This window comes from Oculina patagonica, chromosome 7, assembly GCF_052425735.1.
Source record: "Oculina patagonica isolate OP01 chromosome 7, crgOcupat, whole genome shotgun sequence".
NCBI lineage: Eukaryota > Metazoa > Cnidaria > Anthozoa > Scleractinia > Oculinidae > Oculina > Oculina patagonica.
Genome location: NC_135764.1, coordinates 11,969,332 through 12,091,227, shown reverse-complemented (window position 1 = coordinate 12,091,227; position 121,896 = coordinate 11,969,332). Strand labels below are relative to the sequence as shown.

The following is a 121,896-nucleotide window of genomic DNA, read 5'->3' as shown; positions in this document are numbered from 1 at the left end:
ATTGCCAGTGAAAACATAATAATAATGGATCACGTTTTATTTATGCAATAATTATGGATCACGTTTTATTTATGCAATTTAAATGGTTTCGTACAAATCCTCGTTCGCTTTGCCCTTCGTGAAGTATTGTTGAGGCTGGTTTCCCAGTGGCGTGACCAGTCGTGACACGGAAGTAAAATGATTGCTTTCCGGGAAACGGTTTTAGATCACGTGACAACGCGAGAAGACAGGATTTCTAGGAAAAGGCTTCCGGAGTACTGAGAAATCATTTTCAGCTTGGATTTCGTTCAGTTTAAGTAGTTTTACTGATGAAGAAAGGATGAATTTCATGGAAAATACAGTAAGGTAATTGAGTAACAATTTAATGAAGTGAATTAGACGGTACGCACTAACGCACACTGTCACAATTGTTTTTATGTAAGAAAGATCAAACTCGTGAAAATTATCTCGAAGGTGTAGAAGTTAAGGTTACACTCTTCTGTAAACACAAGCTCTCATTGCAATACTGTTTTACACCAAAAAGCTGTCGTGAACACGCGACTTTCGATTTTCGAAAGCGTTAGGCCGTCCGAAGCCTCCGAAGAGATGAAACTGCTAAAGTTTGGCACAACAAACAATGGCTAAAAAATCATATTTTTAAACAAATAAGTTGCGGTCCGATCGCTTAATATTCTGCTCTCCTAAATTCCAACCTGGTACAAGGACGAAATTTGAAGTGTCGTGAACACTTCAAATTTGTAGGTTTTCGAAAGCGTTAGGCCCTCCAAAGCTTCGAGAAGCTTTTGAGATGCAACAGCCGAACTTTTGCACAACAATTAACGGCTTAAAAACATATTTTTGAAGAAATATAAGAAGCGTTCTCGATCGCTTATTCTCGAAAATTCTGTCCTGTTACAAAATTAAAAGTCATAAGCGGCAGACGCCATTTCACAGAATGTTACAGCAAAAGATAGACACTGGCTAAGCTAGTATAGGATGAGAATTTATGCCTTTGTATATACATAGTTGAATCCCGTTCACATGGTGATCGATTAGGCCAAATACAAAAAAAAAATGTTTCTCGTCCCCATCCGCTTAATTTTTTGGGGCCCTTCTCTATTTTTAATATTTGTTATTGGAGAAGTGGGAAAGAACAAAATCCAACAGGCATTACACCCCAATTAAGTAGAAAGAAAAGTCTGTAAGACATGGCTTTTGTCTGCGTTTTAACACGAACTCAGGTCAAAATTTTAAAACGATAGGTCCGTACTGGAGAGGTCAGGATTTATTTTGCAAGTTCGCTTCCGAAGAATTTGACGATGAAGGAAATAACAAATAACAAAAAAAGCACCCGCCCGCTCTCTTTCTAATGGAAACCCGGACGAAAAACATTTGTTTTTGTTTTACTTGGCATTAAGGGTATCATCGACCAGCATGCTCAACTGTAGTTAACTGTCATACAAACACTATTGTCTGCGAATATTGCCAGTGAAAACATCAGATGTTTTACGTTTTATTTATACAATTAAAATGGTTTAATTTCTACAGACCCTCTATCATTTTCGCTTCGTGTAGTATTGTTGAGGCTGGTTGCTTAGTGGCGTGACTCTTGCGTGACCGTCGTGACACGGAATAAAATGATTGCTTTCCGGGAAACGTTAATAGATCAAGTGACAACGAGTTTAGGACGGGATTTCTCGGAAAAGGCTTCCAGCGTCTTGGATTTGATTCAGTTTTAGTAGTTTTACTAATGAAGAAAGGATGGATTTCATGGAAAGTACAGTAAGGTAAACGAGAAACAATGTTAATGAAGTGAACACTGAGTGAAAGATAGACGGTACGCACTTACGCACACTGCCACAGTAGACTTTCAATTAAGTCCTTCGTCTGATCTCGCGACTTCGTCGCTCGCACGGCCGCTTCGCGACCTAAAAGGCTCGCTTCGCTCGCTTATTCAGTACTGTGAAAACTCGTGAGGTCGACTTGTGGCAAGTCTAACTGCCACAGTTGTTTCTTAAGAGGAATCAAACTCACGAAAATTATCTCGAAGGTGTAGAAGTTAAGGTTGCACTCGTATTAAAACACAAGCTCTCATTGCGATACTGTTTTGCACCAAAAAGCTGTCGTGAACACACAAATTTTCGATCTTTGAAAGCGTTAGGCCCTCCGAAGCTTCCAGAAGCTTTTGATGTGCAACAGCTGAAGTTTTGCACAACAATCAATGGCTAAAAATCACATTTTTGAACAAATAAGTTGCGGTCTCGATCGTTTATTCTGCTCTCCTAAATTCCGTCCTGGTACAAAGACGAAATTTGAAGTGTTGTGAACACTTCAAAGTTTTAGGTTTTCGAAAGCGTTAGGCTCTCCGAAGCTTTGAGAAGCTTTTGAGATATAAAAGCTGAACGTTTGCACAACGTACAATTAACGGGGCGTGTTTAAAACACGAAATGGCGAAATGGCGAAACGGCGAAATGGCGAAATGGCGAAACGGCGAAATGGCGAAATGGCGAAACGGCGAAATGGCGAAATGGCGAAATGGCGAAACGGCGAAATGGCGAAATGGCGAAACGGCGAAATGGCGAAATGGCGAAATGATACTGAAGATAAAAGCCAAAGTTATACGATATTACCGTTGTACTGGAATTTTCATATGTTGCCGAATTCATCCTTGTAGATAAGTCCCGAAAAATAAAAGAAATTGCAATCACAAATTCTCCGTCACGTAGACCCGTCACGAACCTATGGGTAATTTGGATTCCAGTCTCTCCCTGTTTGATACGCCTAGGACATTCTTGATCGAGATGTCGGCATTTCGTTTAGACATCGGAAGAAAATGATTTGTTTATCTCGTATTTGCCACCGAGTCTCGGCTATGAAGTAATGCTTTAAGCTCCAACATTCAAAACCAAACCTACTTTGCGATAAAGTTCATACACGATATCAGTGGCAAACGTTCTTTGCACAGAAACGGAGTAACGTTCGATGTCTATATCAGTCCTTCGACGGATACAATGTAAGCTCTGTAGTGCAGTGCAGATACTGATAGGCAACTTGGCAAGTACTAAATGAAAAAAATATCCTGGTGTGCTGCGACCTTTCAGCAATACGTTCAATTTGGCGTTGTGATAAGTGACAAGTATTCATTATATTCCTGGGCCAGAACATTGAAATGTTCCCTAGAAATAATTCAGTCTAGACATGTAAACAGAACTACCTTGAAGTTCAAAAGGAAACCAAACTATATTATTTACGTGTATTTATCTTAACATTTTGCCATTTCGTCATTTCGCCATTTCGCCGTTTCGTCATTTCGCCATTTCGCCGTTTCGCCATTTCGCCGTTTCGCCATTTCGCCATTTCGTGTTTTAAACACGCCCCAATTAACGGCTTAAAAAAAAAACAAATTTTTGAATAAATAAGTAGCGTTCTCGATCGCTTATTCTCGTAAATTTTGTCGTGTTACAAAATTAAGATAGACACAGACCAAGCTAGTAAAGGATGAAAATTTATGCCTTTATAAGTTACATAGTTGAATTCCGTACTCAAAGCTGTAACCCGAAACTTCTCTGTTTTTACTTATTTTCTGCTTTTCACTTACGTTTTACGAAGTGTTTCTAGGACGTACGGGCAACGTGACGGCTGATCAAGGTTTTAAATAGACTATTTATAGACCATAAAGTGATCGGCAGTCAGAAAATCCCAAGTTCCAAACGTCCTTTTAGCCTGTACTTCGGTTTAAACGCTCCGGTTAGCCTGCATGCAAACAGTTTGCTCTCAATTCTTTTGAAATGATTAAACAAGCTGATTTGAGATCTATAGCTAGAGCCCTTCAAAATCACATAGTTCATCTTATGAAGATGGCATAGTTTCTTCGAATTTCTCAAAAATTCTAGTCATTTAATTGGCGTTTTATGAACAACTTAACTGGCTGCCTGCAATTTAGCCGCAGTGTTTCGCGAATTTGCGAAATGCTGTTCTGGTTTGTAGTAAAATAAATATTCGGTACCACCGTTCTCTTCCAGATGATCTGTATGTGAGAGCAGAAGAGTGATCCTTCCAGAAAATGAGTGAGTATCAAATGAATATCTTGTATATTCCCTTTTTCTGCAAGTCAACTATATTTAATCGTACATCTCTTTTTTGATGCCGTTATTTTAATCCCAAACTTGTCACAAAACAAAATAATAAAAATTCAGACAGTCAAGCAGACGAATGCTAATTCAATCAGATTTTTAGTGAGCTAGTACTGGCATAAACCAACGTACTCTTTACTTGGAGATGACAGACTGGAAGGGGGGGGGGGAGGGAAGGGTGTATGTATACTAACCAACTAAGGGGGTTAGGTCACGATATTTTAGGTAATTCTATTTATTTTTGTTAATTAACAATTCTAAACTTCAAATTGGCAGAGCAAAAGTCTACACATATCTATCTACCTACCTACCTGACTGCTTACCTACCTACCTACCTGCCTACCTGCCTGCCTGCCTGCCTGCCTGCCTGCCTACATAACTACCTGCCTACCTACCTACCTACCTACCTACCTACCTACCTACCTACCTACCTACCTACCTACCTACCTGCCTATCTACCTACCTGCCTATCTACCTACCTGCCTATCTACCTACCAACCTATCTACCTACCTGCCCACCAACCTGCCTGCTTACCTGCCTGCCTTCTTACCTACCTACCTACTTGCCAACTTACCTACCTACCTACCTACCTACCTACCTTCCTACCTACTTACCTACCTGCCTGCTTGCCTGCCTTCTTAGCTAGCTAGCTAGCTACCTACCTACCTGCCAACCTGCCTACCTACCTGCCAACTTACCTACCTACCTACCTTCCTACTTACTTACCTACCTACCTGCCTGCTTGCCTGCCTTCTTAGCTACCTACCTACCTATCTACCTATCTACCTACCTACCAACCTGTCGCCTTTCTGCCTTTCCTACCTTCCTCCATACCTACCTACCTGCCTACCTAACCAACTAATTAACTGACTGACTGCCTACCTGCCTACCTGCCTGCTTGCCAGCCTGCCAGATTGCCTGTGTGTCTTTACGCACTTACCTATCTGCTTACCTGCTTACATGCCTTTCTTTTGCCTACCTGCCTTCATACCTACCTACTTACCTACCTGTCTACCTACTATACCTACCTTACTACCTACCAACCAACCTACCTGCCTGACTACCTACCAACCTAAGGTCTACCTACCTTAAAACCTACGTGCCTGCATGCCTGTCTGCCGAGCCTACTTTACACCTGCCTACCTGCTTGCCTGTATATTTACTTTCTTACCTCCCTACCTACCTACCTACCTACCTACCTACCTACCTACCTACCTACCTACCTACCTACCTACCTACCTACCTACCTACCTACCTACCTACATGCCTGCCTGCCTGCCTGACTGCCTGCCTGCCTGCCTACCTACCTGCCTATTTACCTACCAACCTATCTACCTACCTGCCCACCAACCTGCCTGCCTACCTGCCGGCCTTCTTGCCTACCTACCTACCTGCCAACTTACCTACCTACCTACCTTCCTACTTACTTACCTACCTGCCTGCTTGCCTGCCTTCTTAGCTACCTACCTACCTACTTACCTACCTACGTACCTGCCAACCTACCTACCTACCTACCTACCTACCTTACTACTTACTTACCTACCTGCCTGCTTGCCTGCCTTCTTAGGTACCTACCTATCTAACTACCTACCTACCAACCTGTCGCCTTTCTGCCTTTCCTACCTTCCTCCATACCTACCTAGCTGTCTACCTAACCAACTAATTAACTGACTGACTACCTACCAACCTGCCTGCCTGCCTGCCAGCCTGCCAGATTGCCTGTGTGCCTTTACACACTTACCTACCTACCTACCTACCTGCTTACCTGCTTACATGCCTTTCTTTTGCCTACCTGCCTTCATACCTACCTACTTACCTACCTGTCTACGTACTATATCTACCTTACTACCTACCAACCAACCAACCTGCCTGTCTACCTACCAACCTATACCTACCTAAGTTCTACCTACCTTAAAACCTATGTGCCTGCATGCCTGTCTGCCGAGCCTACTTTACACCTGCCTACCTGCTTGCCTGTATATTTACTTTCCTATACCTCCCTACTTACCTACCTACCTACCTACCTACCTACCAACCTGCCTGCCCGCCTCCGTCCCTATCTACCTACCTACCTACCTACCTACCTACCTACCTACCTCCCTACTTACCTACCTACCTACCTAGCTACTGCCTGGAAATTTTCCTCCCTACTTACCTGCTTCCTTCCCTTCCTCTCCATATCTTTCTTTCTTTCTTTCTTTCTTTCTTTCTTTCTTTCTTTTTTTTTTTTGTTCGTTCGTTCGTTCGTTTGTTCTTTCTTTTTTCTTTCCTTCGTTCATTCTTGCTTGCTTCCACCTGTCTTTTCATGTAAGTTTTTTCAGTCATTGTCAGAAGCGATAGGCTCCAGCTATTGAATAGGTACTGAAATTAGCGCCAATAGTCTGATATTTTTTTTTTGTTTTGTTTTTTCGTGCTAGTGGATAATGATGACGATGGGTTTGATTTGATTCGGCCATCGCTTATCCAACAGCTGAGGACCATACTAGATCAGTATCCAGATGACGGACAGATTCTCAAGGTAAAGACCTTGACAAAAGACAGCTATATTGTGCACCACAGTCTTCAGCAGAACATACTTTATGCTTATCATATCTATAAAACCAAGAGGAACTCAAAGTTGCATGTTCGGATGGCGATTGTGTCAAAGACAAATTCTCACCTAACTAAAAAGTCCTTTCATTGATACTAGTCTATCGTTACTCTATATTTCTGTTATGATTTTATTTCTTCTAAATGTGAACAATATTTCTCCCATATATTAGGAGCTCATTCAAAATGCCGAAGATGCAGGGGCAAGCAAAGTGAAATTACTTCACGACAAACACAGCTATGGAACAGAGAAACTACATAGCGAAGGCCTCGCCCAGTTTCAGGTGCGTTTTTTAAACGAAGTGAGTGGCAAAACACTCGGAGTTTTCTACACAGTATTTGAATCCTGTTGGTACTTCGTTGCACTACTAATAACACAACAAATGCTTAAATTAATGCTCTGTTGTGTATTTTTTATAATGTTTGTACGTTTGTCAAACAGGGCCCAGCACTTTATGCCTACAACGACGCTCAGTTTACTAAAGACGACTGGAAAGGCATACGAATGTTGTGCGACAGTATTAAAGTCAAAGACCCGATGAAAGTCGGCCGTTTTGGCCTTGGCTTTAAGTCTGTATTTCATGTTACAGGTTAGTCTCCGACCGTTATGGGTAAATTGTTTCAAATCGTCTCATCACCCCTTTTATTTTAGGTAAATCAGGAATAAAGAATTATTGAATGAAGAGTCAATGATAGACTTTCGTGAAGTCGCGTTTACCCAAAGATAAGGTTCGTGAAGTGAAAGACAACGCGACTTAGAGAATGTCGGGAAATATGAGCATAAAATACGACTTCAGCCTTCCTTAAAATGAACTCCGGTAAACTAGCAGAAGTGACGGCAACAATTACCTATTAACCCTTATAACGTTTCAAATAAGACGAATTGCAAAAATCAAAACAACTTAGCATTTTCTCCACGAAATTCAAAATATCGTATAGCAAAATCGTGGTGGTGGATCGTCTGGCGTGTCGAATGCAGTGCAATACCGGTCGTGCGACTTGCCCGACAGCAAATTCTGTAGACAGCCAATCACATTGCCCGTTTAACATTGTGTCCCTTGTCCTAATTAGTGCAATTGAGTTTTTGCCAGAATTTGGAACGTTACATATTGCAATGCCTTAAAAGCTCTTTTATGCCTCCTTCCTCTTAAGAACCCTATTTTCCTTGATTAGTTAAGGCCCCCACCCGCTCCCATGTACTTCACAAGAGTGGAATCTCAGAACGATTTTTGAAAAGACAAAGAGAGGGAATTTGTGAAACATGATCCCAGGCCTTGAAGATTTTAAAACTAACAACGGTGTACAAGATTGGCTGGAGATGGTAGCGTGAAATACTTTGACTTACTAAGAACCTCAGCCGCGCCAGTTCCATGCCCGCGGCATTTTAAACTCACAATTGTATACATTAGGTGACCGTTTTATATCTTGTATATCAAATTAAAGCGAGAAGAGTAACGTAGGATCTTAATCTTGTTTCCATTATCCAAAACAACTTCCCATCCAATACGACCATGCGAAATGTGGCCGAAACGTAACAAAACTGCCAAGAACCGTTCTTTCATCGCCGAAGCTACAATTTTGCTCATTACATGCTCTGTTCATTTCAGATCTCCCGAGCATCGTGAGCAGTTCACAAATTGGCGTGATTGATCCGCACGAGGAGTACTTTGGCGACGGAAGAGACCGACGAACGGGACACAGATGGAGAATGAAAGAAGACCGTGCAGCCATGGACAGTATACCGGACCAGTTTCTCCCTTACAAAGGAATATTCGACTGTACAGATAATGTTTTCTCCGAAGGATCCTACAATGGGACGTTGTTTCGCTTCCCCCTGCGAACCACCCCCTCCAAGCTGTCACAGACACTGTACTCTGCAGAAAAGGTGCACATGCTTTTTGAGAGTTTCATGGCCGATGCACACTTAATTCTTCTATTTCTCCAGTATCTCGAATCCATAGAGCTTTACGTCCGGGAAAAGTCAAACAGTGAAGCCAGGAAAACGTTTCAAGTACGAATAAGCGATGATAGCCTCCAGTTAGTTCGAGAAAAGAGACGGGAGTTTCGGAGCGAGATCACGACCGGCAATGGCCAGCTAATGCCACAACCTGTTAAAGTAACGTATCCAATCACGATTGAGACACTGAGTTTCTCCGAAGGGGAAGGAAGCAGTACCGAACGGCATTCATTCCTTGTCACAAACTATGTTTGTGGTGGAAAGGTCTCGTCACAATTTGAAAGCCTGGCTACAGATGGAGACCTGAGCTATCTACCTTTAGTTGGTGTCGCCATGGCATTACCAGATAGCTTTGGAAATCAAACGCCTGATATTCAAGGACACGTGTTTTGTTTCCTACCATTGCCCATGCAAAAGACGAGCTTGACAGGTTTGCCAGTGCATGTTAACGGCTTCTTTGCTTTGAACCAGAACAGACGTTACATTAAAACACCGAATGCTGAGCAAGAAGATCTGGCTGAGAAGGAAGGCCGACAGCTGACTGACAAGTCCTTGTTGTGGAACCAATGTCTGCTGGAAGAAGCAATCCCCCGCGCGTATGCCACGATGCTGATGGAAGCCATTAACGAGAAGTGTTATAGTGTACAAGCAGAGGCAATTTACAAGTAAGATTAAAATGTCTAAACTTTCATGTCTGTTGATCTGTATGTCCTGAAGATTTTCCAAACAAATACCGTCCTATTTATGAGGTTAATTTCGCGAACAGTTTACCGGACTGTCAAGGATAACAGAATTGGACGCCCACAGAAGAAGTCCTTAAAGATACAGAGGCAAACAAGAAGAATATGCATGTTAATTAATTTTCAGATTGCCTCGTTGACCGTGAAAGATTTGTTTTTACTGATTACTTTACTGTAATGTTCTTTGTCAATTAGAGCGTGGCCAGACATCAACAGTATTGACCAAAAGTGGAAAAGACTGCAGAACCCCTTGTTTGAGCTGCTGTGTACCGAAGAAGTTGTTTACACTCCAGCCCTCGGAGGAAACTGGCTGAACGTGGAAGATGTGATCTTTAACAGAGTCCAAGAGGATGATCCTAAAGAGCTGCTTGAGCGAGTTTTCCTCAAGGCTGATCAAAATGTTGCCTCTTTGCCAGGCCACGTGTTAAAAGCGTTGGGCATGTACACAAACTTGAGTACAGAAATCACGCCCCTGCTTGCACGGAAAGTACTCAAGGAAACGCCTTCGTGCTACAGAAGCATCAGTCACTCAGAGAAGTTGCTGCTTCTAAAATTTGTCTTCAAAGACGGCAAGTTTTCAGAACTCCTAGGATTAGAGCTATTGCCCGTTTCCAATGGACTGTTCACTTCGTTTTCCAACTCTGGTGAAGCTATTTACATCAGTTCGCCAGAGCATCCACGTGAACTTCTTCCGTGTCTACAGGATCGATTTCTGGTCCAGAGCATTGACGAGAACCTCTTAGGAAGCCTGCAAGCAGCTGCTGACCAAGGTACGAAGCATGTACTAGACTTAAAGTGTATATGACATGAAAAATATTTTCTGCTTATTTGAAAGGCCTTTCGAAATACAGAAGAATGGCGTTTTTCTTTTCGAAATATCTGTTTTTCGTTTCAGAGATATTGACGTTTTTGTATGATGCAAATTAGATCAGTGATGACGTCATAAGATTTGACTCTAAAAAATGGTAAAATACTGAATAAACAATATCTCTAAAACTATTAAAGCAGTGTTCTTGGAACTTGGCACCACAAATGTGCATCACAAAAGAAACAAAATGTTACTCTTAGGGCTGTTGCCATGACAACAGTTTTGCCGCTGGTGCTGTCTCAATAAAAACTGAAATTCCCAGTTTTTGTCTTAAACCAAGAACCATCTAGCGCAGCCAAACCAATGGCGGGAATTAAGGCAATATGGGAACTATGTCTGTTCTAAGCAGGACCCTTTGTCTCACTTTAGAGGTCAGATATGGGGATATTTGTCTTTTTGACAGAGAGAGACTGGAACTGAAAGAGTTGCTATGGCAACAATACTAAGGGTGTCATTTTGTTCCTTTTGTGATGCACATTTGTGGTGCCAAGTTTCAAGAACACTGCTTCAATAGTTTTAGAGATATTGTTTATTCAGTATTTTACCATTTTTTAGAGTCAAATCTTGTGACGTCATCACTGATCTAATTTGCATAATACACAAACGTCAATATCTCTGAAACGAGAAAAGATATTTCGAAAAGAAAAACGCCATTCTTCTGTATTTCGAAAGGCCTTTCAAATAAGCAGAAAATATTTTTCATGTCATATACACTTTAATTACGAAGCAACCAAAATTAATTCCATATAATTATATAATTAATACAGAGGTTTGAATTGAATAATAAACATTCACCTTCAGATCTAGAGTAGATAAACTCCGCACCACCAAGCTATAGTAGTATGTTGTATCATGGAGATCTTAAAGTTACGGCTATCTTCGCAGTAGCTTAGCTATTTAGTAGTGCACTTCGGAAATTTATTGTTCTTGAATGCATGTTACTACAGATGATATGTTTTTTCCCATGGCAAAGCATCTCGAAGGAAAGAGAATATCTGTAAAGTCTTCCTGACCCAAAAAGACCATTACTTAAATTTTGTTAAGAGAAATAATCCAAAACAGTTTCTTTCATTTTACATAGGATGCACGCAGTTACGACATCTCTGCAAAGACAACGTAACTACACTTCTTTCAAAATCACTACCTTCTGAGTGGTCAGTGGGAGAAAACGTTCTGTGGTATCCTGGCGTCGAAAATCATCCTCCAAAGGACTGGCTGGGGCTCGTGTGGGACTACCTTGGCAAGAACGTTTCCACAGAAAATGAGCTTAAAAGGCTTCAAAACCTTCCGCTGCTTCCAATAGACATGTCCCAAGTCCCGGTAACATTGGCAAGACTCACCCAACCATCTAAGATAGTGGTAAGAGGCCTTCATGGTGATTACCTTGATGACACCCTCAACGATGTTTTGAAAGAGCTCGGTGTGACAGTACTACAGGAATATCCAAATTTCATCAGCCTCCATCCTGCTGTCACGAACACGTTTGTCCAACCACCGTCAACTCAAGGTGTCTTAAGAGCTATGGCGGCTTCCCTGCCCACAATAACGACTGGCATGCACAACGTAACAGACGAGGGGTTACGCTCCTTGCGAAAGTTTGTTGCTAAAGCCTCATCGCTTGAACCAGAAGAGAAGAAGGTTCTCCATTGCCTTCCTTTGTTTGAGACTCTATCCAAGGCTTTTGTTTCGAAGAAAGAGGATCTTTGTGCCGCACCCGGACAGCCGTTCCCAGTGACTCCCCGCCGAGATCTCATTGACATAAAAGAGGACGACTCAAAGCATTTGGCTGTTTTGCTGGACATCAGGATCCTGACGCCGCATGAATTTTTACTCGATGAAATATTTCCTGGTGTAGAAGAGGGACGTTATGCTGTTGAAGAGATTGACAAACTGATGGCCTTTGTGATGGAGCGCTATAAAGTTTATGCTGCTGCCGATGGGAGATTTAAAGAAAAATTAAAAGCTTTGCCATTTGTCTTAACCAAAAGTAGACGAGTTCGGCCAATTGAAATATTCGACCCCAGAGGAGACTCGTTGAAGAGAATTTTCACTGATGAAGATATTTTTCCTGCTGGAGAGCAATACAACGATCCTGCAGCCCTTGTGATTTTGGAAGATCTCGGAATGAAAGGCGAGGGAAGGATCACTGGGCAAGACCTCTACCAAAGTGCAAAAGCGGTCAGTGGCATTTTAAGCCTTTCAACAGCGGAAATAAAGTCAGAAGCAATCGTGGAATACTTGACGCGAAATCCTTCAAAACTTCAAGAGACCGCTTGTGGAACAACGCTGGGATTGCTTCTTCAAGACATCCCATGGGTACCCAGGATAAGAATAAAACCCAGTGATTTTCCACAAAGTCTAACGTTTTGGGGAGAAACAAGCAAAGAATCCAATTTCCACAAACCCTCAGAAGTCAAGACCAGTCACCTAACAAATCTCGTTGGATCCGTAAAGCCAGTCGTTAAAGTAGAGGCATCAAGTCAGTTATCTCACTACTTTTCCTGGAACATGGAGCCAACTGTATTTGATGTCACAGATCAACTAAACAACGTAGTCAATTGTTACAACTCGAATGAAAAGCCGCGTTACATCATGATAGTTGATGAAATTTATGCGTTTTTAAGTCGAGCAGATCACGCCGACGTAGTGAAGGCTTTACGAAACCTTGACAATCCAGCCTGGATCTGGAATGGGGATGGCTTTTCTTCACCTAGCGTTCTGCTATCTGAGAAGCCTCCTATTGACCTATCACCATACATCTGCTCCCTCCCATCAGAGGTTCTACATTTCTCTGCGTTTTTTGCCAGTCTTGGCTTGCTGGAAAAATGCGATGACGCAATCCTGCTCCAAGTTCTTCATTTGATAAAGCAAAAGTATGACAGCGGCTCTCAGTTTTCGACTACAGAAGTGAAGAAAGACCTGCAGTTATCTGTGGACATCCTGAATGAGGTTAAGCCAAAGGTTGGTGAACAGTTGCCTTCGACGCTTCAGGAAAAGGTTCTGATTCCCACACACGTAGAAGGAGATGCTTATCTCAAGCTTGCACCAGTTGAAGATTGCATGTATTGCGAGCACGAGTGGTTGGAAAGAAGCAATCACGATCAAGAAATGGACTATTTGTACGTACATCCAAACATTCCAAACAGCACAGCTGAACTTTTGCTTGTTCCAACGCTTATGAATCGAATGCTGAATCCTGAAGAACTAGAAATAGGAGAGGAATTTGGGCAAGAAGAAAAACTAACTCGTAGACTAAGCAGACTTTTGGAAGATTACACCGATGGATTCGCAGTACCAAAAGAGCTTGTCCAGAACGCAGATGACGCTGGAGCTACTGAAGTCAGATTTCTATACGACGAGAGAACAAACGAGGATGCCAGGGCCTGTCTGATTGATGAAGAAATGAGACACTGCCAGGGCCCTGCACTGTGGCTTTTCAACGATGCAGAGTTTCGAGACGAGGATTTTGCAAACATAACAAAACTAAACGGTGCAGCAAAAGAAAGCGACACTGAGAAAATTGGAAAGTTTGGACTTGGTTTCAATGCAGTATACAACCTGACGGATGTTCCAATGTTCGTGAGTAGAAATTACTTTGTGATTTTTGACCCCAACACTTTCTATCTGGGGAAAGCAATCAGGAACAAGAACAAACCAGGAATGAAGATAGACATCAACAAGAACACAAAGAGACTGAGAAATTTAAGCAACCAGTTCAAACCGTTCAATGGGATATTTGATTGTGATCTTCGCCTGGAAAAAGAGGACAACTCATTCCATGGAACACTTTTTCGCTTTCCTTTACGAACTAAAGAACAAGCCATTAAAAGTGAAATTAAACAACTTCATTACGACAACAAACAAGTGGAAGAACTTTTGGATCTTTTCACTCGTGGTGCTAAAACGCTACTCCTCTTTACACAAAATGTCCGCCACATAAGTGTGTTTCATTTGCCGAGAGAGTCGGATTCTTCCCAACAACCTATGCTGTTGTTTGAGGTCAGCAAATCACTATATCAAGATGGAATCTTAAGAGAATTGTCTGTCCCAGTCAGCCTATCACCAGCTGTAAAGAGTCTTAGCAGTGAAGACCAGTACTTTCTAAAACAGTGCAACGTTTTAAGAGCGTCATCTGAGGTCGCCAATTGCAAGCATACAGCAGATTCCACCAGCTCTAACACAGCTTTGCCCAGCTCTGCACTAACAATCAACATCAAGAGCACTATTACCCAATGTGGAATATCGTTCCTTACGGACCACGGTAACCTTCGGGACGAATCAGAAATTTGGCTTGTCGCATCTTCAATGGGCAAAGGGCACGCAATGCAATTTGCAAGAAGTGACGCAAGTCTACTTCCATCAGCTGGAGTTGCTGCTCAGTTGATGCCTGACAAGGGTGAAAGGCTCCTGCCGGTACCTGTTGTCGATCAGATCACTACAAAAGAGCCACATCAAAAGGGAATCCTCTTCTGCTACCTTCCACTTCCAATCTACAGTGGTTTTCCAGTGCACGTGAATGGCGCCTTTGCAGTAGCCTCCAGCAGACGAGGTTTGAAGGAGAAAACAACTGATGACAAAGACTGCTTTGGAGTAGCATGGAACGATATTCTTATGCAAGACTCCATCTGTGCAGCATATCTGGACCTACTTGAGGACGTGAAGAAGTCGGCTTCTGACGCGTACCAGTTTCATTCTCTGTGGCCCAAAGCTTGCGAAGTACAGCTTAACTGTGAGCCTCTTGCACGATCATTCTACCAAAATCTTTTCAAAGGAGGCTATTCTCTTTTTTCAGATGGAAATCGATGGGTGGACATCACTCAAATTTTATTTCTGGAGCCAAACTTTCGCCAGGAGCCACAAGTAGGAGACATGTCGTTTGAGGTTTTCCAGTTGTTGAACAAAGGGAGTGAAGTCATCATTGATATGCCAGCTGATGTTTACCAGTCCTTTGGCGCATATGAACTCGCGGCAACAATCCAGGCTAAAAGCTACGACAAGGTTAGGTTCTTCCGCGAGCTGTTTTTTCCAAACATTGCTTTGGTACCATCCCATCTTCGGAATTATTTGCTCTTTTACGCCATATACGACAAAACCGGAGACTTGAGTACAGAAATCACGCCCGCGCTAGTGCGTAAAGTACTCAAGAAAACGCCTTCCTGCTACAGAAGCCTGAGTCAGTCAGAGAAGTTGTTGCTTCTAAAATTTGTCCTCAAAGACGACATGTTATCTGACCTTCCAGGATTGGAGCTGTTGCCGGTTTCCAATGGACTGTTTACTTCGTTTTCTAACTCTGATGAAGGTACTAATATTTACATCAGCTCGCCCGAGCATCCACCTGAACTTCTACCGGGTCTGCAGGATCGATTTCTGGACCAAGGCATTGACGAGAACCTCTTAAGAAGCCTACGAGCAGTTGCTGACCAAGGTACTAGGCATGTAGAGCCCATTTAATTAAACATCATCGTGAAATAACATAGGATGCAAGCAAAACTAGTTTCAAGTATATGAGCTAATTTAAAAGTACTTCTTGTTAGGAGGAATACGATGTCCTGTATTTCAAGAAAAACGCCGGACCACAAAGTTATTGTATTTTTGTATCATGCAGTCTTGAAGTAACAGCGTTTTTACCTTCGTAGTTGCTTAAACAAAGCGTGCTATTACTAGGGCAATTGGCGAATTTATTGTTCTTGGATACATGCCACTATAGATGGTATGTTTTGTTTCGAAGGCTAAACATCTCGAAGGAGGAAAAGTGTCTTTTAAGTCCCCTTATTCAAAAGACCATTTCTTAATTTTGTTTAAGAGTAATAAACCAAATTAGTTTTGGTTATTTTATTTAGGATGTACACAGTTACGACATCTCTGCAAAGACAACGTAGCGAAACTTCTTTCAAAATCACTGCCTCCTGGGTGGTCAGAGGGAGAAAACGTTCTGTGGTATCCTGGCGTCGAAAATCATCCTCCAAAGGACTGGCTGAAGCTCGTGTGGGACTACCTTGGAAAGAACTTTGCCACAGAAAATGAGCTAAAAAGGCTTCAGAACCTTCCACTTCTTCCAGTTAACATGTCCCAAGTCCCGGTAACCTTAGCAAGACTCGCACAGCCGTCTAACCTAGTGGTGAGAAGTTTTTATGGTGATTGCCTTGACGACACCCTCACTGACGTTTTAAAAGAGCTCGGAGTGATAGTACTTCAGGAATATCCAAATTTTATAAGCCTCCATCCTGCTGTCACGAATACGTTCGTCCAACCACCGTCAACTCAAGGTGTCTTAAGAGCTATGGCGGCTTCCCTGCCCGCAATAACGACTGGCATGCACAACATAACAGACGAGGGGAAACGCTCCTTGCGAAAGTTTGTTGCTAAAGCTCCATCGCTTGAACCAGAAGAGAAGAAGGTTCTCCATTGCCTTCCTTTGTTTGAGACTCTATCTAAGGCTTTTGTTTCGAAGAAAGAGGACCTTTGTGCCGCACCCGGACAGCCGTTCCCAGTGACTCCCCGCCGAGATCTCATTGACATAAAAGAGGACGACTCAAAGCATTTGGCTGTTTTGCTGGACATCAGGATCCTGACGCCGCATGAATTTTTACTCGATGAAATATTTCCTGGTGTAGAAGAGGGACGTTATGCTGTTGAAGAGATTGACAAACTGATGGCCTTTGTGATGGAGCGCTATAAAGTTTATGCTGCTGCCGATGGGAGATTTAAAGAAAAATTAAAAGCTTTGCCATTTGTCTCAACCAAAAGTAAACGAGTTCGGCCAATTGAAATATTCGACCCCAGAGGAGACTCGTTGAAGAGAATTTTCACTGATGAAGATATTTTTCCTGCTGGAGAGCAATACAACGATCCTGCAGCCCTTGTGATTTTGGAAGATCTTGGAATGAAAGGCGAGGGAAATATCACTGGGCAAGACCTCTACCAAAGTGCAAAAGCGGTCAGTGGCATTTCAAGCCTTTCAGCAGCGGAAATAAAGTCAGAAGCAATCGTGGAATACTTGACGCGAAATCCTTCAAAACTTCAAGAGACCGCTTGTGGAACAACGCTGGGATTGCTTCTTCAAGACATCCCATGGGTACCCAGGATAAGAATAAAACCCAGTGATTTTCCACAAAGTCTAACGTTTTGGGGAGAAACAAGCAAAGAATCCAATTTCCACAAACCCTCAGAAGTCAAGACCAGTCACCTAACAAATCTCGTTGGATCCGTAAAGCCAGTCGTTAAAGTAGAGGCATCAAGTCAGTTATCTCACTACTTTTCCTGGAACATGGAGCCAACTGTATTTGATGTCACAGATCAACTAAACAACGTAGTCAATTGTTACAACTCGAATGAAAAGCCGCGTTACATCATGATAGTTGATGAAATTTATGCGTTTTTAAGTCGAGCAGATCACGCCGACGTAGTGAAGGCTTTACGAAACCTTGACAATCCAGCCTGGATCTGGAATGGGGATGGCTTTTCTTCACCTAGCGTTCTGCTATCTGAGAAGCCTCCTATTGACCTATCACCATACATCTGCTCCCTCCCATCAGAGGTTCTACATTTCTCTGCGTTTTTTGCCAGTCTTGGCTTGCTGGAAAAATGCGACGACGCAATCCTGCTCCAAGTTCTTCATTTGATAAAGCAAAAGTATGACAGCGGCTCTCAGTTTCCGACTACAGAAGTGAAGAAAGACCTGCAGTTATCTGTGGACATCCTGAATGAGGTTAAGCCAAAGGTTGGTGAACAGTTGCCTTCGACGCTTCAGGAAAAGGTTCTGATTCCCACGCACGTAGAAGGAGATGCTTATCTCAAGCTTGCACCAGTTGAAGATTGCATGTATTGCGAGCACGAGTGGTTGGAAAGAAGCAATCACGATCAAGAAATGGACTATTTGTACGTACATCCAAACATTCCAAACAGCACAGCTGAACTTTTGCTTGTTCCAACGCTTATGAATCGAATGCTGAATCCTGAAGAACTAGAAATAGGAGAGGAATTTGGGCAAGAAGAAAAACTAACTCGTAGACTAAGCAGACTTTTGGAAGATTACACCGATGGATTCGCAGTACCAAAAGAGCTTGTCCAGAACGCAGATGACGCTGGAGCTACTGAAGTCAGATTTCTATACGACGAGAGAACAAACGAGGATGCCAGGACCTGTCTGATTGATGAAGAAATGAGACACTGCCAGGGCCCTGCACTGTGGCTTTTCAACGATGCAGAGTTTCGAGACGAGGATTTTGCAAACATAACAAAACTGAACGGTGCAGCAAAAGAAAGCGACACTGAGAAAATTGGAAAGTTTGGACTTGGTTTCAATGCAGTATACAACCTGACGGATGTTCCAATGTTCGTGAGTAGAAATTACTTTGTGATTTTTGACCCCAACACTTTCTATCTGGGGAAAGCAATCAGGAACAAGAACAAACCAGGAATGAAGATAGACATCAACAAGAACACAAAGAGACTGAGAAATTTAAGCAACCAGTTCAAACCGTTCAATGGGATATTTGATTGTGATCTTCGCCTGGAAAAAGAGGACAACTCATTCCATGGAACACTTTTTCGCTTTCCTTTACGAACTAAAGAACAAGCCATTAAAAGTGAAATTAAACAACTTCATTACGACAACAAACAAGTGGAAGAACTTTTGGATCTTTTCACTCGTGGTGCTAAAACGCTACTCCTCTTTACACAAAATGTCCGCCACATAAGTGTGTTTCATTTGCCGAGAGAGTCGGATTCTTCCCAACAACCTATGCTGTTGTTTGAGGTCAGCAAATCACTATATCAAGATGGAATCTTAAGAGAATTGTCTGTCCCAGTCAGCCTATCACCAGCTGTAAAGAGTCTTAGCAGTGAAGACCAGTACTTTCTAAAACAGTGCAACGTTTTAAGAGCGTCATCTGAGGTCGCCAATTGCAAGCATACAGCAGATTCCACCAGCTCTAACACAGCTTTGCCCAGCTCTGCACTAACAATCAACATCAAGAGCACTATTACCCAATGTGGAATATCGTTCCTTACGGACCACGGTAACCTTCGGGACGAATCAGAAATTTGGCTTGTCGCATCTTCAATGGGCAAAGGGCACGCAATGCAATTTGCAAGAAGTGACGCAAGTCTACTTCCATCAGCTGGAGTTGCTGCTCAGTTGATGCCTGACAAGGGTGAAAGGCTCCTGCCGGTACCTGTTGTCGATCAGATCACTACAAAAGAGCCACATCAAAAGGGAATCCTCTTCTGCTACCTTCCACTTCCAATCTACAGTGGTTTTCCAGTGCACGTGAATGGCGCCTTTGCAGTAGCCTCCAGCAGACGAGGTTTGAAGGAGAAAACAACTGATGACAAAGACTGCTTTGGAGTAGCATGGAACGATATTCTTATGCAAGACTCCATCTGTGCAGCATATCTGGACCTACTTGAGGACGTGAAGAAGTCGGCTTCTGACGCGTACCAGTTTCATTCTCTGTGGCCCAAAGCTTGCGAAGTACAGCTTAACTGTGAGCCTCTTGCACGATCATTCTACCAAAATCTTTTCAAAGGAGGCTATTCTCTTTTTTCAGATGGAAATCGATGGGTGGACATCACTCAAATTTTATTTCTGGAGCCAAACTTTCGCCAGGAGCCACAAGTAGGAGACATGTCGTTTGAGGTTTTCCAGTTGTTGAACAAAGGGAGTGAAGTCATCATTGATATGCCAGCTGATGTGTACCAGTCCTTTGGCGCATATGAACTCGCGGCAAGAACCCAGGCTAAAAGCTACGACAAGGTTAGGTTCTTCCGCGAGCTGTTTTTTCCAAACATTGCTTTGGTACCATCCCATCTTCGGAATTATTTGCTCTTTTACGCCATAGACGACAAAACCGGAGACTTGAGTACAGAAATCACGCCCGCGCTAGTGCGTAAAGTACTCAAGGAAACGCTTTCCTGCTACAGAAGCCTGAGTCAGTCAGAGAAGTTGTTGCTTCTACAATTTGTCCTCAAAGACGACATGTTTTCTGAACTTCTAGGATTGGAGCTGTTGCCGGTTTCCAATGGACTGTTTACTTCGTTTTCTAACTCTGATGAAGGTACTAATATTTACATCAGCTCGCCCGAGCATCCACCTGAACTTCTACCGGGTCTGCAGGATCAATTTCTGGACCAAGGCATTGACGAGAACCTCTTAAGAAGCCTACGAGCAGTTGCTGACCAAGGTACGAAGTATGTAGAGCCCATTTAATTAAACATCATCGTGAAATAACATAGGATGCAAGCAAAACTAGTTTCAAGTATATGAGCTAATTTAAAAGTACTTCTTGTTAGGAGGAATACGATGTCCTGTATTTCAAGAAAAACGCCGGACCACAAAGTTATTGTGTTTTTGTATCATGCAGTCTTGAACTAACAGCTTTTTTACCTTCGTAGTTGCTTAAACAAAGCGTGCTATTACTAGGGCAATTGGCGAATTTATTGTTCTTGGATACATGCCACTATAGATGGTATGTTTTGTTTCGAAGGCTAAACATCTCGAAGGAGGAAAAGTGTCTTTTAAGTCCCCTTATTCAAAAGACCATTTCTTAATTTTGTTTAAGAGTAATAAACCAAATTAGTTTTGGTTATTTTATTTAGGATGTACACAGTTACGACATCTCTGCAAAGACAACGTAGCGAAACTTCTTTCAAAATCACTGCCTCCTGAGTGGTCAGTGGCAGAAAACGTTCTGTGGTATCCTGGCGTCGAAAATCATCCTCCAAAGGACTGGCTAAAGCTGGTGTGGAACTACCTTGGAAAGAACTTTGCCACAGAAAATGAGCTTAAAAGGCTTCAGAACCTTCCACTGCTTCCAGTTAACATGTCCCATGTCCCGGTAACCTTAGCAAGACTCGCACAGCCGTCTAACCTAGTGGTGAGAAGTTTTTATGGTGATTGCCTTGACGACACCCTCACTGACGTTTTAAAAGAGCTCGGAGTGATAGTACTTCAGGAATATCCAAATTTTATAAGCCTCCATCCTGCTGTCACGAATACGTTCGTCCAACCACCGTCAACTCAAGGTGTCTTAAGAGCTATGGCGGCTTCCCTGCCCACAATAACGACTGGCATGCACAACATAACAGACGAGGGGAAACGCTCCTTGCGAAAGTTTGTTGCTAAAGCTTCATCGCTGGAACCAGAAGAGAAGAACGTTCTCCATAGCCTTCCTTTGTTTGAGACTCTATCCAAGGCTTTTGTTTCAAAGAAAGATGGTCTTCGTGCCGCACCCGAACAGTCGTTTCCAGTGCCCCCCCGCAGGGATCTCATTGACGTAAAAGAAGACGACTCTAAGCATTTGGCTGTTTTGCTGGACATCAGGATCCTGACGCCGCATGAATTTTTACTCGATGAAATATTTCCTGGTGTAGAAGAGGGACATTATGCTGTTGAAGAGATTGACAAACTTATGGCCTTTGTGATGGAGCGCTATAAGGTTTACGCTGGTGCCGATTGTAGAGTTAAAGAGAAGTTAAAAGCTTTGCCATTTGTCTCAACCAAAAGTAGACGAGTTCGGCCAATGGAAATATTTGACCCCAGAAGGGACTCGTTGAGGAAAATTTTCACTGATGAAGATGTTTTTCCTGCTGGAGAGCAATACAACGATCCTGCAGCCCTTGTGATTTTGGAAGATCTTGGAATGAAAGGCGAGGGAAATATCACTGGGCAAGACCTCTACCAAAGTGCAAAAGCGGTCAGTGGCATTTCAAGCCTTTCAGCAGCGGAAATAAAGACAGAAGCAATCGTGGAATACTTGACACGAAATCCTTCCAAACTTCAAGAGACCGCTTGTGGGACAACGCTGGGATTGCTTCTTCAAGACATCCCATGGGTACCCAGGATTAGAAGAAAACCCAGTGATTTTCCACGAAGTCTTACGTTTTGGGGAGAAACAAGCAAAGAATCCAATTTCCACAAACCCTCAGAAGTCAAGAGCAATCAAGTGGCAAATCTCGTTGGATCCGTAAAGCCAGTCGTTAAAGTAGAGTCATCAAGTCCGTTATCCCGCTACTTTTCCTGGAACACGGAGCCAACTTTATTTGATGTCACACAGCACCTAAAGAACATAGTCAGTTGTTACAACCCAGATGAAAAGCCGCATTACATCCTGATAGTTAAAGAAATCTATGCGTTTTTAAGTGTCGCAGGTCACGCCGACGTAGTGAAGGCTTTACGAGACCTTGACATTCCAGCCTGGATCTGGAATGGAGATGGATTTTCTTCACCTAGTGTTCTGCTTTCTGAGAAGCCTCCTATTGACCTGTCGCCGTACATTTGCTCCCTCCCTTCAGAGGTTCTACAGTTCTCTGCGTTTTTTGGTAGTGTTGGCTTGCTGGAAAAATGCGATGACGCAATCCTGCTTCAGGTTCTTCATTTGATTAAGCACAAGTATGACAGCGGATCTCAGTTTTCGACAGCAGAAGTAAAGAAAGACCTGCAGTTATCTGTGGACATCCTGAATGAGGTTAAGCCAAAGGTTGGTGAACAGTTACCTCCTGCGCTTCAAGAAAAGGTTCTGATTCCAACGCACGTAGAAGAAGATGTCTATCTCAAGCTTGCACCAGTTGACGATTGCATGTACTGTGAACATGAGTGGCTGGAAAGAAGCAATCACGATCAAGAAATGGATTTTTTGTACGTACATCCAAACATTCCAAACAGCACAGCTGAACTTCTGCTTGTTCCAACGCTTATGAATCGAATGCTGGATCCTGACGAGCTGGAAATAGGAGAGGAATTTGGGCAAGAAGAAAAACTAACTCGCAGACTTAACAGACTTTTGGAAGATTACACCGATGGATTTGCAGTACCGAAAGAGCTTGTCCAAAACGCAGACGACGCTGGCGCTACTGAAATTAGATTTCTGTACGACGAGAGAACAAACGAAGACGCCATGGCTTGTCTGATTGATGAAGAAATGAGACATTGCCAGGGTCCTGCACTGTGGGTTTACAACGATGCCGAGTTTCGAGACGAGGATTTTGCAAACATAACAAAATTGAACGGTGCAACAAAAGAAGGCGACACTGAGAAAATTGGAAAGTTTGGTCTCGGCTTCAATGCAGTATACAACCTGACGGATGTTCCAATGTTCGTGAGTAGAAATTACTTTGTGATTTTTGACCCCAACACTTTCTATCTGGGGAAAGCAATCAAGAACAAGAACAAACCAGGAATGAAGATAGACATCAACAAGAACACAAAGAGGCTGAGAAATTTTAGCAACCAGTTCAAACCATTCAATGGCATATTTGATTGTGATCTTCGCCTGCAAAAAGAAGACAACTCGTACCATGGAACACTCTTTCGATTTCCTTTACGAACTAAAGAGCAAGCTAGTAAAAGCGAAATCAAACAACTTCATTACGACAACAAACAAGTGGAGGAACTTCTGAATCTTTTCACTCGTGGTGCTAAAACCTTGCTACTCTTCACACAAAATGTCCGCCGCATAAGTGTGTTTCATTTGCCGAGAGAGGCAGCTTCTTTCCAACAACCAATTCTGTTGTTTGAGGTCAGCAAATCATTGCATCAAGGTGGAATTTTAAGGGAATTGACAGTTCCAGTCACACTTTCACCAGCTGTTAAGAACCTAAGCACTGAAGACCAGTACTTTCTTAAACAGTGCAATGTTCTACGAGCATCATCTGAAATCACCAAGCATATAGAAGACTCCACCAGCTCTAATACTGTTCTGCTCAGCTCGGCCCTAACAGTCAGCATAAAGAGCACCATTACACAATGCGGAAGATCGTTCCTTAAGGACACTGGTCACCTTCAGGGCGAATCTGAAAGTTGGCTTGTCGCATCTTCCATGGGCAAAGGAAATGCATTGCAATTTGCTAAAGACGACAAGAGTCTTATTCCATCAGCTGGAGTCGCTGCTCAGTTGCTGCCTGACGACAATGAAAGGCTCCTGCCAGTACCTGTTGTCGATCAGATCACAACGAAAGAGCCACATCACAAGGGAAACCTCTTCTGCTACCTTCCGCTTCCAATCTACAGTGGTTTTCCAGTGCATGTGAATGGTGCATTTGCAGTAGCCGCCAGCAGACGAGGTTTGAAGGAGAAAACAGCTGATGACAAAGACTGCTTTGGAGTAGAATGGAACAATATTCTGATGCAAGACTCCATCTGTGCAGCATATCTGGACCTACTTGAGGACGTGAAGAAGTCGGCTCCTGCCACGTACCAGTTTCATTCACTGTGGCCCAAAGCTTGCGAAGTACAGCTTAACTGTGAGCCTCTTGCAAGATCTTTCTACCACAATCTTGTCAATGGAGGCTATTCTCTCTTTTCAGATGGGAATCGATGGGTGGACGTTACTCAAATGGTCTTTCTGGAGCCAAACTTTCGCCAGGAACCACAAGTAGGAGACATGTCGTTTGAGGTTTTCCAGTTGTTGAACAAAGGGAGTGAAGTCATCATTGATATGCCAGCTGATGTTTACCAGTCCTTTGCCGCATATGAACTCGCAGCAACAATCCAGGCTAAAAGCTACGATAAGGGTAGGTTCTTCCGCGAGCTGTTTTTTCCAAACATTGCTTTGGTACCATCCCATCTGAGGAATAATTTGGTCTTGTACGCCCTAGACGACAAAAGCGGAGTCTTCGACGATTTGCTTAAAACACATGCCTGCATTCCAGTTTCGCCGGATGGCCAAAAGCTTAAGTGCCCTGGGCAACTTATTAACCCATACAAAACCGCGGCCTTGCTGTTCATCCCTGAGGATGAAAGGTTTCCATTTAGCACGAAGGAAACCTTCTTGAACAGTTTGCGACTTGCCAAACTTGAACAACTTGGGATCTTGACAGATGATCTTCCATGGTCTGAAGTTGCAGAAAGGGCACAGAGTATCAGCATGTTAAACAGATGTAGTAGTGAAGCAGCCTTAACGCGCATAAAAGCATTGGTGGATCATCTAGACAGAAAGCGTGGGGATGGAAGCTCTGTTTCCGTCGATGACTACAACAAAATCTTGCAGGCCAAATTTCTTCCAGTACTTCGGAAACCAGAAAAGTTTCCTCTTCCTTGGAAAGGCGATGAACTACAAACTGGGACCGAAAGATTATTGCTGTCACCCATGGAGTGCTATTTAAAGAGCGAGAAGTATCTAGTTTGCTGCACTGAGCCAATATTGGATCTTCTAATTCCGACGGGTGTTGAACAGTTTTTACATTTAGACCAAAACCAGGCCACAGTCCAACACGTTACAACGCAACTTGATATTGCTTCGTCTGCGAATACTGACAGTCAAGATGTTTTGGAATTCAAACATCTTAAAGAGGTTTGCATGTCAGCTTACAGATATTTTCAGAGAGCCCTTAATAACAAGAACATCGCCGAAGAGCAGGTGAGAGAGATTTTCCATGGAAAGAAGTTCATTCTCTCTGATGAGGAATTTGTTTATACAGAACAAGTGGCTTTCAGGTTGGCCGTTGATTGCTCACCATACCTTTATCAGCTCCCACAAGATTTTGCCAGATCATTTGACGATTTAATGAAAAAAGTTGGTGTAAAAGTTGCTTTTGAAGACAACGATTTCATCAGTTGTTTGAAGAAAATAAAGCAGACGTTTGGTGAGACAGAGCTCGACGACAAGAAACTTCAAGTAGCAGTTAATGTGGCTGTTCAACTGGGTAACTGTCTGATACTTCCAGAAGACGACTGCGCCCAAATTCAGGGAAATCAGGAGTCATTTTATCTTCCTGATTCGCAAGGAATAATGCAATCTGTTGGAAAACTTTGCATGAGAGACTGCCCGTGGTTGCCTGACGAACTTGGGGTTCATTTTGTAAATGACATGATTCCCCCTAAAACGAGTGGCCAACTGGGTATCAAAACGCGCCGGGAAGAAGCACTGCTGCATTTTTCGTCTGGTATTCCCTTTGGACAAAGAGAAAAACTCACAAATCGTCTGAAACGCATTTTAACAGCTTACCCATGCGAGAAAGAAATCTTGAAAGAACTTCTTCAGAATGCTGATGATGCTCAAGCAACAGAGATTTACTTTATTAAAGACCCCCGAAAGCACCAAGACGAGAGAGTATTTGCAGACTCGTGGAAGCCACTCCAGGGCCCTGCATTGTGCGTATACAACAACAAACCCTTCACTGAAGCTGATATTGTGGGAATACAGAGCCTTGGGGAAGGCAGTAAGGGAGATGACCCAAACAAGACTGGCCAGTATGGCGTCGGCTTCAACGCGGTGTATCATTTGACTGATGTTCCAACATTTGTCTCGAGTGGCGAAGAGATTGGAGATGTTTTGTGTGTGTTGGACCCACACCATAAGTACGTTCCCCGTGCAACTGCTGCAGAACCAGGAAGGATGTTCAGAGAAAGAACGAAGTTGAAGAAAATGTTTCCAGATGTTTTTTCATGCTACATTGAACATGAGTTCCCCATACAAAACTCAACAATGTTTCGTTTCCCATTGAGAACCCAAGCGATGGCTAATGTCTCCAAGATATCTAAATCTGTAGTAACACTGGCAGCTTTGGATGACATGATGGAAGCACTAAAGAGAGAGCTCTTTGAAGTTCTGCTTTTTGTGAACAGCGTAAGAAAGATCACTTTGTGTGACATCGACGAAGAGAGTGGAAAAGTGGTTAACGCCTATGTTGTCGAAGCAGAAATGTCAGAGGAGGACGCAGCCAAAAGAAAAGAGTTCGCCACCTACGTCAAACAGATCGGGAAAACAGATGATCAAAGAGACGACTTGTTTCCCAACAACATCGAAGTGAAACAGTGTTCCTATGTTTTGAACTTACGAGACAGCCTTGGGAACAAAGAAAAGTGGTTGATTGTCCAGCAAGCTGGCTTTGAAAACGAAGTTCAAAGAAGCATCGTGGATGCTTACAAGAGAGGCGATCTAGGAATGCTCCCTCGAGGTGGTGTTGCTTGTCTTTTGGAGAAGAAAGCAACGGAAGTGGAATCACAGAGTAGGCGGAAAAAAGCTTACTGTTTTCTTCCTCTTCCTATAGAAACCGACCTTCCAGTGCACATCAATGGTCATTTTGCACTAGACCATGAGGCCCGAAGAAATCTGTGGAGGGATGAAGCTACTGGCTATCGTAGTGACTGGAACAACGCTTTGCTGACGGATGTGATAGCCTCATGCTATCTAACACTTTTGGATGAGGTGAGGGGTTACCTTGATTTGCCAATTCCACGCAACGCTGAACAAGCAACCGTTAACGGCAGTAAAGATGCGTTGGTGAAAAAGATCAAAGACTTTGAGGAGCTATTTCCACTTGTTGTCTTAGACAATCGTTACTGGGAGAACATGGTAAGGTCCGTGTATCAAGGAATGGACAACAAGAGATTGACACTCCTTCCAGTAGTGCAAGTTAACCCATCCGAAGGTACCACTTCCACAGTTCAAGTAACATGGCTTCCTCCAACAGGCAAAGGAAAAAGCAAAGCATTCTTCAACAACCTTGGAAACAGTGATTGTTTTGCCCGTGAACCAAAGCGTTATTATGAAAGCGAGATGGACAGAGAGAAGAGACGAATTCAACAGAAAACATCCTTTGAAGAAATTTTGCTGCAAACAGGTTTCAACCTTGTAAAATTCTCTTTATCTGTATTTGAAGCATTGCAAAAATTCGGTGTGAATTCTCCTTGCGTGTCTCCTTCTTCTGTGATGGAGTTCTACAAGACCTTCAACAAGGAAGATCCCCATTGCTGGGTTACATCGATCCCAGTTGATGTCAGTGAGACCCCATTTAAAAATGCAGACGGTGTTACACTCGTGCTTAAGTACTGCAAGGATGACGAACACTTCTTTGCAAACCTGCCAGGTCTACCTTTGCTGTTAACACAAGACGATCGTCTACGGCAATTCAGCCACTCTGAACCTAAGTTTCTCTCGCGTCATCACGGAATCCTACCGCAATGCAGAGAAATGTTTGTCCATAATCACATTAGGACACAGATCTTCGGCAATGCATCGAGTGTAAAGTCACCTGTGTTCAAGCGTTTTGGAGTACAAGAATTTGCGAGTAACTTGCATCAAACTCTACCAAGCGAATATTTTAGCCCAGACGGGTACGTTCATTGGTGTCCGACACAAGGATCAGTGCCAAATAAAAATTGGGTAGACAAGGTTTGGACCTTTCTGGATGAAGAAACCAAAAATGCCTTGAAGGAAATAGAGTCAGGTGAACATGGGATCAGAATCATAAGTGTAATACAAGAGCAAGGAATCAGAAGTATTCGTGCAGTACTTCAACCTCTTTCAAACTGGAGCATACTCCCTTGCACTGAGACGATCCAAACACCAAGATCACACAGTGGAAGTGCTTCGCAAGTGGTAGCAGAACACTTTCTGGTGCCTTTGAGACTAGCAGAGTCTGTTCTCGATTTTACAGGACACGATGCCAGTAGTCGTTTCCTTGTTGAAGCGTTGCGAAAGCTCAGTCTGGCTGAAGTGAACTATGCTGTTTTGTCGTTGAATTCCTGCTATTCTGCACCCAAGCTGGTAGCCTCGCTTAAGACTCCAGCATCTCTTCTGAAATCTTTGGAGCAGAAGATGACAACAAACCCACAAGCGCTCGACGGGAAATTGACGTCTTACGAATGCCGTATCATTTTGCAGTATTTCAGCGACAACGTGGCAAGCCTTCAAGAACGCGACAAGAAGACATTACGAAGGCTTCCTTTCTATCAAGCAACACATGGTGGGCTTATCACTCTAAACAGTGAAAGAGTTTGCGTCCTTACTGCTGATATTCCACGTGGTGAGATGGACGAGTTTGGACGACGACTTAATGTGGTGTTTCTGGAAACGTGCCCAAGCCTATCTCCGCTGTTCAAATTTCTGGCATTCCAGTGCGTCTCTTCGATTGAAGTATATTGTAATTTCATTTTACAACACTTTGGCATTTTCAGCAAAGATGCAAGGATGGCCCACCTCAAGCACATCCGGGATTCTATTTTGCCAAAGGAAACAAACGAGAAGCAGAAACTACTGGATTGTTTGAGCGACACCGCTATAATTACCTCCAGAGATGGTACTCTGAAGAAAGCTTCTTCTTTCTACGAGCCCGACAATGATGTCTTCAGCATAATGCTCTCAGAGGATATGTTTCCACCGGAACCTTTCAACACACCAGAATGGCTGTCATTTTTGAAAGAAATCGGGCTAATCTGTGACGTTTCCCAAAAACTTTTCAAGACGTTTGCTAGGGATGTTGAACGCGAGGGTGCATCAGAGCGGACTAAGTCAACCTACGAAAAGTCCGAGGTTCTGGTGAAGCACCTTTTTAGCCGAAAAGATGTTTTCGAAGAAGGGCTTCTCCGTGCTGTTTGTGATGTCCGCTTTGTGGCTACAACACCTGTCAGCGAAGAACTTCGAGTGATTCATGGTCAGTTTGGTGAACAAACGGATGGTCGGCTTCCATACATTGCATTCAAAGGTTCTCTGTTAGCAGAGCACGCCAAGATAACTTGGACGACAGCTTCACTCCTACCACATTGGGCAAATCCAAGGAAGTGTTTGTTCCCACACGAGAGAGCAAGAGCTGGTGCTGTTCTCGCACATCTTGAGGTCTTCACAGAGCCAACCTTGGATCTGGTAACTTTTCACTGCCAAAATGTATCCCGGAAGTTGGAAATGGAAAACGACAGCAATGTGACGCTTACTCAGAAAAGCACGAGGATGTCAGTGATGAGGAATATCTACCGGTTTCTTCAAGAAAAAGCCAACGCAAGCCCTCTTGTCAAAGATCGACTTCAGCATACTCCTTGCCTTTTGGTCGAGGAAGGTGGACGTTTTGTTTATGCTAAACAGGTAGTAATTGAATTGTACGAGAGCCTTGAGATCAAGCCGTTTCTTTACAGAATGCCTGCCGAGCTTAGTGAGTTTACGACACTATTTAAACACCTAGGCTGCTCCCCTTCTGTGACACCTTCTCACTATGCCATGGTCTTAGGCATGTTGCACGGACGATGTAAGACAAACCAGCTGCATCCAAATGAAGTTGACAGTGCTTTGAAAGCGGTAAAAGGTCTTTTTGGGACTTTGCAAGAAACCCCCGAAGCAAAGAAGGATATATCTGCCTTGTATCTACCAGCCACAAATCCATTTAGTAGCACGCCGGATGACACAGTACTACCTGTCGTGTTGAGGAAGGCAACCGAGCTTATCTTCGATGATGCACCACATTACCATGGTCGTATACAAGACTTTAATCTGCTTTTTCTGGTGGATCTTAAGAGGGCCGATGTATGCTGCAAATCCAATGCAAATTTCAAGGACGTCATCATGCTCCTTCCCCCAGCTGTCCGGCCTCAAATGATGTCCTGCGTAATCGAAGAAAAATTCACGGATTGTGAAGACAATACCGAGTGTTTTGATGTCGGTGCTGCAAGCGCACTGAAGACGCAGCTGCATTCAGAACAATTCTATCGTGGAATTGTCAGACTCATTCATCACGCCAATCAAGATGGTGGTCTCGATGAAAGTGTGGTCGCAACTGTGAGGAGTAATTTGCAAAGCATTGAGTTTCTTGGCATGAGTAAAATTGTCACTCATCTGGTTCATAAAGGAAACGTGATTCGAGGGAGTGAAATCGAAGTGTCATACTTTTTGGAGAAGGTTTCAAAGTCCGGTGAAGAAATTTGGAAAGTGTACGTTAACGCGGTCGAAGATGCAGAAGATACCATAGCTACGATAGCTCTAACGTTAACACAAGTGATCGAAGAAGCGTGCAAAGGACTGCTTCGAAACACAGTTCTGTACATTCCTGACATGCTGCGCAGCCAACCTGGAAAGATCTGTTCTTTACTGGATAGGATGAAGATTCGGCAAGACAATTCCTATGATACAGACAAAGGAGTCTTCCCACCACCGGGTAGTTTCATCCCGATTGTAATGCATAACCTTCTAAATCCGGCTTTTGAAGCGTTTACCCCCGGAGAATACGTTGGATACGAGTTACATGATCCAAGTCTGGAACTGCTGGAAGGAGATGCTACCTTCATCTATGCTGTGATAATCGAAGAAGTGCCCAGCGACAATGTCAGCCACTTTAACAAGTTTTACAAGATTAACATTGGAGATGACAAGCAACCGATTGTGGAGGCTACTAAGTTGTACAAATTTCACCGCCTTCAAGAGGTAACGTCATCGGAAGTTGTATTGTCTGACCAGCAAGGGCCCTCCCGCTCCATGACAGATAAACAGCAGATTTTCGAGGAAATTACAAGAACGCTTGAAGAAGCTTGGAGGCTACCTGAAGACCGACGAAGACAAATTATCAAGCGACTGTTCCTACAGTGGCATCCCGACAAGAACCCAGGAAATGAGGTCTTCTGCACCGAAGTGTTTCAGCACATAAAGAATGAAATTGAACGACTGGAAAGAGGAGAATCGCGTAGAGGTGAAAACGGGAGTTCGGGCAGCTACTACCGGGGCTCATATGGTGCCTTCTATGGTTTCTGGGAAGCTCGAGCTAGGCGGTATAACTCACAGCGCCGAGAGTACCGAGATAACTTCTTTCGAAACTATGGGTCAAGTGGCCACAGTACACGTTCACACACCTTCCGAACACATTCATGGGAAGTTCCTCCAAGTTTCTGTACCACAAATCCCCAACCACGACAAGCACGACGCTGGTTCCGGCAAGCTGAGGCAGACCTGGCGGCTGCAGATAACGACATTGCTACTTTAAAACCATCTTATGAGTGGGCCTGCTTCAAATGTCACCAGGTAAGGACCTTGCATAAAACGATGTAAAACCTTTGTAATTATTTAAGAAAAGTTTGTCTAAATAGAAAAAAAGAAATTAACAATTATTCTATTCCAGTTTATCACATTTAAACCTAGATATACGACCTAGCGTCAACGAGTCTCCTGTAGCTCAGTGGTGCAGCTTCCCACCAGTGCGCAGAAGGTGACTAGCACGTGTCACTGCCTGAATAAAATCTTGTTTTACAAGGTTAGAGCTACAACCTTTTTTTCCAATTGAATGGTTCTGTCACGAGAGTGGCGTTTCCTTTTGCAGGCTGCAGAGAAAGCGTTAAAGGCTGCCCAATATTCTGTAGACGCTTACAAGACCAATGTTCACAACTTAGTCCAAAACGCCCTGACGTTGGACGACTCTCAGTTGACCACGCTGTCAAGCCAACTTGAGGATCGCGTGGGCGATTCAACGCGCATGCGCTACCCCGACCAAGTTTGTTTTCCCCAGATTCCAAACGACGTTTACTCGCGAGAAATGGCCCGCAATGCATTGGAATTAGCCACGATGATCCTGGACAAGGTCAGAAGCAGAGTTAGATGAGGTACGTAAAATGCTCAAATTAATATATTGCAGTCAGGGATAGGCATAACAAGACGAAGTCCGTACGATAGACATTGTCGAAACGTCTCATTTTAGTTTTTTGAACGTTGTATATAACGTCAGCATTTCAGTCAGTGTCAGACCAGTTAAAAACATTGTTATGAGGTACGTCTCTCCCTCTCATTCTCATCGGACCCACAATAAGTTGCACTTCAACAATAAATTGCCCTTTCTAGAGAGAAAGAGAGACGCGACAAATGCGGTCGAGGAAAGAAGAGATACAATTATTAGTTGAGTCTCAGCTAGTCTCATTCTGTTTGCTTCTATCTCTCATGCCAAATAAACTGATAAGAAAACTTCGTGTTACCAGTTAAGTTCAGTTATAAAGGTTGAATTAAAGTAAATACGAAAAAAATCGTTTCAATAGTAAAAGCTTCCAAATTTACTTGTTTATACATGCCAGCAGCGAAATTATTGGAAGTATTTTTGCGCCATGGCGCGTTGCCAAAAGGTTATGCAAGTAACGTTATCATTGCGTGTGTACACGGGTTTGCCCAGGAAACATGCTGTCTCGTTGCATAGCGTCAAACCAACAATAGTTTTAGGTTTTCATAGTTGAAATAACGTTCTAAAACATTTGAGAATTAGCCGGAATGCATGGGAAAAAATTCTCAACTGAAAGGCATGGAAAAATCTTGCCGACATTATTTTAGATTTAGAAACTTTAATGACAAACTAGTAAACAGAAAAAGAAGATTTTCGTCAGTAGTATTAAATGGTTTCTTATTTTTTTAGGTCCTTTGCTATAACGAGCTCAAGAAATATTACTGACTGACATTACGATGTGTACCCAAAGATCAATTCAAGTCAAGACTTCAACAGAAAATGTCAAACTTTGACTTACTTTGTACTATCCTCTATTTTTGATGTCATAAATTCAGTTTAGCTAAACAAACGCTAGCGTTAATATAGTTTTAAAAAGGTTTACATGCTTTAAGGACAAGTATATAAAAGAAAAAACTTTCTTAGTTAATTAGTTCCTTTCTATAAACAGGATTTTCGTATGCTTAGTTCCTTTTTTATCAAAGGAGCTGTCAATTTCTCTCAATTTAAGATTGATCGCTAATGATATTCTTGTGTCGTATTGCTAAGTAAACAACAAGCTAGAGTTTTGGTTGTCTTTAAGTAGCTTTTTCCTTTTAGCTATTTTTCAAAGGTTAGCTGTTGCAGTAGGGAGTGACTAGTAAAGAATGTAAAATAAAAATTAAATAGCAACGAGTTACATGCTTAAAGGACTTAGTCTGCCTAATATAATAGGTACATTTGAACTTATATTTGTAAATATCCGTTTTTAAATTTTTTAGAGTTTTTAACTTTTTAACATCATTTTATTAATATTTTTTTATTGTAAAGCGCCATGAGCAATTAGTGGATTTTGGCGCTATAAAAATACTTTTTATTATTTTATTATTATATACAAGAAAACAATTTCTGTGTAGTTAGTTACTTTATATGCAGGCTTTTCATATGCTTAGTTCCTTTTTTATCAAAAGGGCTCTCAATTTTAGCTTCATCAGTAGAGATCTCGCAGTACACTCTACTTACGACTGGTCCCTAGAGATACCCTTGTGTCGTATTGCTAAGTAAACAGCAAGGTGCAGTATTGGTTGTGTTCGTATAGCTTTTTTTTTAGATATTTGGCAAAGGTTAGCAGAAACTGCAGTAAGTGACTAGTGAAGAATATAAAATAAAAATAACAAAGCAACGAGTTACATGCTTAAAGGACTATTGTATAAAAGGAAAAAAAAAATTTCTGAATTATTTAGTTACTTTTATATAGAGGCTTTTCATATGCTTAGTTCACTTTTTCCCAAAAGGGCTCTCAATTTGTCTCCATCTGTAGAGAATTCTCAGTAAGACTGGTCCCTAGATATATCATTGTGTTGTATTGCTAAGAAAACAGTAAGTTAGAGTTTTGGTTGTGTTCATAAAGCCTTTTTTTGCAAAGGTTTGCCGTAGTAAGTCACTAGTGTAGAAGATGAAATAAGAATGAAACAGTAACGAGCAAGATCGCTAATTAAAGCTTTTTCAAGATCAAAAGTAGTGATAGGCAAACCATAGGTACGACTTATGAAACAGCATTTAGATTTACTAACCCATTGCAAATTGATTTTAATGATTGATATGTAGATCTTGTCTACTGTTCCGTTTAGCAGTCAAAGTATAGCCCATAAACGTAACTAGAATTAAAAACATAAGTCATTGAGTTTACTTGAACTGTCGCGTCAAATAGTGACGTAGTTGATTACTGTAATATTGTAAAGCCAGAAGTTCGGTTAATAAAGGTAATATTTTTACTTACTTTAACGCATTACCCTCTTTTTGCCACACATCCTACACGAAGAAAAACTTGGGCAAGGAATGATAAGTTAAGGAATGTTCCGTAAAAATGGAAGATCAAATCCTAATGCATATTAGAAGGATGAGCAAAAAGCGTACTTCTTTATTAGTATAATTGATTTTTAATATAACCAAATGTCTTGGTTGTTCTCGATTCACTAGCCGATTGAATAGTATCCTGCCACACAGACTATTGCAAATATCGCATTTTAAAAAGTTGTTACTACGCGAAAAAAAAAAGCTTGACAAGATGTAGGAATCGACCTTTTCAAAATGGATGAATTCATCCGGGTGTTTGAGAAATATTCCAGCAAATGGACACAGGTTGCTGGCTGCATAACAATGAGAATTAATAAATACGCTAGCCTGCGTAGCAAGCGTTCCCGTGCGTGCGAGTTCTTTCTGTGTGTCGCGCGCGAGCGAGCTTTTCGCCAGAATCTACACACAGAAGGCCCACACAGAAACTTTGCTCGCACGGGAACGCTTGCTACGCAGGCTATAAATACGCGGACGGGACGAACGGCTGCAAGAAATAGACAGTACGCGACAGAGATATGGCCTGAAACAAATTAGAATTGAGCTGTTTTGCTTTGACAAAACATGGGTCAACAGATTTTTGTTGCCGTTTGTATACAACATGCAAACTAGAAGAAACTCGCTCATGTCACCAGCTGACTAACATCTTTCTCTTTTCTCAACCGTGCTTAAAATATACCATCACACGAGGAATTTGGCCTGATTGAATCTCCTTGCAACTAGTGCCCTCGTGTAAAGGACTATCGCAGCGTTGATGAGCCTGTCTGAGGAACGGTTATTTATAAGGAGCGATCTTTCACACTTGTACAGAAAAGTTAGATTTGAGAAAAAAAACTAATGTATTTTCAAAGAAAGATGACAGCAATTTTTACAAGCCGCCCATATTTTTAATCGTGAAACGGTGTCCCTTCTAGGCCATTGCAAAAACATGATGACAGGAACAAAAGATCACCGAAAAATGGCACCGATCGGCACGACTAGTTTGGATTTGTACACAAACGTTATTCAACAATTGTTCATGCTTAGCGTACACTATCTTTTTATGTTGCACGCGAAAAGTTTGGAGAACTCGAAAGAAGCGTAAGAGTTGCTAGAAGGGATATAATATCATCAGTGCCAGTGGGAAAAATTTTGCGCGTGTAAACACAATTTCTGGAGAGGCATTTTTCTTACCCTATCAGCGTGCATTATTGGATTATGTTGCGCGCTTACCAACACTGAATTTGATTATGCAGCTCTGCTAGCTATCAGTATAAACAATCGGTGGTCGGTCTGTTGTGAGTGTACTTCCACAGGGAAGTAAAAAGAGAAGCTTCGATTATGTTTTCAATTTGTATATATTTTCTTATACTTGTAATGTACATTATTTCACTTTTATTTTTTTTTTCCTGTAAATAGCGTTATCTTTTTAATTTTTGTATGACAGAAAAGCCTCCAATGGGGAGTTATGTATGTACGTACTTCCGCCGTGACTTTTATTTCCGTCGTGACAAACTTCCTTTGTTTTGCCGTGGGTTCGTTTTGTGTTGCCATGACACTTATGGACCACCGTAATATATATACCGAAATAAGGCGAATATACAGTCCATTCAATTGAGTTGCAGTTTAGTTAGGTTTGCCGTTTGTATTCCTCAATGTTTTTTTACTCCAAATTGCCATATTGCAGCAAACCAGACTGTTGCCGGTTTCAAACTACATTTATCTTTTCAAAATGCCTTTATTCTCCGGTTTTGCCGAAGCAAAACACCGTTGATCTCCATTTAATATCAAGTTAATATCAAGCCGTGTGCGTAGACGACCGAACTACACATTTTAGTTTCACTTTGACAAACTGTTTATAAAGATAACTCGGAAAGACTAATAAAAACTACTTGAACAAATTATACTGGGAATTAACATAAAGAGTTTAAGTAATGTTTTAAACACGAACAGGAGTGTTTTATCAAGGTTAAAAATTCAAGGCTTAGCTGAGAATTGTAGACTTGATAAAACACGTGCTGTTTCGCAAACCGAAATTGATAAATATTTCATGACTGATGTTATTTTTGTAGTACGGTTTGTTTTCGAGAAGCTATTTTAATCGTTCCTGTATGAAGCGGAAGTAAACAGTTAGGTTACCTATTGTTATTAAAGTGCCAACCAGAGAACTATTGGTTGGTGAAACAAAGAGTTCTTTTGTTTGACTTGTTTACATTTAAATAACAAAAGTATTGTTTGTAACCTCCCCAGGAGCAAACCGGATCTTGCTTCACTCTTGCCATAATTTACCGATTGACTTGACATTGAATGCGTGCGTATAAAAGTAAGGATGTTGCGAAGCAATTTCTCTGGGTTTCTTTTACCAATACGGCTGAAGAGGTCGGTCTGTACTCAAGATCCCCCACCCCCTCGGCCCGGCATTTCAACAGCGAATTTTGTCGGTAAAAAAAAAATAAAAAAAAAATAAAAAAATCAATATTCAATAATCGCAAAAAAGAATGACTTACTGTAAGTGTTATCAGAAAGTTTGCAAGAAACTTAAAATGGATATTATATAATGAATTATTAAGTATACCTTTTAAAAAGAGGATTTTTACTAGTCCTTATTTTAACCATCGTGTGGTGGTTCCGCTATGGCGTGACTCAAGTGTGACCGGTACCGTGCAATGACACGGAAGCAAAATATTCGTTTTCCGAGAAACACCAGTGGATCACGTGACATATCGTGATATCGTGGAAGGCTCCCAGTGAACCGAGAAATTATTGAGGGATATTGGTCAGTAACGAAAGAATGGATTTCATTGAAAAGAAATGACAAGGTAAATGAGAAATAGTGTTAAGTAGACCTGCGCATGTTGATACAATTGTAGCTAATTGTTTAAGCAAAGGACGCCATCTCGCTAAAAGTATTTTGAGGTGTGAAACTTAGGCTCAGGCCTTCGTTCAAACGCCGCTGCTTCCGTCGTGTCGAACTTAAGTCGATCAATTAAATTCGGCACGGTGATTTGGCACGGCGATCGCTTTGCCATGCTACAAGACTTAAGCACTTGGTACCGTTTGCTATCGCCCTGACCGCGATCAAACGACGGAAATTTGCAAACATCAAGAGAAGCTAAGAAAAGTACTTCAGATAAGGTTAATCGCTTTTACTTTTGAAAATTCGATATTTAACTTGTATCCTGCAGATTAACTATCTGTCTTTTTTAGAACTTTAAAAAGTTTGAAGTGTTTGACGCAGGGAAATGCGGACTTGTCGGCGTCATTTGCCAATTGAGATCAATTTATTAAAAACGTAAAGAAACTCTTTTATTTGACGGAAATGAAATCAGTCATGAAATATATTTACGCTCAGTAACTTTTTTTATATATCAATGCTTATGCTTCCATTTCATCGCGAATACAATTCACCGACTTAAAATGAAAAGCTGCCTGAGACGTTTGACCGCGGTTAATTTATCGCCTAATCGAACTAAATGAATAATTACAAATGCATAAAAGGGTGACACTGAGCTCTCCGTCTCTTACGCCATTTTGGATTTATCCATAGCCCCTCTAGTAACATTCTAAAGCTTGAAACATTTCTCTGAATCAAATCCGACTTCTAAAACCGAGTCGTACCAATGTCGCCGTTACAGTTGAGCCAAATTCAATTAATTACGTTCGGCACGGCGTTTAAAACGGGCCTTAGGCTGTTTTGATATGTCTAACATTTAAGCTCCCATTGCAATACTATTTTAAAACAATAGCACCGTCGAGAGCACTTTCATTGTTTAATTTTAGAAAGCGTTTGTTCCACTGGAGGTTTGAAGTTTAAACTGCCCCAGGATCTTTGCGCAATACTGAACGAAAAATGCAGATTTTTGAATAATAATATCATCTGGTCTGTAAATGGAACATTCTGACTCGTAAATTCTGTTCTGTGGTTTCATGTTCATGTTACAGGGACGTCATTTCACAGAATGTTACAAATGATCAGAGATAAATATATATATATATATATTCAAAGCCAAACTGGTCGCAGTTTCGATCGGCAAAGGGTGATAATTTATTCCTAATAAAAACTACATTGCTGAATTCTGTACACAAAGCCGTGAAAAACTGTCACTCTGCATTAGAAAGCTGCCTTCTGATCTCATCGTGACACTATTTTCTTATGGCGGGCTACTCAAGCGTGAACGCTAAACAAGAGCGCCAAAATAAGAGAAAAAAGAACCTGGCTGAAGTTGTCAAGTGACGTCACCGTGGCTGCTTCGGGCCACGTGCCTTACACGAGGTCGTGTTGAGTTGTTGTGTTGGGAGTTACATCTCGAATGTTATAGCGGAGAAACAATTTTTAATTGCCATTATATATTTCATTGTACAAAAATTGACATGTATATATCTTAGAAAAGATCACATATATAATGGTTGGAGATCTTGGCAAACTCGACTGCGCTTTTCTAAGAAGATTTCCGTACGTTATTAACTATAACTTAAATATAGCAGATGGATATATTTCTTGAATGTAAATATTAACACAGAGTATACTATGCCAAAATTTACCCTTTTAAACGTATGACATTATTATTTGGGGCAGCACATATGAATCTACTATTATAAACCAGTATTCACACTTCAAAAGAAAGCTATCTTACTTATTTATGCAAGAACTAATGATGGTTAGTGTAATATTCGGTTTCAAGGCCCCTCTATTTGGAAGTCTATTGATAATGAAATCAAGTTATTATCCATATCTATATTGAAGAAGAGAATAATATATAAAAGATCAATATCTTGAAAGATACTAGCAACTTCATTAAGGCTGTTTTTGTTTCTGTTTTGTCAGTATGGTAATTAATAGCTAGTTCTTTTGTTCTATAATCCTCCTATTTATCTTTTAGCATTCTGGTATAGTATTCATTTATTGCTCACTGAGTGTTCTGTGTTGTATGTGTTTGTACCGACCCAAACGTGTATTTATATATTTGTACTGAGTCTGGCTGCCTGCTATTTTTACTTTTAGTTATTTCAGGCAGCCAGACCCCTTTCTCTATCTTTATAATTACTAATTATAAGGGGAATTAAAGTTGTTGTTGTTGTAGCTTTTAATTGTTGTCACAAGAACTAACTATAATCTGGCTAAATGGTTTTGCACATAAACTTTTGTAGATTTTTTTATAAAGATTATCTGATTTTAATATTTTCAAGTCCTTAGGATAATTTGTCCCTAACTTAAGTTCCCCCGCTAAATTCCAATGACAATTTTCCATAATTTGTCCTTTTATAATCAATCGTACATCTGACTTGTAAATTAATAATAATTAATAATATTTTAAGCATTTAAGTACTTGTATTTCACAAACGTCATAATCTTTCTTACCGTCGTCACAGAAGTAAAAGGGCATTGGCCCGCCACCTAATCAAGGAACTCGTCCTTCTTGCGTTCGTCGATTTCCACCGTAACCTAAATTGTTCGCGAATGATTCATAAGCATGGACTAGGAAAGAAAATGTAACCAACATTACTTGAAATGAATGAAAATGAAAATACATCTCTATCGCCATACTTACTCGTATTTTTGAAGTCATTTCAGAAGTGAAATGTTGATTTCTGACTGAAATATTCTTCGATTAATTAGGAACGTGTCTTCTCAGATTACTGCGGAGATCTGTATTCTGGCGCTGGTGAATGACAACTGAAGCAGTCACTTGCCAGGCCAAGCTCCTTTTATACTGGAACTTCTTGTTTTATACAAGGAATCTAACGAGCAAGTATGCTTAATCGTCGTCTAACGACAAAATATGCAGTAAACACTCTCGCAAACTCCTAAAAGATGCCCCATATATTCGTTGTCTGGAAATGAATAACGTTTCATCTGGCTTTCAATAAGGTCACATATTTAGCATCATTTTAAAGCTTACATTCTCCTCAATTCATATCAATGCGTTTTGTACTTTTCTTAATGCAAGAACTATCGCAAAAAATCAAACGGCGTCTCAGGCAGTGAACATCTTGTCAAGTTACTTTCCGGGAGTGTCTCTGTTTACCGTATATTTAACGGTTGTGGATGTACTTTAAAGATGTTTTTTGCAAACTGCTAAGGATATTTAATTAATTCTTAAATTCAGTTGACGCTTCCGACCTTTACTTCGAATTGGCAGAAACCGTAGTGAGAAATTTCTCTCTTTCAGATGAACCATTTGTAAGAGCAGAAGAGTGATCCTTCGAGACAAGGGGTAAGTAGAAATTGTCTTGTATTTTCAGCGTTTACGCAAGTCAGTTGTATCAATTGCAGAACTTAAAGGGTTTTCTTCCACCCTCCATTCTCCCTCATATCCGCGGATATTGCAAGCATAAAGTGGCCGACTTTACCAGCAAAATGTAAATCCCAAACTTGTCGCTACATCTTTTTACTGTATGTTATCTGAATAGTTTTATCTTTATAGTGGAAATATACATGTCTTAATGATAACCTGCCCTTACTGCCTACCTGCCTCCTTCCTTTTCTCCTAGCTTCTCTCCCGTCATCTTTCCTACCTACCTACAAGGTTCGTAAGGATCATGGAAAACCTGGAAAGTCATGGAATTTAAGAATTTCATTTTCCAGGCCAGGAAAGTTGTGAAATTTAAACGTGGGACATGGAAAGTCATGGAAAATGGTATTGATTGTACAAGATAAATTAGGCAGGCTATTTTTGCCAAGAAAAGGGTAAAAATGTACCCGAAATCAAGATAGTTTTTAAACATTTCCAAGAAAAATGGTCAGATTTAGAACATGGAAAACTTTGAAAAGTCACGGATAAGGTCATGGAAAGTCATGGAATTTCAAAAGCTCAAAATACCTACCTACCTACCTACCTACCTACCTACCTACCTACCTACCTACCTACCTACCTACCTACCTACCTTCCTACCTACCAACCTACCTACTTACCTAGCGGACAACAAGGTTCAATCAATCATACACACCTAAGTTTATATTTATAAACTTGGAATTTTCATTCTAAAAACAAGGAGGGGATTTGTTTTTACCCACCACAAACGCATGCTCACGTCACCGGCTGATGGAGACACTGTTGGATCTCTCTCCTTCGCAGAGGTTTCTTTCGTGTTTCAGGCTGGGAAATAGTAGGGAGAGGAACGGGGAGAGGTGAAAAGTAAGCGCGCGGAGCCTGGAGAGAATCGAAACGAAAGCGCGCGGGGCACCCAACATTTTATTCATAAAGACCGTCAGTTACCGGAAAATATATTGTCATAACAAAAAAGTCCTCAACATTCAGTCTTGGCTATGATTCTGACATCTTGTGACAATTTTGACCTTTCTCGGCTTCGACGTTCTTATTGACCCTTTTTAGACCGGGGGGGGGGGGGCTTTTGTGTGTTAGGATGTTGTGTCAGGAACTAAACATCACCATGGCAACGGCATTTTGACAGGCTTGTTTTGCCAAATTGTAATTTATGTGCTTGTATTAATGAAAACTAACTTCAATGCAATTATTTTTTACCTTTTTATGGTTTTTAAGCACAGTTTTATTGATTTTGTGTACTTTGCAGTAATTATGGGTGGTTTTCTGCCATTTTGGAAAATTTTGAAATCCAAGATGGAGGATCCAAGATGACGGCTGTTTTGACATCATGATGTGATTGTCACGTTATGTGACGTCATCATACCACGTGACGTATACCAAAAGATAGATGTTCGAACATACTATACATCCTCCTAAGTTTCATTGTGATTGCTTAAATATTCTGAAAGTCACATAGTTACCCCTCCCAGAAGGTCCAAAAAAGCCCGTTAAGTTCTGAATAGAGTTAAGTGCTTATTAACCATTATTTTTTCAGGCTTCTCATGATTACCAGCACATTTATACCGAGTATCGTCTGAGATGGCCGCTGCCCCGGACCCAGATGAAGTGCTTCGTTCAACATCAGGAAAAGCAAATTTTCAACGTGTTGCGCGACTGTTAATAAGTGGCGGCACCACGCTCCTGAGAGAGGTTTTTGATCAGCTTTGTCCACCAAGTAATCTTCCCACAATACTAATTCATCCAGTCACAGAAAAACAACTCAAAGCGGCAAAGCTCACAAAGCCACAGTGGGACTGTCTTTACCTTTCCCCAGGGGTGTACGGCGAGTCAGCAGACTTTGATGTCACCCTGCTTTTCAAGCTGCTTAGGACAATATGCAACCTTATACCTCCTGCCATGGGCTGGGATGCTTTACCAACAAATACAGACCACGGTTTAGCTGCAGACTTAGCAAGAATAAAATACTACAGAAACTCCGTGTATGGTCACGTGAAGCAAAACATGGAGATACCAGATGACGAGTTTCTATCGCTTTGGCAAGAAATCAGCAACGCTCTGATTAGAATTGCGGGGCAAATCAGCCATGAAAAGAAACGTGAATGGCAGAAGGCCATTGATAGTTTTTTAAAGGATTCTCTTACAGCAGAAGACGAAAGAAATGTAAATGAGCTGCTCGAGTGGTATGAAAACGACAGAGATGTAAAGAAATGCATAGAAGAACTGAAGTCATCAACTAAAGAAGAGATAGAACGTTTGGAGACAAGTGTCCAGTGTGGGTTTAAAGGGTCAACACAGTTGCTAGAGACAGCAGTTCGAGAGGAGGCCCAGTGCATTAAAGATCAGCTGAGAGAAGAGATAAAGTCATCAACTAATGAAGTCCAAAAAGGGGTAGAACGTTTGGAGACAAGTGTCCAGGAAAGGTTAGAAGGGACAACAAATGTCCTGGAAACAGCAATTCGAAAGGAAACCCAAACCCTCAAAGATCAGCTCGGAAAAGTAAATCAATCGATAGACAGACTCAGTACCATAGCTGGCGGCCCTCAAGGAGCCAAAGGTAACTTACAATTGACTCTTCTCTTCATTGAATTTTTATCACCATTTGAAAGTTAAACTTTTTGAGTCACCAAATTGTAGAGCCTCGCGGACGTAGTTTGGTGGTCACGGCTAGGAATACTCTCGAATCGTGGCAGTGCAGCCGTTACTGCTTTTAAAGTCGCTTGTTTCAGCTAGAAAATTACTTTAAACAGTATCCTTTTTTATGTAACCAGGATCGGTCAGTTACGTTGATTAAGAAGAATCTGTTTCCCAACAGTTCAACTTCGAGTGCGGATTGACTGTGAGACTATTCCAGAACCTGGTCCAGAAGTTGGAGCTTCAAAGATGGTTGTATCCTCACAGGAACCGCAAGCGGCTGGTGTTCAAGGGATGGCAGTAGTACCTATTGCTTCAGGTGGGCTAGAAGCTGAAGCGACAGGAGGCCTTGGGTTAGCAGGTACCGGAGATGATGGTATTCCCAGTTCGCAAGGAGTTTTGAATTTCATTGCGTATAAGTCCTTCAAAAGCGTTGATCCATCCAAACCAGAGGAGTTAAATGGCTTTTTGCAGTATCTGGAAAAGGTAAAAAAAGTGCTGATTCTTGATGTAAACTCAGGAAGTTTAATAATGACAGTGGAATGTAGTTCTCTGAAGATACTGGAAGGACTATGGGAAGACTATTGCACAGGCTACGTTAATAAAATGGCACAAAAATACCTCGTGACAGAGGACGTTCTAAGGGAGTTTGGCCTCTTGAAAGTGAAACTCAGAACGACCATTCTGGAAGAGGAATACATAGCTTGTCGGGATTATTTCTTGCAGAGTCTAGGTGAGTGTGTAATTTTGTATCCAGAATTTACTTTCAAGCCCTAGTCTTTCCATAGTTTTACTGATTTTGTGTGGTTACAGTAAAACCAAATTTATGGGTATAAAGGACATGGCGAACGAGAAAATCGCACAGACGCTTCTCGTTCAGGCGGCTAACCATGCCAAGTCCTCCTTGCATCATTTTGGGCAAAATGTTGGCAAGATTGACGTCACAAGATACAAATCTCTCCGAGATGCTTTTAATATCTTATCAACTGAACCGAAATCACAGAGATCCGAAATAAAACCCTCGCCCTCCCTCAAGATATGGGCCGCTGGGAAACAGAATTGCAGACCCATTTCTCTTAGGGGCGCAAAACAGATATAAATTTGCCAGCAACTGGAAAAATTGTTTTTAAAATACTTATTTGTTGATTGGTTGATTGGTGGCCATTATGTTTCCTAATGATTTCTGACATGTTATCCCGTTTGGTGCTCCCGAGCGTACCCAGATCTTGCCAAGAATTTAGGTTGCCAAGATGCTTATAAATCTAGGCAAGCGTACCGATCGAGATATCGCCTAGATTTTGCCAAGATCTCTGCAGGAGCTCGATGCGGTAATGTTTACTAGCTGATATCTCGACGTGAGTAACGAAATACTTAAAAATACTTTAACGTTCCCGAGATCGTGGCAAGGCTATTAAATTACCCGATTCTACGAGACATCAGGTAAAAAAAATATTGCGAAGCAAGATTGTACACTTCTAGGTGATATGTCAGATAGGAAGCGCTTATTCACAATAAAAGCTTTTTTAATTTGTCTGATGTTTTTTTGTGTGCTAGCGGTAGATGACGACGATGGATTTGACTTGATTCAGCCATCGCTTATCCAACAGTTGAGGACCATCCTAGATCAGTATCCAGACGACGGGCAGATACTGAAGGTAAAGAAAGTGGCCATGCACACTCAGCTAGATGTTCATCACGTTCTACGGCTGAACAAACTTAGTGGTTAATCTCTCTAATAATACCGAGAAAAAAAATGGGTTGTAGCGGTCGAGATTGTACCACGACAAACCTTTAACTGTTAAAAATAACGTCGAAAAAAGTTTTTCTCTGATCACACAGGTGCTATATATTATACTTTAGTTATAATTAATTCCTCGCCTTTAAAAGTGAAAAATATTTCTTTCTTTATATTAGGAGCTTATTCAAAATGCAGAAGATGCTCGCGCAAGTCAAGTTAAATTCCTTCACGACAAACACAGCTATGGAACAGAAAAACTACATTGCGAAGGCCTTGCACAATTCCAGGTACATTTTCATTACACTAAGAAGTGAAGTGCTAGCCGTTTCTCTGAATACTCTTGTCACGTTTTTTATAACAGTGCAAAGCACGACTTAAGGACTAATTGTTTATACGCATCCTTACTACGCGCACTTAATTCCTGCCGCAACGTCGTGCATCAAGCGCGCGCTGAGGAAACTTTCTTAACACATATAGGGCTGTTGGCCGTTGCGTTAACTTCATTTGCGGTTTTCTCTCTTAAAAATTCGGTGACCCCCACTTTTATTGGATAGATATTTTCCTCTTCCAATTCGACAAATGGTAAAATATGAACAAAAACTCAATGTGAGAAGTTTACGAATTTCCAATTTGCAAATGTGATCGCTAAATGATACGATTTACATCAAGGAACTTTACCTGTTGAATCAATTGGATTAATATGTCCACATAAGCTGTATTTGGCAGAGAAACTGCATTTCAGGGATTTATTTGCGATATTTTAAACAAACAGACACGGTATCCATATTCAGTAACGAAGCTCGTTTTTGCAGATGTAAGGTGATCTTTTAGACATCTTATCTCCGAAAGGAATTCGGTGAACCCCCAATTTTTTTACGTTTCTGACATAAGTAACCCGTAATCTCACAGTGGTGAACGTTTTAGAAAAAAAAATCAATGTTAGAAGATTTTCGAGCAGCTTCCTTAAGACCTTATAAATTATATTTTTTAACAATACATGTAATTGTTCATTTACGTACATTTGACTCTTTGTATCTTTACAGGGCCCTGCACTTTATGCCTACAATGACGCTCAGTTTACTAAAGAAGACTGGAAAGGCATACGAATGCTGTGCGACAGTATTAAAGTCAAAGACCCGATGAAAGTCGGCCGCTTTGGTCTTGGCTTTAAGTCTGTATTTCATTTAACAGGTAAGGCTCAGTCTCGTTTAGGCAATGCAAGTTATGAACGAATGAAAAAAGCCTGATACAAAAGTGATTTAATCCAGCCTGCTTACAACTGTGACTTGCATGACGGCTGCTTCCATGCTTGTATGATTAGCCAATCACATTGGTCATTTACATAATGTCCGTTGCGATACATATGGTATTGAAATTTGTCAGTTTGGAACGTTTGCATATTGGAATGTGTTCCAAAATACCTTCGAAGGCCAAAATTAGTCCAACGTTTTGCATAAATATAAGGTATACATAATTATTTTTAATAAACTTTAAAAAAATCGAATCAGAGAAGGTGTGGTAGGTGTACGTGAGGTGAAAAAATCTAGCACTATTCTGTTAAAATATATTTTCTGCCAATAGAGGCGTCTTTAATGGGCTGCAACGCAAAGGGAATACCTTTGGAAAGGTATTACATTAACATATTGACATAAAATCCAAAATTCCAAAAGCTGTCACGGTTATGGCAAATCGTGTGCAATCGCTCCAGTTTTTACTCTCATTTTACAAAATGATGTATATCTTTTACTGGAATTAAATATCGGAAAACCCCCAAAAAATTTTTTAGCGCCCTTTAAGACGACTGTTTGGACAGGATCAGGTCACCGATATATTTATATCTTAAAGCCGGTAGACGTTCCCATAAGTGAGTCGAGGAAAATTCATAGATTCATCAAAAGAAAATATTATCAGTAACCTTAAGACAATTTCTGAACGGACAAAGTAGAGGGAGTTAGTAGGAACATAGCTTCACGCTTTGAAGGCTGAACTGCACCCCCAGGGCTTTACTAATTGATATATTCCCACCCGTGCAAGGAACTGCATTTTATACCCCGCTTTCAGCTGTTGTGATAAATGTCGCATTAATTAAAATAAAAGGACCTATAAGGTTACCAGTGAACGTGCACTTGCTTACAAAATGTGATACAAGTACAAAGGCAAGTTTGGGGAAGCTTGGAAATTTGTGTGTAGCCGGCAGTAAGCGAAGGTATACGAAGGAACTTTCGAGTGCTCCGAAACTCACTTGATCATTTGCATTAGCCACGATCGAGGGTTAAAATCGCGCATCTTTAATTCTTTCATCCATTTTGGCGAAAAACGTAATGTGGTGTAATAATCGTGTTTGCATGGGTTCATGCACAACAAATAGCTTTCAATAATACCGTTCGTTATGAAGCCAAAAAGTTTTAACATTGCCAAGAATAACTATTTTCCCGCTGCAAACAAGAGTTTAGCCCATTTCGTCCTTTGTTTATCTTAGATCTGCCAAGTATCGTGAGCAGTTCACAGATTGGCGTGATCGATCCGCACGAGGAGTATTTTGGCGACGGAAAAGAGCGACGAACGGGACACAGATGGCGAATGAAAGAAGACCGTGCAGTCATGGACAGTATACCGGACCAGTTTCTTCCGTACAAAGGAATATTCGACTGTACAGATGATGTTTTCTCCGACGGCATTTACAGTGGGACGCTGTTCCGTTTTCCCCTACGAAGTACACCCTCCAAACTCTCACAGACACTGTACTCTGCCGAAAAAGTGCACACACTGTTTGAGAGTTTCATGGCTGATGCCCATTTGATTCTCCTTTTTCTCCAGTATCTCGAATCCATAGAGCTTTACGTCCGGGAAGAGTCAGACACTGAAGCCAGGAAAAAATTTCAAGTACGAATCAGCGACGACAGCCTCCAGGTGGTTCGAGAAAAGAGGCGGGAGTTTCGCAGCGAGATCACGACCGGTCAACTAATGCCACAACCTGTTAAGGTAACGTATCCAATCACAATTGAGACTCAAGGTTTCTCCGAAGGGAAAGAAAGCGGCACTCAACGGCATTCATTCCTTGTCACAAACTATTTTTGTGGTGGAAAGGTCTCGTCAGAATTCGAACGCCTGGCTACAGATGAAGAGCTGAACTATCTACCCTTAGTTGGTGTCGCCATGGCATTACCAGAAAGCTCTGAAAGTCACACACCTGACATTCGAGGACACGTGTTTTGTTTCCTACCATTGCCGGTGCAGAAGACAAGCTTGACAGGTTTGCCAGTGCATGTCAACGGTTTCTTCGCTTTGAACCAGAACAGACGTTACATAAAGACACCGAATGCTGAGCAAGAAGATCTGGTGGAGAAGGAAGGCCGACAGCTGACTGACAAGTCCTTGTTGTGGAACCAGTGTCTGCTGAAAGAGGCAATCCCCCGCGCATATGCTACGATGCTGATGGGAGCTATTAATGAGAGGAGTTACAGTGTACAAGCAGAAGCAATTTACAAGTAAGATTAACCTGTTTAAGTTGTCACGAATAAAATGCCTTTTACTACGACTCTAACCTAAGAGAGTCACCAAGCACTTTAGCCTAATACTTTTGTTGGGGGACGTTAAAATTTCGCAAACAGTTTGCCAAATGGTCTGATTAAAATTTTGCAACATGCGATCAAAACTTATTCGTCAGGCGCATTTTTTTCCACTTGTTTGTTAGGTTACTTTTCACAGGTTTTGTTCACGTGCTCGCTAGTAAATCGCGAAGTTAACGTATTCGTACCCTTTGCAAAAAAAAAGGTTGTTTGATACACGGAAATGGGCAAGCACAGTCAAGTGCAATGTTGATTGCGAAATTATCAGGAATTTCTTTACTAACTACTAATAACTTTACTTTAATGCATTCCTTGTAAATTAGGGCCTGGCCAGATATGAAAGGTATTGATCAAAAGTGGAAAAGACTGCAGGACCCCTTGTTTAAGTTGCTGTGTGCTGAAAGGGTCGTTTACACTCCAGCACATGGAGGAAACTGGCTGAACGTGGAAGACGTGATCTTTGACAGACTTCAAGACAATGATCCTAAAGAGCTGCTTGCACACGTTTTTCTCGCAGCTGGTCAAAATGTCGCCAATTTGCCTGACCACGTGTTAAAAGCCTTGGAGTTGTACACAAGCTTGGATACGGAGATCACGCCCTCGTTAGCAAGAAAAGTACTCAAGGCAACCCCTTCGTGCTACAGAGACCTCAGTCGTTCAGAGAAGTTGCTGCTTCTAAAATTTGTCCTCAAAGACGAAAACGTTTCAGAACTCCTAGGATTAGAGCTGCTGCCCGTTTCCAATGGACTGTTCACCTCGTTTTCCAACTCTGGTGAAGCTATTTACATCAGCTCGCCTCAACATCCTCGTGAACTTCTTCCGTGTCTACAAGATCGTTTTTTGGACCGGGACATTGACGAGAAACTCTTAAGAAGCCTACAAGCAGTTGCAGAGCAAGGTACGAAGCATCTAGTCGATTTAATTAAAAAAACCCTCGTAAATTTAAATACGAAGCAAGCAAAACAAGTTGCATATATAATTAACAGAGGTTTGACCTGTTCTTTCTACTTGTCTTTATAAACATTTTTATTCATAGTAGATGACCCAATTTAACAGTATTTGTTGTTGGTAAGAATATGACGTTCTGTACTACAAGCAAAACAGCGGTCCACAAATTTATAGTATTTTGCATTATGTAGATATTGTAAATACGGCTATCTTACCTTCGCAGCAGCTTAAAAGTAACCGTGCATTAACTTCTTCAATTCGCGATGTATTGTTCTCAAAGGCATGTCGTGATAGATGGTATGTTTTTGTGTTCATGTTGACTTTTAAGTTAAGTTTTTGAAGACTTAAAAGGCTTCCTGATTAAAAAACGGCCTTTTTAAAATTTTACTCAGGGGTTAAGAATAGTAATTAAACAACTTTCGTTCATTTACATAGGATGCACTCAGTTACGACATCTTTGTAAAGATAACGTAGCAACGCTTCTTTCAAAATCACTACCTCCTGAGTGGTCAGTAGGGGAAATTGTTCAGTGGTATCCTGGCGTCGAAAATCATCCTCCAAAGGAATGGCTGGGGATTGTGTGGGACTACATTGGAAAGAACTTTTCTACAGTAGACGAGCTTCACAGGCTACAAAACCTTCCACTGCTCCCAGTTGACATGTCACAGGTTCCTGTAACATTAGCAAGACTCACCCAGCCATCGAAGATTGTTCTGAGTAGTCTTCATGGCGATCACCTTGCTGACAACCTCGCTGAGGTTTTAGAAGAACTCGGTGTGACTGTCATCCAGGAATTGCCAAACTTCGTAAGCTTCCATCCTGCTGTTTCGAAAACTTTTGCCCATCCACCATCAGCTCAAGGTGTCTTAAGAGCTTTGGCGGCTTCACTCCCCGAAATGACGACTAAAATTCAAAAAGTGACAGACGGCGGCAAACGATCCTTAAGAAAGTTTGTTGCTAACGTCTCATCATTAGAACCAGAAGCAAAACAGGTTCTCGGTAGCCTTCCTTTGTTTGAGACCCTATCCAAGGCTTTTGTGTCGAAGAAGGAGGGTCTTTGTGCTGCACCCGAAGAATCATTTCCGGTGACTCCTCGCAGAGATCTCATTGACATTAAGGACGACGACTCCAAGAAACTGGCAGCTTTACTGGGCATCAAAATCCTTACGCCGGTAGAGTTTATTCTCGAAGAAGTTTTTCCAGGTGTGGAAGAGGGACGTTACACTGTCGACGAAATTGACAGCCTTATGGCCTTTGTGATGAGGCACTACAACATTTACGCAGATGCCGATTGGAGATTTAAACAGAAGCTAAAAGATTTGCCATTTCTCTCAACCGAAAGTAGACGAGTAACACCTATGGAAATATTCGATCCTAGGAAGGATCTGTTGAGGAGGATTTTCAGTGATGAAGATGTTTTTCCTGCTGAAGAGCAGTACACCGATCCTAAAGCCCTCCTCATTTTGGAAGAATTAGGGATGAAAGGCGAAAAAGATATCACTGGAAAAGACCTCTACCAAAGTGCGAGAGCGGTCAGTAACATTTCAAGCCTTTCAACAGCGGAAATGAAGTCAAAAGCCCTCATGGAATACTTGACTAACAATCCATTAAAACTTCAAGAAAGTACTTGTGGGACCTCATTGGGATTGCTTCTTCAAGATATTTCATGGGTATCTAGGATAAAAAGAAAACCCAGCGATTTTCCACAAAGTCTTTCGTTTTGGGGAGAAACGTGCAGAGAACCAAATTTTCACAAGCCCTCGGAGGTCATGAGCGAGCAGCTGGCAAATCTCATTGGATCAGTAAAGCCAGTCGTTAAAACAGAGTTATCCAGTCAGTTAGCCGATTTCTTTTCCTGGAATACGAAGCCAACTGTATTAGATGTCGCAGAACAACTAAAAAACGTGATAAGTTGTTACGTCCCAGATGAAAAACCGCGTTACATCCTCATAGTCAAAGAAATCTATGCGTTTCTAAGCAGTGAAAATCACGAGGACGTAAAGGCTGCCCTCAACGTCATTGACAATCCAGCCTGGATCTGGAATGGAGATGGATTTTCTTCACCTAACGTTCTGCTATCTGAGAAGCCTCCTATTGACTTGTCACCTTACATCTGCTCGCTTCCTTCAGAGGTGCTACATTATTCTGCTTTTTTTTCCAGTTTTGGCTTGCTGGAACAATGTAATGACGCATTCATGCTTCAGGTTCTTCATCTGATAAAGCAAAAGTATGACAGCGGCTCTAATTTTCCCACATCAGAAGTAAAGAAGGACCTACAGTTATCTGTGGACATTCTAACTGAGGTTAAGCCAAAGGTTGGTGAACAGTTGCCGTCGGCACTACAAGAAAAGGTCCTTATTCCAACGAAAGTAGAAGGAGATGTCTACCTCAAACTTGCACCAGTGGAAGATTGCATGTACTCTGAGCACGAGGGGTGGGGAAAAGAAAATCAGGAAGAAGGGATGGATTATTTGTTGGTTCATCCAAACATCCCAAACAGCACAGCTGAACTTTTGCTTGTCCCAACGCCTGTGAATCGAATGCTGGAGCCTGACGAACTGGAAATAGGAGTGGAATTTGGACAGGAAGAAAAGCTAACTCGCAGACTTAGCAGACTTCTGGAATATTACACCGATGGATTCGCAGTACCAAAAGAGCTTGTTCAAAACGCAGACGACGCCGGAGCTTCTGAAATTAGATTTCTATACGATGAAAGAACAAACGAAGATGCCATGACCTGTCTGATTGATGAAGAAATGAGACATTGCCAGGGCCCTGCACTGTGGGTTTACAACGATGCCGAGTTTCGAGACGAGGATTTTGCAAACATAACAAAACTGAACGGTGCAACAAAAGAAAGTGACACTGAGAAAATTGGAAAGTTTGGACTCGGCTTCAATTCAGTCTACAATCTGACGGATGTTCCAATGTTTGTGAGTAGAAATTACTTTGTCATTTTTGACCCCAACACTTTCTATCTGGGGAAAGCAATAAGGAACAAGAACAAACCAGGAATGAAGATCGACATCAACAAGAACACAAAGAGACTGAGAAAATTTAGCAACCAGTTCAAACCGTTCAATGGCATATTTGATTGTGATCTTCGCTTGGATAAAGAAGACAACTCGTTCGATGGAACACTTTTTCGCTTTCCTTTACGAACGATAGAGCAAGCCATTAAAAGTGAAATCAAACAACTTCATTACGACAGCAAACAAGTAGAAGAGCTTTTCAAGATTTTCAGTCGTGGTGCCAAAACACTGCTACTCTTCACACAAAACGTCCGCCGCATAAGTGTTTTTCATTTGCCGAGAGATTCAGCTTCTTCCCAACAACCTATCCTGTTGTTTGAGGTCAGCAAATCATTGTATCAAGGTGGAATCTTAAGAGAATTGACTGTTCCAGTCACACTTTCACCAGCTGTTAAGAACCTGAGCACCGAAGACCAGTACTTTCTAAAACAGTGTAACGTTCTACGAGCATCATCTGAAGTCGCCAAGCATATAGAAGACTCCACCAGCTCTAGTACTGCTCTGCTCAGCTCTGCACTAACAGTCAGCATAAAGAGCACCATTACGCAATGCGGAAGATCGTTCCTTAAGGACGACGGTAACCTTCAGGACGAATCAGAAATTTGGCTTGTCGCATCTTCCATGGGCAAAGGAAAGGCATTGCAATTTGCTCAAGACGACAAGAGTCTACTTCCATCAGCTGGAGTCGCTGCCCAGTTGCTGCCTGACGAAAGTAAAAAGCTCCTGCCAGTACCTGTTGTCGATCAGATGAAAACGAAAGAGCCACCCCACAAGGGAACCCTATTCTGCTACCTTCCGCTTCCAATCTACAGTGGTTTTCCAGTGCACCTAAATGGGGCGTTTGCAGTGGCCGCCAGCAGACGAGGTTTGAAGAAGAAAACAGCTGATGACAAAGACTGCTTTGGAGTAAAATGGAACAATATTCTTATGCAAGACTCCATCTGTGCAGCATATTTAGACCTTCTTGAGGATGTGAAGAAGTCAGCTGCTAACTCGTACCAGTTTCATTCACTATGGCCCAAAGCATGCGAAGTACAGCTAACATGTGTGCCTCTTGCACGCGCATTCTACCAAAATCTTGCCAGTGGAGGCTATTCTCTCTTTTCAGATGGAAATCGATGGGTGGACATCACTCAAGTTGTCTTCCTGGAACCAAACTTTCGCCAGGAGCCACAAGTAGGAGACATGTCGTTTAAGCTTTTGCAGTTGTTGAACAAGGGGAGTGACGTCATCATTGATATTCCAGCTGAAGTGTACCAGTCCTTTGCTGAATATGATGTCGCGGCACAATTTCAGGCTAAATGCTACGACAAGTACAGGTTCTTCCGCGAGCTATTCTTTCCAAATATTGCTTCGGTACCATCCTATCTGAGGAATGATTTGTTTTTGTACACCCTAGAAGACAAAACTGGACGCTTCGACGATCTGATTAAAGCACATGCTTGCATTCCGGCTACGCCAGATGGTCAAAAGCTTAAGTGTCCTGGGCAACTTATCAACCCATACAAAACCGCGGCGTCGCTGTTTAGCCCTGATGATGAAAGGTTTCCATTTGACACAGAGGGCACTTTCTTGAACAGTTTGCGACTTGCCAAACTTGAACAACTTGGGATGTTGACAGATGATCTTCCATGGCCTGAAGTTGCAGAAAGGGCACAGAGTATCAGCATGTTGAATAGATGTAACAGTGAGGCAGCTTTAAACCGCGTAAAAGTATTGGTGGATCATCTAGAGAAAAAGTTGAAGCGTGAAGATGGAAAATATATTTCCCATGATGTTCATAACAGTTTACTGGAAGCAGAGTTTCTTCCAGTACTTCAGAAGCCAGAGAAGTTTCCTCTTCCCTGGAAAGGAGACGAAGAGAAAATTGGGATTGGAAGAGTATTGCTGTCGCCCAACGAGTGCTTTTTAGAAAGAGAGAAGTATTTAGTGTGTTGCACGGAGCCAATAGTAGATCTATTCATCCCGTCAATTGTTCAACAGTTTCTACATCTAGACAAAAAACAGGCCACTGTGAATCATGTTACAGCACAACTTAATGTTGCTTCATCTGCGAACGCTGACAGTCTGGATTCCTTGGAATTTGAACACTTGAAAAACGTGTGCTTGACAGCTTACAGATATTTTCAGAACGCCCTTTATAACAGCATCATCGAGGATGTGCAAGTGAGAGAAATCTTTCGAGAAAAGAAGTTCATTCTCTCTGGAGGAAAATTTGTTTCCACAGAGCAAGTAGCATTCAAGCTCGACGTTGATTGTTCTCCCTATCTTTATCTTCTTCCACACGATTTAGCCAGGTCATTTAATCACTTGATGAAAACTGTCGGGGTAAGAGAGGTTTTTGAAGAAAAAGATTTCACATCAAGTATGAAGCAAATAAAGCAGAAATTCGGGGACACACAGATCGACGAGAAGACTCTTCAAGTGGCAATCAATGTAGCTGTTCAACTGGGAAACTGCCTAACCGTTTCTGAAGACGATGTGAGCAAAATACAGGAAAATCGGCAAATATTTTATCTTCCTGATTCTCAAGGAGTAATGCGATCTGTTGGTGAACTTTGTGTCAGAGATTGCCCTTGGTTTCCTGACGAAATTGGTGTTCATTTTGCAAATGACATGATTCCGCCTAAAACAAGCATTAAACTGGGTGTCAAAACACGCCGTGAAGAAGCACTGCAGCATTTCTCGTCTGGTATTCCTTTTGGACAAAAAGAAAAACTAACAGATCGTTTGCGGCGCATACTAACAGCTTACCCAAGTGAGAGAGAAATCTTGAAAGAACTTCTTCAAAATGCTGACGATGCTCAAGCAACAGAGATTTGTTTTATTAAAGACCCCCGACAACACCAAGGCGAGAAAGTATTTGGAGATTCATGGAAACGAATCCAGGGCCCTGCACTATGCGTATACAACAACAAACCCTTTACAGAAGCTGATATTGAAGGAATACAGAACCTTGGAAAAGGCAGTAAAGGACATGATCCAAACAAGACTGGCCAGTATGGTGTCGGATTCAATGCTGTGTACCATTTGACGGATGTGCCGTCATTCGCGACGAGTGGTGAAGAGATTGGAGATGTTTTGTGTGTGTTGGATCCACACCACAAATACGTGCCCGGTGCAACTGAAGCGAGTCCAGGAATAATGTTCAGAGAAACAGCAAAGTTAAAAAGAATGTTTCCAGATGTTTTTTCTTGCTACATTGAAGAGGAGTTTCCCATTCAAAATTCAACAATGTTTCGTTTTCCATTGAGAACGCAAGAAATGGCAAATGATTCCAAGATATCTAAATCCCCAGTTACACTGACAAAATTAGATGGTATGATGGAAGCGCTAAAGAGAGAGCTCTTTGATGTTCTGCTTTTTGTGAACAGCGTTAGGAAGATCACTTTGTGTGACATCGACGCAGTAACTGGAAAAGCGGTTAACTCTTATTTCGTCGAGACAGAAATGTCTGAGGAGGATGAAACGAAAAGAAAACAGTTTGCCACCTACGTAAAACAGATCGGGAACGCAGCTGATCAAATAGAAGGCTTCCCCAACAACATCGAGGTGAAAAGGTGTTCCTATGTTCTAAACTTGCGAGACAACATTGGCAACGAAGAGAAGTGGCTTATTGTCCAGCAAGTTGGCTTTGAAAACGAAGTGCAAGGAAGTATCGTGGATGCTTACACGGGAGGCGAGCTGGGAATGCTTCCTCGAGGTGGTGTTGCTTGTCTTTTGGAGAAAAAATTAAAGCAAGAGGAATCAGAGAGTAGCCGAATGAAAGTTTACTGCTTTCTTCCGCTTCCTTTAGAAACCAGTCTTCCAGTCCACATTAATGGTCATTTTGCACTGGACCATGAGGCCAGAAGAAATCTGTGGAGGGACGAAACCAGCGGCTATCGTAGTGACTGGAACAACGCTTTGCTGACGGATGTAATAGCCTCATGCTATCTAACACTTTTGGATGAGGTGAGGAGTTACCTTCATTTGCCAACAACACGCAACTCTGAACCTGTTACAGTTGACTGCAATTTAGATGCTTTTCATAACAACATCGAATGCTACGAGAAGCTGTTTCCGTTGACTCTCTTAGACGATTCGTACTGGGCAACCTTGGTAAGGTCCGTGTATCAAAGAATGGATAACAAGGGACTACGATTCCTTCCAGTGGTGCGAAGTGACACACAAGAAGGTACCACTTCTAAAGTTCACGTGACATGGCTTCCTCCGACAGGCGAAGGGAAAAGCAAAGCATTCTTCAACAATCTTGGAAAAAGTGATTGCTTTGCCCCGCAACCAAAGCGTTTTGTTGATGAAAGCGAAGAAGAAAAGCGAAGCAAAGAAGAGAAAATAATTGAGCAGAAAACATCCTTTAAAGAGGCTTTACTGCAAACGGGTTTCAACCTACTGATATTCTCCTTATCTGTTTATGAAGTATTGCAGAATTCTGATGTAAACGCATGCTGTGTTTCGTCTTCTTCTGTTATGGAGTTCTTCAAGACTTTCAAGAAGGAAAATGCCCTTTGCTCAATTGGATCGATTCCTGTTGATGTTGAAGAGACCCCATTGAAGAACTTTGAAGGTGTCACCCTTGTACTTAAATACTGTAAGGATGACGTACAGTTTTTATTGAACCTGTCAGGCCTTCCTTTGCTTCTGACGCAGGACAATCGTCTAAACGAATTCAGCAGTAGCGATCCTGTGTTTCTCTCTCGACATTATGGCATCTTACCACAGTGCAGAGAAATGTTTGTCCATGATCGTCTCAGAATACACATCTTTGGTGAAGCATCGAGTCTAAAGTCACCTGTTTTCAAGCATTTTGGAGTAGAGGACTTCGCAACTAACTTACATCGAACACTTCCACGCGAATATTTCGGCAGTGACCGGTACGTTAAGTGGTGTCCGACACAAGAATCTGAGCCAAACCAAAATTGGATGTTGAAGGTTTGGAATTTCCTGAATGAAGAAACAAAGAATGACCTCAAGAAAATAGAGCCAAGTAAACAGGAAGACAGAAGCCTTCGTGAAGTACAAGAACAAGAGATTAGAAGCATCCGTGCAATACTTCAACCTCTTTCAAACTGGAGCATCCTTCCTTGCACTGAGACGGTCCAAATGCCTCCATCACATGATAAAAGCGCTTCTGTTGTAGTAGCAGAACACTTCCTGGTGCCCTTAAGACTAGCAGAAACCGTTCTTGATTTTACTAGTCACGACGATGTCAGTAGTCGTTCACTTGTTGAGGCGTTGCGATTGCTTAATCTGCCTGAAGTTAACTGCGCTGTTTTGTCGTTGGATTCCAGCTACCTTGCACGCAAAATAGTAGGATCAATTAAGACACCAGAATCTCTTCTCAGGACCTTGGAGCAGAAGATGGCAAGAAACCCGGAAGCACTAGAAGGAAAATTGAAGACTTCGGAATGCGAAATCATTTTGCGCTATTTCAGTGACAACGTTAAAAGTTTGCAAGAAAAGGACAAGAAAATTCTAAGAAGACTTCATTTTTATCAAGCAACGCATGGTGCACTCGTCAGTGTAGACAGTGAAAGAGTGTGCGCCCTTCCCATTGGCATTCCACGGAAGGAGATGGAAGAGTTGGGACTTCGACTACATGTGGTGTTTTTGGAAGGCTGGTCCCGTCTATCTCCGCTGTTCGAATTTCTGGGATTCGAATGTGTCTCGGCAGTCGACGTGTATTGTAATTTCATTTTGAAAAATTTTGGCACATTCAGCACAGAAGGAAGGCTGGCGCACCTCACGTACATCCGTGATTCTATTTTGGCAGCAAAATCAAGCGATGAGAGCCAGAAGCAGAGGATTGTAGCTTCTTTGAGAAACACAGCGATTGTCACCTCCAAGGATGGGACATTGAAGAAAGCATTCTCCTACTACGAGCCCCAAAATGAGGTTTTCAGCATAATGCTTCCTGAAGACATGTTTCCGCCAGAACCTTTCAACACAGACGAATGGCTGTCATTTTTGAAACTAATCGGGCTAAACTGTGAAGTTTCCCAAGAGCTTTTCACGACGTTTGCTAGGGATGTTGCACGAGAGGGAGCAACACAGCGGACTAAAGGAACCAAAGAAAAGTCAAAAGTACTGGTAAAGCACCTCTTCACTCGAGACAATGTTGTAGAAGAAGGGCTTCTTCATGCTATTTGTGATGTACGATTTGTGGCTACAGACCCTGTAAAGAAAGAGCTTCAAGCTCTCCATCCTCAGTTCGGTGGAGGAGGTGATGGCCAAACTCCATTTATTGCATTCAAAGACTCTGTCTTAGAAGAAAACACTAAGATAGCTTGGACGACAGCTTCTCTCCTTCCGTATTGGGCAGATCCTAAGAAATATCTGTACCAGATCAGCGCTCCAGGTTGGCGAAGTGTTGAATACTGCAATGCCATTCTTGCACATCTTCAGGTTCGTATAGAGCCAACGGTAGACCTGGTTACTTTTCACTGCCAAAATATCTCCTTTCAACTGGAAAAAGAAAACGACGTGGAACCTACTGTTGATCAACGACTAATAAGGACATCAGTGATGTCGGAAATCTATAGCTTTCTCCAAGCAAAAGCCGTTTCAAGCACTGTTGCAAAAGAGAGACTACGCCATACACCTTGCGTTTTGGTCGAGCAAGGCGGACGTTCTGTTTATCCAAAACAAGTTGTCCTTGAATTGTACAAGATTCTTGAGATCCAGCCGTTCCTTTACGGAATTTCTGCCGAGCTTGCTAAGTTCACGACACTGTTTAAGTATCTGGGCTGTTCCCCTTCCGTTACACCCTCGCACTATGCTTTGGTCCTACACATGATGCACGAGCGATGTAAATCAAACAGGCTGGATCCAAACGAGGTTGGTAGTGCTTTCAGAGCGGTAAAAGGTCTTTTTGAAACATTGCAAGACACTCCCGACGCAAAGCAGGATATGCCTACCTTGTACCTACCAGCCACATATCCATTTAGTAGCACTCCGGATGACACAGTACTACCTGTCGTGTTGACGAAGGCCACCGAGCTTATCTTCGATGACGCTCCGCAGTACAAGCATCGTATTCAAGACTTCAACCTGCCCTTCGTGGTTGACCTTAAGAGAGCTAATGTGAACTTTAAAGACAATGCAAACTACAAGGAACTAATCATGCTTCTTCCCACAGCTATCCGGCCTAAAATGATGTCTTGCGTAGTCGAAGAAACCTTCGCGGATTCCGAAAACAGTAGCGAAGGTTTTGATGTTGGTACTGCTAGTTCACTGAAAAAGCAGCTGCACTCGGAACAATTCCACCGTGGAATCGTCAGACTCGTTCGTCACGCCAATCAAGATGGTGGTCTGGACGAGAGTTTGGTCGCAACCCTGAGAAGCAATTTACAGAGTATCGAATTCATTGGAATGAATAAAATTATCACTCATCTGGTTCATAATGGAAAAGTGATTCGAGGGAGTGAACTCGAAGTGCCTTACTTTTTGGAGAAGGTTTCAAAATCCGGTGAAGATATTTGGAAAGTATACGTTAATGCGGTTCAAGACACAGAAGAGAACACGTCTACGATAACTCTAACGTTATCAAAAGTGATTGCGAAAGTATGCAATGGACTGCTGCGAGACACAACTCTGTACATTCCTGAGATGCTACGCAGCCAACCTGGAAAGATTTGTTCCTTACTGGATAGGATGGAGATTCGGCAAGACGATTCCTATGATGCAGGCAAAGGAGATGTCTTTCCATTGCCAGGCAGTTTTGTCCCTCTTGCAGAACACAACCTTCTAAATCCTGCTTTCGAAGCGTTTACCCCCGGAGAATATATTGGTTACGAGTTAGATGATCCAAGCTTGGAACTGCAGAAAGGAGATGCCACCTACATCTATGCTGTGATAATCAAGGAAGTGCCAAGCGACAATGTCAGCCTCGTTACGAAGTCTTACAAGATCAACATTGGAGATGACAAGGAACCAAAAATTGTCGAAGCTTTTAAGTTGTACAAATTTTGCCGCCTTCAAGAGATAACATCATCTGCAGTTGTCCTGTCTGACCAGCAAGGTAGTTTCTATTCTACGACGGATAAACAGAAGATTTTCGATGAAATTTCAAAAACGCTTGGAAAAGCTTGGAGGCTACCAGAAGACAGGAGAAGACAAATTATCAAGCGACTGGTTTTACAGTGGCATCCCGACAAGAATCCAGGAAACGAGGTTTTCTGTACGGAATTGTTCCAACACGTAAAGAAAGAAATTGAACGACTGGAAAGGGGAGAGTCGCGTAGAGGTGAAAGCTGGAGCTCGAAAAGCTACGATGGCGGGTCCTATGACGCCTTCTACGGTTTCTGGGGAGTACGTGCAAAACAGTATAACTCACAGCGCCGAGAGTACCGAAACAGCTTCTTTCGACACTACGGATCATATGGCTCCAAAACACGTTCCTGGGAAGTTCCTCCAAGTTTCTGTACCACCAATCCCCAACCAAGAGAGGCAAGACGCTGGTTCCGACAAGCAGAAGCCGACCTCGCAGCTGCAGATAACGACATTGCTACTGTGAAACCATCTTACGAGTGGGCCTGCTTCAAATGTCACCAGGTAAGGATATTACAGCTACAAACGTCATTCAACTCGGTTTGCAAATTACATTATTAGCTTCAAGACGAGGAATAAAATCAAACGGCCATTAATAAAGTAATTACTTCGTTTTTGGAGGAAGGGTAGACCGGCTATGACTATAATAGAAAAAAAGTAAATAAGGAGAATTTTGGTATTTGATATTCTTTTAGAACAATTAGCCTTGGAGAACGAGATCTCGCCTATTTGACAATTTACGAAAATTGCTGTAAAAATAGTTAACGTGCTTTTGGCCCGAAGAGAGTTAAAGTATAAACGCTATCCTTTATCTACACCTCATTATTTTGCACTTTCTGTTTAATACAACAATCTCGAAACGATCGATTTTTGTAAAAGTCGTGTCTGTTTGCGGACGATTTGTCAGATTTTAACCTACTTATATGGCCTTACTCCCACGAGTCTCCTGCAGCTTTGTTGTACAGCGTCCGACCGGTGAGCAGAAGATCATGCCTGTGGGAAAGGTCGTTATCCCATTTCCGACTAGCATGTGTCAGTGACTGAATAGTATCTTGTTTAACAAGCTTAACACAATGTTTGTATAACAAGAGTGGTTGTTCGTTTTCAGGCAGCAGAGAAAGCACTGAAGGCTGCCCAATATTCTGTTGACGCTTACAAGACCAATGTTCCCAATTTAGTCCAAAACTCCCTGACACTAGACGACTCTCAGTTGATCACATTATCAAGCCAACTTGAGGCTCGCGTGGGCGATTCGATGCGCATGCGCTATCCCTTCCAAGTTTCTTTTCCTCAGATTCCAAACGACGTTTACTCGCGAGAAATGGCTCGCACTGCATTGGAATTAGCCACGATGATCCTAGACAAAGTCAGAAGCAGAGTTAGATGAGGTACGTACTTCAACAATAAGATGCCCTTTCTAATGAGGGAGAGACACGAAAAAAGAGAGCGAAGAAAGAAGAGGTACAATTATTTGTTGAGACTCATTGTGTTCGTTTCTCTCTCTCTCTCTCTCTCTCTCCCTCAATTTCTCTCAAGCCAAATAAAACTGGCAAAAATTATGTTGCCAGCTGAAGTCAATCAAATACGAGAAAACATCATAAAAGGAAAAGCTTCCGAATGTACTTGTTTAGTTTTTTTAAGACCAATGAAATGACTGAAAAGTGCTTTTATTAGTAAATCGGACCGTAGCGTACTGTTACAATTAACACTATGGCGAGTTAACATCTGTGTGCAAATGGTGCGCTCGTGTAAGGGAAATGGCTAATTACAGTAATTGTTATCATTGCGAGTTGTTGGTAGGGTACTACGAGCAATTCCTCGCAATTAGTTTGCCTTGATTAACTCGAAAATGCTGCTGCTTACTTGTATGGGGGCACGGGGCTGTGATCTTTCTACTTTCGTACTTTTTAAACCCCTTTTCCCTAGCTGCTTCGGCCTGTTTGAGCTTGTTCTATTGTCAAAAGATACGTAATGTTACGGGGGGTTTGTTTAATTTTCCCCAGTTCCCTCTGCAGTTGGAATAAGTTTCAAAAGCTCTCTTATGGAATTCTCTTATCCGAAATGAGGTGAAATAATCTCCGTCCAAAATGTAACGCGTTAATATCTTATCTTAGATTTAGAGACCTCTGACAAGTAAGGGTAACAAAGGTTTTCAAATTATTTTGTTGCATTAAATTGGCTCTTTATATTTGTTTTTAGGAAACATGTACATTCCGCCCGATTGCCATGCCTCAAAAGACATCAATGGCGTCTGCACTTAAAGATGTCTTTCTAGTCAAGATTTAAGAGTTATGATTAAAATAATTGTAGGTACCAAAGTGAAGAATGTAGTTACTTTTGTAGTACACGAGGCTCTAGAATCGTCGAATTCAGAAAATCTACGTACTCTGTAGAACTTTGAATACCATGTTTTTAAAATGGCTTAGCTGAACAGCAAAAACTGTAGCGTATAGTTTTGAAATGTTTGCATGCTTGAAGGACTAGTGTGTAGGAGTAAAAGCCAAATGAGTTACTTAGTTACCTTTGGATACGAGCTGAGCTTTTTGGTATGTTCAAAATAAACAACCATTGTCAAAATAATCCAAATAGCCATCATATTATATACAGCTTAGTTTTTGTAGTGTAAAATACGTTTCACCATAGTTAATACGGTACATGTCCCTAAAGATATCCAAATTTCGTATTGCTGTGTAAACAAAGTAGTTTATCAGGGTAAAGTACGAAGTTCGTTTTTCTCAGTTGACAGGATTTTCTATATGCTATGTTGCCCTTGCTTTAATATCATGTAAGACATGCACGCGTGCTTTAAATTTAGATATATTGCAGCTCAGTAAAATATTGTCGTTTTCAAATAGTTTTTTCCTGGGGTTTTCCCCAAGTTGCCGGTAGCCGTAGTAAGGTCAGTAAAAAATAACATAAAATAAAAAAAAAAATTAAGTGGAAGATCACTTGGACTTTTTCAATTAACTAGTAACTTCGTGTAACGTAGAAATGGTCTTGGCGATAGCTTCTTATAAGACGTGATGTCCAGCTGATTTCCAGGCATGCCACGGAGATAAATAAAAGACCAAAGGTTGTTATAGTTGTGGTTATAGTTTAAAATAAGTTTAATTTATGGAATAGGATTAGCTAGAATTGAGATATACTAACATATTGTAAGCAAGAAATTGCTCTAGAACACTGATACGTGATGTCGATCTTGCCAACTGGTCAGCTCAGCAGTTAAAGTTCTGCATTTTGCTACAACAGTAAAAGTGGACAAGAAAATCGTTGTCTCTACTCAAACTGTCTTGTTAACCGTACCAGTGTAGTTAATAACTACTGTAATGCCAGAAATTAGGTCAATAAAGATTGAATGTTATCATTCACTCTGACGCCTCTTTTGTTACACACACCAGGCAAAGTGTTTCAACCAACGTTCGGTGCTGTCAACCTAACCGAGTTGTATTACTTGAAAAAATATAGATGAAAGAAACGTTTCTTTCTTTCTTGGGAAGAATGTATTTTGAAGAGCGCTCAACTCATTTGATCGAGGAGCATAAATAATATTAACTTGACAAGAGGTCAGGCTTCAGTATACATCATTTAATGTTCCCAACCCATGAAGTCAAAACAAGACAACAAGTTCAGTGGGAGAAAAGGGGTAAGGGATGAAGTGCTCGAGTTGCCAATCAGAATCATCAATAGAAATCATGCAGGGTACATGTATCACAGGTTAGTTGGTTGGCAACGAGAGACTGGAATCCTCTCCTTCCTTTCAGGAAGCCCTAGTTCCCAAGAAACTGGGGTCCTAATCTCTAGGACCCTTGGGAACAAACACAACCACATGCCCTGGTTCCCAAGAAACTGGGGTCCTAATCTCTAGGACCCTTGGGAACGTTCCCAAGAAACTGGGGTCCTAATCTCTAGGACCCTTGGGAACAAACACAACCACATGCCCTGGTTCCCAAGAAACTGGGGTCCTAATCTCTAGGACCCTTGGGAACAATCACAACAACCAACAACAGCAACACTGGGGGGCCCCACTATAAGGGGAAAGCTGACCCTGTGAGGCTATGGGGCAAAAGGGCGAATGGTACAGAGCACTTCATCCCCTCCCGTGGTTTATTAACTATAAGAAAAAACAATGCTTAGTTAAGATGGTCTAAAGCTATTGAAGAAGTTCAGAAGAGACAGTAATCGAATAACAGAATGGTCGAGTTGATACATGCCAGCTCGACACTAAAGCTAACGGTTACATGTATATCAATATCTCAAAAGCAGACACATTGCTCAAGTCCAACAGCTCTAAGCCTGAGCTAGCATACAAAATGATAACAATATAAAAAACAATGTTTCTGTAAGCAGGCATGCTGCTTAAGTCCATCAGCTCTAAACGTAAGTAAGCATACAAAATGGAAATAATAATTATTAGAATAATGTCTATAAATGCGGGCTTGCTTCTTTAGTCCATCAGCTATGGCTAACGTCTAAAAATAATAATAGTAATATAATAAACACCCTTAACATAGCCAGATATGTGCGTAGAACTAAAACATTGCCTACATTTTTACAAATACTAAGCTAAAAGAGAACCAAAGAGGGTTGGGTGGGTGGGAATTATTGTGAAAACTCTTTTAGGGAGCTCGGAGAATTTGAAGTAAAACTACTCAAGTCTAGATAAAACCGCATGGCCTTGATTGACATAATAGAAAAGGGGCGATGTGATTGGCCAGCCCGAATAGCGCATCACACTCAGAAGTGAGTTTGACCTTTGAATGTAACGCAAGAGTGGTAGTCTTGCAGCATATTGCGTGACAGATCTGCGTATTAGAATAGAGTGATCTTATGACTTCTCTGAACTCCTTTCATGGTTGTCACATTAACTTTAATTTATATTACATGTAAATTGGCATTTATATTACATATAAATTTGCTTTAATGTTCCCAACCCATGAAGTCAAAACAAGACAACAAGTTCAGTGGGAGAAAAGGGGTAAGGGATGAAGTGCTCGAGTTGCCAATCAGAATCATCAATAGAAATCATGCAGGGTACATGTATCACAGGTTAGTTGGTTGGCAACGAGAGACTGGAATCCTCTCCTTCCTTTCAGGAAGCCCTAGTTCCCAAGAAACTGGGGTCCTAATCTCTAGGACCCTTGGGAACAAACACAACCACATGCCCTGGTTCCCAAGAAACTGGGGTCCTAATCTCTAGGACCCTTGGGAACGTTCCCAAGAAACTGGGGTCCTAATCTCTAGGACCCTTGGGAACAAACACAACCACATGCCCTGGTTCCCAAGAAACTGGGGTCCTAATCTCTAGGACCCTTGGGAACAATCACAACAACCAACAACAGCAACACTGGGGGGGCCCCACTATAAGGGGAAAGCTGACCCTGTGAGGCTATGGGGCAAAAGGGCGAATGGTACAGAGCACTTCATCCCCACAAATACACGAAGTGTATTCCCCATAGACGAACCGCACGAAAATATAAAATAGGTTTAAGTTAACATGTTAATAAGTAGTAGTAGCCCTTCACTCGACTCCTTTTCAGGAGTATAGACTATCAATAGTTTCTCGTCATAGCATCCTGTCCTGTGCATCCTTCTCTAGCTGGTACCAACTCTTGCCCATGGACTCGATCTCTGCTTTTAGCGAACGTCTCCAGGTGTTTCATAGTCGACCTCTCTTTTGACTCCCTTGAGGATTTCAGGTCAAAGCTTGCCTTTTGATGGTACAGGAAGGCATCCGTAAGGTGTGACCTAGCCATTTCATGCACGTAAAGGAGTAGATATATAAATTCAAGACTGTTAATACTAAAATGCCCTATTCATGGTTTCCCTTTGAATGATACAGCACAAATTCAATGAGTGCTGGGAAAAACGGGAATAAAAGACCTTATACAGAGCAAAAGTTTGTTATTCACCACTGGAATTATACATTGCTGACCTAAGAAACATGGCAAGAAGGCAGAACTCGCACAAGAATCAATCAGGGAAGAAGGTGCGAAAAATAAGGCGTATTTGAACAATTTAGACACTTGCGACACAGACATGCATTCATTGTAGATAGAGTAGCTCCTGTTGGATTTATCCTTGTGCCACTAAACTTGGCAGGCTTGAAATGGTTCAATGCTTCTGCATGAACAAAGTAATGTATTCACTACAAAGCAAAATTTTATGTTTTGATCCTAGAATCCTCACTTTTGTATTTCCTGTGACATACTCCCGTAGAAAGTCCTGTTATAATTTGTATTTTATGTCAGGGCCGTCAAGTTCCTAGGCAATTTTAGTGGTAGTAAAGGCAGGTACGCCCCTGTATGTCTTGGATCAAATTCTTGCTACAATAATATTATTGTTCAATTTCCCCTTGAGTTATAACATATTTTTTGTTAAAATGGCAGTGATTTAATGCAATTTAATGCAAATTTCTTGCATTAAATGTAAAAAACTGTTTACATTTTTAGAATCTTCATAAAGTATTCTTTAAGCTGAGAACTTTCGTTGCTTTGAGTTGTTATTTGTCCTATTTTTACTTTAGTGACAAGGGACGAGAATTCACCACCCTAGCCTCCAGCAAAGCTAAGTTTATGTCGCTCTTCCTCAACTTTGAGCAGCCAAATTATAAAGGGTCTCGTCTACTCAGGTATTAAGACATGACTTCGAACATTACAGAAGATACCAATAGCGAATTCCACCGGTATCTTGTAATTTCCAGGCCTTTAGGCTTTCCGACGGCTGGTGGAAACGGCAGCCTGCAAATTGTTCTAAGTTTCGTTTGTTTTCATATTGAAATCTCATTTAACGCCGGTCTAATATAACGCAAAATAGAATCAGCTTATAAATATTTATACTTAGCTTTTAGCAAGCTCCTGGATCCCACTTGGCCAAGAAGCACCCTAGGGAAATCCGGATTGCTTGTCCAATTTTTTGCTGACCACTTTCGGCGGGAGAAAAGGCGGCGCGCTAGACGAGGCTTGAAAGACATTCACGACGGCCTTGACCCTTGTTGACTGTTCTCCGGCTTGACAAGAGAATAGTATATTCTAGTTGAAGAAATCGTCTTGTTCTTTATAAGTCGTTCATTCACATTAAGCTTACATAATCTCGGGCAAACGAAGGCATGTTGTCTCCACCATACAAATAATGTTTTTGTGAGGTTGCTGTAGTGTCGGGTTTAGCCGCGGTTTGGAGACCACAGGACCTTGAAGCCGAGTCGGTAGAGTGGCCATATTCCGGTAGAGGTAATCTGTTCTGTGTGTGCATATCAAGTTCCTGAGTTGCTGGACCGAATACCTGTTCAGTAGTGCGAGGCCTTCGACAGATCGTACGCACATTTATCTTCGAACGACAGAATAAAATGAGTAAAACCGGAACGTAGTTCGTGGGCAGATACCAGGATAACTCATAAAGTACTGATGGAGCGATGTTGAAGCGAAAAACAATCGAAGGATATCACAGCAATAATAATTATTGTGAAAACTCTTTTAGGGAGCTCGGAGAATTTGAAGTAAAACTACTCAAGTCTAGATAAAACCGCATGGCCTTGATTGACATAATAGAAAAGGGGCGATGTGATTGGCCAGCCCGAATAGCGCATCACACTCAGAAGTGAGTTTGACCTTTGAATGTAACGCAAGAGTGGTAGTCTTGCAGCATATTGCGTGACAGATCTGCGTATTAGAATAGAGTGATCTTATGACTTCTCTGAACTCCTTTCATGGTTGTCACATTAACTTTAATTTATATTACATGTAAATTGGCATTTATATTACATATAAATTTGCTTTTATTGCGACAGGTCTGTTTCGTATGGACCTAAATTAATAGGTCCACACTCATCAGGCAACTTAACGCTATATATACAGCACACACCGAATAAGGAGCAGGGAGAGTGGAAATGAAGCAGTGGTTAAAGCGGGCCCGGGCCCGGGTTGGATGCCGACCCGATGCCATATGCGGGTTGGGTTTGTTGGTGGTTCTCGTCCTTGCTCCGAGGATTTATTTCAGGGTACTCCTGTTTTCCTCCAAAAAAAAGACAACATTCCAAAATTTCAATTCGACCTGAATAAAAGACCTGCAAATGAAGCATTGTCACCCTGGAAACAAAGCTATCCCATGTGATAAATACATTTATCACGTATCTTTGAATTACAGTCGATTGAGCACGGAGTGTTACTTCGATCTGTTCTTATACAATAAAACCCAATGGGAATTACCTCCCATGAAAAAAGATGTGTTCATTATTGGAAATTGACTGATTTCATTCTTTCGAAATTCCTCTACATTTATCTCATTTCCATTTATTCATTTCACGACCTGGATTGATATCAACTTGTACTGCCCGCAAAATTAAAAAAAACGCAAATCGGGGCGAGAAATGACAATGAAAGTGACAACTTGCGTAATCCATGTGACATAAAAAATAACCAGACAGAATAGCGATACTATAATTGCTCAATGCTAAGCGCCAGATGTGGGTCCTAATAGGCTTCACGTCGACTTGAATTCTAGGTATCTTTGCTTCGGATATTGACACAACGTCATGTGTCTGATAGCGCACAGATCAACTGTGTGCTTTACGCTAGTTGGCTTTAAACGTAAAATACGTTAAGTTTGAATCCTCAATTTAGCCCCCCCCCCACCTTCCAAGTAAGCCAATGCTACAATGCTATGCCCATATCTCCTATGCTTATGTCACTGATGTCATAACTAACATATCCTTGTATTTGTGCTAATGCCAACGTCACTAGTGAAAAAAACTGTAATCTAGGTAATAACGTTAGCCTACCGGTGCGATGTTATAAGGAAAAGGGAAAAGCCTTACTGGTACAAAAAGTGCTCATTTCCAAACAAACGTTTTGTATACATTTTATTGGTTGGTACAAGGTTATATTGAATGAAATACACAAGTGCTAGGAATATACGTTGGGTTAAATGATAACTTGCATAATAGTTAGTAAATAGGTGCCGTCATTTCACTGCAGGGCCGTAACCAGACTTTTGGCATTGACGAGGCAAAAGTTGTGCCTGTCGAAAGCACAAGCCGCTAGCGGGACCTTGGAAGAAAAGTTTGAAATCTAGAAGCTCTGAGACACTATTTTCAGCATATTTCACTTCAGAAAAATCAATCATGTTCAACTGGGGATCATTTTCCCACTTCAACGTATTTGTTTTAGTTTTGGTTAAAAGCTAGACGAAGTAAGTGCCTCGTCTTGCCTCTTGCTAGCTACGGCCCTGCACTGTTTTAAAACAGCGAATGGTTATAAAAACAGCATTCCTAACCAGCAGAATAAAAAAGGCCTGAAACGATTGTAACTTGCGACTTATCATAGCAACTTAACTTTTGCCAAATGGCTTGTGCTTTATCACGTAAACCGTGTTTTACCATAAACAATCGGCAACCTAGTCGACTGCTATCTTATAAAAAATGCAGCAAACAGCTAAGCCTGTTTCACCATTGCGATATAACGGTGATATCGAACTACAAAACGGCATGGTGTCAAGCAACCGCCAAAAGACACCTTATGTTGATGTTTCAGGTCAGCAGAAGGAAAGCAATGGCGTTAGCATGAAATAAAGAAAGCTGATATTGATGTCTTTCTGTCCATTTCGTTATATAAGTTTTAGTTATTTCTCTAGTGTGAAGCGGGCTTTAGTGTGCTCAAAGGCCTATACCTTTGTCGCTTGGTATCGAACGTTACAAAAAAGGCTAATATATAGATTTAGGCACGCCTAAAAGCGGAGCTCCCCATTTATTTAATTTTCACTGGAGCTTACAATGTTTTCATTCTAGTGAATAAGCGGCCAAAGTACTAATGTTTATGGCGGTTTATAGGTTCAAGACAAATTTAAATAGCTCACGGTTAAACCGAATGTCAGCAGTACGACAAAAATAATAATCTTAAAGCGGGGCAAAATCATTACTCATAGCACGAAAAATTACTTTAGAGTACAGTAAATTATCTGCTTTCTAGCAATAGAAAATAGTTTCGCAGCAGTTTAGTAGACTCCACAATATCTATTACATTGATATAGGATATATTCAACGTGAATCGCAGAGTCTGTCGGATTAGCTCAATCGGTAGGGTGCCAGTCTGCGGATCGGAAGGTCGTGAGTTCAAATCCCAGAGGGTCATGTTTTTTTTTTTCTTTTTTTTTTCTTTTTTCTTTTTCCTTTTTTTTTTACCCCGTAGCATTAAAATAGTTTGTTTATTATATCAACCCGATTTAGCTTTCGAATGCTCCTCATCGATCGATAAAGGCTCTTAATGTCCACTTTTTTGGCGGTCGATTACTTTCTACACGTAATTTTCAGTCACATTTTGTTTCATTGCTTCTTGTTTTTCTTTTCAAACCTCTTTAAATTTTAAAGGCCGCCTTTATACGGCCGCCTTTATACGCTTCACTCTTTCTACCATCAAACTATATGGCCGCCATGTTGCGCGACTCCGTATGTATGTACGCCGTACGTACGCGCCCGCGAACCATGCCGCTATCCATGTTGACCATGAGAACTCATTTCGATAGTGTTCCTTCTTTCATGGTTATGGTGCTACGCTTAGGAGCTCCGCTATTACGCTGGTTTTCTTTAAATCCTGTATATAGTGATGGCTTCATTATTGCATACCATCGTGATCTCATTTTTACTAAAAAGTTCTAATTTGCAGCTGCAGCTACTATAGTAACTAACTTAACTGCATGCTACAACAGCAACAATGTTTGACAGCAACATTGCAGCTCCTAAATTTCAATCGTGTCACTCCAGTCGTGGAAGCAAGGGTTTGTTTGGCCCAACTGCTCGCTCTGAGTGGTGTTCTGGTTCCCAGGTTCTTTGCGGTTCATAAGCCGACGCGCCATGCGGTACTTGATATATAAAACAGTCAAAGCTATGACTGCAATCAGACCGAATCCACCAGCGGCCACCACGCCACCAATCAGACCAGTTTGTTTGCTGTGACTGGAATCTGTGGAAACCAAACAAGTGAATGCGTTTCAGAAAGTAAAGGTTGTTAACGTATCTTTCAGCAAAGAGGTCACGAAGGTGATACAAAGTAACAGATCTTTTGGCGAGGGATCGTTCAGTAATTAAAACGCGGTAATGCGTTGCAGATTATATTAGTCTTCCCGTCGAAAAGGGGCTTCCAGCCTTGAGCGTTTCCAACAGGAAAAATAGAGTATATCAGGATTCGTAAAAGATAAAATCAGCTAGAAGCTTAAGCCAACTGGCCCACACCACCTAAGCTTATCCTAGATTCCATACATAGCAAGAAGCGACTAGGGGTATTGCTTTTCCTCCCCCCCCCCCTTCCGCTCCCTCTCCCCCAAGAGGAGATGCTAGTCAGATCGCTGGTCCCCTGGGTGGAGAGAGGAATTGTTAGAGCTGTGCTCTGTAATCATACGAATCTATGAAAATAACGCAGTGCACACTTTCTACCCCATCTTAAATATATGAAATATGTGTAAAAAAACCAAGCTCACTTATAGAATGAAAAATAGGTTTTTTCCAGCTTTGCACGGTTCAAATTAACTTAATTACACAATCTGATTGGTTAATTAAGCGAGCGGTACTATGTTTTTCGTCGGAATCGCTCATCTGGACCATTTGCAGCAGCCTTGTTTATGGTAGAAAACAAATCAAACTTGGTTTTAAAGGTTTTCCACTCGAACAGCTTGACCTACTAGTCTACTCCGTCAAAAGGAACTTTTTCTGATAATTTACCTTCGCGGTTGGAGGGTTGTTTTTCTTTGATGAACAAAGGTCCGCGTGTGAGAATGACCTTAGTTGTACTTTCTTCATGTTCTATCTCGTCACGCGTCACATCTCTCTTCTTTCTTTTTTTACTGCTCAAGCAACCCCTGCTGCACCTGTGAGTGGAATCGGTTGTAGAATAAGACGTCTGGCATATACCAACGAACGACAATGAGATAATTTTTTTATAGTGATCATGCGCTCAGCTTTAAGATAGCTAGTTTACAGGCATGCCACTGAAGCAGAGGAAGCAAATATTTTAGATGAACATAACAAGGTTGAAAATTCCAACTGGCAGGATGCAGACAAGTTGGCTATATATTATGCGTGACCGAGGAGTTAAACTTAGTACCACAGGGAAAGAATCCAGCTAATGGCAGAGTGAAGGGTTTGAACCTGGGACCCCTAAATTACAACAGTAGCGCCCTAACTCAGCCACGCTCCTGTTTTAACACGCTGCCTCCTCAACATATACATGGATCAACTCATCACTTGAAAAGAAACCCTGAATTATAGCAAAAAAAGTCAGGCTACAACCACAGTCGAACCCAACACCTCGCGGTTTTATTTCGAACGCTTTACCACTGTGAAGTGGTTCATTCCGAATTCTATTACTTTGTTCCCGTCAATTGACAAAAAGAAAGCAAAAGGAATCAAGTCACCAGACCAAGTAAACTAGGCACATTAAATTAAAATAAAGAGGAAAACCACTTGGTTTAATTGGTTAGAAACTTATACTCAAAACGTTGAACTTTCTAAATGCTGTTCCTTTTATCCAAAAAGCCTTAATTACGAACGCCCATGCGCTTTGTCCCGAAGATAAATTTTCCGACACCTTCAATCCTGAGAACACTTCGGAAAACTTTTTTAATACTGATGACAGAGACTTGGAGTTATTCAACTTACTTGCCATATGCACTAGGGATAAAACCGGTCTTAGTAAATATTTGGTACAGACGGATAATATTTACTCATTCACGTGCAAAAAACGTAGAGCGTATTATGAGATTGGAAGCCGTTTTGTATTAACTCTCAGTCACTAGTTTGTGATGGTAAATTATGCCACTTGAACTCACCTGGAATTCGGGGAGTATTTGTAACAGGCCAGCAACTCACAATGGAAGTACACCGTGTCGTAATCATCGAAAAATCGGAAAGTTTTGATTTTAAACTGTTGGAAACTTCGGTTGGGATCGTAGCTGTAATCCAGTGTTGTATCCCGTGGACAGCTGTCAACGAAAAATAAACATACATTTATTTTAAAACTTGGCTTCTTTTAACAAGGAAGCTATTTCCGCGCGACATAAATAGTCAGTCGTTTTTCAACTTAAAAAATTACCATCAAGCCAAAAGAACCCTAAAAAAGGAAGTTTATAAAGGAAGTCAAACACCAGAGAGGTAAATACATATTAACTCGAGTCCCAAGAACCTCTTTCCCCAAAAATATCTTCACTTGTTCTATTTATGCAGCATAGAGACAGATCTTTATTTTCAACCCCAGATTGCTCAACATAAAATAGTATTATATAGCTTGCACAAAGAAAGCCAAACTAAACTAAAAACTTTTCAAAATAAAACTATCCAAAATATACTTCCAACTGAATGAAATTATGTGATTTTGAAACTTGTCCGCTGTACCAAATGTTTCCTCAAACACTACCTCACCTTTTATCAGATGTTCTATTATTTCTTGCTTTTTAAAAGAAGGCCCTTGTTTTTACCTTCCCTTCATACTTTTGCAGTCTTTTTTTATATTTTTTAATATTTAATTACATCCTTGTCAACTGTAAACATAAAACCATATCTGTAAACATAATTACAGCATTGTACAAAGGAAGTACTGCACAGCAGACTACTAAACCCTTTTATACCATGCCATAGAAAATACAGCCAATCAGAATACAGGAAAGCCGTTGTATATTCGACGGTATTCAACCCAACCTTCCCATAGTGCGTTGCGACTGTATTCTCGACAAAATTTAGTAAGCGTATTTTCTATGGCATGGTATAAAATAGTTACACAACACTTTCTCGTGGTATACTATGAAATATCCCACTTGTCACTTGTATTTTCTTGGCATACACACTCGCCTAAAGGCTCGTGTGTATACCGAGAAAATACAAGTGACTCGTGGGATATTCCATAGTATACCACTCGAAAGCGTTGCATAACTAGTATATATTTGCCTAGACAAGAGTTAGAACAGTGAATCGCTCTCGTCTTAGAATCTGCCGTAACTTGATGTTACGTACGAGAGGTCGACGACACTCGCCGAAGAAGAGTTACAACATTCAACTTGCTCTTGCCATCTTGGCTGCAAAACATCTGTGCTTAAGCTCACTTTTTATAAGTCAACTAAAATGTCTGCCTGTTTGTTGTGTATCCAAGACGCGCACTTACCCATTCTCTATAATGGTGTATTGTGGCCAGGAATAAATACTTCCATCCTTTGTGGCCTTACAGTTGTCTGCCATTATCACTAGGTCGGCACTGGAGTCCACGCTGTACTCCAAATACACAAAATCATTGAGTGGCATGTCCAGTGGGTAGTCCCCCTCGGTGTAGGGCGCGGCAAATGAAGAGTCCTTGTAAAAGTCCATTTTGAAGGTGAAGTTACCATATCCCGCTAGAATAAGGACATAACAGCATGTAATTTTAAAGGAAACCTCCACTGGTAGAACAAATTAATATTTCTTTCGCAGGAAACATAATTGTAATGGTCCTTTTTATTACAAATTACTATATAAGCTAGAGCACTGAAACTGTTTGGCTGCGGATGGCCAGGATGGAAATGGATTGCAACTTGAAAAATCAAGGCTAAACTTTTCAAGTTGTTCCCGCGTGTCTTAAAAATCGCTATTTGTAGCCGTTACGTAATTTATATCTGCGAATCAAGGTTGTAACGTCCTTTAAATGTTCAAAGATATGTTTTTCATGGGTTAAGTTGCCTACTACTAATTTCAGAAAAGTTTAGACCAAAAATTCTGCAAAATCCCCTTAACGTAGCTCCTTTAAGAAACGACAATAAGATCCTTTCATTACCTTCATCTCCAAAGTAAATACTCCGAGGAGTGAAGCCGAGGCTTAGTAAGGTCTTTCTGGAATAGCTGCAGGAAAATGGCAATTTAATGTCATGTGATCGAGTGATGACGTTATCGATAACCACGGTATCTGCTTGGATTTCATTCCAGAAAATGAGAACATGTTCTGTTTCGTTCACCAATGTCCCGCAGCCATTTAAAGGGGTGCTGATGATCAAGTGTGTGGAATTCTCTGTGGCTCTACATGATGCATAGTGGAGGTGCAGTTGACTGACTTCAAAGAAATGGTAGGTTTCCTTTTCTAACGCCACCGTCATGTTATTGGGATTGCATGTAACGCTCACACTAGGGTCTAGAATGAAGCAAAAAGTTAAAAACGATTTTTTAAAAGGCCACGCGGAATCTGGCTTTTCAAACAGCTTGATGAAACAAGCTTCTAACGGCGAACATAGAGTTTCCTGAATAGTTTTTGTCCCTAAATCTTGTTTTCCCGTTTCATAGTTTGGAAGCGGTTTTGTGAAAACAAAATTTGCATACAACGCTTGAAATTGGATCTTAACGACAAGAGCACATTTATTTTTAATTGTTTTGTTCATTTTCAAGTTCGATTTCGGAGAAATACAGCATGGTGGTTTTATTGTATGCTGAAGCTCGTCAACTACAATGCGACAGTAAGTTTTTGAATCGCTTGGCATTTCCCGGCAGCCAAAGATAGAATATCTTCAATAGGTTTGAATGAGACTGCCCGTAAAAAATCTGTAAAAACTTCGACTTCCAGGCATTTAATCTATTTAGACCCTGCCAAGGGAATCGGACGGAAATTTAACGATACTCAGCCGAACTCGATCCACGGACTGAGTTCGATTGTGATCGAAAATCAAACACAATCAAACTCAAAAAAGATTGCCTGGGCAATCAAACGGTCGAATTCCGAGCTCTAAATTGATAAAAAATCCCTGTCCTGGAAAACAAACACTAGCTCTCTGGAAGCTCATGAGGTGAACGTAACGCGTACTACGCGTGTTTCAAGCACAAAGAGGTCTGCTTCTGTGTTTTTTCCTTTTGTCCTCTTTTGCTTTTGTTTGTTGTTTTGGCCATGGACCGACAGCCGGAATATGTCTTTAGGAAAGAGTTACCAATAATTCCTACTTCATGTGGAGGGGGACGTGCATTTCAACATTCAAAATTCGGTATCTGAAAGTAATACTTCAGGCCCTGAATTTGCAATTTAACTTACCATCACAGGTCAAATTGTTGGAACTCATAGTTATCCCCTCAGGGCATCCACAGTAAAACGATCCAGGGATGTTGAAGCAGTGGTGACTGCAGCCGCCATTGTTGAAAGAGCATTCGTCGATGTCTATACAGAGAATACACAGTCGTTTGGTTAAAATGGACTCATAGCCAATAAAACTACAGTGGACCTTTGGTTATTGCCGACTACTTGTCTTTGGCCCATTTTAAAAAGTTCAATCCTCTCTTCACTAAAATCCCTTTCATCATGGACTCCGTACATCTTTCCAATCAAAAAAGAGACTCAACGCGATTGTCAAGCCGCAAAATTCAGTGCGTCCTGTGCCGAGTGAAAGTGAAGAAGCGAGCAGGAAATGTTTCTTCTCAAATATTAATCTCCCATTCTCCTCTGATTAAGTGTCCACGGCGTTCTCCATATATAAAAAATATTTCTGGTTATAATAAATACTGATTATTGGTTTTGTGGGGAGATGTCCTCTGCCTCGGGTTGCAAACAGAGTACATAAATCTCAAACTGAGAATTGTCTTACATGACTAAAGGGTATCATTATGGTCTCAATAATATCCTTTTATATTATATTTTCCACGAAGAATGACTTATTTAATCATGTATCTCACCAGTACAAGATTTTCCATCATTATCCAGTTGATATCCACTTACACACGAACATCTGTAACTGCCTGGAGTGTTACCGCAGGTTTGTTCGCAGTTTGCTGGCATATGTAGCTTGAAGTCCAGAGGAGCTGCCATGCCGTGAAAATAGTTCGTAACAGTCGTGCTGACTGTATAAATAAGGTATTGATAATAATAAGGAAAACCATTGCTTATATAACAATACACAATCTAAATGGTAATGGGACTCGGTGGATTCCAAATATCAATTCTGTCCGTACAAGTAAACATGTTTGTAATGTGTCTTTTAAAGTCTGATTAATGATTTGATAATTAGCTTATTTTAAGCGACAGAAAAAAACAAAAAGAGAAACACGATGTATGTCTTTTAAAAGTATTGTATTGTGATCAGGGTTGCGAGTGTTTCAAATAGTGTCTTTTATTTTTCCTGGCAATTTTTCATACACTGACGTGAAAAAAATAAATAAAGCAAATGTTTTAAATGAATATAGATGAGCAAAATTCATATCAATGTTGACGGTTACTCTGCTTATATATAGTACACTCAACAAAATTACTGGATTCTGATTGGACGAGAGCAGTACAATTAATCCCAAATTGTACTCTCCAGGAGTACCTATTACTTTTCTTTCTGAAGTTGACCTGAAAATTTCCGAAGACTTTCGGAGATTTCTGAAGTTGACCCCGAAGTTGACGGAAGTCTTCCGAAGATTTCTGAAGTTCACCTGAAGACTTTCGATGATTTCTGAAGTTGATCTAAAGACTTTTGAAGTTGAACCGATGTCTTCCGAAGATTTTCAGATGTTGCCAAGTTTAGGGAAGATTCAGAAATTTACTTTAAGTATGCTGGAGACGAACCGAGCAGTTATAAAGCTTACCGTTCCGAATCGTAATTTTGATTAGTATACTAAAAATAAAAAATCGCACGACCTTCACGTACAATTCGTGATAAATAGATACTCGCCTAAAGGTTCGTGCAATTTTGAGAGCTTTCAAAACATCACTCGTACCCTGTTAATCCGAATTGAACTCGAATCGCGCAATTTCCTATAATTACATTGAACCGAATTTAAACAAAATGGAGACCAGATTTTTTTTAGTCTTAAACAGCGCATTTTATGGATTTAACTCAGAGACTCAAAGGATAGTGCAGAATTCAATGGCGCCTATCAATTGTCAGTAATAAGGTTTTAACATCCAATTCCTCTGCATGTTCAGAGCTTTTCAGCATCAAACAGAAAAAGTTGCCTAATCATGTAGAATCCTCATAAAAATAAAACACGCTTCTTCGTTTGCACGCGATTTCTGACCTACAGGTATTCCACGCCTAGTCGAAGTGTCTCGAGAGAGAATTTCACTTTCAAGATAGTATACCGAATAAAGTTAATAACTTCCAGCTCTTATTTTTATGGATGTATTTGCCGTGTTGAGAACTTTTACTTTCATTGTGGAAGATAACAAAGATTTGCAGTGCCGAACGGTTGACGCACAGATTACAGCAAAGGAAATACAGTAAAAGAAAAATACTAATGGTGATAACTCACCGAAGGTTCCATATATCTCAACTCTGAGACAGTTTCCCCGGTTTCTTTGAGTTGGATGAAAGCGAAAGTACCTGGCAGACACTGGCACTGGTAACTTGTGCTGGTTAATCGTGTAACCTGTTCTGTGAAATTCCTTTACAAAAAGGTACAAGAATGTGTCAGTTCATCATGCCACTTTCTTCTCTATTGTTACGAAAATTATCTCGCTTTGTTTAATATGAGCGAACTTCCAGAACTCTCTGATGGAAACTGTCTATCTTAGAAATAGTACTCACTCAACCGTGACTTGAAAGAGCATTCACAAACAGTTAACTGGTTTTAGATTGTGTGATGACCTAGCCTATTCCAGGCGTCCGGTTAGTTGGGAGCAGCGCGAAGAACGGCGAGTGGAAAAAATGGCGATTTTTTTTTTGCTCGCCGTTTTCTGCGCTGCTCCCCAACTAACTGACTCTTGAAACAGGCTTGTTAGGACCTTGTTTTAGAAATATGTAAAGTGCTAAACATAGGTAACTCACGTGAAATGTTTAAAATTGTCGATATAGAGTAAATTCTGGAACATTAGAGTGAAAGTTTAAGAGCGAGACGTTTATCCGATTGTGAGGTGTGTAATGTTAACCCTCGGACATACAAGCAAATTCGAACCCCCACCGTCGTTCAAAGGGGGTGGGGGGGGGGGGGGGCGTAGATGGAACCCCTCCCCAGGGTTTTCGCTCTAAAGCCTGTAGCTTACTCTACAAGATGACGTATTTTTGGTTGGTTGTTACGCCATATGCCGTCACATGACGTCATTTGTTTTGCCATCTTGGATTTCACCCTTTTCTTAGAAAGTCAGAAAATAACGGAAATTGATGCAAAATCAAAGCAGAATGTAAAAATAAACAAATTGTACGAGTTTGTTAAAAAAACTGGAAAATAAAGAAAAATGTTTAAAATGGCGATTTTTGTCCAGAACTGCTTGTAATTATGACGTTGCCATGACAACGTAAAATATCATGGACACATGGTTGCCTTGTAGAGTTATTCGTCTTTTCAAAATTTTGAATAAACCTCGTGGGGAGTGTCGCCCCCAAACTACCCCCCCCCCCCTAGGGTGTCCTGGGGTTAAAAGATGTGAAGTAAAGGTCCTGTTCTTCTTTTGCTAAAAGTTCTGTCTGGAAACAGCCCTGCTCTACAACGATACTTGTAACAACGATGCTTTTTTAAATGAAATTGTATCTCACCACTTCCACGCCACTCCCATTCTGATAAGTTGTCCAGTTACTTCCATCTTGCGAATAAAGCAATTTGAAAGCTGTAGCCCAAGCTTCCCAACCGTGTCCCCGGTTACCCTGGGTACCCAGCCCGCACGCCTGAAATGACTGTCCGAAGTCAACTTGAAGCCATTCTTCATTTCCAAAAAGCAATCTAGCACACCAACCATGGACTCTGTTACCATTAAGTCGACCATAATAGGGATAGTGAAATGAGTTAAAGTAGGATGACGCTGTCATCTGATTATCAGCGATGATACTGCGATTGGCAATACCGACGGCATTATTGAAGCAATCTATAAGTTTAAACACGATAGTTCATTAATAAATGACCTGGGTAAGAGTGCAACCAACGGATTATATTTAAGCTCCTTTCAGTAGAAGATTTTAAATTCAAGTCTATATCTAACTTGATTTGATAAAAGGTGTCTCCCGAAATTTGACATGACACCGTAGTTCTGAAGCCCTATTTCTGTAACGAACGCTGAATGAGGGCTAATTTTAGCTCAAGTTTAACGTAAGGTACTCTAGTTTATGTGTTTTTTAACCAAAAAGACTGCATATACGGCATTTTGTTTAAATCAAGAATTCTATCAATTTAATTAAGAGTGTTTACAACTTGAAATGTGAGTCAAAATTAATACCAAGATAGACATGGAAGAAAATAGAAAACACTCGGCGGAGAGCTGAACTGTAGCGTTCTTAAAGCATGCACGTCTCAAATAAACTGAACTAAAGCATTCTACATCGTCATTCGATTCAACTTTAAGCAAATCAGGCGAAATATCTGAGGAAGCGGGCATGTGTTATCTCAATTGTCAACTCCATTGTCGCGGCCGGAAATGCACACGGTCGCATCGCCTCCCACTAGCGAATCACAGAGAACTATGAACTATGAGTGTTAGCTAGGCGCAGAACGCCTAAAACTGAGGGAAAAAGAAAACTATGTACTCACATCAGCGCTTGAAGCGATTCCTTGGCTATCCAATCCGACATGTTTCTTTTAGAAATAACCGACAATGTCCCGGATGTATTTGAATGTGGTCGAGCGCGTAACGCCCGCTTCCCAAACTTCAACAGTAAAAAACTAAGTCTTTAGCCACGGTAAAGTTCAAGCCAAATATCGTTATGACCGCCTTCAAATCAGCCCGTATAGTCTAGTTCCGAGTCCTAATTGATGTGGCTAAAGACCTTTGCTGTCTAAAGCAAGCTCAACATTATCTGTACCTGGCAAAACGAGCCGACCGGTTATCTGTGTTTAACCGCCTAAAGCTCGGTTTGAGGTACGATAACAGCCGACGCACAACTTGCAAATCGTAAGACTTTCACCTTCACGGGACTTAATGATGTCCTCCGGCAAACTTCCTTTAGACAGCAGAATGGAAAGCTATAGATCACAACTGTTCAACTAGTTAGCGCGCGCAACTAGAATTCAAATGAAAGAGAGGGGTTGGAGTTAGAGACTGGGCTAGACTAACCACAAGTAATTCTAGGGGGAGGGAGACGGGGGGGGGGGGGGAGACAGGGAGGGAGAAAAAAAAGTAAGATTGCATTCACTACATTAGACAGGGCGACATTTCATTGGAAGAAAGCCGAACAATTCTCCGTATCCTCAAACAAAAACAAAAAAACAAAAAATGAAACCCCATACATTCCTTAACAGCCGATAGCCACCTTTTATCAAATCAAGGTAGATATACAAATGAACTTCTTTACAAAATAAGCTACGTTTCAAACCCAAACTGTTAGACTACAAAAACATTTATATCTCATGTTCTATTATGTCTGTTCCCTTGCGATATATTTTTGGAAGGAGGTCTATGGACAATTTTTTTTAAAACTGAAAATTTGCGAACGCCTTACTCCAGATAGTCAGGCTGCTATCGTCCAAAAAATAGCCCAATTGTTCACTTTTGTGATAAAAGCGTGAAACTTTGCATGATTACTACTAACCATATAACAAACAAATTCCGATATGGATCCAAGATTAGTTAAGCCCTGGACCCGAGATGTGCGCATGCCCTAAAACGCTCAGCATGGAAACGAGGCTGCAAATGAAATGGCTTCAGAATGGGTCTCAGATAAAAAAAAATACATTTAAAACTGATATATTGATCACATTTGTTATTTTCTTCGCTATTTTTATAGCAGAGATTAGAATTAGTGTGATCACGTGACCTTTCTTTACACTTTACAAATTTGGTTTGGGGTTCCTGTGATGGAACGGTAAAAATAGATGCATGTGCTACTCTGATTATCTTTGATAATAGATAAGGTGGTTATTTGGGTGGTAATCAATCCGATTGAATAAAATTTGGGCTAGACCAATCAAGAACTCCATATGGGTCACGTGGCGAACAATTTAACTGACTGAATGTGATTGGGATTCCTGTGGTGGAATGGTAAAAATAGAGGCCTGTGTAGGTTTATTTATCAATAATTTTCAAAGCCCAGTTGTCATCTTTTTTATTTTAAAGATAGCAAAAACCTTTTCACAATTTGGGCTAGACCAATCAGAAACCCCATATGGGTCACGTGACCAAAACAGCCGCTTTGATTGCATAGTGGCTCCGTAAAGATAACTAAATAGCGGAATGAACTGATCTTTTAAAAAAAAAATAGGAAAGAAAGAAAAATGTAAGAAAAACACTTTTCTCTACCTGCCGACCACGAACTCACGGCTGTATGCAAAATAGGTACAAAGAATTAATGAGGTCATGGTCACGCAATACATGTCACACAACAACAGTTTTAATTTACAATAATGATTTTTAATGCCAAAAATCCTAAATGTACACTATGAGACGTCGGCATGACCTGTTCGTCTTGGGGCCGACTTATCAAAATATTTACAGCACATATTGCAGCCTTTGCAGACCTTACAGCACACACTCAAGGACGAGAGGTTCTCTTTGTCCTCAGCCATGAAATCGGAGGTGTTTTACTCGAGGCTAAGAATAGGGACTCAGAGGCATCTTGCCTGGCAATGGCAGCGATGATTGTAAGGAGAGAAATACTGCAGGTCAAAATCTCTTTTAATGGAACATTTGCCCCCAACTGCCAGACAGATTCAGTTCCAGCCTCACTTACAACATTGCTAAATATGATAATGAGAGGCCCTGCGATGAAAAAGGATTCAGCAGAGAGCCAGGCGTGCCTTACTGTTGCTCAATTGTTGGTTTTTAACAGCATATCTCGATTTCGAGACAAATCCGACAATGCTTCTGGTACCACTCACAGTACCAACCATATAAGAGGCAGAGAGTGCCCTCTTCCAATCCATGCAGCTTTGAAGATCCATGGAGCTACAACAGAAAAATCACTCGTCGATGTCTTCTACAAGCTTGCAATGTGCATATCCTATGACCGCCTCCTATCCATCTCTAGCGACATAACTAACAGCGTTATTGATAGGTATGACAGGGATATATGAAGAATACAGTAAATCCGAGGCGATTGATGGGCTACCAGCTCGACCATTTAATGAATGGAAAGACGAAAAGATGAAGAAGTGTCCGCAGTTTCTCTACTGGACCACAGTGCTAGATTTTGAACTTCTTTACCGTTGTCTCCAACTTGTGAGAGCATTCGCGAGGCTGACTTTTCTTTGTATCTTAAAGCTATTAAAGAGTTTCTTCCGTGGATGTTTGCTCTCGACAGCCAAAACTGTGCAAGGTGGCTTTCAGTGCATTACCAGGACATGTGCGAGCTTCCTGTTAAGCATCCAGACGTTTGTGCAGAGTTCCGTAATGGCGCTTTTGTGGTGCACAAGACACAGAGATTGTTCTCCTCAATCGCACTAGACCACGCCCATGAACAAGTGAATGGGTTGACCGAAAACCCTGCTGCGCTGAGACGATGGATGGTTCCTGGACCAGAACTGTCAAGAATGGTTGACAAATTCGAGGAAACCATCTCTGCTAAAGAGAGCCAAAAACACCATAAACAAAATCTGGCAACCCAAAGTGCTTTTGCAAAAAACATACTCAATTTGGTGTCCTCGTTTGAAGAGCTCGGCAATCCATTCAAGGAAAATGGAGAAGAGTTGACAGCCCTACACACAAAAGACAGTATGAATAAAGAGGTTGTGCACACTGTTAGAAACGCAAGGAAAATGGGAGAGCAACAATGCAAAGCATTCTTTAAAGAGAGACTTGAGGACAAAAAAAACTTCTGAAAGATACCCTCAAGAAGAATAATCTGCCTACGTTCAACGACAGAGGAAAGAAGATCTTGTCGAAAGATAAGGCCAAAGTGACGGTATTGAAGGAAGACTGTGCCTTGTTCTCGAAACTCTATATTGCATGTCAAAACCGTGATGGCAACCTTGAAGACTTCTTCTTCCTAGGTGGTTTCGCTACAGCTTCCAGAGGGGAAAAAAGTCTTCGCAACGCACGGAGAGAGCGTTTTGTGTTCTGAAGACAGAGAAGACAGAGCAGATGTGAGTGCTCTTGCGCCCTGCAGTCACGAGGAGGCTGATTTGCGGATGATGATACACGCATTTGACGCTAGCTTGAATGACTTTCGACGAATAATGATTTAAAGCAATGATACCGATGTTGTTGTGTTGGCCGTTTCCATTGCCCCACTTCTCCCATTAGATGAGCTGTGGATCTCATATGGCTCTTTCAAGCATGTCCGTAACCTCCCAGCACATGTCATAGCTACATCCCTGGGTCGAGAGAAAACCTGTGTGTTGCCGATGTTTCACGCATTGACAGGGTGTGATACTGTTTCATTTTTTGGTGGCAGAGGAAAAAAATCGGCGTGGGATGTATGGAAAGTGTTCACTCACTCACACTCTTAAAGCATTAATGATGTTGCCAGAGGATATTGATGAAGCATGCATGGGTGTAATTGAGCGATTTGTGGTACTCCTATACGATCGCACCAGCAGCTTAAGAAAAGTCAACAAAGTCATGCAAGAGCTTTTTTCAAGAAAGGTGAGATCCCTTGAAAACATCCCCCCCCCCCCCCCCGCCACCCAAGCATCCTTATCGCAACATATCAAGAGAACTCACTGTATTCCAAGGTGGTTATGTATGGAGTCAGACCCTGTTAAAGCAGCCTACATTACCAAGTCCCGCTAGATGGGGATGGCAGCTTGAAAACAGTCACTGGGTGCCTTATTGGACGACACTCTCGCAAGCCAAGGACTCGTGTTATGAGCTGATTCGCTGTGGTTGCACAGTTGGTTTTCGGGGACGCTGCAAATGCCGAAAAGCCAATCTCACCTGCACTGGGTTGTGCAACTGTGGAGGCAACTGCAACTAACAATCACACAGAAGTAATCACTATATTAACTGCCACCTGAAGTACCTGATAAAACTGTTAAGTCATACCCGCTTTGTGAATAATTCATGCATGTTTTAGGTTATTTCAGGGTTCGTTTAAGTAAAAAAGGTATTTTCTATCATTGAAATGACATGGTTATATCTGGCTTTAATTATTCATAACCATACGGACTTACCATACGGGAACACACAAGACAACCCTCATGAAGAGGAGATGGCAGATCTAATCTACTACTCAGTTTGTAAAATGTTGCCCTACAAAACCTACGTCAATGCATACGAGCTGTATCCAAAGCATACTTTGCTCCCTCGTGATCCCCCTCTAGGCACACACTCGGTTGTAAATATTTTGGTAAGTCGGCCCCAAGACGAACAGGTCATGCCGACGTCTCATAGTGTACATTTAGGATTTTTGGCATTAAAAATCATTATTGTAAACTAAAACTGTTGTTGTGTGACATGTATTACGTGACCATGACCTCATTAATTCTTTGTACCTATTTTGCATACAGCCATGAGTTCGTGGTCGGCAGGTAGAGAAAAGTGTTTTTCTTACATTTTTCTTTCTTTCCTATTTTTTTTTAAAAGATCAGTTCATTCCGCTATTTAGTTATCTTTACGGAGCCACTATGCAATCAAAGCGGCTGTTTTGGTCACGTGACCCATATGGGGTTTCTGATTGGTCTAGCCCAAATTGTGAAAAGGTTTTTGCTATCTTTAAAATAAAAAAGATGACAACTGGGCTTTGAAAATTATTGATAAATATACCTACACAGGCCTCTATTTTTACCATTCCACCACAGGAATCCCAATCACATTCAGTCAGTTAAATTGTTCGTCACGTGACCCATATGGAGTTCTTGATTGGTCTAGCCCAAATTTTATTCAATCGGATTGATTACCACCCAAATAACCACCTTATCTATTATCAAAGAGTCATAGTAGCGCATGCATCTATTTTTACCATTCCATCACAGGAACCCCAAACCAAATTTGTAAAGTGTAAAGAAAGGTCACGTGATCACACTAATTCTAATCTCTGCTATAAAAATAGCGAAGAAAACAACAAATGTGATCAATATATCAGTTTTAAATGTATTTTTTTTATCTGAGACCCATTTTGAAGCCATTTTATTTGCAGCCTCGTTTCCATGCTGAGCGTTTTAGGGCATGCGCACATCTCGAGTCCAGGACTTAACTAATCTTGGATCCATATCGGAATTTGTTTGTTATATGGTTAGTAGTAATCATGCAAAGTTTTACGCTTTTATCACAAAAGTGAACAATTTGGGACGATAGCAGCCTGACTAAATACTGCGACATCATGTTAGGGTTCTCAAAGGAGAAGATGGATCTGCTAAATTATATACATATTTTAGGGAAATCGTACTTGTGGACATGTCGTTGCAAAGAAATATAACCATGTTTGAGCCGCTTCGAAATAATTTTGATAAAGGAATATCAAACTGAAAAGTACATCTCTTTTAAAATGAACAATTCAAATTTGTTCAAGAAAAAATGGAACATTCCTGAGGGAATAAATCTTGTGTAGTAATTAGATCAATAATTATTTAACTGTAGTTACCTACTTAGTACAATAGTTCACTTTAATTTTCACTTTTCTACTTAAAAAAGCCTATTGTAAATGAATTATTGTAAAAAAAAAACCGGAAACTTGTTAAGATTTTTTACAAAGGTATGAGTGTGCCAACCAACGAGAAATTCCTTCTAATAACAGCATTTTTTTGACATTTACATTTTCCATATTTTTCTCAGCAAAATTCCTGCTCGCAAAGTCTGTTGGAGTTCCTATAAAGCAGCTAGGAGCATTAAAAATCATTTGAAAATCTTACATAAATGTAACAATTTCACTTTATTGTTTTGTGCACCGAATAGGAGTAAATAGAACAGTTTAGCTGGAAGAATAAACACGAAGACGTTGCCTTGAACGGAGTCTGCTTCCACAAATCTTCAAAAGGACCATCGGAAATATCGACACATCAAAAACAGCGACTTAATACCAACAATATTGAAACAATTTTCCCAAATGCACTTCAAAATAATGTTAATGATAATAAAATTCAGTTGTTTTGATCTAAACGCAATATTTTTCCAGATCATTATATAATGTAAGTATTTTGAGAAAGCTATTTAAATGCCTATATTAAAAAACTGTGGAATGGCTACTTAGCAACTCAAACCATTCTTGAATAATTGTTGCAATAAGCATCCATTTCAACATAATTTCTGCAAATTTATTTCTTCTTTTCTGCGATTTAAGCCATATTTCATACCTAGTTAGTCATAATATTGGCCCAAACCGACTGTTTTAGCAGGCTATGAAATTTCAAATTTACATGTACTTGTTTGATTCGAATCTGAATCTGTATGGTTCTTAATCACAGCCCAAACCCCGTCCTTCTTACCTGGTGAAGAAATCGACCATGGCAAATAAGAGGAAGCCGTTGTTGGTAAAATTGCTGTGGAGAAATAATAAATTTTGAAACCATTTTATTTTTTTTTCCTTATATCGGTTCAAGAGCAACCGTTGCATCATTACTTCTCGCTAATGTAAGTAATAGGCACTTTGCATAAATGGCATTTGCATTTGCATAACAATGATTAAACATTCTCGCAGACCCAGGGCAGTTAGTTGGGGGCGAGGAAAAGGCAAAACAAGGAGGAAAAAAGCTCCTGGGCCTCCGAGGATGATGAATAAGTTTTATTTAAAAGGTTATTGGCAGCACCTTATAAGGCAGTTTCAGCATCAATTTCAGCTTTAATGGACATCACGAGTTAACACATGCACGCATTGCGTGTATATTTTTTTAAGATTGGTAGCAAGTCGAAGCAAAATGAATTAGTTTACAAAAAGAATTGCACCATTACTTTAGCTACAGCACATGACTAATTCTTGGAGACGAAAATAAAGTTAACCTACTGTGATTATGATCTGCGGCTGAAGGTGTCGAGGAAGTGGGTGCTCCACATTCGTTCATGTCTGAAAGTGAATATTAATTATATGTGTTAAACTATAGATTAAACAAAAATTCTGCAATGGAAGGGATATAACGCCTATAATTCACATATCCTGATACATAATGCAAATCTATAGCGCCAAGCATCCTGTAAACTAAAATTAGCTTAAATTGATGAAGAACTAAGAAAAAAGTTAGAAATTAGTAAGTTGCAATTGTTTTAACATAAAATTCTTAGCAAAAATAAAAATATATACTTTATCAGTGACGGTAGTAGCAAAAGAGCAGGTTATTTAATTTGTTAAAAAAAAACTAATTCGATTCGGCTCAAGTGAAGTATGGCGTCTGAAACGGCCTTAGCTGTTTATATATATGGTAGGTTCCTTTTATACTGAAATTTCTTGTTGAACCAACCTACACTGATGAATTTGGCGCTTTTCTCTTTTACCACATTACAATGGGGGTTGGGGTTGGGTGAAGGGTTAGGCCCCGTTCAACCCTCTATACCTTACATGGGTGCCCGACGTGATAATTTCCAGGTATCCGGAATTAATGGATTTATTATGACTGTCAAAATTACTTCATAATGGTTGGCTGTGAGCAAGCAAATTTATGAATTGTTAAAAAGGATTTACAGTGCCCCTGCCTGAAGGCCCATGTAATTTTAAGAGAATCTGTAAATATCACTCGTAGTGTAATCCTTAATTACACTGACTTTAATACAATTCAGATTACCAATACGAAAAAAAAAACATAAACAGCTTCAATTAAACAATCGCCCCCTAAAAACTAGTGCGTGGGAGGCTACACTTAAGTGTATTTTTATGCACGTAAGTGCCAAAATGCACTTTAGTGCCTCAAAGAACGTTTTATTATTTTTTCTTTTGAATTTTTTTTTTCAAATAATTTGATGTTTGACTTTGCAAACGAAGACTTCCTCGTAGAGAGGTACAACGTCTTTTGAGCTTAATTGATGTGTTGATGATTACTATTATCAGTTTGCGGCTGTTGCGCTGGTTGGTGCGACTCCGCAATGAAAAATAAAGTTCGATGTTTGCACCGAATGGCGAACATGGTGAAGCTAGTCAAGAATTTGAGCTAGTTAATAACATTTTTCACTGATCCTGTTATTTTTTCAAGCTCATGCAAGCAATGGTAACCTTCGTTGTTGTAACAAGATACGTACCAACGCAGCTAGTATATGCCGGTGGGCCAATGTAATACCCAAAGGGACAAACACCGTCCACACTGAAGGACCAGTCATTAACAGATGTGATGCCTGGTGTGGGTGGTCCGTCATAAGAACAGCCTTGTCCAACCACCGCACCTCTATCTATTAAGATGGCGTATGATCCATTCATACTGAACACTGCAGTTGGCATTCCAACATACAGGGTAGTGTCATTACTACCGAGGATGACATACTGAGAGAGTGTGTCCACTTTGTAGACTGTGTGTCCACTGGGCAAAAGAACGAGCCTGATGTAGGAGGAGGTGCGCGGCTTCTTTATCTGCAGGAAATAATATTAACAAGATTTATAACAGCTGTAACAAAATTCTAGAATCTGATTGATTCTTAGCAGAACCCTTTTTATACCAAAATAGGACACAGTCAGATACGGTGTCCAATAACAAAGCGTCAAATTACTCCAAGGTCCTCTAATTTTCCCAAGTTAGGATCACAATCAGATAAGGTGTCCAATAACAAAGCTTCCAATTACCCTAAGGTCCTCCAATAACAAGAGGTCCAATAAAAAGAAATGTGTGCCTTGCGCTTGTTTTTATGGTTAGTTCTTGTGACTAAATGCTCCTTATAATTTTCCAGCATAATGGTGAAAAAAAGTGACTAATTTACAGTAAAGTGTTTAGTCGCGCTTATTTTAGCTAACGGCCCTTTTTTGGTTGTCTTGTTCTGGGTTTGAATATGGGTATCTTAAGAGAAAATTGGCGCCCTCAAACAAGAGGAATATATCAAAGAGGAATCGTGGCTGTTTACGGTGAAGGTCACAGATGCTACCGGGGTCAACGAGTAATACTGTTTCTATATTTATTAACATGGCGGTGAAAAAGCACAAAAAGACAAGAGTTGTGATTGTTAGGGATGCTGACGAAATTGACGTTCTTACCAGTCGGTCAAACTTGATGCTCAACTGAACAAAGCCCGATCCACTTTTACTGATAGGATTTCTTGGAATGCGACTTCCTATAATCACTCGAGGAGTATTACCTAGGAGATAAATTGTCTCATACCTCTGTTATTGTTTTTCTTTGTTTGTGTTAGAATTATAATACCAAATAGTAGATATTAACGTTGCAACAACAACGTTGCAATCGGGAACTCAAAACCAGGTACCTTGAGTGGGAAACAAATTGATAAAAGACGTTAAATCGATTCTTGATTGTGATAAATTATATGTATTCGGCATTACTAAAAGGTTGTTTCTACGTTTTCATTTTGTTTACGCTATAAATGACAATTTTCTGTGAGGTTATATAAGACATTATGGGGTAAGGCAGTAACAGCAAGTGAAAAGTATATCTTCAGTTAATGAGGTGATTTATTATTCAATGAACAAATACATGTCGACCAAAACGCATTTTATGCAGTTAAAAATTTACGATCTGAATAGCAGAGATTTTCTCTTAAAGAAGTTTATCGTGTTTTAGAAACATACTTACTTAGGCCAACGAGTATAGTGACACATCGCATTTCAGTTTCCAATCTATAGCAAAGAAATACATAATATTACACAACTACACCATCATGGTAAACGGTATGAATCGCAACTGAGTCACTGTCAAGTTTGTTGTGTGTGGTTTCCACACGAATCTTGGATGTCAGTCAAGCGCTAATAACTATAATGTACCTTTTCTTTCATCGATTTACGCTAGAAACCTGTTACTATCTCGGAATATCATGTAGCATTAATTTTAACCGACAGCAACAACTACATTCCTTCCACTTGATGGAAACGAATAATTCACGATCTCAAATAACTTTTCTAATTCACTCAGACAATTTAAATCATCCTGAAAATACCCAGCAGAAAATGGAAAATAAGAGTGCAGATGAATCAGTCACGTTTGCGTCTTTTTAGTTAATCATAACTCCATAACGCTGAAAAACCAAAGGTAGATTTTAAGGATGAAACCAAATTAAACATTGTTGACTAGTACATTTTTTCATGATTTATGTATGATTTGTGACAAATCACTTACCCTGCCGAGTCCACTGCTTTAAAGCAAAACAACTGCTGTCCGATTTGATGCTGGCTAGGGTACCACGTGACGTTTCTGTAGTAGGACCCTCCATGGAAAGTTACAGCAGTAAGTTGCATTCCAGATGGAGAAGATGTGATTACCTCGACAATGCTGTTGAAAGTTCAGTTTATCAGAAAATAACAATTGAAACGATTCCTATAAATTTCGTTGTATGCGATGGAGTGCTAAGCTATGCTGCCATGCCATGCTATTTTGTGTTATGTCATGCATGCTATGCAATGACAAGTGCTGTCGAAATTCTTAATACGAACAGTGTCCGTATTTTCGAGGTCCAATCTTAAGAAGTTGTTCGACTGTACATAGAGATATAAAGTTAAGAAAGCTTTTTAGATTAAAAAAGCAAAGCTTTTTCTATCTAAAGTTACCTATTAAGGTCATTGCCCCGAAATAAAACTGAACATAGATTTTTAACCAAACTTCGCCTACTGGTTTATTACTTTAAGGGAACTTAAATTTTGAAATAAAAAAGAAGGGTCACCAGATTCGTTTAGGAGCAGGAAGACCTTGTATATTCCATATAATTCCTTTATAATTCCTCTGCGAGTACTGGCAAAGTACACTTTTTTAGCGAAACACATAAATTGATCTGTTTTCATTTTACAGAAAGAAATCAAAAATATGCGAAAAAATTGATAGGTCACCAGGCTCGTTTAGGAGAAAGTGACAATTTACTTCTGTCGCGGACTAAGCCGCATAGAAAAAAGCCGCCATTTTGTTGATGCGCGCGCGCTAATTACACGTTAAATTCTGCGCAGTAAGGATGCGCAATGCAATACAGGGCAATGACCTTAATTCGGTAGCAAAATAAAAACAAGTCAATATTTAAGTAACTTACTGTTTTGAAACGTCTGCAACCTGCACCTCAATGACTGCTGTATATACCGAGCCGACTTGGACCTCGGAACATTCACCATCTTGGGGAGTGAATGACGTAAATACAGGAATGTCGTTACAAGAACCAGACTGACCACTTATTATGACAAGAAACTGCAACCCTACAGCACTGAATGGTCTGACGCTATTGAAGTTGGTAGTTCCTGCCGGAAAGTCTTCCAGAGTTAGCGCTACAGCGTAAGTGCCAGCTGTTCCATTCGCACCTTCATACTTTAGTACACAGGATATCTGTAACGGTGATTCAAATTGATTATCTAAAATATTTATGTTATGCGGTAAACTTTGGCAACTTACGTTTTGCCCTGCCATGCCATGCCTTGCTTTGCTATGCTATGCTATGCTATGCTATGCTATGCTATGCTATGCTATGCTATGCTATGCTATGCTATGCTATGCCATGCCATGCCTTGCTTTGCTATGCTATGCTATGCTATGCTATGCTATGCTATGCTATGCTTTGCTTTGCTTTGCTTTGCTTTGCTATGCTATGCTTTGCTTTGCTTTGCTATGCTATGCTATGCTTTGCTATGCTATGCTTTGCTTTGCTTTGCTTTGCTTTGCTTTGCTTTGCTTTGCTTTGCTATGCTATGCTATGCTATGCTTTGCTATGCTATGCTTTGCTTTGCTTTGCTATGCTATGCTTTGCTTTCCTTTGCTATACTATGCTATGCTATGCTATGCTATGCTATGCTATGCTATGCTATGCTATGCTATGCTTTGCTATGCTATGCTTTGCTATTCGTTTTATTTCAATTATATAAAAAAGTGATTTTTTTTTCTTTGTGCCCTCTCGGTATTAAAAAAATAACTTGATTCGCTTTTTTCACGATCCCATAATACATCTTGTTTTATTTAAATAACCCCCCAAAATTTTTGCATAAGCATTGTTTTCAATTTCTCTGGGGACGATTGCACGTCACTGTAAATCCCAAGAGAAATTGAAAACAATGCTTATGCAAAAATTTTGGGGGGTAAACAAGATGTATTATGGGAACGGTGAAAACAGCGAATTGAAAACTAATAGCAGCAACTTTAAGACCATCACATCCCGATCCTGGTGGCAATAAACACACACACACTCAGATACGCAGCATGAATCTAACAGTGATATCATTTACCTCATCAAGCACACCGTAGGGGAAGCTGTCACTGTTAAAGTTAGACTCCGAGTAAGTTGAAAAACGACATCTCACAACATCGCCATCCGGGTCTTCAACTGGGATTCTTAAAGACTGGGGACAACCCTCTAGAAATCTGACAAAAGCCGCGCTTCTTGATACTGGAGATGAGTTTATTCTTCCGTTATCGGCTCGTCTAGTAAGGTTGAGGGCTGTAGTCACCAGCCAACTCCCGCCACCGCGGGTCAAATAAATCCAACAACAGGCAGAATAACTGTTAAAAAAGACATATAAGACATTTCCCAAAATGTTTCATCATACATAAACTGCAGACTTTATGGATGGTCTTAATGGCCCCTCAGAAGATTAAAAAAATTCACTTTGAAAATACTCAGATTTTGAGTGTTTGAGAAACTGCCTAGGTGTTGAAATGACGACTTCGCCCCTATTATCGTTTTGTTGTTTGAATGATCTTTTTCTATAGCATGATTTCATCAGAAACGTTCAACTTCTTTAAATGGAAGCGAGAAAGTACGAAAGTAGGTGACGAATGAAGGAAGAATCATTGAAAGTTATTGCTTTTCGCTGGAGTGCCATTTTGCCCTGAGCAGCGCGTAATTAATTGGAACGCTTCAAGGTTAAATTTATGAAGAAGTCACAAAAGTTAAGAACAAACTAAACCTTCATTTTACCGAAGTTGTGTGCATTCAAAACTGCCGTAAGCGGCAGCGAGTCTTGTTAGCTGTGTGCTCTTGGATGAACATTCTAAACCAACTACTTGTCGCTTCTTTTGCTTTCAAGCGGCCATTTTGATTTTTTAATACGTGTTATCGTGGCAGGAGGTTTGGAATCAAAATGGATGGGGACTGGGACGGCCAAACAAATCGGAAATTAGTTAATTCTCCAGACAACATATGATCGCTCAACGAGTTGTGGTGAACGGAAGTGGAATCTCATATTATAAACGGAAGTTAAAATGCTGCTTGTGGAAAAGCCGGCAATAGACGCAAAATCGCCTAAATATTTTGCCGAGAAATCTCAAAATAGTCTAAATACCACTAATAAATTCTAAATATCTTACTAAAAACCCGAATTTCTTTAGTAAACAGTATTTTCCGCTACGGGTACGGCCGGCAAAGAAAACATTATGGCCATTTTACCCGCCCGATTTTGCATAGTGACATTTTTAGGTTACTTGACGTAACATTTATTGCTGTAAATCAGTTTGTAAAAGCGATGTAAGAAAACCTCTGGCTCACGCTCTTTGCTTCAAATCGCCGAATTCCTCCAAAAAGATCGGCTTTCTAGACTTACCTCTAGTTGTTAGAAGGAATTTCTCGATGAAACGATTTTACAGCCAGATTGCATTGAATAATAAAGATTTATACACATGTATCCGTGGTATCAAATCTGCATTGAAAATATCTAAATGCCTAAAAACTTAATAATTGAGTTTAAGTTATTTATTCCTTCCTCTATTTTATTTTCAAACGGTTGTTGTTCAAACCTAATATCGACACAAAAGGACATACCTTACAGACCATTCCTCGTCGATGGAAGGGAAGGTGTAAGTGAAGTTATTTTCACCCATAGACCAATCTTCAGTGGTGCTATAGTCTGTACAATGGAAGGCTGTGCTGGCGATGGTTGTCGAGGCACACTGTGGGTTGGAAGCATCTGTACAACTTGCAGTCCATGAACCTCCGCCAATAAGACTTCCTTGGTCGATCGTACTCTGTTCACAGTACACAGACGATCTTCGAAAAGCCAGACGGAAAGTAAAACGCATCTGTAAAGGAAATAGCAGTTAACATGACAATGTTTCAGGTGAGCACAAAAATGTTGATATTATTTCAAATGATTGCCAGAATTATTTAGATGTTACTTCTGAAATCGTTGTAGTGTAACGTCGGACTCCTAAGTTTTGGTGATGTCCCATACTTTGTACCAAACCTTAAAAAACGTCAAGTAAACCTTGATAGCTACACCACCTAACACGTTTGGAGTTGGATGTCTGTAATAGTTCTGAAAGTTATCGTCGATATCTGTTATTCTGCAATAACCCTAATTGGTTTAATTCCTCAGATTTACTTTAACGTGCTTTTGATTTGATGTTTGCATTTGCGGAGAAGGCAGTTGGTTCGGGAAAAGAAGCGACACAAACAGGTCTTGGAGTACTTGAAAGGACGGAATGCGGTCGTAGAATAACTTAACCACTTCAAAAAACTGAGATCTATACACTTGGGTTAAATTGAATATTATGGTTAGGCCGGAGGAGGGGAGGAGCAAGTCGGTATATTCCTTTGTCCTCATAGCGGTGCCCGGATAAAAGGGATGAAATGCTGCCAATAAGCTTGTTGCTAAGAATGACGTCATCCCTATATAATTTTGCGCGCCAACATTAAAACAAGTAACGTGTTTTTTCAAATCCGGAAAATGGAGGAAGCCAAACATTTCATTTTTCTATGTCCATCCACAATGGTGAAAGATGCCCTAAAGTACGTTTCCTATATTTCTGAGATAAAAGCGGAAGTTGCGGCACTCTCCAATGTTGTCATGGCAATGGAATGCAGGGTTTGTAATGTCGTATCAGCAGTAAAATTACGGTAACAGGCCTTGCGATCCCTGGAGCTTAATGTCTAGTGTCAGAAAGGGTTTGATTGTGTGGGAAACGTCTTTTGTTATTGATGCACAAAAACGCTTTTACAATGCACTTAAAAAGCTACGTGCTTTTTCATATCCAAGAAATGGAGGAAGCAAACCATCTGTTTTTCTTACTCCATCTGCACCTACTGAAAAGATGCCCTAATGAAGTTTTCATATATTTTTAAGATAATTGCGGAAGTTGTTGCACTCAGATGTTTTCATAACAATGGGATTCGTGGTTTGTTATGTCGTATCAGCAGTAAAATTCCGGTAATCGGCCTTGCCAGCCCTGGAGCGTTATGTCTAGCGTCGAAGAGGGTTTGATTGTATGGGAAACGTCTTTTGTTATTGCTAAACAAAAACAATTACGGAAGTTACGTGTGTCTTCATATTCTGGAATTTTTCTAGCTCCATCCACACATAGAAGTGTAGTTTTCCTGCACTTCTGAAATAAATGCGGAAGCTGTGGCACCGTGATGTGAAACAAACTAGTTTAAGTTTTTATACCGGCTAATTTAAGTACTTTTACTAATGCTTTACTATGTCGAGTAAGGCGTTGATGTCTGAGATTGTATCAAACCAATCAATCAAAATCTGTCAGCTAATCATTGACGCCTTGCAAGCATTTATCGCGCAACAGACTAAAATAGTCATAATTTCATATACCTTACTATTGTTTTGAGAAGCTGTTTTTAGCTTTCAAAAGTAGCTCACAATGTACACTTCCTATTAACTAACTTAATTATTTCTTTATGACGAAACCATTTTAATGTTTTGGACGAAGCAATGATTTTCAGTGGTTTACTGGATATGGACGTCATTAATTTTAGTAAGTAAACCGATAAGTTACTCGGGAAGTTTATTTTTGTTGTAGCCATAATTCAACCATTAATTAAAGGGAATGTTCCTTCTACACTAAAAGCGCAAAACTATTCATGTTCGCTTTTAAAGATCTTTATTAATTTTATAAGTTAATTTCTGGAGTGTTATGTCTAGCGAGTTTGTCTCTGCGCGTTAAGTCTTGATTAGTAAAAGTGTTTTCACGCTACTTTTGCAATCACGCAAGTCATACTTCAGAAATGGAGGAATGCTTCCATTTTTTTTTTTCAAGCACCACTCTCAACTTAGGGAAAAGGTGTTAAGTTGGTTTAATGTATTTTTTTCATCCTGAAGATTTTAATGCTGACGCCAGTCAGCGCTCGCAAATTTACTAATGCTTAGCAAGCAAGTTTGAGGGTGATAGTTGACCAAAAGCTGGATGTAGAAGAACTTTAGAAATGGACAATAATAGCTTGTGCTAAAAATCATAAAAAATACGCGTAACTGCGTAAAAATACTTAATGTATATCTGCATGATAAAAACCGTCAAAGGCTAATGGTCTCTCTAACACCCACTTAAGAGTATCTTGCATGCTAATCAGATTAATCTTCATTGTTGCTATTGTCATAACAGTGGGATTCAAAGTTTGTTATGCCGTATCAGCAGTAAAATTACGGTAATAGGCCTTGCCTGGAGCGTTATGTCTAGCGTCGGAGAGGGTTTGATTGTATGGGAAACGTCTTTTGTTATTGCTGCACAAAAACGCTTTTACAGTGCACGTAAAAAGTCACGTGTTTTTCATATCAAAAAAATGGAAGAAGCAAACCATCTATTTTTCTAGCTCCACACCTAGTAAAAGATGTCCTAATGAAGTTTTCATATATTTTTAAGATAATTGCAAAAGTTGTTGCACTCAGATGGTAAACAAACTAGTGGAGGTGTTTATACCGGCTAATTATTGAAAGTACTTTAACTAATGCTTTACTATCTCAAGTAAGGTGTTGATGTCTAAAATTTTATCAAACCAATCAATCAAAATCTGTCAGCTAATTACTGACGGCTTGTAAGCATTTATCACGCAATAAACTAAAATAGCGATGATCTCATTTACCTTACAATTGTTTTGGGAAGCTGAAGCTTTTTAGAAGTTAATAGTCGCTCACAATGCACTCTGCTTAATTACTTACTCAATAAGGTCTTTACGACAAACTTTTTAACGTTTTTGAGTCTAATGCTTGCGTGCGCTTTGCGCATGCGCATTAGACTCTTTGTAGTATGAAAAAAGCTGTTAGCAATCCCAAGGGAATGGTTCGGGATCGATAATCGTTCGCTGTAATGTAGAAAACAATGACCAGCTGCAAGATCGGACTCCGTACGGACACGCACGATTAGTTTCAATTAAAAACAGCCAATCAGCGACACGTGTTCCCACGCATAATTAAAAGTTCTTTTTCAAGTCACGATTATTCAACACTTGCACAAGACGAAATAATTTTCCAGTTAAGGCATTTGTAAGCTTTTTGTGAAAATAAAACTTCGTTTAAAGGTCACTTAAGCACTTGTGTTTTCGTCTTGCTTAAAAAGCAAAACGTCTTTGAGAAAAAATATTTCGACGGCGATTCGCGTTTATTTACACAATGTGACCAAATGTTTATTTTGAGAAAACAGAAAACTTTACCTCGTATTTTGTATTTAAGTCATTCGAATTTTTTTCTTTCACAGTGCAAACGAAAACCTTCAAAAATAAAAGATGTACATGGATAAATGTAAATCAAGCTACGTGACTAAATCAAAATGAGTTTGTTTGGCCGCTTTGCCGCTTTGCAGTATTACACTGTCCCGGGTCTTTGCATGTCATTGCCATACACTGAAATCGAATTTCATGCTTTTATGACTCTCAGAGATCTCAAGTTCTTCTTACAGCTAGAAAAATCATAAAATGGTTACAGTAATATGGAAGTGATGATTCGCAAAATTTGTACATCACGATAAACAGTCTTCGCTCCTGTGTATCCTAGCTCAATAATAATTGCCTTCCAGCGTTCAAAAGGTCATCATTATATTGACGAAAGCATTTAAACCCGTTTTTAGGAAAATCTGTCACTAAGTGTTTACAGTACAATGGAGTAACAGTCACTATTTCAAGTGCTTTTATTGCAAAATCTGTTTCAAGAGTCATCATCAAAATGGTGAAAAATCTGAAAGAAAACGATGTGAAGTTCTTCAACCCTTGTTGTAATGAACATGATTTTTGTAAATCGTCACGCAATCTTGTCCAAATGTTTAATCGTTTCTGCTTATACGGACAATACTGAAGAAGTAACATCAACTTCTGTCCATATATACTTTCAATTTTGTGAAGCATATAACATTTATTACCGTTCGTTTTTATCCATAATCATCCACGATGCCCCTAGCTTGCTATATGTGTTCGGGAGTTTAAAAACTCCCGAACACATACCTCTAACCAATTTTAACCGGCTTACGAAACCCGCGCAATCTGTATCACTATGCCATAAAGCATTAGACTCATGTCACCCTTGGTGACCTATTTTTAACAAAGCAATCATTTTCAGTGGTTCAGTTATGGACGACATTTAGTGAAGTAAGCCAGTTAGTTACTCGGGAATTTTCTTTTTCTTCTAGCCACAATTCAACTTTTAATCAAAGAGAATGTTCTTTCTCATAGGCGCAAAACAATGCACGTCCACTCTTAAAGATCTCTAATAATTTGTAATTTTAAAAGTCAATTTTTGGGGTATTATGTCTAGGAGTTTGTTTCTGTGAGTAACGTCTTTTGTGATTGATTAGTAAAAGTGTTTTCACGCTACTTTGCACTCACGCAAGCCATGCCTCAGAAATGCAGGAATGCTTTCATTCTATTTTTATAGCTCTCTACACAACTTAAGGGAAAAGTTAAAAAGTTGGCTTAATGCAGTTTTTCACCTTGAAGGTTTTAACGGTGACGCCAGTCAGCTTCCTCAAATGCAATGATGCTTTGCAAGCAATTTTAAGGGTGAGGTAGGTGGGGAGGATACATTGTGAATGTGATATAGTTATGAGACCGATAGCAGGATATTAATGATCTTTAGAAATGGACAATGATAGCTTGTGCTAAAAATCATGAAAAAATGCGTAACTAAAAAAAATACGCACTGTATCTGCATAATAAAAACCGTCAAAGGCTAATGGTCTCCCTAAAACCGACTTAAGAGCATCTTGCATGTTAATCAGATTAATCTTCATTGCTGCTATTTTCATAACAATGAGATTCACGGTTTGTTATGTCGTATCAGCAGTACAATTCCGGTAATAGGCCTTGCGAGCCCCGGGGAGCGTTATGTCTAGCGTCGAAGAGGGTTTGATTGGATGGGAAACGTCTTTTGTTATTGCTGAACAAAAACGCTCTAACAGTGCACGAACGAAAGTTACGTGTGTTTTCATACCCTGGAAATGAAGGAAGCCAACAATCTCTTGTTCTATCTCCATCCACTCTTAGTAAAAGATGACCTGATGTAGTTTTCCTATATCTCTGAGATAAATGCGGAAGTTGTGGCACTCAAATGTTAAACAAACCGGTTCAAGTGTATATACCGGCTAATTATTTATAGTACTTTTACTAATGCTCTACTATCTCAAGGCGTTGATGTCCAAGATCTTATGAAACCTATCAATCAAAACCTGTCGGCTAATTACTGACGGCTTAAAAGCGTTTATCACGTAACAGACTAAAATAACCATTATTTCATTTACCTTACAATTCAGTTTCGGAAGCTCGTTGAGGTTTAAAAGTTTATAGTCGCTAACAATTTTGACTGCATATTTACTTACTTAATTAGGTCTTTACGACAACATTGAAACTTTAAGAACCTTGGAAGTCCAGACAAAATTAAGAAATTGCTTTTCTTAAGTAGATTTCATCCGGAAAATAGACAACGTACTGATTCGATAGCAAATCACAGAGAAGGCTACACGTAACAATGAAAGTGCATTAATGGTGATCACCATACAAGGACATTAACACTTGAAAGAAGAAGAAAAAAGAGGCAACATGTGGTTTCGTGAGCATTAACCGATTTAGGCGAGGAAGACATTAAACGCAGAGAGAAATGTAGCACAGAAGCAACTCTGAGAAATTCAAATACCTTAATCTAGTATGGTGTTAACAGACACCCCTATCCACGGACAGATGACGGACAAATAACAGAGAAAAAGAGAAAAACCTCCTTGAAATTTACTTCAGAGAACAGGTGAACAAACACGGAAGTTGAAAGGAAACCCCTTGAAAGCTTCAATTTATTGAGTTTCGAATTGCGTTTATGAGTAAGTCGAGACAACTTTTCATTGAAAATCGATTTTCAGCTTTTTCAAGAAAAATAAAAAGTATTAAACTAATTACTCGTACCGTGTTGCTGTAGGAATCTGCAGGGGCCCACATTATAGTACCATACCGGAAGTGAGATGCCTCGGTCAACGATATCCATTGCAGAAGCAGAAAACAAACAAGACTAGCGGACATACACCAAGCCATCCTTTCGTCGAAGAAGTTGTTTCGAAATGATCCACTAAGGTCAAAATGAGATTTTATTCGTTTGCACCAAACACTCAAGACACGTGATCAGGTGCCACTTACCTAGATCTTATTTTTCATGTCAATCAAATTAATTTAATTTTGGATTAATCTTCATTGCTACTTTTGTAATAACAATGGAAGTCACGATTTGTAATGCCGTTTCAGCAGTAAAATCCCGGTAATAAACCTAACGAGCCCTGGAGCTATATGTCTAGCTTCGGCGAGGGTTTGATTGTGAGGGAAACGTCTTTTGTTATTGCTGAATAAAAAAGCTCACGAAAGTTACGTGTGTTTTCATATCCTGCAAACAGAGGAAGCCAACCATCTATTTTGCTAGCTCCATCCACAACTAGTAAAAGATGCCCTAATGAAGTTTTCCTATAACTCTGAGATAAATGTTGAAGTTGTGGCACTGCGATGTTAAACAATCTAGTTCAAGTGTATACAGTATTCAATAAACGTTGTCGGGTCAAAGCTAAAACCTAAACGGCAAGACCGTATGGCGTTTTGGGTATTCACTGCAAATTTACATATAAGCTTCATTAAATACACAAATTTGTATTTCGCACGTGAAGAATTCACGAGTTTGTTTTTCGTTTCAGGAAGCCATTCTGTAGCTTTACTTCCACTGCCACTTGGCTCTAAGTTTTTCAAAATTCTTATTTAATTCAGTGTGGCTAAAAAGCACCTTGTTTCACATGTTTGAGGTAAGAAAAGGTGGAAATTTGCGTTTGTCGTGTCACTATATATTTTACTATTCAGCACGTGCAGTTACTCTCTTCTTCTTCCAATACTGCCTTTCAGTCTTGTCTTTAAGCTTTGATCCGGACAACGTTAACTGAAATAGCTGTATACCGGCTAATTATTTAAAGTACTTTTACTAATCGGATCTACTATCTCAAGTAAGGCGTTGATATCTAAGATCTTATCAAACCATTAAATCAAGATTTGTCAGGTAATTACTGACGGCTTGAAAGCACTAAATCATTTAGCAGACAAAAATAGCCATGATTTCATGAATACCTTACTATTGTTTTGGAAAGCTGTTTTTAGTTTTTTTAGATGTTTATAGTCACTGCTTACTGACTTACTTACTCAATTAGGTCTTTATTACAACCTTTCAGTTAACGAAGCAATCATTTTCAGTTATTCAGTTATGGACGGCATTCAGTGAAGTAAACCGATTAGTTACTTGACAATTTTATTTTTGCTCTAGCCACAATTTAACTTATAATCATAAGCGCAAAACAAAACGCGTTCACTCTTAAAGATCTTTGATAATTTTAAAAATTAATTGCTGGGCTATTTTGTGTAAGAGTTTGTCGCTGCGAGTCAAGTCTTTTGTGATTGGTTAGTAAGTGTTTTCACGCTACTTTGCACTCACACAAGTCATACCTCAGAAATGAAGGATTGCTTCCATTCTATTTTACTAGCTCTCTTTACAACTTAAGGCAAAAGGTGTTTTAAAAGCGGGCTTAATGCAGTTTTTCACGTTGAAAGTTTTGATGCTGACGCCCGTCAACGCGCGCAAATTCAACAATGCTTAGCAAGCAATTGAACATACATAATTGTGAGGTGGAAGGGGAGAGGGGAATATGTGATATGGGTGATGTGTGACCGAAAGCAGGATATAGAAGATCTTTAGAAATAAACAATGATAGCTTGTGCGTAAGATCATGAAAAGATGCGTAACCGCGTAAAAATACGCAATGTATCTGCATAATAAAAACCGTCAAAGGCTAATGGTCTCTCTGACAACCACTAAAGGGTATCTTGCATGTTAATCTGCATGATTAATCTTCATTGCTACTATTGTCATAACAATGGGATTCGTGGTTTGTTATGCTGTATCAGCAGTATAATTCCGGTAATAGGCCTTGCGAGCCCTGGAGCGTTATGTCTAGCGTCGGAGAGGGTTTGATTGTATGGGAAACGTCTTTTTTATTGCCAAACAAAAACGCTCTTTCAGTGCACTCACGGAAGTTACGTGTGTTTTCATACCCTGGAAATGGAGGAAGCCAACAATTTACTGTTCTATCCCCATTAACAACTAAAAAAATATGCCTTAATGTAATTTTCCTATATCTCCGAGATAAATGCGAAAGTTATGGCACTCCAATATTAAAAATCTAGGATACCGGCTAATTATTGAAAGTACTTTAACTAATGCTTTACTATTTCAAGTAAGGCGTTTATGTCTAAGATCTTATCAAACCAATCAATCAAAATCTGTCAGCTAATTACTGACGGCTTGAAAGCAGACGTAACAGACTAAAATAGCCATAATTCCACCTATCTTACTATTGTCTTGGGAAGCTGTTTTAAGCTTTAATAAGTTTACAGTAGCTCACAATGAACAATTTTTTTTTACTTACTGGGTCTTGAGAACAGCAGACACGTAAAGATTTTAAGAAAAACGACACTTTTTTTAAGTTTCAAAGACATGTTTCGACAGAGCATCTGTCATCTTCAGTTGAATGGTTTACAAAGCACAGTGAGTTGAATAATAAGTAGAAAAAAATGCTAATTAAGACAAGTAGTAACAACAGAACGTAGAAATGTGTGAATTAGAAGGATAATTTTAGATTTACATGGTGTAATTGCTGATTGAGGCAAGGTAGTTCCTTTTGAATATGGATAGAATTATGTCGGCGAAACCACCCGACATTTTGCCACACGCGTGCGTGAGCACTTAGCCAGTGATAAGGCCTCCCACATTTTCAAACACCTTCAGAATTCTGAACGTTGTCGCTCCTTATGTTCAATAGATTGCTTTCATATTTAAGATCACGCCTCTACCAGCTTTCAACTTAAGATAAAGCAGACTATCCATATTCAAAAGGAACTACCTTGCCTCAATCAGCAATTACACCATGTAAATCTAAATTATCCTTCTAATTCACACATTTTCACGTTCTGTTGTTACTACTTGTCTTAATTAGCATTTTTTTCTACTTATTATTCAACTCACTGTGCTTTGTAAACCATTCAACTGAAGATGACAGATGCTCTGTCGAAACATGTCTTTGAAACTTAAAAAAAAATTGTCGTTTTTAAAATACTTACTAGGTCTTTAAAGGGAAACCATGTCTTTAGACTGCTTTAGTTTGACGGCGCGGTGTTTCAAATTTTACGAGAGCTTTATTTCTTAATCACGTTTAAAAAAAGATATGGACAATGCGCAATAAATGAAGTTATTTTGGGGACATGTTGGTGCACAGTGGCTGCGGTCACATCTACGACGTAACTAAAGTTTAATTAACAATTAGACTACGAGCCCAAGTTTTCTATGAGCAAATAGTCAACGAGGCCCAGCCGAGTTGACTATCGCTCATAGAAAACGAGGGCGAGTAGTCTAATTGTTTTAGTAGAAATTCTAAAGGATTGCAGTCCAAAACCTACAATATTGTGCACTTTGGAGACAAAAAACAAGAAAATTTACCGCTTAAAGAGCTACGCGAGCGCGTGACTGTTTTCTATCGGCGAATAGAAATCAGTGGGAGAACCAATCAGATTCGCGGATTTCCATTAGAACACAGCTGAGTTTCTACTAACTATAGTTAGTCTCAAGTTACGTGACGTCATACCTAACTATAGTTAGTGCTTTCTGTCGTCTTTGCGGTCACACCAATGCAGTTAACTATAGTTAGTTCTGATTAGGTTGTGAATAATTTGGTATTTAATTTAGTTCATGACAGCCCTTGTTGTTTATTTGTGTCCAGTTGTTCATCCATTTCTTCTATTTTTGCACGGCATTTCGGCGTTGAAGAAGATAAAATGAAGTAAGGATGCTAGAAACCGAAGAGCTTTATTTTTGCTAACATTGGAGATATGTAATTTTTTGGCATGTTGTTTTTCTTGTTTTCCTTCCCTTGACGCCTAGTTTTGCATATTTATGTTCATCTCGCACGTGCGAAAAGAATCGTCGCATTCTGATTGGCTTTTCGTTTGTAAACTTAAGACTAACCCATGAACCTTGCTTGGGTATAACTATAGTTAGTGTGTATTGTTTTGGATCAGCGAGGCGTACATTTTCTAACTGTAGTTAGGACGAACAGAGAAGCGGTCACATTACCGAAATAGCTAACTATAGTTAACGCCGTCCTAATAGTTCAAACTTTGCCAACATTGAGGCAACTATGTGTGGTACAAGCTCCTTTGAGCGATTTTCGAAAAAATCTCCTGGTGCCGAGTAATACGAGCGAAAGTAAAAAACGTAATGACGTCATTTCGTCGCTATGGCAACTCCGATGTCAATAAAACACTGGTCATAAAAAAATTTCATCTTTATCTAATACAACTGTGGTGATCGTTTTTCGATAACATTGTTATTGGCGACGTAGTTAATTTTCAAACTTGAGCGGTGTTACCCCTTGAAAATCCAGTTGAGCCACCTTAATTGACCTCTCAATTCATGCGTGGAAAACGTACATATAAGCGGCACTGACTAACCGACATGCGCGAAACAGTTTACAGAATCTTCAACGGCATGGCAAATCTAGTTAATCTTCGATAAAATCGATCCTCGTCACAATCTAGCAAAATGGTCCTTTAACACCACTCAAACCTGCAATCTGATCAAAAACTTGCTTGCAAAACATTTTGACTGTTGAATCAAAGCTTTTGAAGTTCACTTGAATTGAAGTGGCGAAGAGCAGTTGGCGAAGGATCCACCTGAAAGTTTGGATTATACTGAATGTGTGCAGAATTGTGGTGAAAACTGGATGTTTTCTTGCACAAAGACGTTTTCCTGAATATTCGTGGAGGATCTTGGTTGAATAACACTTGATGTTGCTGCCGATAAATCTGCGGTATTCATTTCTGTCGATGCCGGGCGAAGAACGACTTGACGGTAAGCAATTGTTTATCGTTTTAGTACTCGAGTTGTGTGAATATTGTGCTGCAAATTGCGAAATATGTAGTCTTCCCTTACTTTGAAAACCATCAGGCCAAATTTCTTAGCCTTTTTTGTCTTTTCTGGTTCAGCATCTTCTTGTATTCTTAGTATTTGCGATTCAGAAACGCCGGCGAAACTCGAGTTTACGCCGGCCATTTTGTAGCCTGCGTGGCCGGCGTTCGAAGGGGAGGGAGAAGGGAAGTTCGAGCGCGAAGCGCGAGCGAGGGAGAGCGCGAAGCGCGATCAAGCATTATTCACTCCGTAGGGAGTGAATAATGCTCATTAGCCCGAGATAGCGAACCAATCAGATTGCTTGAAACACCAAGATCACTGAGTGTGTATATACTAAAGAGGAATATGCACAAAATTGTTTTATTTGTGAAATGTTTGTTAGCCAATATCTTCTTCAATAGTAATTCTTTGGCTACACTGTTTCCCCAAGTTAGTTAACTTGAGGTATACTACAGTCCATACTAATTTTGTTTTAAGGTGGCTCAACTGGATTTTTTTAGGGGTAACACCGCTCAAGTTTGAGAATTAACTACGTCGCCTTTAACAATGCTTTCGAAAAACGATCACCACAGTTGTATTAGATAAAGATGCAATTTTTTTATGACCAGTGTTATATTGACATCGGAGTTGCCATAGCGACAAAATGACGTCATTACGTTTTTTATTTTCGCTGGTATTCCTCGGCACCAGGAGATGTTTTCGAAAATCGTTCAAGGGAGCTTGTACCACACATAGCTGCCTCGATGTTGGCAAAGTTTGAAAAAAATCTATGAGAGCGTTTTCGAAATATTTGGGGATGAAGTTTTGGGGGCTATAAATACAGTCAAAAAACATACTAACGAGAAAATGGGGTAATATCTAAAGAAAACGACGCGCCTGTGAATTGAAATATCATCTTATAGTAGTTTGATTCCATATAAAATCGCGTGTAAAACAGTGGTGGGGATTGCTTTGGTCGATTGCGAGAAAAAAGAATTTGATGGGCGTGCGTTCCGGTGCTCTTGTTGCCATTTTTGTATATAATTTGGTCTATGCCTACAAAAGTGATAATTAATTAAAAACCGCTCGATGATTTTTTTTAAATTTGTCAAACTTGAGGATTGTCATCAATTGATAAAGCTTGCAAGTTTCAAGCTCATTGGAAATATTTAAGACAATAAAATTGGGCCTCCAGTAAACTGATTTTTTCGCGCAAGATTTCGTGTTTACAAGCGAGTGTCCTCATTATTCACGGGTATTGTTTTCAAGTGTCATATCTACGTGCATCACTCCCGTAAAAAAATTCATTTGCATTAAACAGGACGCTCGATTGCTTTCCGACAATTTTTCCCGAAGCATGCTAATCTGCCTTGGGTCGAGAATAGCAATGACAATATATGCAGAATAATAGCTTTCGTTTTCTGGACAGAGGCCCTTGACATCAAGAGCTCCACAAATGCTGTTACAATTTTTTTAAGCAATATAACCATGTTTCGGAAAATTGTTCGGAAAGCAGTCGAGCATCCTATTTAGTGCAAATGAATTTTTTGCTGAAGTCGTGGATATGCACGCTCATCAAATTCTTTTTTCTCGCAATCGACCAAAGCAATCCCCACCACTGAAGTTCGCCTTTTGGTCGAGGGTCGAGGGTCGAGAGTAAATTGTCGAGGGTGAGGGTATTAAGTCGAGGGTATTTTTTTCATTAAAAATAAATTAATTAGATTTTTAATATAAATATTTTTGCTAATTGCTTATTAATTTATTATTAATTAAAAAATAAAAATGGTAGTAAGTGTATATATTCTCGTGTACCTGTGAAAATAAATTTAACAAAAATCGCAAGGCCTGAGTTTTTTCTTTCATTTATTGTGAGACGCCTAAGAATATATCGTGTACAGTGGAACCCTGATATAACGATCCTCGATATAACGATATTCCCGATATAACGATGAATATTCTATTCTAATCCCGGCAAAAGTTACAGTAAAATGTATGGGAAAAAATTCCCGATATAACGATCTTCGATACAAATAACGATATTCCCGATACATAGTTAATAGAGGGGAATGGTTAGGAAGCCCGGCAAACTGACTTAATACTGTATTTTAAGTCTCTTTATCCAGTTAAAAAGTATATGTTAGGTTTACCCCGATATAACGATATTCTCGGTTATTTTATGGCCATATCGTTTTATCGGGAGCTTCGATATAACGATTTAATTTTACCGCTCCCTTGGCATATCGTTATATCGGGGTTCCACTGTAGAAGGTTTTCGGCTGAGTAGTGTCATTGATCCGGCTTTGAAGTACAGGAGAGGGAGACTACTTTGTAAAAGCCCACGAGGGTGTCTCCTGTCTTTCTCCCTAAGCCAGTCCACTGAAAAGAACATTCATCCATTCATTTATTTAAGAGTTCACACGCCTCACGACATCGATATCAAGATGGCAGCCAGAAGGCTGTTATGCATGTCTAAAAAATTGCTCATCCTGAATTTGTGTGAAACATTTTGAAGGATAACTCAAGTACGGAATACTGTACTGACCTGAGACTCGCTCGACAAGTAGATTTTCTAGTAATTTTTACAACATTTCAAATTTTTGAAATGTTTTGAATGGTTTTGGTTTTACTTTTTCTTGGCGTGACAGTAAAAACAAGCCATTGCCTCGACTGTTCTATACTCTGCGCCTGTCGGATTATATTTCTCGGTGTCTTTTGGATGCACTGTTTTGCTATGGAATTATAGCTTTATCGAACGATTCAAGGTTTTTTAAAAACGAGTTGCGATGTCCAGCACGTGCTATTCACTAACTTTCCCACCTGTCTCTCCACTTATCTGAGCGCCTTACCGTTAAAGAGAAATGTCAGTGTACACAATACAATCAGTATCTTTTAAACGGTTCATGTTTTCGGTGATACTGATGCTTTAAATTTGTTATGGTTTATTTTTTCAGAAGTAAAATTTGATAAATTTTGGAAAATTTTCTACCCTCGACCCTCGACGCTAGACCAAAAGGCAGACATCCACCACTGTTTTACACGCGGTTTTATATGGAATCAAACTACTATAAGATAAAATTGCAATTCACAGGCGCGTCGTTTTCTTTAGATATTACCCCATTTTCTCGTTAGTATGTTTTTGACTGTATTTATAGCCCCAAACATTTCATCTCCAAATATTTCGAAAACACTCTCATAGATTTTGTTCAAACGTTGCCAACATCGAGGCAGCTATGTTTGGTACAAGCTCCTTTGAGCGATTTTCGAAAAAATCTCTTGGTGCCGAGGAATACCAGTGAAAGTAAAAAACGTAATGACGTCATTTCGTCGCTATGGCAACTCCGATGTCAATATAACACTGGTCATAAAAAAAATTCATCTTTATCTAATACAACTGTGGTGATCGTTTTTCGATAGCACTGTTAATGGCGATGTAGTTAATTCTCAATCTTGAGCGGTGTTACCCCTTGAAAATCAAGTTGAGCCGCCTTAAGTAACATTTGCTTGTAAAGCAGGCAGAAAACATTTCATTACGTCACAACAAACCGCCAATAGAATTTTAACTCTAATCTAAATGTCTGAATTTATCAAAACCGATGAAAGGGAAAAATGTACGCGTAATAAAATTAACGCGAATTTAATTTTAGATGAAATTCGCGTTAAAAACATGTAAAAGTAATGTTATTATAAAATAAATGCCAGCTTTTGCACATTGGCAACAATTTTTACAGATAGACTGCTTATAAAACAAGCAAAAAAATTATGAAACTAAGCTCCCCGGTAATGCATTTGCAATCCTCCCGAATTTCTACAGTTAAAATGCTAAAACTGATAGAGATGCATCATCATACGAAATAAGACTGTAAAAATATTCTTAGCACCTCCAAAAACGAGAAAAAACAATAAATGACCCTGTCCTAGTTTTCACGGCTGACATAAAAGTTTGCATTAGTGTTGCACATAAAAATGCTGTCCATAAAATAAACTATGCTTAATCTGTTTCATCCATCGAGAGCAATCTTACTCACTATGTGAATCTATAAAAGTTAGTCAATGCCAGCAATGATATTTCCTGGCGGTTGCCATGGTGATATCGTCTTTACTCTGCTGTATTACTGGACATCATGTTCGCTCAGCTGGTTGTATACCTGGCGGACACCGTAAACGTGTGTGAATATTACTAGTGTTATTATCTACTCAATTTACTTTAAAACAGTATAAGTATTTGAGATGTATTTTAATACTTGGAATCTCTCTAGCTCGCCTAAACCGCGATAAAGGCACGCCCCTCTAACAGGGGTGGCGGTGGGAGGGTCTTATATTTCCTCCTTTCATCACGACAGGAGAAGGTAACGTTTAAATACCCCCCCCCCCCCCCGGTATTATGATATGTTAAAATTGTTAGAAACATATACAAAAAGGAAATTAAAATGTTACTACTATACTGAATATCAGCTGATTAACACTTAACCCAAGATTAAACGTTGATCGAGGATTCATTTTTTCTTGTAAAAAAGTGTTTTTATTGCTTATGTTTTCTGAAGTTTGAGATTAGTCGACGTCAAAACGGGAGGAAACAGAAAACGTCACTAAAAAGTCGATAAAATAAAATCACCATTTACGTTATATCCTGGATTAGCTTATTAAATACTGCTTTGAACAACTTGGCCCAGACTAATAACACTCCGTAACACAAGAAAAGCCGACCAATTACGTGGTTTATTACAAACACTACTCCCAGACCACGGTTCCGTACCGGCAAATGTAACAATTTTGTCTATTTTGACTTTTTCTGATAATTGCAAGTTTTACTATGTCACGTTTATAAAAATCATATTCTTTTAAACATTTGAACGAGAACAGCTTAAACGCAACACCCATTTGGCAAATCACCGGTATGTCATTTATACTTACCATATTTCTTTCTGATTTCGTCACGCTTCTCCCGCCTCTCCGCTTCCCTGAGGAAAAAAAGCGAAAAACAAAACATAGACAAATCCATGGTTAGAGAAGTGATTGAAAATCTTTCGTGATTAGTATGGTTGATCATAGTTTATAGAGGGAAATGGTTAGGAAGCCCGGCAAACATCAAAGGAGCAAACAAAGAGGCCAAGATTTATGTTGGACGGTCCACGACCCTGCACATCTTTTGTTTTGCGCTCATACACTATGCATGAATTACGTAATCGCAATGTTTTTATTGGTTAGTTGCATGAACACACGTAACCACCTATTGTATTTTGTCAGGTTTTGTGCAGGGTCAACCCCCAAAATAGCGAACAAAAACATACAACAAAGAATTTTGCCAGGATTCTTAACCATTTCTCTCTATTAACTATGGGTTGATTCATTCCCAAAAAAAAAAAAAAACATCCTTGTATACCTTTCCTTGTGTCTGGTACTTATCTCCTGCCGCTCTTTACGTAACTTCGCTGCTTCCTTGTCTGACCTATAAGAATAATTTGCATTCTTTCAAGACAACGTTCTGCCTGTCGATTTCTTAGCAAGGCCAGTCACGCTTTTCTGGGCGATTGTCACGCTAGATCGAGCTGTTGTTTTTGCACTTTGCATGTTTCCAGCATTATGGCTTTATTACATAACCTGGATCTTGCCCTAAGAACTAGAAAATTATAGCTATGAGCCGACAATAACTGTAATAATACTCCACCCCAAATAAAAAGGATTTCCTGCGTATAACGTCCCTTTAGTATAAAGCTGCCAGGGTCATAATTCAGTAATCAAGGTTACACCTTGATTCAAGATAGTTAATTTTCTGGCTGAGTCTCTTGAAAGATGCATTTCTATTCAACCGATATAATTGTGCTTGTTCCCTCGTTTTAGTACTGTTGGGACGACGATTAATGAGAATCAGACATATAGTACCTTTCTTTATCAACCAAATCAGAAGACAAAGTTCTACACGTGCACACCGCCTGGTAAATGTTACTTGCACTACATGTGCACACTGTAAAAAGCCGATTTCAAACTGATAGATGAATCTGAGGAAACTCAAAGGCCCTACACAAAGGACATTGCTTGCGTTAAATACGTTTTCATTTATTCAAACATGTTAATTGTAAACCTTTCCGAGTTGAAACCGTTTAATAATAATTTAATAATAAAAATAATAATTTATTTCTAGTGCATTACATTAAAAATCTCAATGCCCTTACAAGTAAAAATATTAAAAATTACAATAGGATAAAAATACTGAATTCTTAAAATCTAAAGTTCATTAAAAATACTAAAATTCATATAAAATACTAAAATTAATTAAAAAAGAAAAGAAAAAAAAATACTAAAGATCATTATTGAATAAAAACGTTTTAAGCTTAGTTTTAAAAGTGTCAACCGATGGAGCACTTCTCACATCAAGCGGGAGACTGTTCCATGTTGGCGCGCAAGATGAAAAAGCGCGCCCACCGTAATTATTGGTCTTAAAGACTGGTCTCTGCAGTCGCAGGTGATCATTGTTTGAACGAAGACACCTAATCGGTCGATGAATATTAATAAGTTCCGCCAAGTAACTGGGTGCTAAATCATTTAAAACTTTAAAAGTTAAAAGTAAAATCTTAAAAATTAGAGACAAAGCGCATGATACGCATCTTTCACGCTCGTGAAAGATGCACACGTTAAGTATGCACACGTTAAATACTCTTTGCCCAGGAAACTCTTGTATTTTCACAGGTAAAGTGACCTCGTGTAACCGCGGCTATTGGCTAAAAAAATGACCTTGGATCACAACATTATAAATTACTAATATGTCGAGTCCTGAAAAAACAAAAATACCTAAATAAAGAGAGTTAAAACATACCCACTACTTTTCCTTCTTCGACAACAGCAGCAGTAGATACAACATGCTAATGCTACAAGCACCACAAAACCAGTCACAGACAGAGCAATGATCAGAACTCTTCCGGAGACTAAAAATCAAATTACAGAATTTAAGATAAGAAATAAAGCGTGGGTTTCACTTGAGTGTCAAAAGTAATTCTCGTTTGCTTTGGTCTTGCATTACTACGCTCAGTGATTGGCTCAAAAATATCGCGCTGTTTTTTCAGCCAATTAAAAGTAAGTGTCCTTTGTACTTTGTGATTGGTCACAGCAACTACTTAGGTTATGGTATTACGACACTCAACTGAAAGCTGCTTTTAGCCTATATAATTTCCATACAGAAACCCACTTAAAGAAAACATCTACTTAGGTTTAGCAAAGTCCTATAAAAAAAATTAGAATGTTTAAAATTTGAAAAAACAACATTTTTGGTTTGAACTTACCATGATGTCGCAATTGTGGACGTATCATGCGCTTGTCTTAAACAAAAGAGCTACTGTTTGTTGCTCACAATATTAACTTAAGGCACTACTAGAGATAAGTGTCTTGCCCAAGGGTTCATACATGAGTGCTTGAACCGGCGTCCAAAAAGCTAGGCATTAAACATGAGCGTGAAAGATGCGGGGCAAAACTGGCTAGTAAACGTTTATACTATCTTAGGGTGCGTTTCTTTGGGAAAAATCCAAATCCGGATTCTTGATCCAAAAACGGATTTTGCGTTTCTTTACCTATATCCGAAAATGCGAAAATGGATTAATCTTGGATCAATGATCTGAAGAATCCACACTTCGAGTGGATACATCAGATCATATCTGAATCCGGATTTTTAGGATTCATGATCCGTGCGATTCTTTGGGAAAGGATTCGAAAAAAGTACCTTGGCCCAGCGGTCTTTTCTGTGAAAATACAGGTTCGCTCTTTGTAAACACTGCCATACGGAAAGTTTTAGGCGGTTATTTCGATCAAAATACAAAAATATTTCACGATAAAAGGAAACGGGAGCTTCAGATAGGTATGTAGTATTATTTTAAACGGGATACAGGTTTTCTAGAGCAGCCACTGTGTGCCTACGGAAGTTGTATCCTTTTGAAATTGTCACGAGTTAAATTTGCACTGATCATTTCGCAATCATTCTTCGCTTTCAGATGCTTTCTTGCCACATTGTGCTTAACGCTAAAAAAGATCTACTTCGACGTGAGGTTTTTGTAAAAGATTTTGTATGCTTAAATTATTTTACCTAGGATACATTCGACGAAAAATAAATTTGTGCTGATATTTTATGTTCTGTGCGAAATGTGTTTACGGGGTTGTCATGGCAAAAAATCCGTTTTCTGATTCTTCGTTTCTTTGGGAGCAAAGTATCCGTGTGATCTGAGATCAATGATCCAATTTTCGATTTTCCCAAAGAAACGCACCCTTTAAGTGAAAACTGAATTAAAGAGTGTTACACATCGTGAGTCAAATTCACACAAAGAGCAGCATTGCTCACCTACGCACTGTCCAGTTTTCCATTCTTGACCCTCGCACGATTTCTGAAAAGTTTGCTTCACCGCATCAGCAGACTCGCATACTTCGGTTGGCTCACAGTAAGAACACTAACAGACAAGAAATAAATGATGTTAATTGTTATCACTCAATTTATTTTTTCCTTCCTTTTCATTGGCCGACAGCCCACCACGTGATCTGCAAATAACTGCCTACAAACTGTAATGCTCTGCTGATAGGCATTAGCGTCTGACAGCGATTTTGCTGCAAATGATATTCTGCTCAGGCGTAGTTGTGTGCACTTCTGAAAAATGGCAGCTCGTTTCTCAGATGAAGAAGAGAAGTTGGATTTGTCTACTAAGCCCGAAACCGAAGACCAAAAACAAAGGAGGCAATGGAAATTCCTCTTATTGTTTTTCGGCAATACCTGAAAGAAAGAGAATTGGATGAAGACCAGCTCGTCTTAACGAAGAAGTTATGCTTTCGTCTACATTAATTCACCCAAAAAAATGCGGTTCCCAGTTTGCTTTAAAGCTTGCCATTATTCTTTAGAATTTGGATGCGAACAACGCAATGTACTGTTGAAATTATAAATATATGAAATCATATATATGAACTGCGGATGATGAATAAATGAAGAATGTAATGTACTGTCACTGGACATTATGTGATCGAGCCAGCAGCTATTGGTCAAATCTCACTTCATTTACAGGACTCCTAAGATTGTGATAAAGGATCCGATAAAGAGGGTCTGAATGGGGTTAACCGACTACAATCTTGGACAAAACTTGTTGACACATACGCATTTCACGCATTTTTCGCAAATGACTCGACTTGCAAGCGGGTTAAAATATATTTTCCCCCTTCCCCCCTACTCAATGTTGTTTCTTGTGGTTTGCGGCTCCACAGGCTTTGTTTTAAAAACACTAAAGCATTACCAACATTGAAATGGGGGGGGAAGGGGGGTAGCAAAACTGAACTCCGTTGGCTAAAAAGGTGGAAATTTGTTAAGTGTTTCAACAGTTTTGTCCAAGATTGTGTAAGGGGGGGAAGGGGGGTAGCAAAACTGAACTCCGTTGGCTAAAAAGGTGGAAATTTGTTAAGTGTTTCAACAGTTTTGTCCAAGATTGTAGCGACAAAGGGCGAAAAATATTACCGACTACCGACAAAACGAGAAAAATATTACCGATTAGCGACAAATAAATTCTAACCGACAACTGACATGGTCCGATGTTGTACGGACGTTTGTATTCAGAAAGAACAGCATTTTGAATATATGTCTTGCTTAGGAAATGTCTAGTTCAGAAGTAACCACACCAATTCAAAATTTAGTCAATTATAAAGTTTCCTGTCACCTTTTCGAGCAACAGCGGAGGTTCATTTGTAGGACAGTGGCTGGTAATCGAGTCCACAAGGCGTCCCGCTGTTGTATTTTCACTGCACGTTGGTTATTCATGTGGTGACAGGCCATGAGCGGGATTGTTAATGTGATTGTAAGGCGAGGAGGTTGCCATCGAAGGCCATCATAGCCGGGTTCCGGTGGAAAAAATCTCATAAAGGTGTTTCCAAGCTAAAAAAACATCTAACGGAGTTTTTAGGGCTAAAGGAGCAGGCGCATTAATTTGGCATTGGCGGGTTCTCGCTGAAGTTATTTCGCCTGGCGAAAACGCTTACGGGAAAAATGCGAAAATTTGCAATTGTAACGGATGGGCAGTGGTTGCTTGAGCTTCCAAATTTAATATCGGATGAAAGCACCAGTGAGCTCAACGGTGTGTGGAACGTTCTATTAGCCGTATTAGTTTTAGTGTGCAGCGAAGTTAAATGTTTCACATGTAGTTCTGTAGTTAAGTATTAAGCTCAAACATTAACGTGGTTAACCTTTGGTTCCACGTTTTTTATTTGCTGTTTTGTTGAACGGAATGTTTGTATACACCGTCCATTTTTCAGGAAAGCAAAAATTGAAAAGAAAAATCCCTTACAAATAGAAGAAGCGAGTACTACCGAAATCACTAAACTGTTAGCACCCCGAAAAACCCGACCGATCGCATTTGAATTTTGGGCTTGCTCACGTGACCATTTGGAGCGCCCGAATTGGTCACGTGACATTCTGTTTCTTTTCGCGGGCAGAACAACTTTGCTTTCAAAGGAAGGCTCTCGGGTGAACTTTCCACAGTGGGAAATCAATTGGAAAGGATTTGAGGTCGCTACATTTTGAGCGAAGGCGGAGATGCTTCAAAAGAGTTCGACCCAGGAAGTTTTAGAGCAACAGGATAAAAGTACAAAGTGAGCGGTGCGGTGTTATCGTTTCAAACATATGGAAGACCTTTTGTCAAACGGAAAAATCTCCCTCACTGCAGCTAGGGATCAACCGAAAAGGCTGGAGGACCCAGAACTAGATTACTTTAACTGCTGATGAAACGTAGACTTTCGATAACTTACAAGCAGCAGCCAACTAATCGAGCGAATGGAACAGTTGTTGTTTCTCATTTGATCAACACTGTATTGCTAACCAGTATCGAATGTCCAATTTATACACTGGAGACTGATGAAGCCAATTTTCTCCACAATGTTGAGTATCAGGTATATTTTAACTCAGTTTTATTCATCTGTTGTTGTTTTGGTAAAGGCTGATTGTAAATCGCTTAGCGTTCCTCAGTCACGAAATAACCCGTGAACGATTTAAGTCAAGAAACCGGCGGTATTAATCTGTTAGACCTGAAGCATATTACATTAGATTATATATAATCAAGAGAAAATAATAATTTAACGCAAACCATCTTTTAATTGGTAAACAACAAATATTTCAGTAAGTACAGTAATGTTGCAAATAAAGACAAAAATATTGAAAGTTGGTGGGTTGTAAAATTGCAGTTCTCATATTTCTGTAATTAGTAACTCGCTTTCAACACATCTCTATTTCTGTAAACACAAATCCCGAGTTTGGTTGAAATCGTGGTCTCAAATCTTTCAATGTCAAAACAGAAGTTATCGATTTATGTAAACACAAACGTGCAACTAACACAAACAGCATACACCTCAGTACAGCTTTCGAAATTAAGCTTAATGCAAACGGCTGAAAATCACAGTTTTCAAGAGTCTTTATAGTTACGTTGTCTGAGCAAAAATAACGTATCGTATTATCTGTTTGAATAATCTGAAAGAAAATTCGATCAAACCAAACATGCAACTTTTAACACACGAAAAACGGTTTAATACCACAGTCCTCGAGAATTTGTAGTTTGTCTCTTGTGGTCTGAACACTTCGCCCATGATGCCGTCTTCTATGAAGTTTAGGTAGCAGTTCTCATCGTCAAAGATAACGAAGACGAATTTGATCGCAGCTTAAATATCCTGAAATGTTTTGGTGATACCACTCCTACTTATGAATCCGTGAAAATTGAAGTCTTCTGCCGAAGAGGCGAAAAACTTTCCACACTTGTGCAAACCTGTTCCATAATATCCCTTCACTTCGTACTCAGCCAGGAGTGAAAGCAAAAACAAACCCGCGAAAATATCACGTGACCAATCCGGCCGCTCCAAATGGTCACGTGAGCAAGCCCAAAATTCAAATGCGATCGAGCGTTTTTTTCCGGGGTGCTAACAGTTTAGTGATTTCGGTAGTAAAAGAGTTTATAAGCATCTTTCTGTTTTATTGGTAAATGAATACTGACTGCCTTTAAATTTATTCTTTTCTGAGAACGGTCCAAATTTCAGTTTTGCTCAATGTGTAGGTAATATTTGACGAGCATTTGCTGATGCAAACTGATTATATCGGTACTAGACAAACACGTTGCTTAAAAAAACAGAGTTAACGAGGTTTAAGTGCAACCAAATAATGAATTATTACAAATTTTCATATCGTCTAGAGTTTAAAGTCTTAAAACTGCGTAAATTAAATAACAAATATTAATAATTAACTTGCACTTTTAATCATTAACTGAGATTTACCGACAACCGACAAAGGTCGAAAATTTTAACCGACAACCGACAAAGTAAGGAATTTTTAACCGACTACCGACAAGTGGACCCCCCCCCCCCCCATTCAGACCCTCGATAAAGGACACTTACCCCCGACACCTCGACGCACTCTTTGCATGACTTGCCGCTGTATTTGTTACAATCCTCTAGGATATAAAAGAGAAATAAGATGACAACAAAGTTGAATAAAGACATTTTCATAGACCACAAAAGATTCCGCTTTCAATAAATCGTGCGCGGAAATACGCGTAGTATTAAGTAACCCGAGAACGAAGTAGTGGTAATTGAAAATGACTTTTCTTCCTTTATTTTAAGTTTTTAACTCGACTGGTTTCTCCTCTAAAGCTCTTCAAGAGAGCTATTCACCCGATAGGCTGTTTAATATAATATGCTTCCGTAAATTATGCATGAACGTACTTCTAACCTTCCCTTATTTGAATTGTCACGCAATAATAATTTATCCACTTATTTATTAGCCCAAATGCACCGTTTGGAAAATTTGAATTTCGGATTGGCCAGGGCGAACATTAACATTTCTTAGACAGGATCAAAGACATGTAGTTTAATAAGATAACTGCTAATTTGGCGGTAAACAAAATCTTCCATGCGATTACGCATGAAACAACAAAGCAAGAAACTGTAAAAAATGCAAATTTTCCTGAGCAGATCGTGAACTCTGTACAAGGTTAACTCTTAATTTTGATGGGAGTTCTGGTTATTTTAAGACACTATTTTCACAGAAAAGACGTTTTTCTCTGCAAGTCGAATATCAAAAATGTTATAAAAACTTTTGTGTGGTCCATTAAGATTATTAAACCTTGCTGTACAGTATAACAAAGGGAACCTCGTGAAATTGCTTGTCAATAGTTTCACTGCATGAATGTCACACAATAAGATTTCGTCCACAGACTCAAAACGTAGCATCACTTCGTACACAATACTGAAAGGTACTACATAAAAATATTGCTTAATAATGTGTGGCTTTCAATAGCCTAAAGATTTCATCGAGATTTCGTTCATTAGTCTCCTTCGCAGCAGTTCTATGGGTAACACGCAATGTTACCTTAGAAGCGTTGTGTGACGATCGGGTTTAATCCGAAAACTCATTTTAACTGCTTCGTAAGTTTGTCAAGTTCCGCTCTGAATTTAGAGTGGAATTCAGCTCTAACATATCCCACTGCTTTCGCTCTTTCGAAGCTTTATAAGGCCTTAGGTTTTTTGCGTTTTCGCACTATGCTTGCTATCAATAAATTGTTTCACATTCGATGAAGTAGCGTTGTGTCGATCGCATGCCAAATCAGTGCTTGTAACAAATATTAAGTGGAAATATCTTCGTAAAGTGCAATGACTTACCAGCTTTTGCCTCGCGAAGACATAGCTGTATGTAACAGAGGGCTAACAGCAAGGTTATACTTGTTAAATAACCTGAAAGCATCATTTTTACAATTCAAGCCACCGTCAACAAGGAAATATAAATTAAATTTCTCGTCACGGTGAACAGGGACTTCTGGGAAGAATATGATGTCATCGTGACCTCCACCGACTGAAACCGAATATCCGATTCTGAAGCATGCATGTTATGTAGCATTCTTCGTGAATCGTGGCCAAGAACGTGAAAATACGATTTATAAAAAACAGAAAAACCAAATATATTTAAATTTCATTGAAACTATCACAGGTTCACAAACAAAAGTTTGTGTCATGATATCCTTCGCAGCCGTTGCTAAGACCATTGCGTGACATTTCATTACACGTATTAAAATCCGGTACGCATGTGAAACCGAGAACAACAAAAAATTTGTATTTAACTAAAGCTTTACAGTGTTTCAAGTTGTAATCTTCTTCGCAAGCCCAACCGGTGTTAGGGGTTTTGCTAAAAGCAGGCCCGCGGCCAGGCGGCCCACGGCTCGCGGGCCCGCGGCCCACAGCTCGCTCAGCTCAGCTTCCTTTTCAATTTTAAGTGAGTTCACGTTCGATTTTCGATGAAGAAGACTTCTAAAGACTCGACTGTGGATTTTCTTTAATTTACGCTTTTAACAAAACCCCCGGTGGGAGGACCATTGCGTGACGCGAGGACCACAGCAACGGTTGCGAAGGACTATATTTTGTGGCCTTTTAGAAAATAGAAGCAAAAAGTACGAATTCGCAGACGCTCCAAATTTGTGCTCACTTTCACAAGGCGATCTGTGATTAGTATATACACACTCAGTGATCTTGGTGTTTCAAGCAATCTGATTAATTCGCTATCTCGGGCTAATGAGCATTATTCACTCCCTACGGAGTGAATAATGCTTGATCCAAACTGAAACAAAATGGCCGGCGTAAACTCGCGTTTCGCCGGCGTTTCTGAATCGCAAATACTAAGAATACAAGAAGATGCTGAACCAGAAAAAAAATCGACTTTAAATGGTTTCCTTCTGAA

At 40.2% G+C, this 121,896-nt stretch overlaps 4 protein-coding genes across 8 annotated transcripts; 2 read left to right on the top strand and 2 right to left on the bottom strand.

Annotated features, from left to right (window-relative positions):
• The first annotated feature begins 247 nt into the window (after nt 1–247).
• On the top strand, nt 248–34,922 carry LOC144659401 (sacsin-like). 2 transcript variants are annotated; one of them, XM_078519813.1, is made up of 13 exons: nt 248–345; nt 4,002–4,046; nt 6,531–6,631; nt 6,876–6,986; nt 7,145–7,292; nt 8,310–9,324; nt 9,595–10,169; nt 11,349–15,692; nt 16,108–20,451; nt 20,867–31,986; nt 32,282–32,561; nt 33,356–33,877; nt 34,042–34,922. In XM_078519813.1, exons 2-11 carry the CDS (start codon nt 4,043–4,045, stop codon nt 32,558–32,560), a joined length of 22,041 nt encoding a protein of 7,346 aa, XP_078375939.1. In that variant the 5' UTR covers nt 248–345; nt 4,002–4,042; the 3' UTR covers nt 32,561; nt 33,356–33,877; nt 34,042–34,922. The 2 variants fall into 2 exon arrangements, with proteins under 2 accessions (XP_078375939.1, XP_078375940.1); XM_078519814.1 differs by lacking the exon at nt 248–345 and adding an exon at nt 1,657–1,766.
• Nucleotides 34,923–37,711: 2,789 nt separating this feature from the next.
• LOC144659402 (sacsin-like) lies at nt 37,712–64,598 on the top strand. Of its 3 annotated transcripts, none has more exons than XM_078519817.1 (12): nt 37,712–37,794; nt 41,146–41,190; nt 42,797–43,816; nt 44,075–44,626; nt 45,454–45,548; nt 45,808–45,918; nt 46,675–46,822; nt 48,111–49,119; nt 49,524–50,098; nt 50,584–61,733; nt 62,338–62,617; nt 63,429–64,598. In XM_078519817.1, the coding sequence occupies exons 3-11, from the start codon at nt 42,841–42,843 to the stop codon at nt 62,614–62,616; spliced, it is 14,895 nt and encodes a 4,964-aa protein (XP_078375943.1). In that variant the 5' UTR covers nt 37,712–37,794; nt 41,146–41,190; nt 42,797–42,840; the 3' UTR covers nt 62,617; nt 63,429–64,598. The 3 variants fall into 3 exon arrangements, with proteins under 3 accessions (XP_078375943.1, XP_078375942.1, XP_078375941.1); XM_078519816.1 differs by having other exon boundaries at nt 45,448–45,548; XM_078519815.1 differs by having other exon boundaries at nt 44,075–44,632.
• A 5,468-nt stretch (nt 64,599–70,066) lies between these two features.
• On the bottom strand, nt 70,067–102,275 carry LOC144659409 (uncharacterized). 2 transcript variants are annotated; one of them, XM_078519824.1, is made up of 19 exons: nt 102,125–102,266; nt 95,786–96,042; nt 94,254–94,527; nt 93,077–93,363; nt 92,179–92,331; nt 91,639–91,682; nt 91,086–91,186; nt 90,146–90,470; nt 88,923–88,982; nt 88,408–88,461; nt 80,658–80,983; nt 79,438–79,570; nt 77,878–78,042; nt 77,243–77,365; nt 76,007–76,357; nt 75,365–75,590; nt 74,040–74,192; nt 72,934–73,079; nt 70,067–72,178 (listed from the first exon to the last, which is right to left on the bottom strand). In XM_078519824.1, the coding sequence occupies exons 1-19, from the start codon at nt 102,248–102,250 to the stop codon at nt 71,955–71,957; spliced, it is 3,528 nt and encodes a 1,175-aa protein (XP_078375950.1). In that variant the 5' UTR covers nt 102,251–102,266; the 3' UTR covers nt 70,067–71,954. The 2 variants fall into 2 exon arrangements, with proteins under 2 accessions (XP_078375950.1, XP_078375949.1); XM_078519823.1 differs by lacking the exon at nt 88,408–88,461 and having other exon boundaries at nt 102,125–102,275.
• Nucleotides 102,276–107,547: 5,272 nt separating this feature from the next.
• Nucleotides 107,548–121,599, bottom strand: LOC144661234 (uncharacterized). The gene is made up of 7 exons (XM_078521930.1): nt 120,828–121,599; nt 119,565–119,620; nt 115,501–115,606; nt 113,992–114,100; nt 112,561–112,626; nt 112,092–112,138; nt 107,548–111,325 (listed from the first exon to the last, which is right to left on the bottom strand). Exons 1-7 carry the CDS (start codon nt 120,910–120,912, stop codon nt 111,300–111,302), a joined length of 495 nt encoding a protein of 164 aa, XP_078378056.1. The 5' UTR covers nt 120,913–121,599; the 3' UTR covers nt 107,548–111,299.
• Nucleotides 121,600–121,896: the final 297 nt, after the last annotated feature.

What these genes read in the sequence shown, in the direction of transcription:
- LOC144659401 (XM_078519813.1), top strand. An exon ending in ACGAGCAGTTGCTGACCAAG is followed by an intron (nt 20,452 to 20,866) that starts GTACGAAGTATG and finishes TATTTTATTTAG; the next exon opens with GATGTACACAGTTACGACAT. An exon ending in CCTGCTTCAAATGTCACCAG is followed by an intron (nt 31,987 to 32,281) that starts GTAAGGACCTTG and finishes TTCCTTTTGCAG; the next exon opens with GCTGCAGAGAAAGCGTTAAA.
- LOC144659402 (XM_078519816.1), top strand. Translation starts at nt 42,841, where the DNA reads ATGGCCGCTGCCCCGGACCCAGATGAAGTGCTTCGTTCAACATCAGGA. An exon ending in AAGGCCTTGCACAATTCCAG is followed by an intron (nt 45,919 to 46,674) that starts GTACATTTTCAT and finishes GTATCTTTACAG; the next exon opens with GGCCCTGCACTTTATGCCTA. An exon ending in CCTGCTTCAAATGTCACCAG is followed by an intron (nt 61,734 to 62,337) that starts GTAAGGATATTA and finishes GTTCGTTTTCAG; the next exon opens with GCAGCAGAGAAAGCACTGAA.
- LOC144659409 (XM_078519824.1), bottom strand. Translation starts at nt 102,250, where the DNA reads ATGGCTTGGTGTATGTCCGCTAGTCTTGTTTGTTTTCTGCTTCTGCAA. An exon ending in ATGGTCGATTTCTTCACCAG is followed by an intron (nt 80,984 to 88,407) that starts GTAAGAAGGACG and finishes TTAAACTTATAG; the next exon opens with ATTGCTTCAATAATGCCGTC. An exon ending in TACACCATTATAGAGAATGG is followed by an intron (nt 74,193 to 75,364) that starts GTAAGTGCGCGT and finishes TTTCGTTGACAG; the next exon opens with CTGTCCACGGGATACAACAC.
- LOC144661234 (XM_078521930.1), bottom strand. Translation starts at nt 120,912, where the DNA reads ATGATGCTTTCAGGTTATTTAACAAGTATAACCTTGCTGTTAGCCCTC. An exon ending in TCTTCGCGAGGCAAAAGCTG is followed by an intron (nt 119,621 to 120,827) that starts GTAAGTCATTGC and finishes TTTATATCCTAG; the next exon opens with AGGATTGTAACAAATACAGC. An exon ending in AGTGCGTCGAGGTGTCGGGG is followed by an intron (nt 115,607 to 119,564) that starts GTAAGTGTCCTT and finishes CTTGTCTGTTAG; the next exon opens with TGTTCTTACTGTGAGCCAAC.